The following is a 144,179-nucleotide window of genomic DNA, read 5'->3' as shown; positions in this document are numbered from 1 at the left end:
GATATTGTACTTAGTGCTAGAATCTCTGAATTAGCAGGTATGAATGTTTTAGTTACTTTCTTTGCATAATTGCAAATAGATTTCTGGAATGGTTGGGACATTGCTGTTTGGTAAATTATTAGGATAATTGTCATACCCTTCTGCCAAGAAACTCCTGGAAGGCAAGAACTAAGTCCTTTTTTGTCACATTTAAAACTATTTAAAATAGTTTCTATCATTTTTACCATGGGGAAAAAACTCACAAATTGATTCATTCAACAAATGATTATAGTAACACTTTTGTCCTAAAGGAACTTTAGTTGGAAAATCACCAGTCAGATGTGAAAATAACAGGTAGTAGTGAATACAATTTGATGTCAAAATAAATGATAGAAAAAATGGAGAAAAGTTGATATCGTATTTCACCCTAAATTTTCTTGCCTCCATTTAATATTGTTGTGAGAGAGAGCAGCACCACCATCCTGCTCACAAATTTGAGTCATCCTGGAATTCTCATCATCTCTTTGCCTTTTTCTTGCCATGTTCAGTTTGTTACTAAGGCCTTCACAATGCCATCTCTCAAATTTGCCCCCTTTTCTCCTCTGACACTGCTGGCAGACTCTCATTACCTCAAGCCTAGATTGTTGCAATAGTCTACTGGTGGGCCTGCCTGTTTTTTAAGTCCTTTCCCCTCCACTCCAGTCAATTCTCCATTCAGCCAGGTGATTTTCCTAAAGTGTAGGTCCCTCATGTCATCCCCTTACTCAGTAAATTCCAAAGGCTTTCTGTAGCCTTCAATATCAAATGCAAAATTCTGTTGTTGAGAGTACTTTGCTCCCACTTTTTACCATTTCTGATATTCTTATACCTTTACCTCCTCACCATTTATTCTTCAGACCAGGAGCACTGTTTCCTAACTGTTATGTGAATGAGATACACCATCTCACATTCCATCTCTCAACTTTGGACGGTTTTATTCTGGCTGTTTCCCATACCAGGAATACTCTCATCCTTATTGGCCTCTTTCGGATATCAAATGAAAAACCTCATTTTACAGGAAGTTCTTCCCAAATCTTAATTCTAATATCCCTCTTTTCACTATTTCCTATTTATTTTTTATATGTTTGTTTATCACTTCCTCCATCAGATTTGTGAGCTACTTTCTTATTTATCCCCAGTGCTTCGAACAATATCTGGCAAAAAGTAAGTAATTAATAGACCAATATAGGGAAGATTAAGATTGGAGAAATGTATGATCAACTAAAGCAAAGATTTAGGAATAAGGATGGTGTAGTAAGGGGATAAAGGGGGTGTTACACATTAGTAATGCAAGATTTATGATTGGGCCAGATTATGGAAGGCCTTAATTTTTCTTGGTGATGCAATGTGCAAGTACCCATAAAATGTGGGCAGCAAATTTTCCTTAGAAAGCCCAAGGAAGTGATGAAATGAACTGGCATGAAGTCCTATCCCATTGGTCCCCCTGACATAGAATGGGAGACTCATTAATCAAAAAGGAAGTAATAGGTTAAAGGATGAATATCAGTGAATTTTCTTTGGTTTTGAGTTGTAAGTTTTATGTTGTTAAAAAAATTACTAAAGCTTCTACAGTTCCATTACAAAGAAATTAGAAGTCCCTAAAAATGTGAGGAACTGAAAACTTTTGGAGTTAGAAGAATTGATAGTTTTGCTGTGTGCCCAATGTTGTTAAGGTATTTGAAATACTAATTTTACTTTATGCTTAAAAATTAAACAAAACTTATTTCTCTAGTAACTGATTTTTGACTTCTTATCTATAATAGTAGTAAGAATGCTTTGGAAATGAGTGGCAATGAAAAAGAGAATTTAATTGGTAATGTACATTTGCTTAAATCTTTGCAGGTAGTAGATGCTCCGTCAATATTTATTGAAGGAAATATAACTTTTAGAAATAGTGAATGTTAGAAGTCATTTAAATCTTTTCTTCCCTCCCTGCTTCCCATTTCAAAGATGAATGACTTTTATGGAAGAAATTGCTCAAGATCATACAACTGAGTGAATTGGAACAACTAAGAATCTCCCTTCTGTTTCTTAGACCTCGTGCACTTAATTCTTTCCTTGTCCTTACTATAAAAATTAGTGTTGACCTTTTTAAATTAAAAAGTATCTTTAATTTGGTTTATGGAAGGCATCTTTGTAAAGAGCAGCAGGGAAGAGAAGACATCCTATTTTCCTAGAAAGCTATAGGAAGGAGATTCTCAGTGATCCACTTAACAAAAATCTATGTTTTTCTCCCCAGTGGGGAGAAATTGGGAGAAAAATGAGATGAAAACAACCCCTTGTAACAGTGGAGCAAATAAGTTCCCTGATCCCCACATTGGGTATGTCTCAATTTGTAACCTGAGTCCAAATTCTTTTGGTGGAGAGATGATGCTTCATCAGATTTCTTAAGGCTTTCCAGTTTATCTTTTCATTGCTCTTACTATTGCATACATTTTTCTACAGATTCTACTCCCTTTCCCATCCTTTAGTTCCTGCAAGTCTTTCCAGTTTGTTTCTGAAAACAGAAAGAAAATTGGATTGAGTGGGCAACAGGAGGTCTTATTCTAGCTTTATATCTGAGCAAGTCCTCATCTGTCTAATAATAACTAGCTGGCTCATGATGAGCTTCAGATGAGGCAATATGTGTCTAAGTTCAGTCAGTTTAACTTCTTTAGTAGATCAGATAAGTGTTTTGCTCAGAAGATATACTTACAAGCTTAGGGCCATGTTTAATTGATTTTTTTTTTAAACTAATAAATTTTTAACTAATTTTTCCTTTTTTCTCTGAAGATGTTTTAATCCTAGGGAGTGATTTGTGTTGGTAGGTTTTCTGAAGATAGGATAAGAGCAATTAAAAGATGGAAACACATCCAGCAAACAGTTTTGAATTAGATACTGTTCACACTTCTCTTGGTTGCTCTTACCTAGACTTGCGAGGCTTAAGGCTACTACCTCTGAGAGTTGTAGCCTGCCAGGTCCTAATGTTGAGATGACTCACTTTTCCCTCAGGTAACTTTACATAGAATTCAATACTCTGTAGATTTGCTATTCTTTGGTAATCCCCCAAACTCATTTTAGCTTCTACTGCTGCCAAGCTTTCTAAAAAAAATTAAATTTGATTTTTTTTTTTTTAATCTCAACTTTTGTTGAATGAATGACACAAAAGAATGGCTTTCAAGAAGGGGCATCAGAAACACGAGCCCTTGGATGACTAGATATTGGTTTATAAATAATTGTGATTCCTTGTTTGATGACCACATAGCCCAACTCTCAACCTGTGCTTGTTTTTATGACTTACCTTGGCTGGGTAACTAGGATCTGTTTAGCTCCATTTGGGGCCCATTTTGTTTGCTTTCTCCCTCTCACTTTCCTCCTTCCTCACTTCTAAGGTTCTAAGTTTGAGATAAAATCATTGGGAAGCCTATGTTGCTTGCCAAAAAACTGCATTAATTCTTTGAATTTTTCTTTTGCCTTTTTGCTTATCCCAGGCCCCATATGACCAGCCATTTCAACATTATCTTCTCTTAGCATTTTACAATCTGCCCCTCCTCATTCTGCCTTGCAAATCCAATCTTAGGTAATTCCTCCTCCTGCTGTTTGTCTCTAGAACTTCCTAGCAAGGTGAGAGTCTGAAAATGTGCTGATTGGGTCTGCTCCAAATTCTTGCTGTCTAATTTCAGATGTAGTTAGTAACAAGTAATTGATCTTTTTTTGATTTTCCTCAGTAAGGTAGTAACCTCCTTTCCTGAGGAGGTCTAATCATATGTGTTCTCCTTCATTTTCCTGCCTGTCTCAAAATTTATCTTTAGTGTTTTTACCCTTCTTTTTATTGCTTCTTATTTAGAAAGAACCATCCTTCCGCCTAATCAAGGTTTACCCTCGGACCTTGATATTTTTTCTTTTTACCTTTATTTTATATTTTTATTTTTCCCAGTTTATTTTTTTTTTTTACATTTGTTTTTTAAACTGAGTTCTAGATTCTCTCCCTTGTATGAAGTTAATGCAAAACATTTCCATAAATCATTGGACTTTGAGTCTTGATCTGATTTACAATGAATTCTTCTCCCCTTCTCTTTCCAGTCTCTTTCTCCACCTGCTTTTTCTTCTATCTAGAATCAGGACCACAGAGCTTCTATATTTGTTGTCTCTACTTTTTCTTTATCCACTTCTTAACAGTTTATCTTTCTTTCCCCTCTTCTACTGAAACTTTTAAACTGGTCATTAGTGACCTTTCTAAATCATTAAATCAGTTATTTTCCATTCTTCATCCTCTTAAATGCCCATCTTAATGCAGAACTTGACAGTTGCTCATCTCTTAGAATTGGCAAGCACTCAGTGCCTTCAATTTACAAATAGGTAAAGTGGCTGAAAATCCAGTAATTGTTCTAATATTATTTATTCTCTTGACTTCTGTGGCAATGTGACCATACCTCTCTGCGCTTTTATGAGTTCTCTTTTCCACTTCTTTAAAAAAAAAAAAAATCTGCTCTGGATCCTTTTCCCTGAACTGATCTCATATATTCACAGGATTTCCACTGTATTTTCAGAGGTCTTCAAATTTGTATGCAGTGCTTTACCTCCCCCTCCCCCCCCCCCCCTTCCTGAACTCTTGAAATGCATGTCCAACCCATCTGTTTGGGGTCTTCCCCAGGCTGTCCTATGGTAGCTCATCTTGTCCAAAACCCAGTTCTTCAGCCCCCCTTAACTCTTTAACTCCTTTCCAACTCCTAACAGCCACCCAGTTACCTGTGCTTGGAACCTTTGAGTTGACCTGCCTCTTTTGCTTTCCCCTTCTTCCTTGATTCTGCCTCTGGAATTTTACTCACATTTTATCCATTCCTTTACATCCTTGATGCTCATGTGGCCAAGTGAATCTTCCTAAGGTATAGCTTTGAATCATGTTATTTCTTGAATAGAAAACCTTTCCCCAAAGATTTTGCTATTGCTTATTGAATCTCTAAAGCTTCCATGCAGACTCTCAGGTTCTCTCTAGCCTGGACATAACTTTCTTACTAGTTACTCTTCAACGTGTGTTTTATGCCCCAGCCAGCTGACCTACTTAATATTTCTTAGATGCCCAGTGCTTTCCTATCTGCTTATACAGTGCTCTCTACCTAAAAATGGTGGTCTCTCTCTGCTCATAATCTTAACCCATGAACATTTCCATACCCTCTCATTCATCATCCATTGTTCTGTCTTGGATGTTAACTCCTTTATGAAGTCTTGGCTGAATTGTTTAGCCATGCTACTTTGAATTTCTCTGTTTTCTCATCTGGAAAATGAGACTAGATGATCTGGAAGATCCATTCCACCCCTAAACAACTATGTTACCTTTTTCTTTCTTTCTTTCTTTCTTTTTTTTTGTATATGTGATCTCTTTCTGCTTCAAACTGCTATTTACACTTTTGGCAATGTAGATTACATATAACATGTATGTCTCTTCTCAACTGAAGAGAATAAAATTCTCCCAAATTTTCCTTCTTTTTTTGAGAAAGAAAAAATTTGCCTTTTTATGTTACTTATTAACTTCATTTTTTAAAATGCTTTTTGTTTGCTCCAGAATAATTCACTTTTGCTTGGCCCTTCATTTGTTGACGTGCCATGCCAAAGCTACAATAAAATGATAAATCTTAATCTAATGTACCCCTTTTCTGTTTTCTTAACTCCAGCTAGTGAAATGAGCATAAATTGACCTTGGACAAATGGACAGTTCTGGTTTTGACCAAGGTTTGTTGAACCAAATGTACATTTCCTATATTTTAGTACTGTAGAATTTAATTTTTACAATATTTCATACTTTTTTTTGGGCAGCTGATTTACCGTCTTAAATTTGTTTTGTGTAGGTTTAAGTAAATTTATATCTATTCCTTGGGCATTGAAAGAAGTTTATTTAACAGATTCATTCCCTGACAGCTTTATTTTGGAGAGATGAGATTGAAAATTTTTTAAAAATGTATTTAACATTCTTGTTAATGACTAGGATATAGGATTTAAATAGTGTGCTTTTCAAATATGCAGATAACAAAGCTGGAAAATTAACATTAGTTTGTAGGATTAAATAAGAGAAAGTCAGAGTACAACTTTGGGACAAATCAAATAAGATGCTTTTTTAAGCTTTATTTTTAAAATATAATTTTTATTGATTTTTAAAAATAAAATTACCTGCATCCCCCCTCCCCCCCCCCCCAGCTTCTCAGAGTGCCATAGATGAAACTTAATAGTAACAAAAATATACCCCTGTTCTTTTGTCCAGTTGTACTGATCCTATTTGGACTTTTCTTGGCAAAGATAACTAGAAGGGTTTCCCATTTTCTTCTCCATCTCATTTTTACAGATGAGGAAACTTGAGGCAAACAGGATTAAGTGACTTGCTCAGGGTCATTGTGCTAGGGTCTGATATGAATTTAGGAAGCTTCCTGAATCTGCCCTGCATTCTAGCCACGGTGCCTCTTAGCTAGAAATTTGTTTTGCTTTGTCTAGAACATTAGTAAATATTATTATAATGCCCTAGAATTTGTTTAGCAGCACAAATATTGTTTGATAGTTGCTGACTCTCAAAATAAGAAAACAATTTTAAGTAAACACTTATAGGGAGATAACTTCTATTTTTCTTATAACATCATTCTTTTGGATTCTGATTTCTTTATTTTGACTCCCATATCCACCTGTGGCTTCATAATTTAGTTAGTATATTTTTGTGGTAGAGAAAAGAAGGCAAACATATAACAAATGTCAGATCTAGGACAGCAATTTAAGCAGGTGAACACTGCTATTCCTAACAGGATTTAACATTTTTTATTTTATGTAAAATAGTCTATAGAATGATACAAGTTTTTTCTTTTCTTTTTTAAGTTAATTTGCCTTAAACTTTTAGAAGGAGTATTGAATTTGGGTAAAGAGATGGGAAGAAATCATAACCTGAACGTTAGGAGAACCAGAAGTTATTTTAAAATTCTTACATAATCATTAATTGTGTGATCAGATCAATTCACTCCACCCTTCTTATACTGCAGTTTCATCTTTAAAGCTAAGACAGTCATATTGTAAAATCAATTAATCCTTAAGTTATTTATTAAATTGCCTTCTTATACATTAGGCTTAGTGCTAAAATATAAATATATGTACATATTTGTATATTATATATAAAACTTTGGTAGAAACCTCTTTTATTTCTAAAATTCAGTAGTAATATTAGTCCCAATACTAAGTCTGACATTGACTAGAGACTGAACACATTTTCAAATCCCATGTCTTTTATCGTAAAATGGGTTTCTCATCTTATGCTTAAGGATGCAGTGATGCTTGTATAAAGCCTTGTAATCAATAAAACACCTATGATTGCAGTTACTGTGTGACATTAGATTGAGGTGGAATAGGAGAAAACATTACAATATTATAAATTAATAAATTTTTTTTAAGGCACAGTTCTTTTAAACTGTGAGTTATATCTGACTTGAATGAACTTGTCCCTGAAATTAGTTGTTAGTATTGATTCAGATAAAATATTGAAGTAAATTTGCATTGTAGTTAGTATTAAATGCTCACTGTACACAGAGTACTGTAGTAGGATTGGAGATGGTTATCATTTACATAGCACCTACTATGTGCCAATCTTTTTGCTAAATGCTTTTTAATTTTATTCCATGTTATAGTTGAACGGAGACAAACAGGTTAAATGACTTAACCAGGATTAGACAGATAGTATGTTGTTTAAAGTCAAAAGTGAACTCGGGCCTTGATTCCAGGTCCTAAGAATAAGTATATGCAGAATGAAGAGAGCCCAATTTGGTTCATAAGGATTTTAGAGGGAAGTGTTATAAATACAAATCTTCATCTCAGCTTTTCAGGTTTTTCTGAAAACATTCTTTTATTTTTTCTTGAGAATATTTCATCACATTTATATGCCATACCTAATTTAGCCATGTAGCATCTTAGTTTCCACATCTTTGATGCTACAAAAAAATTGCTAAAAATATTTTTGTACCAATGTGATACCATGTTCTTAATGATAGTAATAGGGAGATGCTCTCAAGCTGAACAGGATTTAGTAACTCTTATTAGTTTTGAACATGGAACATGGAAGTTAGTGAATTTAATAAATACATGCCTTGTGGGAAAGATAACATACAACAATTATCTACAAATTAAGTAAATACTGGGTAAATTGGGGGTATTTGAACTAAGATTTAGGAGGAATGGGAGAGATTTCTTTTGAGGGTGGGACTTTAGTTGAGACTTGGAGATAGCCAGGAGCTAGAGTTGAGATGGTTCCAGCTATGGAATTCTAAATTATAGTTTTAATACAGTGAAAATGCTAAGAATTGGAAGATGAATTGCACTGGTCAAAGGGAGGAGGATAATTCAGGTTTTTAGGTACACTAATTGTGAGTAAAGATGATCTGTAGTCACTTGGGAATTAAGGATCTAAAGCTCCAGGGAAAAAATTAACACTTCTGAAAGTACAAATAGGAGAGTCAAATACCATTGAAACATTGAGAATCATCTATGTCTTATTTGCCAGTATAGATTATAAACTATGTGAGAGCAGGGACTCTATGGCATTATCTAAGTCTTGTTCTCCTAAGACCCTCCTGCATTGTTCACTGGTTGTACTCTAAAGGTAATGAATGGATAACTGTGAAGTGGCTGGCCTACTAAATGACCTTTAAGGTCCTTTATAGCTCTGGTATTACATAAAATGGTCTTTTGAAAGGAGTGTGTAGGTATGTTTTTAAATTATTTTCTATTTGTAGGAATTTGACAGATGTTAACCTTTATTACAAAGAGAACAGAAGCAGCAGATTATATGTTACACTTTAAATCTATTATTTCAAGAGAGTTTTTGAAGATACATATTTTTTAAATATAGGCATAGTGGATAGAGAGTAGTTCCAGAAAGCAGCCCCACAGTGACTCTATGATCAGGGCAAATCCGTTTACTTAAATTTTCAGTTCTCTAGGCAACTTTTTAAGGCTATTAGATTGCAAAAAAGTGCATTGCTAGAAGGGCTATCTATAGACCTGGGGTCTAGACCCAATCCTTCAATTTTAAAAACATTGTTTTATTTCACACTAAACTAGACTTTAAAAAAACATGAAGTATTTGTACTTTTCATCTTTAATATGTTAAAATAGGTTGGGTAAATACCGGTAATCTTTAATTTTGTGTTACTGAACTGGATACAAAAAGCATTGAGAATTGGGGAAGAGAGGATTCATATCCCAAAAGGGAAAAGAAAATGAATATTTTTCTGTTAACTAGTATTGCTATATGTGATGGTGGTATTTCATAAAGCTTTCCAAAAGCTTCATACTCATTTCAAAGATTTAAAAGTTATTTTGTAACTAATTCTAGTTCAGAGAAAGGAAAAAAGATAAACCAACACTGCATCAAAGCCCTTCTTTGGGCAGGGGAGGAGATTTGTTTACGTTTTGTAAACAATATTTTTGTAAAATATTCCTTAGAAGAGATCTTACATTTTTTGATAGGGACTGAGTTAAGACTGACTTCTGATACTAAAATTTCCTTTCTTTGCCTGGTTTTTCAAACAGTTGCTTCTAGCGTTCCTAAGACTTTGGGGAAATTGTAACCTATTTTCACTTTAACAATCTGGCTATTGGAATGAATAACTGAGCTCTCCTATAAAAGATGTTATTGGGGAAGAAAGGATGGACATTAAAAGTGAAGTTTTCTTTAAAAGGTTAAAGCCTTATGTTATAAAATTATTTATAAAGCATAAATATCACAGGGTTATGAATTGAAATATAGCTAAATAAAATTTCAGCAAATCAAATATCCAAACCATTTCTAATTTTCAAAAAAAAAAATTTCTTAGTTTAGATGTTGAAGAATGTTTCGTGCAGTGACTTTATTGAACCTTTTTTTTCCTCCCTACAATTGCTTTAAAATGTATATTTTACATTTACACATATATACATATACATATATATAGCTTCAGATTCTCCTTGGGTGAAGGAACAATTAAAGACCTGAATAACTTTATATGAATAGTGAGAAAAATAAATTAGGAGCGGCAGCCCCTGGATCTCCTACTTCTGTGGCTTTCTTTTCCAGTAGGTGTAATCATACAGAAGATGCAAGGAAGCTGCTGATTCAAGTACAGGCAATCACTCTGGACCCCTGTTTGGCCACCTTCGGCTAAGAGTGGGGCATGGTTGATGGTAGGGAGTTCACTTTAACCATACTGCCTACTACCCAGGCAGAATGTGAGGGGATTTCCTTTCAAAAGATGGGCAAGGACTGTTAGCAGGAACTTTTGGGAGAGTGCAGGATAGGAGTACATCCTTTAGGGAACGGCAGTTTTCTGGACAGGTAGGTAATTGCCATGCCATTGAAGAAGAGGCATGGAGGATGCAGGAGGGAATCTGGTTCTTACTCTCCTGACTAAGCACTTAGATCAGCTGAAAGCACTGAGGCTGAGTTTGGAAACCTCCTGAAAGGTGGGAGTGATTGTGAAAGGAAGTTTGGAAAGAGGGAAGGAAGAAGAAGAGCAAGCTAGTGTAAGAGAAGATTGATGAGCAGTCATCTTGGGCCTCACTTCCTTTAGTATTTTGTTGTAGTTCAGAGAAGAACACTTAGTTTTTTAAAAATCTGGATTGCTTTGGCAGAATTTGAATGTGATGATCTTAGTTGAAATAAATTATTTTAATAATAAAATACATATAATTGAATGAATGTGATGGTTTTAATGTGTGTGTGTGTGTGTGAGAGAGAGAGAGACAAGAGAGACAGAGACAGGTACAGAGAGACAGAGAGATTTTAATATTTTAGGCAGAATAAGCCTAGATGCCAACCCATTTTTATTAAGTAGGAGGCTAGGTTTGAAGTAGCTTCCTGTTAGGATTTTTATTGTATTTTTTAAAAATCGTAGTTCAAAATCCTATATTTTTGTTTTTAGTAGCAGTGTTCTCTAACAGGGAGATGAAATCCTTAATTTGTCCTTAGTTTTGTGCCACCTCCATCTCCATTTTAGTCCTTTCACAGTCCTCTTTTGCTTTCCATCTCTCTTTCAGGCTGATGCTCACCTCATTTTCCCACACAAATTCAAAGTTTTCTTCCCTTCTAAGGCTCTCCACTTCAGTCATTCCTATCCCCTTTGCCTAGATTCTCTGTTCAGATTGTTGGTAAATCTCTATTTTGGGAGTCCTTCCTGCTCTGTTCCTGAACTTTAGACTTTGAATCTTTTAACTGTTCACTTCACAGGCCCTTCTCCTGCACTGTCCTTAGGTATCTCAAATCAACCTTATCTTAGAATGAAAATTCCTTCATAGTACAACTTGTTTCTTCTTTTTTTTGGTAGTAACATCGTTGTGCAACATAGTAGGCCCTAAAGAATAATAAGTATTGGTAGAATCCTCCACGAGTTTGATTCTTCCCCTTGACTTCCTTCGGTCCATAGTATCTATTTTCTTCCATCCAATATCCCATGTTTATATAACCTTAAGTATGTTCTCTTGTGATTCTTTCCTCTTTCTTCATCTCCCACAGCCTGGCTCTCCATCTTTATGCTGTCCCTCTGAGAGGATTCTAATTTTTCCTGTCTGGTTCTGAGACCTCATTTTATCCTGTATTTATCTTGTTTGAACAAAATTGTTTTGCATATTGCCTCCCCTTAGACTGAGCCCTGAGAACCCAAATTTTCTTTTTACCTTTTTATCCTCAGTGCTTAGCATAGTGCTTGGCACATGGAAGAGGTTAATGAGTGTGTCTTGACTGACAGCAAGTACTGTGTTAGAGGGATGGGACTACTTAACTGTTCTTCACTCACCCTTCATGTGCTTCATATATTAGTTTTCTATGGGCCATTTGCCTGCTGGAGTGTAAGTTCCCCGAGGGCAGGGATTATGTGTTCTTTAAACTGTCTCTTCCTCAGCCTGGAATTCTGCATGTAGTAGGGAGTTAATACTTAAGAAACCATGTTGAATGAGGTTGGGTTTTTTTAAATAGGCAAACAACAACTTAAATGAGCATTTTTCTTTTCCTGATTGCTACTCAATTACTATTATTGCCTTTAATAAAGTATTATTTCAGTGATACCAGACTGTTGGACTTTTTATCTTCTATCATCATCATCAGGATCCCTTTATGCTTCCAAAGACAACTGAAATAACTGTTCATTTTCTTTGAAAGTAGTTCACATAGTTGCCTAAACTCTTAGAATAGCATAGTAATGTTTATTGTTTTTTGGTCATTGCAAAAAAAATTAGTTAATTGAGCTTCTATGATCTAGTCAAATGGTATTAATTTACTCATTCTTTATGCTGTTTTGTAAAGGGAATTTAAAGACTTAGATTTTTAAAGACAGGCACTTCCCAAGGAAGTTTTAGGTTGGTCCCTGTTGATTAAAAATTTGTCCCTTGGTCTGGAGATGAAATAAAAATACCAATTATTGTAGTGCTTAAAATTGACACTATTGCTCTCCAAAGGATCCAGTTGTACCCAGCTTGACCCAGCTTTTTTTTTTTTTCTTAAAAGAGTATGAAGGACAACTAAGACACACCCAGTAAGTAAAATGAGGAAACTAGTACTTAAACTCCACACAAATGTACTCTGATTTGATGCCTATCGAATGCATTTGCTTTGGCGGGGAGGATTTAAAAATCTTTCTTTTTAGCTAAGTGGATTATCTTTTCCAAAAACAATATTCTTCTTATATCCAGAATTTCTCAAAATTTGTTGCGTTTTTTTCCCCCCTTCTCTAAAAATGATAGTATCCAGAAGAGAAAGTCTGTAGTTATTGTTTCCAAGGTCAAGAAAAGTAGTTTCTTTTATGTTCATCTACCTACATTTCTCCACTGAAAACAAGTTTAGAAAATTAGGCTTGTTCTCAATTTTCACACCCTCTGGTTTCTAGAGCCAAATTTCTTTATTGGCATAAAAAGTTCTTAAGTAGCCTCTGATGCCAAGCAGAATAAATAAATTTTAAGATAGCATATAATACCATACCAAAAAATTAGGAGATTATTTTCTATGTGTAGAAAAGATGAAATGCACTTTTTAAATTAAAATTTTTTTTCCACTTAAGGATTTAGCAACATTCTCTTGCTGCTGGAAAAGGTAAAACTGATGGGTTGGTATAGTGCACCTTATGCAAAAGGTGTGTAAAACAATTCCAAAAATAATGGATGGTTCAAAAAGATTATTTCTCACTAAGTATAGTCTTATTTGACCTTAAGCCTTATGAGCTTTGTCTCTGGTTTCCAGCCAGGAGCTTTCACTATGAAAGCACATCATTTTTAGTGCTGAACTATTTTTTGACACACTGAATGAATGCAATATGTTAACACTCCTGTAAGTCCCAGAATTGCTTGGCTGCCCCTTGCCCTGCCTGCCTGGTACTGGCTGAAAAGGTACCATTGTTTGTTCTGCAAACACTGGGTGATGTTTGTTTCCAAGGTGACTGTGGTTCTATTGCTGCCGTTTAAGCAAGGGGGGATGGGGAGAGAGAAAGTTGGCTTTAAACACCTGAGAGCATCCTGTTCTGACTAAAGAGTATGTGTGTTTGGGGAAGTTGGAGGGTTTAAAAAAAAAAAAAAAACCTTTGTGGTATAATTTGGAGAAAGATGAGTACTTTGAAAATAGGAAGAGAAGGCATTTTATCAGTAAGTTTGAACTGTGGATTTTGAATGTGTAAATTTAATGTGCTCCAAATGAAATGTCTTTAAGAATAAATTAAGATGAAAGAACTATTAGAAATTAATATGCAGGGTTTTCTGTCAAAAAAAAAACAAAAAGGTCAGATTCAGGTGATGAAATATTTTAGGGAAGCAGTAGCTAGCTTTGAAATATTAAATTCTAATTTTTATTAGAGATAAAGCTTATTTTATATCTAGGTGACCTATAAGCAGATATTTAAATGATATTAGTAAATTAGATAATATGAATATTTAGCAGTGTCATTTTTTAATAATTTCAGGGAAGTAGGATAGCTTAAGTTAGCATCAAATTTATTCAGCTTACCACTACAACTGGTGGTGTAGTTGGCTCAACTAGAGTATAGTCGGAATTCAAGGGCTCAAATTGTTGATCAATTTTTTAAAGTCAAAGTAAATAAGTGATTCCAGAAATCATTCACAGAAAATAAGAGTATTCTGTTTATTTTTGCATTAGTGACACACTTCTTCCTCATCAGTTTCTTTCATTTGGTCAGTGAAGAAATTTCATTACAAAATAAAATCTCTTCTCTCCCCCCCCCTCCCTTTTTTTTATTGGACATGGATGCTGTTAACAGAACTTTGCCTTTTCATTCCTATCAGGTTTAGTACAGTTCATGCGCAGGTTTCAGTAAACATTAACTACTTTTATCAGGGTTTGCAGTATGTTGAATGGTTAGCAAAGAGAATGTACTAAGAGACACAGATGAAAATGAAGTCCAAGGTCAAAGAGATGATAGAATTTCTAAAAAAATTAATAGAGGGAGGCCACAAGTTACATATGTTAGGATTTTTTTTTTTTGGTGAGTTATACAGGTGTAATTGATAATTGTTGGCTCCTCCCAGAATTTGAGAGTAAATCAATTCCAGTGCTATATGTTACAAAATATAAATAGTGAAATAATCTTATTTGAAAACACATTGTCTTTTCTTTTTATCACATTTTTATTTGGGATGGATGAAAGGTTTGCATTTTCAGCAGAGAGATAATGTGAAGTCAAGCAGTATGGTTTATAGAAAGAATGCTGAATTTGGAGTTTTTGAGGATCTTAGTTTGAAATTGGTACTACTTGTGTCATCCTGGGCAAACCAATTAATGGCTTTCTTTGTTTCTAATTTTCCTCATATGTAGAATGAGGCAATTGGATTAAATGAGTCTTAGTCTCTTTTAGCTATAAAACATAAGTTCCTAATGACAACTTTAAAAATTTTAAGGGATATGGGGTCTAAGATTTCCTTTCCCCACTTCTGAAACATTATTTGGACTAGTATGTGATAGCTGATTTTTATCAATTTTTTGAGTTAGTGTGTTAAACTTCTGTGAGTGCTGGTTTAAGATACAACCAAATTTTGTGTTGCATATAACTTAAATCATTTCAGGGAAAATAGGCTTTATATTCTAATATCTTAAAAGGAAGAACAGAAATTACTGTCATTCTTTGTTTCAATCCCAAAGTTCTTCATTTTTATAGTCTTTGTGGTTACATTTTTTAAATGCTCTTCCATATTTGATCTTGCCTTTAAAATGAAACAGATTGGTTAACTAAAAATTACCACCTTCTGCAGTTTTTTCATTAGAGCCCAGGCCAGGCTCTAGAATGAAGAGAAATGAAATCAACATTTGGCACTTGCCATAAATTGATCTCTCCAGATCTAGTGCCACTTTTGAGTCTGCCTTAAGTACTATTAGCAAACAACTGAGAAGTTTAAATTTGTTGAGGGAGGAGAGAAAATATTTGTTCTTTTAAAAAGTCCTGCTATTTAATTAGATTGGCTATTTAAGCCATTAAATTTTATTCTAGTTAGCTATATAGTCTATTTAGTTATCTTCAGACATGCCTTCCCCCTCCCCCCCCAATATGTTAAAAATTATCATGCATGTATATGTGAATTTGTTGATATTTTGATAGAAAACATTTAGGCAATTCCTAAAGGGTTAGCTTCCCTCAGCAAGTTTTTCATTTATTCTGAGTATTTTGGGAGGGAGTGGAAAAAGGGAGATGGACAGAGGAGGAAGGTAAAGGTTGATTCTTGTCAATTGGGTATACTTGGAAAACTCCCATCCTAAGAGGAGGGCACATCATAGGTGCAGCTTGCTTTCATGCAACTAACTGCAAACCCATCTGTTGTAATATGAAACCAGTAGGTTTGAGGTTTAGGTTTTTCATTTGCTTTTCCTATTCCCTTTCCTTTGGTGGAGTGGGGTGAAGGAAGAGTCTCAGAGATAAACTGCAGATGTCAGCCTAAGTTCTCCCTGGCTAAAGTTTCCCCGGTCCCAGAGCTCTAGGAGGGCCTCTGAGCTTTCCTCTCCCAGTGGTGCTCTCCCTTCATCCTCCTGCCTCTGCCCCCTCCTTCCCCATGATGGATAACACCTTCTGCTGTAACTGAGAGCTGCTGTCAGTCAGCGGAGTGAGAGTTAGGTTGAACAGCTGGGTGGAGCTGGCTGATTGGTCCTCCTGCACCACATGGGAGGGGGAGAGCAGGCTACTGCGACGACAGTTGGCTAATGTTCTTTCCTTGTACTTTGGCCTGCATCTTCATGCCTGGAGCTCCATAGAGGGAAGGAGGGAGGAGCTGGGCAGGAAGAGAGATTAGCTAGAAAGGCAGTATCCCAGCCATTTAATGGAACTGAGCTCTTCCAGTTGTTACCTACCCTGTACTAAAAACTGAACAAAACTGCCACTTGTGACCAAAGTTAAGACTTAATAAAGAGACAAGCATCTTTTTTTTTTTTTTTTTTTTTTTTTTTTTTTTTTTTTTTAAAGTGCTTTCAGATTCCTCCCATCCTTATTTCGGTAGATCTTAGTCAGGCTTTGGAAGGGGGGGTGGTGGGGTGCAATAGGAGCATTAAAACTTGTTGGGTTTGAATATTTTCATTTTGCTGTTCTTTGATGTTTTATTCACTTATCTTTGGGTCAGTTTTATAAACTCTCAGGAGCCTTGTGAAGGAAGCTTGCCCACTTCACTTGTACTTCTGTATTTTCAAAATAATCAGAAATTCTGCCCCCCTCCAAAAAAAAATGTTGCAAGCTACATTTTAATAAGATCAGGATTTAATTAAATCGAAGTGATTCATGAGCAATAAAACAACCTAAAATTCCTAAGATAGACCAGTTATAAGCATACCACCGGGGGGGGGGGGGGGGGGGGAAAGTAGGAGACTGGAGAAAGTGAAAGCGGAGGAGCACCTTCTTGCTGGGAAGCCCCTACCTGGTTAAAAGTGTGCTGCTCATGGTGCTACTGCTCTTCTGTAGGTACTTGGAGTGACAACGGATGATTTCTTTTACCAAAGGGCTTTTTCCCCCCCTCCATAAAGTCAAGTGATAGTGACTTGCCTTGTCCGAGTGGGAGGAGAGAGGGCTGGCAAAGAGACAGAAAAGATTGAGCAGGTCCTATATAAATGCTTTGTGGCAGGCTCATTGTTTTCTACACCTTGGTTTAACTCAGGGCCACAGCTGATGTCTGAGCTTTACATTTTGGTGTGTCTCTAGGAAAATGGAGTTCTCCTAGAATAGGCCACGTGTTCTTAAGCTATTTCAACATAGTCAGCCTTGTGCTGAAGAATGAATCGATGATAAGCCTTTCGGTGGAGATGCAGTTTCTTGATGTTCTGTACTTTTTGAACTTCCCAAGTACCACAGGTTGTAGCTCAGTGAACAGTAATGGTACTCAGAATGTCTGCCTTATTGTAGTATCTATTCTGTGTACTTTCTGTACTTAAATACAGCCTATGGCTCATGTTTTTGCTCCTGGGTGTCTTAGCAGTTCCCTTAACAGCAGAGCATCAGGGACCTGTGTAGAAGAGAACACAGCTTTCATCTTCTCATTTACAGAAGCAGCATTTGTTTTGTCTGTTGGTCAGTAGGGCTGTAGGTCAGTTAAAATCTCCCAAAGTGGGCCTGTGTGGTCTAATGGAAGAAGAAGAACTATTTTGGAATCAGAGGACTGGGTTCAATTCCTGATTTTGGGCAAGAGTTGTGCCTTAGTTTCCTGATCTTTAAAATGAGGTGAAGGTGATTGTTCTCGATGGTTTTTGAGACCCTTATTTCAGCTTTAAATCTATGATTCTATGAGTCACGGAGAATTATTTTAATAGAAGGTGATTTTTAACATAGCCTCTTCCACCTTATTTCTTATATATTCCAGAGATATTTAATATCTTTTATTTGGCCTGCTTTGAATTGAACCCTTGAAAAACTAAAGTTATTTTCATAGGAATCAGAGTCCCTAGAGGTGGCAGACTCTTCAATACCATGACCTCCCAATCCAACCCAAACCCAATTTTGAGGAGGAAATTCATGCCTCTTTGAGGGAATCCAGTCTAAGGAAACTTTAAATGATTTGCCCAGGTTCTGAGGTGATAATGTGTCAAATCTAGGCCTACCTCCTCCATTGCCAGTTCTCTTTCCATAAGTATTCAAAGCTTTAAAGATGCAAGTTGGTTCTTTTAATCCACTTGGGATTTTTAAGGCAAAGTTAAATAACAGGTCTACCAGAAGGTTACAAAATGACATCCAACCTAGGAATTACCTGCTAATACAGATCTGAAATCTGTGAGCTAAGGTAGTATGGTACCTGTGCTAGGACCTTTCCAGTTCCTTTTACAGTGATGGGAGAGTAAATACCACTAATTAATAATTTATGAAGTGGGAGCTCTTATGGGATTGTCTGGTATGATACATGGCTGGTACCAGATGTTCCTTTTGTTAGTGGGTTACTAACTGAAGTGATGCCACAGGCAGACTCTGGAGTAGTATCGCCTATTGGATCTAAGGCTATAGATCTCCCTGTGCTAAGGATTTGTTTCAAAACAAAATGGGAATTTTTCTCTTTTTTCTTCAGTCCCATTCACATGGCTTCTTGAGTGGAGATGTTTATTACTAAGTCATCATTAGGTCCAGCTCATGTATGATTCGTATGCAATGCCAGTTTTGTATTTCCTTTTATTAACATCTTTTTACTCACCATTTTTTCCCCCCAAGTGACAACTCCTGCCTGAAAAGTCAGCCCTTTCTCTCTCTCTCTCCTCTACTGCCAAACAACAAAAAAGTCAGCCGCTCATCATTTCATTTGCAGACATTTACAACCTCTGAACAGAAGCTTTTGCAATTTATGAATGCACCATTTGTTGCTTGGGGCACAACTGTTGGATATAACTGGCTGCAGCAACCCACTCTGCTGGTTGGGCCCCACGTGCAACATGTCAGACTTCTGCATAGGCCGGATTTTTGTTCTAAATGGCACCATTTTATCCCTACTAGAGTCTCTCTTTTTACCCAGTTTACTTTTTTTCCAGATGCATATTTCAAAAAAGAAAGCAAGAAAGAAAAAGAAAATTTTAATTTGCTTTCATCTCTTACTGGAGATGTTATAAACAAACATGAGTTTTTTTGGTTTGTTTTTCCCTCTTCTCACTCCTTCACCCACTCAAGGGAAATGACTGCCTTAATTGCTTAACTCTACCTATATTCCTGGTGATTATATTGAAGTTTCTGGTGCCTCTTGATTTTGAAAACTTAGAATGTGAAGAAATTAACACTTTTTAAAATACATGCGTTTTATCCAGATCAGAACCATAACTCTTTTATCTGCCAACCAGCCATGAACATATTGTCCAACATCATTTATAATTTCTTGGGGTAGAAAGTCAAAAGTTAAATTGTGTAATGTTTTTCTATGGATTATAGAACATCATCTTTTAAAATAATATAATTTCATTCTTTTTTTCTGTTTTAAATGAGATTATAGTTAAAAAGTGATAGAATTTTAATTTTCCTGCTCTTTCCTCTTCCCCTGATCATGTATTCAGTTGCTCTCCTCTCAAAAATTTCCTTTGGTATTCTTTTATTTACAGAATAGAACACATTGACACCTTTTAAAATTTTTTTCCCCTTCTGTTGTACCTTTATTTCACCAACTGGGGCACAAGTGTTCTAATAATTTTGAGACCTTGGTCTACCTCAGAAGACTGATTTCTGTGATTGCAGCAGTAAGACTCCTAAACAAGTAGCTGGACATCTAGGACTTCCAGATAAGAAACACTCATTTGTTGAAGGTGAAGATTTTTTGCGATGCATTTTAAAATGGATTTATTAGTTTCAAGTAATGCATGTTTTATTATTTTTCCTCTTTTAAAGTAGTGATGGGGAACATTGATTAAAAAGGCACGAGACCAAGTTGAAGTTGCTTCATGTCTCTCACAAGCTGTTGTGGTAAAATTTAGATGAGCAAATACTTCTTTGGGAAATTTTTGATCCTTTGGGCTCTTTTCTTCTTTGGGCTCTTTCCCTATCCCTCTTTCTCTCCTCCTCTTCTCTCCTCTTGTCAGTGGGGGAAAATGTGATTTTATTAACCAAAAGAAAACTTAAAATTGTTCTACAACTATAAAAACTGTTTAGAATACATGTAAAAACTCAAAACAATTGAAATTTTGGGATTCTCATGCTTTGCTGCCTTCATTGCAAGTTACCTTGCAGGTCATTTGTTGGAACATGCTTTACATACATGATGTTTCTTCACTTTAGGTACTTGTGTATATCAAGGTAAAAGTGTGCTTTGGCTTTATATTTCTTTATTTTGGGCTTTCTTGTTCTCTTGCCATTGCTCCTATATTGTTATATACTTTTTAAATAAGTTTGTTTCTTAAAATGGCCACTGAAAACAAAACCAGCTTTTCCCACCAGTTAAAAACTGCGTTTTCAGTGTCAAAACAACCAAATATGCCCCAGTCATGCTTCTGTTGTTTGGCAGGTAAATTTCTGGTCTTCAGGCCATCTATCCATTAACCTTGTAAATGCCCAATGTAAAACTAAAATGCACCATAGCTCTTTGGGCACATAGGGATGCTAATGTTTTGGCATGCTGAAAATTAGAAGGAACTCAAGTTTCTTATTTGAACAAATCTTTATTCCCTTTTTTGATGTGGAGTGGGGTGGGCTGACTAGAAGATGCTGAGAACTGGAGACTGGTAATGTGACACTGAGAGATGGCAATCCCAAGCAGCTGATAGTGACTGAAGATTCAATACCATATAATAAAGATCTTGTGTGTCTGATTCCAATCTCTGATAGTCTTAGCTATTATCTCTGTGGTTTCTTTCTTCAAGTCTGTCTGCAATTAGGGTGTGACTTGGGGGATAGGGGGAGAAGCAAGAGAAAGGAAGGGGTTGTTTGCATCCATTTGCCAGAAAGGAGTTAAACAGAACATACCACAGAACAGGTTAGGCAAGACTGTTAAAACCTATGATGAAGCCATTCGTTTGCCAGGCTTTAAGGCATCTTCATGAAACTGCACTCTTCTCCCCTACTCCCCCCCTTTTGGCTTTAAAGTGTCCTTTACATTTTACCCTATTCCACTTTCTCATTTTCTCTTTGCCTTCCCCTACAATTTTTTTTCCTCTTAAGAAATTGAGCTGCGGAGATGGAGAATTTGAATGTGGAGTAGCTGTATTACTCTAACATGCACCAGTTAAGAAACCAATGGTCTGTGTTCTGCATTCATGTGAAATAGGCAATATTCAGCTATAATCTTCTTAGCTGTGCATTCATGCCCTCTATGGGACTTCCATGTGAATGGCCACTAGGGGAAAAAGTGGGGAGAGAAGTTTGGGCTCGGAAGCAAGTCTGCCTGTTTATAAACTGGAAGGTCGCATAAATCACTCAGAATATTGAAGTGTCCAGTGGACTTTTCTTGAAGTATCCATAGCTACTCGGATATTGACAAATAGAAACCATTCATGAGGACCAATGCAGCCATTCAGAAGCGAGTCCTCCTCTAAGACTGAAGAGATCATTTCTTAAGAAACTTGTTTGTGTCTAATCATTCAGTAAACATACCATATATAGTAATGTTTGTGTTCCCCATATAACATGTGTTGCAGGAGATCTATTGTAATGTACAGATTCCTTGGCCCGGAAGAGCTTATTTAGGCTGTCTGTGTATAGCATGAATAGTGTGCAAGGTTTCAGAGATTTTTTTTCTTCAGGGAAACGTTTTCTTTTTCTCTTTTTTTTCTTTTCATTCCAGCTTCATACTGTGTGAGACAATGTGTTTTTGATCCCACTGTTTTAAGTCTGGCGGCATGAATACTGAAGAATTTTCTTGTTTATATGAGATGAAACTCATGGATTCTCGGTGCATCTCTTCTGAATAAAGATTTTACCCTTTTTAGTGACTTTAACATCACTTTTTACTTGAATGGTCTCTAGAATTTGGCCTTTTAAAAAAAGCCTCTTTTAGTTGGGTGAGAGTGAATTCTTGAGTCTTGAGTCTGGGATCGGGGGAAGCAGAGAATTCTTCCCAGTGCTCACATTTACCTTTGGATTGTGAGGGCAAAGTGAAATGGCTCTTGAGAGAACTGATGTCAATGATTTTTTCCACCTGTTGGCAAGTCTGGGTTGGTGGAGGGTAGAGAGGAAAGATAGGAGTAAGAAGAAAGGCACAAAGCAAGTTTTCTCTGTCCCAGAGATACTTAAGGGAGTGTCTTTGGGCAGTGGTGTACTGTAAGGCTCTTGATAAGGAACCTTTGTGGTTTTCTCTCTCTTTAAATGAATAATGACTGCATTTTCAGCTCTAGAGCATTTAAAGATGTATAATTTGGTTTAGCAAGAAAAAGGTAGTTAGCTTACTACCAGAGATGTTTGGGTATTATGTAAAGGGACAGGTTCAACATTTCCTAACTTGTCTTCTCTCATTGGCCTAATCAGAATGAATTATATCTGACTGTATGACAGTTAATTGGACCATCCATTCCTTTTCCTAAGCTGATAAGCCCATCTCCGTCTGACCTGATCAGGCCTCTTTGTTTGAGGAGTTACTAATGCTGGAGGAGAACACTATTGAAATACAATGATTTTCTGTGCATTTTTTTAACAATATAATTGTTATATAATTGGCTCTTTTGCTTATTGCTGCTGTTTAAGATTTAACAGACACTTAGAAGAACTGTAGTGAAACAGGGAAAATCATTCGGTAATTCATAAGACTTGGGTGTAGATTATTTTTGGTAGTTTCATGGTCTTTTCAGGATGAGTAAGATGATATCATTGAATGTATAGTAATATATTCTTGATGTAATTCAAGGATCTTTTGAGATATAATTTCATTTAGGATAATAACATTATAATAATGGTTCCCAGTAATATAGCACTTAGATTTACAAAGTGCTTTTTCTACTACTTAACTCTGAGATGACTAGTATATGTAGTTATATCCCCATTTTATAGTTGAAGAAATTGAAGCTTAGAGAGGTGTCAAGGTCACACAGCTTTTAAGTATCAACTAGGATTGGAAACAGTAATTTATTAGCTAGTACCCTGCTGGCCCAAAATAATTACATTAATATCTCACTTATCCTGATTTATCAGACAATCTCTGCCATCTGGAACACAGCTGAAATCCAGAGGAAGTAAATGTCTCTCAGCAGCCACAGTAGCTAGAACAGAGCCCAAATAGTAAGCTTCTGAATTTTATTCCCAAAGAATCTCCTAGGTTCCACTTAGAGCCCACATATTTGTACTTCATATACTGGTTCAATGGCCATGGTCCATAGGTTTCCCTGGCCATAGCAGATAAAAAGCAAAAAGGTTGGGAAAGGCAAAATAATAATGTTGCCAGTGTCACTTAAACTACATTGATATTAAAAAGAATGAGGACTGTAGAGAAAACATGAATGTAGTATCCCTACATACCTCAGTAAGAGTCAGTACCTCAGACATTTTAATTCATATCTACTGCATATATTATATAAGGCACTATGCTAAAGCTCGATTCTGAAAGTGTGCTTCGTTCTCCTATGATACTTGAATAATAGTTGATGCTCATAAGGATGACTGTGTCATCAAGGATCCCATCTTAACTCTTTAAAAAGGAGTAAAATATGTTTTAGAAAAATGATCACCCCAAGTCATTAAAATAAAGTTCAGCTATTTCGTGTATATTTATGCAGAATACCCCATTGTCCAGTGCCCAATAAACACAACTGTTGTTGTATTGCAGTGTTTTTCAAGCCATTTATAGGATCAGAAGCTTTACAGTTTGAAGGAACCTTATTTCACTAATCAAGAAATAAAGCTTTGAGAACCTCCCTGGGCCAAGGAAGGGTAGGAGGAGGGCTAGGCCAGGGATGTTGGTGGTAATAATGGAGCCTGAATAAAATGTACAGTTTACACTTCCTTGAGGAATATACTAGACCAGAAATTCTAGGAAGAAGTTTATTTCCCCCTTATTTATGTAAGCCAAAGGGAGTTATTCATTAACAAGTTTGAAGGTTGTTTGACTGTAGTCTTCAACCATTTATTAGTATTTAGAACAAATTAAACAAAAGAGAATGACTATTTAATGGACTGGATTTTTCAAACTTGAGGAATTAAAAATATGACATATTTAATACTACGGGTGGAACACAATTAGGTACTTTGTAAATTGTGTAGAGAATATGTGTGACCTGGTCCTTGCCTGTAGGGAATTTCAACAGTAAACATTAAACCAACAAATGCCAGAAAAGGGAGGGGACTTTTTTACTTTTTTTCCCCTTACTCCAATGTTCATGATGCACACTTCAGAGAACTAAGCATGCTGGGAACTACTGGTAGCAGGGGAGAAACCAGTCCATATTGTCTTTAGGCATGGCCTCTGGTAAAAATTAGCTTCTCTTTTCAACTATTAGGACTTAGCCCATGTAAAGGCACGCTATGGCCCTAGTGTTTGTTGGGGGGGATCTCACTGAAATCTTGCATAAAGTTGTAGGGAATATTGGAAACCATCTACTTCCTTATATATTAATGTATTGAACTCTACTACATCTCTGCTTCTCCCTACCCTGCCTAGTAGTCATTCAGTATTTTCTTGAAAACCTTTAGTGAACAAAGTATATTTAGAACTCCTGAGGCAACTCATGTTACTTTTTGATATTTCTAATTATCAGAAAGTTTTTGCACATATCAAGCATAATCTGTGCCTCTACAAATTCCTATTGCTTTTAATTTTGTCTTCTGAGATTAAATACAATAGAATTTCTAATTCCTCTAACCTGTGATAGCCCATCTGATGCTTGAAGATAGCTATTATATTACCCCCCCCCCCAACTTTCTTCTTTGTACACTAAATAGTGATCATCACTGGCATTTATATAACTCTTATTATATATGGGTGCTAACATTCTCATTTTACAGATGAGAACACTGAGACAAACAAAAGTTAAGCAATCTCTTCATACCTTACTATTTTGGTTTTCATCCTATGGATATTCATCTTGTTGGTGTCCTTTCAAAAATATGGTACCTAGAAAAAATATAGCACTTCAGATATAACTGTGGTCTCAACAAGGGACACTGGATGTTTTTCTTGTGGTTGGTAAAACCAAGTTATTCCTAGGAGTACCACCCATTTTATAGAAACTGATGCAGTAATTTAATGCCAAATCTATCTTTGAGAGCTCCATATCTTTGGACATTATTATAGAAATCTACTTTTGAAAACACAGAGAGGGCACTATTAAAATGACACTTAAAACATTCCTAAATCCTTGGTTTTTAATACAAGTGCCAAATGGGCCATTACTTGGTCCAAGTTGTAAAAATGGAACCCACTGATAATTACGCATTGTTTATATAGTAGAAAGAGAAATGAAGCAGGCAAATCCCAATACATTCTGAAGATTGGGTAATAGAACGCAAGTAGTGTTGCCGTTTTATGGTTATTTTCATTATCATTTATATTTTATGTTATGTGTTAGAATGAGAAAATACTAGGACCAGAACTGGAATATGGGTTTCTAGGCTCTTTCTGTGCTGACTCATATCCACATTCATTCTAACTATCTGCTTTTTAAAGTGTTGCCTATTTAAGAATTTTAATTTTCCCAAGGGTATGATTCATCTCTGAATAAATTGTATATGTACATGTGCTATGATATAACCTTCGTACAAATAAGTTAACTTAGAATTTTAAATTTCCCCCAAATTAAGTAGGATTTCTTTCTGAAATCAAGTGACCCTCTTTGGAAATAGTCCCCTTGAAATCTGGGTTGTTTTCTACCTGGTTGGTAATTTATTAAAGTAAAATTGAGTAATGGAATTTGTGAAGCAGTGGTTTCTTATTTGTCTGTGAGGCCAGTGAAAAGCATCCTGAAAAGTTTTGTGTCAGAAAGAAGGAGAGGGAAATTCTTTATGAGATGTGAGAGTATAGAATAGGAGAGTAATTTGTAAATACTTTCATTCGGTTTTGTGCTACAGTTACATTTAATAACCTGTAGAAATGACCTGGAGTTTATTTTTATTGCAGCTCAGTTTGAGTTGCTGTTACAACATCTGCTATATAGGTAGATAGCCACAAGGACAACTGTCAGAGGTTGGCACAAGTTTGGGGGGCTGGAGAGGGAAGGACTCCTACATGGGTTTGAACAGCTGCTGGCAGCCCTGAGTTCAGCCTCCCTGCATCAAGGGTGCATGCAGTGAGCTTATCTGCTTTATTGAAAGCCAGCGCAGGGGTGGGGGGGAAGGGGCAAGGGGAGGAGGGAAGAGGCTAGCTTTAATTAAAGTAACTTAAATTGATTGATTCATTTTGGAATTAGGCCTTCCATTTAACGAGAATAGTGTAAATTAGCTTCATTTTAATGATTATATTTTTGTTTTTCTCCTTGGCATTATTGCTGTTGGCCTTTAAGAATTTTTTTTAAGTTGGTACTAGAGAGGAAGGAAAGGAGTAAGATGAAGAGGAAAAGGGAAAGAAGATGGTAGCATTTGAAGTTGATGAGAATTGGAAATGTTATTTGATTGTTAATTTCAGCCAGGATTTCAAGGAACACATTGACAATGACTGCTTTTATTGGAGGATTACAGCAGTCATATGATCCCTGTACTAGCCCCTTGGGAATGGTAGGGACTGGCTGCCTGTGTCCTGAGAGGGAGCTGAAATGGAGAAGACTCAAAGAAGGATGTGTTGCTTTTGGAGTCCTTTTGATAAAGAATTAGGGCTGAGCATGCGTATATATTTGTTTTACAGAACAGGCAAGAACAGGACACTCAAATCACCTAAGATTTGTTTGGGTTGCATGTTGGTGGAGGTTAAGGGAGCTGCAAATATCTGTGATGCCCAAAAGACTGAACCATAATGATACAGAGGAGACTGTTCTATATTACAACAAACCATATGGAGACTTGAGGTTTCTCTCTGCAAACTTGTGGGAGGGAGGAAAGGGAGAAGAGAGCTTATAGATAGTTAAAGGCTTGGCTGTAGATAGAGAACTGAGCCGTTGTTTTGTAACTCTTTTTAGCCCTTGAAAATAAATGACTGCCAGGTGGACAGTCTGTAGCAATGTGCAGAAGGAGACCTAAACCATAAAAGGCTTTGGGCATAACTAAGGGAGCAAAGCAGGTATTAGTTTTATAAAGCACAGTAGCACTTGGAAGTCTTTGGGGATCTTAGAATGGTTTGAGCCTCTTTTTTCATATTATTGTTTCCCAAACTGGAACAATGGTAGTAAGCTAATCAAATTTGTACATACAAAATACAGCATTTTCAGAGCTAAGTAAATACAAGTTAATTTGGAAAGTAAAGAGCCCTAAATAGGAGAGATCAGGAAAAAAAGCTTTTCATGTAGCTGATTTCTAAAGATTCCTCAGAAAGAGTAAATTTCACAAGGAACTGCAAGTAGGCCCATCCAGAGTATTGAAGGATAATATATATGCCTTGAATGTGGATCTTCATTGACAGATAGGGAATGGGCCTTGTGGGTTCATTCATTGAGAGATTATTTTAAAGTTTTTCTTCTATTTTTCAAGGGGCTTAATATTTTTAACTTGTTCTGTCTCATGAACAACAATAAAAAAAAATAATGATCTTAAGTCTTCTTTTCTGACTGTTGAAGAGAATGTAGAAAGAAAGGTGGAAGATGCTTTTTTTTTTTTTTTTTTGTGGGAGAAAAATGGAGAAGATTGATGTTCCACTATTTTTTTAAAGCTATGTTATTTCATTGTTTGCCTTTCTTTGCCACATAGTAGATAGAAGCACCAAAGATGATGGAATGTGACACACCTGGAAGTTCAGAGAATTGTAAACTTGAACTTGTAATAAAGCAGGGTTCTGTCAGCTCATCTCTCATCTCTCCCATAGAACTCAGTCAAGAGATGAGGGGTGCTTGAGCCCTTTAAGCCTTCTTCCCTCGGAGGCACTTTAAAACCTGTACACATATAAATGGGGAGATGGAGATTTTGAATGTGCATGGAACAAGACAGGAAGAGCTCCAATCCTTCTTCCTAACTCCATTCCCCAAAAACCAGTAGATCCCCAAATATATTCATCCACAGATCCTTCCTTCCTTCTTTTCTTGTTCCTAATCAAAATGCGGATTTATTTAATGTGTATGGCTATTTTTTAAGAGGAAAAAAGAAGTTGATGTCAATGTCCCCTTCTCTTCTCCAGTAGAGGGGGAGAGTGGAGTTTGTCAAGCTTTTTGCTTTCACACTCTGGCTTAGTAGTATCCTTGACAACAAGTTACTTGGATGGTAAAGCATAGCATTAATTTATATATATTTGTATTTATATATTTCATCTTGGTGTGAGAATAACTGGTGAAGAAGCATCTCTTCATAGTGAAGAATTTTTGTTTTCAGTAAAACTTAGATGCTAAATGGCAAGACAACTATTCTAGAGAAGACTGTGAAAGTGAGGCATAATTCTTTGTAGTTGTTGCATCTTTCTTTTGAGCATGGTTTCCACATCTGTTACAGTATGTGGTGGAAGAGAGCTTGGAGTGAGAGTTCAGCGTTGTCACCTCAGCCACCCATTTTCTCACTCAGGCTCCAAGATGATTCACAGAGGGGGCTTTGGGATAAGGAAGAATTAGTCAGGAGTCAGGAATACAAAATTAACTCCCCCACAGGGGAATTTTATTGTATAACCAATTAAGTTGGTTGTCCAGCTTAAGGAAAAGGGCTTAAAGAGAACTGGTTTTCTCACATGCAGTACTGAAGACACAAACTTTTATCTTGGCATAGCATTGTAGTTCACCAGGTTTACGAATAGTTGTCAGTCCTTTAAAAAATATTAGACTGTTTTAGGGAGCTATGTCCATTTCAGTTTACATTTACAGATGGAGCATACACTTAGCAGCTTTATTGATTTATGGATATGTAGTGGACTAATGACAGAATATTCGCCTTGGATGCATGTACGATCATGAAGCAGTTGCTGTTAAAAAACATAAAATAATTGTATTGTTGATGAATGGTGAAGGATGTGGGATGAATAAAGAGATAATGGAAGGTAATTTTCAGAAGCAAAGAGTTCATTTCAACTATAAAAACCCTTCCCATTTAAATGGGAATATACAATTTATGCTTATGAAAAATAATAAATAATATGTTATTATTACAAGGTCTTGATTCACCTTTTTAAAATTACCAAATTCAGACAAAGAAGCTAATTGCAGATGGAGACAAGGAATACTTTTCTGTCTTTTTAACTTCTTAAAATAGATAAATAGATAAACAGAAGTACTTTTCAAAATCATTTTAATTCCTTGAATCCTTTGAAAAACTTGGCGTTTTTAATTTTTTTTCTTTTTTGATCTTTTAGGTGGGTTTTATTTGTTGTTGTTTAATTCCACTTTGTTGGCTCCATGCATCTGCTCCTTTGTCTCCTGTGCGCAGCAGGCTAGAGAACTGAGACAGCTTTTTGGCAGTTATGCCCTGGATAGTACCAGCTCTTACTTTAGGTCTAGGAGGTAGAGGATAAAGATAGCATCAGCCCTTTTAGTTTTCTTGTTGGCTGGGAACAGCTGTTAAGCTTTGTATAGCTCTGAACGTAACATTTCATTCCAGAAAAGTATGAATTGATGAAATTTTTATTTTCATTTCCTGCACTCCAGAGCCAGCTAAAGTGTATACATAGAACTATTTATTTTTGTAGCTACCATTCTCATTTCAGAAAGTAATACTTGCACTAGTTTGTAGTCAGATTTAAAGAAAATGGAGAAAGGGGGGGAGATATTTCCTGTTTGCATTAGTTAGTTGTCTAATCTATTTTCCTACTTCCCATCCTATTTACTTTATATGATTTAATTTGCTTAGGTACACTAGTAGATACGTGAAACACATTTTGAGGCAAGTCTTAAAAAGAAAATGAAAATGTGACCTTAAAAGAGCAACTTAATACATTAATTGAATCAAATTGCCTCCTCGTGCATATTTACTTTGATCTGCTAAATCTGTAAGAAAGTGCTATAATTGTTTGTAAATTCAGCGGGACTTAGTTCCCTGAATTGGAAAGGTGGCTGATATTAGATATGTCAGTCTGGAATCTCTGAGAGGAAAAGTCATAAATGTATTGCTAACTTTTAATTGATGATGTTTTCTCCAGTGTGTCTTCACCTAATTGAAACTAGGTATATTATTAACTCTGTCCTGTTACTTACATTGCCTACCCAGTCAACAAACATTTATTAAACTGGTTACTGGGGACACAATTTATTGTTTGGCATATCATAGGTTGGCTGAATGATACAATCTTTATTCTTCTGTTGGGAAGATACTATGTAGGGCTAATATATAGCCAAAGTAAATACAAGATTGTGAAAGAGAAAGCTATCAGAAGTAGGAAGAATTGGCATTAGGCTTTGTATGGATTTTTCCTGCATCTCAAGGTGTGAGGTATTCTGTGAAGCTAGAAGTGAGAAGGAAATACATACCAGGAATAGGAAGGTAGGATGTGTGTAACTAACTGAGAAAGTGGGACTAAGTAGAATGTAGGAAGCAGAGTAATGTATGTATGAGAATGGCAGAAATGACATCACTCTGGGAGGAAAAGCAGAGAGGCTTGGCAAATAGATAAGGAGATGATCCTAATGGCCCCCAAGAATTGTGATGGTTGTGGGGTTGTCAAGAAAGAAACTCATTTGTAGATGTAAAAAAAAACAAAACAAAACAGGATTTATCATCTGATGGATATGTAATGTGAGGCACACACCAGTGGAGGATTATGTTGAAATTATTAATCTGTGAAGTTAAAAGGATGGTAACTTCAAGACAAGGGAGTTTGCATTTGGGGGGCAAAGAGTTTTATTTGGAACATTAAATTCAAAATGTAGGGGAATAAATAGTTGTTGGCGTTTCTAGAGTGGGAGCTCAGTCAGGAGAGAGATTGGGGTTGGATATATGTATGGATCTGCTTTAAAATGGTCATTACCACAACATAGCATTTGCACTCTTTCTGTTGTTCTTTGCTTGCATTTTTGTTTTACGTCCCAGGTTATTTTTCCCTTCTTTCTAAATCCAATTTTTCTTGTGGAACAAGATAACTATATAAATATGTACACATATATTGTATTTATCATATACTTTACCATGTTTAACATATATGGGATTGCCTACCATCTAGGGGAGGGGATGGAGGGAAGGAAGGGAAAAATTGAACAGAAGTGTTTGCAGGGTCAATGTTGAAAAATTACTCATGCATATGTATTGTCAACAAAAAGCTATAATAATAATAATAATAATAATAATGTTCATTAAATTCTCACAAGGTGAATGAGCCAGGGGATATACTTACTCTTTAGGATGTATACCCATTCTAACTAAAACACATTGCAAAAGATTATCTTTAGTTACATTATAAACATTATTCTTTTTCAAAACTGTATTCTTTTTTCATTTCTTCTCTTGTTAGAATAGGATAATCGTATATGTGGCCTGTAACACTTCATAGTGCTGCCCAAACCAGGTTAAAATGTAACAAACAAAAATAAAAATGCCACAAAACATAGATGATGATAACCTCTGGTTTTCTAATAGAGTTCAGGGATCCTAATGAACGTATGGATATAGTGAACTGTTTCTAATTGATACCATTGTGCCAGAGAACCTTTTATTCTTTTTTTGACTCCTGATATATACTCTCCCAATTCATTTTAGACTAGAGATTCTTAATGTTGAATGTTATGAATTTGTGGTTAAAAATTTATATATCTTGACAACTATTTTAGTTTCCTTTGTAATCCCATGTATTTTGTTTTATTTATTTAAATTAAATGTATTTAAATTATTATTCTTAGTCTGTAGGACCTTGCTAGAAATCTGCATAAGCCCTTCTTCAGGCCTTCATTTCCACCTATTTGAACCCTTGTCTTAAAACTCTACTCTGGGTCACTTCCTGGGAAAAATTTCCTGATCTTTACTTTTTTTCTGCCCCCCTCAATTTTCTCTGTAACCATGCTTATATACTATAAAATGTAACTGGCCAAGTTGAATATGAGCTCTTTGAGAGCCTTACTGTCTACATTGGCCCTTACCAATAGTAGACACAATCTATGTTGAATTTAATTGAATCAATTGAAACCTCTTCCCTTCTCTTAAACTATGTATCTCTTTCACTTCAACTTATCTCTCTATTTGTAGCCCCAGAGGAATAAGTTTCTTTGCTCCTCAAAGAACACTTTCACCTTTACCATAAACTCATCTAGTTCTAGCGTCCATATCCTTCTGCTTGTGGCTCCTCCCTCACATGGCCTCCCCACTCCCACCACCATGAACTCCTTTCTTTATACTGTCAAAAAATGCTCATCCTTCCCATCTTCAAACTTGTGTCTTGATCTTGCGAAATGAAGCTGCCATCTATTTTTTTCTCCTTTTGTTGTCACAATCTTGGAGTACCCTACGCTGCCCAAACTTTCAAACCAGCTTTTTCCTCCTATTCCTCTTGTTTCTAGCCTCACTATTTTGTGTTACCTTCTCATTTGAAGGCTGATAAATTTTTTTCTTTATTCTCTTTATCCTTTGACATGTTTTACTTTTTTTTTTGACATTTCCTGCCTTGAGCTTTTATGACATTTTTTTTATCCCTTAATTTGGGTGCCTCCCAGGGTTTTTGCTCTCCTGCACTGTGGCCTTAAGCTAACTAACACTGTGGGATTAGTTCATGACTTTACTCACCTTCTATGTAGATCAAAAATCTATATCCATATCATGATCTATTACTGTTATTCTAGTTTCTTATTTTCAGCTGTGTACAAAGTATCTTCTGAATGTCACCTCAAATTCAGTAGCATCAAAAATATACAATCCATTACAATACAGATGTGTGTTAAATTAGAAACTTTGAAGTCATCCCATTATTTTATGCATTTAAAAATATTATTCTTAGTTTATAGGTCCTTTTAAATTTCATATTGTTTTTCATAATATTTGTTTGCTTTATACTAGTCACCATCAAGTCTTTGGTTGAGGAAATTTATATCAACTATTGAATACAGTCTAGAATCTTCTAAAACCATGTAATCTGGCCCCATCTAGCGCCCCATCTATCCAGCCATAGCGTCCTTTCCCCTTTCTTAAACACCTAATCATACCCCTTTAATGGCCTTCATCTATGGCAGATGAATTAAAGAATATTGAGATCTTTCAGTTTCCTTCCTTGACCTCTCAAAATTGCATTATTAAGGACTCTTTCATCCTTAACTTCTATCTTACAAAAGAGGCGCTGTTATTTGTTTGTTCCCAGTCCCATAGTCCTGCAAACTGTCCTGTCTTTGGTTCTCTTAGAATTGGGTGGCAAAAAGGAAAAGGAAGACTCCTTGATCAAAATATCTCAGGGAAATGCCAATTTCCCCTAACAGTCAAGTGGATCCTAGTGTTTGGCAGGTAGGGTGAGTATGACAGTAGTGACAGAGGTAAGATATCAAGATGGCTTAAGCACAACTTCATGTAAGATACTTGCTCATTATTTTCCTTTGTACTTTGAAACTTTTGCATAGGACTAAATAACTATATGAAAAATTACAGTGAAGGAAGTTAATTACTCCAGAAATACATCCCTATGCCTTCAGGCAGGACCACACCCAAATCCTTGTTTTTGCCTCAGGTCTTTAAAACTTTAAATAATAATGAAAGACTTGGGGTTCAGAAACCTGAAGTTCAGTCATACTGGAATAAATAACAACCTAGGTCAGGGTCACCTAAATTACCATTTTTTTATCCTGTTGAATGCTGGCTAAGTTTATTTTTATAATAAATTTTGTATCAAGATGTTTGTCTTTAAAATCTTAAAAGTTGTAGTCTTTTGTGGGTGTGTGACTTTGTAAGTTGTCTATAAAAGTTCCCCCCTTCCCCATCACATTTTCTGACATATTTTCTAAGCAGAATTTAATTATGAAACTAATGTTTTTACATATTCAGAGTTAATAGCAAGCAACTCATTTATCCATCCCCTTCATACTATTCCATCTATTAGTGTCTCTTGCAACTTAAAAATTATTTCCATCCCACCCTTTTTTTCTTTGTACTCCAGTGCAAGTGTCTGCCTCTCATCCTCAACTTTCCTTATATTTACAACCCTAAATTGCCTTGTCACCTGGATTATTCCACTGAGTCATCTGACACTTCAGACATTTGCTGGCTCTATATCCCTAGCTAGGCAAATGATTTAACTCCTTCTAAGTCTTAGTTTTCTTATCTATATAAAATGAATAATAATAATAATGCTGTAGTCTTGTAAAGAAAATATTTTATTATCTTTAAAGTACTATATAATAGTGAAGAGTAATGATTTGCTGTTACGTCCTATGCTGGATGCCTCCATTTTCACATCTTTCATTCATTTCTTGCAGCTTGACATCTACTCATATATTTTCATATATAACTTCTTATAATGTATTTATATATGTTATCTCTATTAGATAGTAGGCGAAGGAGTGTCTTTTATCTTTAGCACTTAGCATGGTGCTTAGCACATAATAGGTACTTAATAGATGCTTATTGAATACTTGAGCTTTGCTTGAAGATGACCAGTAAAAAGGGGCCCCTTATCTAGTGATGCATCCCATTTCATTTTGGATTGCTCTATTAGAAAAAAAAATCTTCATAACTTCTATCACATTACTTCTGATGCCTCCCTCTCAACTGAAAAGGGAAAAGTTGAGCTTTTCTATTTTGTCTGGCTGCTCTTTGTTTTGTTTTTGAACTGTCAGTTGATAACTGAGGTGATTTTTAGATATGTAAGGACACTGGTTATTTTGTAGATAATTTTTCAGATTTTATATTGCCAGAATTTTAATCATGGGAAAGATAGGGTGTTGAAACCAGGGTTGCAGCTCTATGCCAGGGTTGATGGGAAAGAGGAAGAAAAATTCCTTTTTCTTCTAAATTAAAATGGACCTTTGAGATGCCTCAGGAAAGTTTCTTTAGTATATTCACGAAAACATCCTTGTGTGACTGCCTTGGATACAGCTGTTTCGAAAGTCCTCTGTTTTCTTTGTCTGTACAACCTGTAAGAACCTTAAGAACAACCTGTTCTAACTTGAGGATGCTAAAGGCTGCTGTTTGGCTGGTAGGGTTAGACCGGTTAGCTAGCTCCTGTTTTTTTTTTTTTTTTTTCCTGGCCTCCTGGGCAAGAGAGTAACTTGTAAGCACAACAGGTCTCTTTTCAAACAAGTTTATTATTTATTTATTTTTAGCATCCTTTTGTCTTGAAATTGGAGTTCAAAATTTTCTTTTTCATTCCTCCCTAGCAAGAAGTCAAGGAAAATGATATCACTGTTATACATGTGAAATCGTGCAAAAAATATTTCCATAATAGCCATATTACACTCACAAAAACAAAAACAAGAAAGTGCAAAGCTTCATTTTTTCACTCAGAATTCATCAGTATTCTTTCTGGAGGTAGGTGGCGGGTTTTTTTTCCCCCAGTTATGAGTCCTTTGGAATTCCTTGGATCATTGTATTAGAATAGCCAAGTTTTTTCACAGTTGAGTATAATATTAATATTGCTTTGTACAATGATCTCCTGGTGTTTCTCATTTCACTTTACATTAGTTCATATAGATATTCCCATGTTTTTGTTTTTGTTTTTTCTGAAATTAAATCATCCCCTTTGTCTTTAGAGCACAGCAATACTACAGTACATTGCCACAATTTATGTTAAGTTCAGTCATTCTTCAAATGAACATCATCTCAGTTTCTAATTTTTGACCATCACAGAAAGAATTTTTATAAATGTTTTTGTCCAAATAGGTAATTTTCTCCTTTTTTTTTGATCCCTTTTGTTGGCTTTGCTCCTCCAAAATTTGATTTGGGGCATTATATTACTTGGAGGTAAATGTTGGGAAAGTTCAGTCGAATTGTTGCCTTTAAATAATCTGCCATTTTAGCAGGTCTTCTCTTGAGGGGTGAGAAAAGAACTTTCTCTTCCCAGGAGGCCTTGTCAGATGTTCTTTTAGTTTTTTTCCTTGACTAGCTTCTGAAATTTCCTTAGTACTGAAACTAAGGTGGAACATGGTAAAGGATGTAGAGCTGTTGGCCCACAAACTTGTTTTCATAGCTAATGTTGCACCATTTTTTTTAATCGGCCTTCATCTCTGTGCCTGCTCTTTCCTTCTTCCCTTTTAGCTGTCTTTCCTTTGCCATAGACAAACTGGGAGGAAACTATAGAGGTCATTCAGTCCAACCTTCTAATTTTACAGTGAGCCTGAGTTCATTGAGAAGAGAAATATCTCTTTCCTTCTTCATTTTAATGTTCCTTGTTCCAAGGAAATAAATTGTAGTATTGTTTTAAAATCAGTTTGCTTTTAAAAAAAAAAAATCTTATTCCCCGGATTTCTGCCCATGTGTAATGCTGTAGGAAATATTAAGATTTTTAGTTAAACCTACTCTTAAGGAAGAAATAGGAATAAAATCTATTCAGATTTATATAGTACTTTTAAGTTGTGCAAAGAGCTTTCTTCACAACACCCCTGTGCAAGTAGCATTATCACTATTGTACAGATAAGGGAACTGAACTGCTCTGAGGTGGATTTCAGCCCAGGTCACCTGACTCCCAGGTCCAGCATCCTTATCCTATCTCCTACACCATGTGATCTTTTGAAAGAAAGTCTGTCAAATACCTTGTGTGCTGTTATGTGGTGGATTTAATGTCCTATTTATTGTAAAGCCAACTGATGCTGCACATCCTTCTCTTTGGGCTTTTTAAATACATCCATAAACCAGTTATTACTGTTTACTGTCTCCGCTTTTGGCCATGTTGAGGGAAGTGGATAGTTTTCAGACCCACCTTAAAGAGATGTTTGTGCAGGTTAAGTAAAACATCACTACCTAAAATCACACAGAGCTATTCCTTTTCTGGATTACATTGGTTTTCCAAAATTAGCTTAAGAATAATCATTATAAACTTCATCTGATAATTTATATGATAGTAGTATTTGTCTGGAAAACAAAAAGTAGGTGAACCTGAAAAATGTCACCTTTCTTAAAGCATCAAAAGCCCTTCCGGTGTTGAAGCAGGGCATAGTACCTCGGACTTTGTAGATCTTTAAAGTACACATTGAAATGAATGCTGGGTAGGTATTGCTTGGGCTTTGGTCCAGGGCTCTCAGGCAAGTAATATTTAAACAAGTTGAATAGCCCCTGTAGGCAAGCAGCAGGAAATCTAGCCCTCAGTCAGCTTCAGGGTGTTGCATGGTCAGCTAAAGATAAAAGAGTAGACTGTTGGCCGCTGGGGTCCCCATGTATCTCTGAGTGGCAAACTGTTAAAAAAAGATAAAAGGAATGTAGATGGTCTCACAGAACAACAATGTGTCCTTTTTTGTAATGTAGCTTCAAGATAGGAGAGAGTTAAGATACCATACATAATTCTATGAGTCTTAAGTACATGGAAAGAAGTTAAAATTCATTAATTCTGAGGGAGGATGAATTTGTTTTTGTTTTAAGTACAGCTAGCCTATGATAGTGAGTTTGTACATTGATAATTGATGTCACAGTTTTATTTCTGTTGCTTGATCGTGGCCATCAGCTGGGACTTAGAAATCTTTTCTCATTCTGCAGAGGTTTTCACAGTTATAGATAATATTTGACCTAGAAAAGATGGGACTGGACCAGAATAAAATTTAATTAAAATAAATGAAATAACCAAATATGTGAAAATACAATATAAATAATCTTAATTTGTGGTTTTTATGTTAGTATGTGGCCAATGGAGATAATTGTCTCTAAGAATTTAGTATTTCTGAACAATCTGAGGCAGTCATTGCCGCTGCATAAATAGTTGATTGGTTTTTTTTGCTTGGACTTTCTTGTGCACTGCTCTGAGGATAGATGCCACTTTCTTGATGTCTCAAAGCCATGGTGAGTCATGAGTTTATTTCTGGTGGCAGATTTGAGTTGTCCTTAAGGTATAAGATAGGTTAAGGGAAAGGGAGGGAGGGAGATTAATATTTGTTTCTTTTCTTTATGATTGGAAAATAGGTGGCAGAGCAGGTACCTGCAAAGTCTTTTTGAGAAGGGAAACCCATATTTAAAGATTTTTCCATTTTCACTTATGGCAACTAGGTTCCATCCTGGGTCTTAAATCAATCAGGAAGGCCTGAGTTCAAATCCAGTCTCAGACACTTAGTATTGTTCATCTCTCTTGGCTTCAGTTTCCTCATTTGTAAAGTGGGGATAACACCTATCACATAGGATGGTTGTGATAATCAAATGAGATAATTGTAATGTGCTTAATATGGAGCCTAGCACATAGTGAACAGTATGGCTTATTTGTTAGTGATTCTTATTATTACCACCACTTCTGTGCTTGAGCCAAGGATCATGAATGCTGAACAGAATAACTGAACAAATGCATAGTTTTTTTTTTTTTTTTATCATTTATGCTAAAGTAGAAAAATACAGGCTTTTTGTATTAGAGAGAAAATGGAGCAATTAGATACTACAGTGAGTGAAGTATTAAGGCATAAAGCATAGCCAAAAGAGTGTGTGCCTCTGGTTTTCTTTAGGAGTATGATAATCCTCACAGTGATTCCATCCTTTAGAGCTGTGTCTCTGGTATTAAATCTTAATATATGAGAAGGGTAAAATTGGCAGTGGAATGGAACCTTTTTTTTTTCTCTCTCTCAGTTGGCAGAATTAAAGTGGTGGGCCTTGGACAACTTGTTACCCATTCTGACGGACTCTCCTCCAGCTTTTTTTGTCTTGCTCATTTTACTCTGAGAAAATCATCAAATATTTGTTCCTATTTTGTATCAGCTTAATTTATCACCAACTCTTGCTTTAGCAATTTCTATCCCTTTCTTCCCTCTCAAAGATGTGCCCTAGATGGGACTAAAGCAGAATGCATTTCAATATGTAATAGTCAATTCACTTGTATAGTATAGTATGCTATATATATTAGCATAACTTTGAATTCTCTAGACACTCTGGTGACTCAGTGGATAGAGTGCCTAGGCCTAGAGTTGGGAAGAAAGGAGTTAAAAGTCCCCCATCTCAAGACAGGAGCTGTTACCTTAGGCCTCTTACTGTTGATCTGAGTCAATAATAGCGCCTCCCTCCAAGGCTGGTTATAAGGACCAAATGAAATCATATTTGTTAACTTTTCTGTCACATAATAGGTTTCTGTTTCCTTTCCTTTTTCTTGTTGTTGAGCCATTTCAGTTGTGTCTGACTCTTCATTATCCCATTTGGGGTTTTCTTGGCAAAAAATACTGGAGTGGTTTGCCTTTTTCTCCCCCCCCCCCCTTTTTTTTTTTTAAAGCTTATTTTACAGATGAGGAAAACGGACAAATAAGGTGAAGTGACCTGCTTCAGTTATCCAGCTAGTAAGTATGTGAGGCTGGATTTGAATTCAGATCTTTGACTCTATGCACTGTGCCATCCAGCTGTCCTAGATGTATTTTTTCCATATTGTTTTAACTCCTAGTGAACCTGTGATTTACAGTTAGCACTTGACCATTTGAGAAGGGAAGGTGTCATTGACTAACATCCTGCCACCTCATTGTATTCTGTATGTGCACACCCTGATGCTAAGAATCTTAAAGCACAGTTTTAATTCTTTATCTTTGGTTTGTTCTTTGAGGATACTTGGCCAAAACCCTACATTCCTTGAGAAGCCACCTGCCTCTGTTTGGGAATGCTTTGTGTCTCCCTCACTTTGAGCCTAGTTTTAGTAAATATAGGCAAGAAATTTTCTGTTCTCAGTTATAACCTAAGTATCACTACAGCTGAGGGAGCAGTTCCTACAGCTCTTATGTGGAGGAGCTGCTGAGAATCACTTAACTATCTGCTTTTTATAGCAACCAGCAGGACATTCTCTGGAAAACCTTGCTTCTAAAACGTAAAGTGTTATGCAGGACTTAAATGAATCTGGTTCTGTAGTTGGAATGGAAAGGAGGATACTTATGACCTTTATATAGTTTTAAGGCTTTCCAACGAATTTGTATTCAATATTTTACTCTCTCTTCATAGCAGCCTGTTTTATAGATGTAACAATGTGGGAAAGAGTTCTGGTCCTGGAATCAAAAGGTCTAACAGATTCTACCTCTGATCACTTTGCTTTTTGAGTCTCTGTTTCCTATTAGCAAAATGAGCTCTAAAATACCTTACTGGATTACATTTATGATTCTTTGAGGTCTAGAAAAATCAAGACACAACTAGATCTAGAGGAAAGATTTCTTCTGATTCTGTATTCAGCAAAGTGGCAAAAGAAAAATTGTCCACTTCAATAAGTGATGTGCAATAATCTACCTTTCTGTGATTAAGCAAATTTTAATTTCCTATGGTAACAAACCACATTGTAAGGGTGCCAATAGCTATTGTGTTTATTAATCTTGCCTTGGGCCCAGAGTTCTTAGCCCTGAATTCAAGTTTTTAATCAGGTATGTGATCTTGGGTAAGCCACTTAAGTGATTTAGGCCCGGTTTCTTCATCTACAAAAACATTATGTGCCCTACCTACCTTGCCAGGTTGCAGTGAAGAAAATGCAATTTTTGGTGAGATTGCCATTTTCATGAAATGGTCTTTTGATGAGAATAGTTGTATAATTAAAAGATTAATTTTTGGTTTATGTGATGTAGATGTAGGAAGAGATCTGAAGACTACATGGCTGTTGGAGCAAGACTTATTCCTCTGACTTGAAATATAATGCCTAAATATACTAGCTCATTTCTGTTGTCCTTCAAATTGTAACTGTGGGGTCCAGAACTTCTTGGGCACTTTAGTAAATATTCAGGCAGGAGGAGCCTGAAGCAGCAGGGAGGAGGGTGTTTTACAATTTGAATCTACCCTAATGCATTCCTGTTGACTTCATTTCCTCTACAAATAGAGATTGGAGGTCCTAGCCTGAGAAAGTTTTCATCTTTAAATGTAAGAGCATCATTTCCTAGCATCTTCCACAGGTTATGCACGCCCCTCTCCCCCAAAAGTGACAACTTTTACCACATTGCTCCCTTCCTACACCAGCCTCCTTTGATTGAAATGATAGGGAAAAATTCAGGTGGTTCCAGATGATGATGATGATGACAGCAGGGTGCAATGACCAGGTAAATGGGAAGTCTTTAAGAAAAGACTAGTTACAGAGGGGAAAAGGTTCTCCTTGATAGTTGAAAAGCAGTGGGGACTATCTATCTCTTCCTGTGGTGCTTTTTAAACAAATGGCTGCCATGTGGCAGCTGTCTCCTGCCTTCCTGAGTCTGGCAGTAGTTAAATCCTGTCTATAAGATGTGCTCCCTGGAGAAGAATATTGAGAATGGAAGCAAACTTTTTCTTTTCCTTAAATTAAAACTTAAAAAAAAAAAAAAGTGCCCTTTCTCAGTTCCTTTCTTCCAAGAAAGAGGGATGTGAAGGACTGAACTTGTGTTGTTAAAGAGAAATATTAATATTTAAAAAAAATCTAGGGCCCTTTAAAGTTCTAAATCTATGATCTTGTAACTTTGGAGTATAAATTTAGGCAAAAATCTTAAGTAAACCTACCTCACTAGCTGAATAATATGACAATAAAAATAAGCATAACAAAGGAATGTTTCTTACTTAACTTAATTTTTTTTAGGAAGCTGCCCACTGCAGTAAATATGCAGTAAAATCCCTTTGCACCAGGACATTTTATTTGTTTTAAGTCCCCAAGTTTGTAGAGTTCTGAAATACCATTATTATATGGTTCTATCATGTATTCTGGGGATGCTTTACATTTAGAAGTACATCCAAATGTAAAAAGTAATTGTTAAGAGCCACGTTTATTTATTTATTTCTCACTTTTTGTGTATGTGTTTTCCCCATAAAGTTGACATGTGTTTTATATAGGTCATAGTCTATTCTTGGACAGTTTTTAAGTTGAAGAAGAATTATGTTAGTAAAAAGACGGTCTTACGGGAATACTTTTTTTTTTTTTCCTTTTGCTTGTTTATTGCTCACCAAGAAACCTTATATCAACAGAATGTGCAGAGAGAAGTTCAGCACCTTTCTGGGAAAGGATAAAAGTTCTATGTGTCCAGCCTACTAAAATCGAAGTCTTGCAGAAGTTTGGAGAATTGTTCTATAGCACCCTCTTAAGGAGTTGTTCTGTGACTTACAGCAAAGTATGCTAATACCATTTTGCTTAGAGTTGCTCACAAACTTGGGAGGACAGTTGGGGAGTGAAGGTCATGACTAGGGCAGCCTCTGGAGATCCATACAAAAGACCAGCCAGAGTGATTTTGTTTCCTGTGCACATAACTTTATACGCAGGCCCTACTCTGCCTAAATTTCATAACTGAGTTGTCTGTATTCCTGAGGAAGTAGGAAATGAGCCTTAGATAGGTTTAATATTTTCTTTGCTTTTTAAGAACCAAAGAGCACATTAAGAATTGATAACTTGTTCATAGGACTTAGGTCTGACAAGACCTTACTGATTATCTGTCCATCCTTTTATAATGGAAAAAATTGTCAAATCTTATGCCCTGAGGAAAAATTTTCAGCAATGCCCCTGATTTTAAAACATTTTAATGTCATCTTTTTTTAAAAAAAACTCATTTATAGTATGAATCATAATATACCTTTTAGAATTTTGCCAATTGCGTTGAATTACATTTTTCTTTTAAAAAACCCCCCACAAATGTTTACAATTCTTTGAATATTCATATTAAAATACTTAATCCGAAGAAGTATTGAAGTGACATTTATACCAATCTATATGGGAATAGAAAAGGCAGAAGTGTGAAAGAAAATTCATTTCTTTTTTTTTTCCCCTTTCAAAGAGAGGAAAATGTCTTTTAAAAGGCCTTCCCTGACTTTCTCAACTTTTTTATTCCTCATTGTTCTTTCTGGATTCCATTTCCCAATTCCATATTTGCTACTACTGTTTCACCTTCCATATTGCTTCATTTTTTTCAAATCTGATGCGGTGCCGTAGCCAACTATATACAAATCTCTTTATATTTCAAGCAGAGAGCAGTCGTGACCTCATGGGGGGGAGGGTAAGAATTAAAGTTATGTAACTTGCACTTAACTTAAGCATGTTGGGCTAATTACTGTACCTATTACAATGATTTTTCTAGCTTTTAGCTTCCATGCTTCATTGGGTTTTGATGTTGCCCTCTGCCCTTCTTGTTTTTTCCTTACTGAATCAAGTCCATGTGGATTCTGTGCTTAAATCCTTTTATAGTCCAGTTTTTTTTTCTCATAAAGCTACCCTAAATGCGCTCAGCTTCTGTTCAGAGTTCTCAGCTAGCTAGGAACCAGCAGGAAGGACAGACTTTGGGATGCCTCTTGGCTTTTTGCTTAGTAGCTTTTTAGAAAAAGGTAATTGAAATTTGATGCTTATCTTGTTGATTACTTTTCCATCAAACTTTAGTATTCCAAAACTCTTTCCTGATGTGATCTTCTAGTCAAGTCTAAAGATTATGTTGTTCACTTGTTTTGAGTTGTACTCTAAATCATCACTGATTTTCTTATTACTGTGAAATTGTGATCAATTCTTCAAGGCCCCGTTTGGAGTTTTTGACAAGAATGGCTTGATATTTCCTTCTCCAGCTCATTTTATAGATAAGTAAACTGAGGCAAATAGGGTTAAGTTAACTCCCAGGGTCACTAAGCTATTAAGTACATGAGGCCAGAGTCTTCCTGACTCCAAACCCAGCAGTCTATTCACTGTGCTATCTAGCAACCCAAGGATTATGAGAGATAGTAATGAAAGGGGAAGGCTGAAATATGAGCCACTAAGGATTGGGCACTGAGTACCCCGGAAGGTCAGGCATGTATCTGTGGATCCCAAATCAGAAAGAGGAGTTGGGCTGTTTGAGTTTTTGCATTCAGAACATAGGAGAAAGCTAGAAGAGAACCATTGGTGGTATATAGACTGGTGGTGGCCAATGTGCTTCCCTCCTTGCTTTCAAAATGGACATTCTTCCCTTTTGTGAATAGCTGCATCTTCCATCCTTTTCCAAGTAGTCTCTTCTCTCCTACTGGGCTCAGAGCCAGAATTGACTAAAGAGCCAACTCATCGTGCCTGGGATTGTGAAGTGTACTAGCTCATCTGGTGAAAGGCCCTACATGTCATTTGGAAGATCTGCTTTACTATCCAGTCTATGCCAGCCTAAAAGAGGAGGGGAGAAAGGGAGGGGGCAGAGGGTTGGGTGGGTGTGGCTTTCATGGATTGCTTCTCAGTCCAAGGAATAGACTGGTCTTGAAGCCAAGAAACACATCAACTTCCTGGAACTTAAGCCATCATCACAGCTGTCTTAGCCTTCAGAGCACACGCAAGGCAGTACTTATTAGGACAGACAGTGTTGCTGTTGTGCCCTCTGTTAACAAGCCCAGGGAGAGCATAGGCTTTGCCACATTGGATTAGATAAAGGACCCTCATCTTTCTGATTTTCTGCTCACAAACTAGCAGCCATTTCCACTGAGCTCTGTGCAAGGCAACGCTATGAATATTTCCTTGCTTGCCTTGGAAACTCCCTATATCCTCAGTCTTCTCTTAGCAGGAAGTATGTTTTTATCCATTTTCTTTAGCTTATAATACTCAAGCATTGAGATCATTTTAAAATCTGAATTCCTCTTCTCTGAATTAGTCTGTTAGTTCCATGAAATGGCATGTTCCAAATCCTTAAATCTACTAGAAAGTCTTTCAAAAGTCAGGACTTCTGGCAGTATTCAAAGTATGGGACTACACAAAACTACCCTAAACTTTGGGCCTCTAGAAAGCATTTAGACTTTATAACTTAGTCCTTGGAGATTCCTCAGAAGTGGGTTTGTTCCCAGCTCCTTTTGTTTGGGGCATCTCATTTTTGCATAGCTTTTTTATCTGTTATCTTTCAGGGTTATCTGGTCTGTCTGGATGGACCACTCTCCTTAATCTTCTCTTTCTGGCCTTCCATATGATTGTTCTCTTATCTTTTCTAGGTGGGGACATCCTTGGTTGGAGGGGGAGGGACCATCCCTGTTGTCTTTATCTTAGCTTTAACTTATATCAAGGACTCAGCTCTTTCGGTTATCCTTTTTGGACTTACTATGTAAGAGAAGAGGGAGTTTATTTATTTATTCCTTTATCCCTTCCCAAATTTATCCTTCATTTGAGAAAAGGGGGAGATAGTCTGCAATTTCTTCATGGGGCTCTCTATTTTGTAACATTTTAGTTTGAAGTCTTTAAATCAATAGGCTCAAAGGAAACAGTTTATTCAACTCACTTTTTAGGCAATACTGAGACTTAAACTAAGGTCAGACCTTTTTTATATAAAGGATAAAATGGCATTCTCATTTTGAGACAGAAATCTTTGGCCTTGAAAGAATGCTTTCTTTAAATTAAGTAGATCTTTAATTTGGGAGCAGTTTTTTCACTCTTAATTTTACTCATCTGCAAAGTTTTGGAGGATTTAAGTAGATCATCATTTTAATGTCAGATTAAGACTAACCAGAAGAGGAGGATGGTCTTTCCTATCATTTTGCTGATAGTTTTTATTTTGAGTTTTGCTGATTTGTTCTTCACAATAATGCTAACATTAACTCCTATCCCAAACCCCACAGTTTCTGACAAGAAACATTCCTTTCCTATTCCAGCTAAAATATATATATATATATTTTGGAATCTCTGGCTTGAATATAACCTGCATTAGAAGTTACAGCCATTCTATAACCTCCCATGCAGTTTTTTTAGTCTTTAAATTCTTTGGCAGATAGAGGAATTAGGTTTTGAGATTGCAAAGGAGGAAAAGTTGAACAATTCTATGATGTTCTACCTTCTTATAATGGCTATTAGTGGGGTTTTAAGAATGAAAATAAAATAGGTTTTTCTGAAATCTTAACCTCCTTTTCCTTTCCCCAAATCTGTTTTTCAGTCATTAAAAAGTGAAGTAGAAACCTAGACTGACTTTTGAGTGTCTTCTACTTTTATATGACCTTAAGGCATTGTTCCTTGGTTTGGATGGGTGGGGTTGATGATCTGAAAGGGACATTTTGTTATCTAGTTTTGAGATTAAGGTGGAGTCTTTGTAAATTTTTTTAATGGCATCTTGAATGATAGCTTGTGGCCTGGAAGGGAGCTTATGAAATTGAAGTCCTCTCTCCACCTTTCTAAGTCCACTGGGCCTTTTGACTAGTCTTTATTCCTCTCCAATTATATTAAAATGCCCTGAGCAACCTTCAAAAGAAAGGTTAGAGATAACGGGAGAAGTCTGAATATAGCAACATTTGTAAAAGATTAGGAGCCTGGAGAGATTTTGAAGTACACTAAATTATGGTTCAAGATTCATTGACAAGATCTAAATTCTATTATTCTTCTGTTGTACTATCTGGACTTGATTTTATTTTTAGTAGACATACAATAAATGTGAATGTATAAAATTCAGGGTGGTGGGATGGACTAAGCTTTAGCTCAAACTTTTTAAATAGGAGGCCAGTTCACTGTCTCTCAGACTGTTGGAGGGCCGGACTACAGTAAAAACAAAAACTTTGTGGGCCTTTAAATAAAGAAACTTCATAGCCCTGAGTGAGGGGGATAATCATCCTCAGCTGCCACATCTGGCCCGAGGGCCGTAGTTTGAGGACCCCTGGGCTAAGGGGCTGAGTAAGTTTCTCTGAAGCTTCTTAAAGAAGACAACAAATATGTTGGACAATTGTTATTTAGTGAATCATAGGAGAATTCCATTGGTTTCTGAGGAAGATCCAGTCACATACTTGCTTTTTCTTGATGGCAAGCCTAGTGTTATTCTACAAATTCAAATTAATTGTCATCAGGGAAAAAGAGAATGAAGAGAAATTCATCTTTGGAAGTTATAGACTGATCTTTAAAGTCTAGCTTGCAAGTCTTCTAATTTTTAAAAACATTAAGGCAACCATTTATTCCAAATAGTGTTTTTTATAGTATAGAGATTTTTAAAAATGCCTTCTTTTAATGGTATTTAAATTATTTAATAGCAAGTGGTTTCTGCATATTATGCTTTCTTACTCTTTAGCATTATTGTTTTCTTCTTATACTAGGAAGTACTGATTTCATCTTAATCTTTTGTATGTTTTGCTTTAATTAATCCCTTTCATTCCATTTTCTCTTTTTTAAGGAAAAAAAATATTTCTTTAAATAGCTCTTCTATGATTTCCTCCTTGTTTTGTTTCTTAAAGTTTGTAGGCTGACTTTGTCTTTTCTTTATTTGATTCCATTCATAGCTACTCCACTCTCTTATCTCCTTTTGCTGTACTTTCTGCTATGTGAATTTTTTATTTATACACAAGATGTCATTTACTCATATTTTAGTTGTTCAGTTGTGTTCAACTCTTTGTGACTCCATTTGGGATTTTCTTGATACTGAAGGAGTTTGCCATTTCCTTCTCCAGTTCATTTCATAGATAGGAAACTGAGGCAAACAAAAGTTTTAAGTGACTCCCCTAGGGTTTCCTGACTCTAGAGCCTGGCATTCTAATTCATTGTGCCCCATTCATGTCTTACATTGAAGTGTAATGATTTTTTTGTTGCTGGTGTTAAGATTGAATTCAAGTCAGCATATGTAGCCCAACAGGCAAGAACTTTAGGCTTAGTTTGGAGACTTGTAAGGGCATTCCTCATATTTCAAGAATGTCCCAGGAAAGAACAGAAGATTTTTTATTTCTGACTTTGGGCAGCAAAAACCTTGTTGAAAAAGAGCAGTGATCTATCTGAATAATAATTTTTTTTTGTTCTTTTCTTGTAGGTTGCCCTTTATCTGTGTTTCAAACTTTGTGGCACTGCAGTGTGACACTGTCCATCAGCTCTTAGTCCACCACTGGGTCTGGCTAGTGTTAGCTCTTCAGTGAGGTCGCTGGTTCAATTGAAAGCAATAAGATAAAAGGTTGGTTAAACACATTTTGACTTTGTTTTGATAATTCTGAATGTTAAGAATCTTTCTAGTCCCTGTCTAGTCCTTCGTATGTATATACCTTACTTTTCCCTGTGAGTGTTTTGCTTTCTCCTTCTTAAGGTTTGGCTGCAAGTTTTACCCAGTTTATAACTATTCACTTCTGCAGATTGGAAGGTTCTGAGACAATTAACCTTCTTCCCCATACCTTCCAAGATAGGGGACCCAGAACACTACACCCAAAATCCAGGCCATTGTAACTTGTGTAAGGAACATGGGATCAAAGACTCTTGTGATTTGTGATTTCCAGCTGAAAAGGGACCTGCTGTGTCCTATGCTTTTTGGCACTCTAAGCAAAGACTGCCATCTCAATTTTTATTTTTATTTGCAGAGCATAACATAAAATACATGGGATTGCAAAGGGAACAAATTCTGTCAAAATATTTTCTAAACGATGTATGGCCTCCAGGTTAAGAATCCCAGCTCTAATAATATCCCCCTCCTTATACAGAAGCTTAAGGATCAAAGAGACTTGTCCAAAGCATCACAGCTATTCATTGGCATGAAGTCCAATGTTCTTCCTATCCACATCATCATCATAATGTGTTAATTTCGACAAAGGTGGTGATTTATTTTCAAATCTGGTTGGGAAATTTGATCTGAATATGTCATACAGTTAGAGATTTTTACTTCATGGGGTTTTTTTTTTGGGGGGGGTGTTATGTTGCAAGATGTGGATGTTTGGGGGATGGAGTTAATTTTAGAATATTATTAGGAATGTAATACTTTACATATTCAGTTTTTTTTTTTTTAAAAGCCTAAAGGGGGAGGATATCTCTAGTATTGGTTTCCATAGATTGATATTTTTTGTTGTTTTTATTTTTGTTTTTACTCCATTAATAGAGAAGAAAAGAGTTAGTCAACATGATGAAACTTTACTCTGGTCCAATTAGTGCATGGTTGGTGCTTAAACGTTAAGTTTTTTTTTTTTTTTTTTCCTTTTTACCTTAGAACAATGAACTGCTTTATAATGCACATCAGGTTCTTTTTTTTTGCTTGTTCTCTGTATTGTGTACTTCTTCCTATCTGTCCCAGAGGGAGAGCTCATGTACAAGACAGTAGAACAAACTGGAATAAAAACTTGTCATAGCTCCAGAAGCTTAGTGCATGCTTTGTGCTTTGCAACAGCTTCTCCGTGATGAGTCAAAGCACGACAGAGAAGCCGACCTCTTTTCCTCTTTCTGATCATAGCTGAGCTTCTCATTTTGTTTTATTACTCATAATTGCTTTCAAGTCCAAGAGATATGAGGATACTTACTAGAAATTAACTTTTCTTCAAATGTTAAAGTAAATGTAGATGGTTTTGTCTTTAGAACACCAAAGAATCACACTTTGTACATTATCCCAAAAGAGGAAATCGACTTAACAAATGTCTTCCTGTTCAGACAAAATGGGAAATAACAAATTTTTGCAGGTTAAATCTTTGCAACTTTTTGTAGCATTTTTGTTAGCATGTTAGTTAACTGTGTTAGCTATCTGAAGATATTTTTTGTGAGATACTTAGATTTTTAAGTTTAGCTTTCATTTTTGTTAATTGTAAAACTCTTATTTAGAAATATTCTGTTTAATATTTTCATTTTTTTTTTTTTCTTAAGAGGCAGTTGGAGTTAAGTGACTTGCCCAGGGGAACACAACAAATAAGTCAATGAGGCCAGATTTGAATTCAGGTCCTCCTGATGCCTGGGGCTGGTGCACTGCCCCATTTACCTGCATCCCCCCCTCCCCCTCCCCTTTTTTTTTTAAGTGACCTTTTGTGCCTTATCACTTTGTTTCTTTGGGCAGAATTGAAATTTTTATTATTATCCCTTATAACTTTACATGTCCTCTGTAATATGTTTGCACATTTTAGTAAATCCTCTATCAGGATTTTTTGTAACTCATTCCAATTTCTATATGGAAATAGGTAAATGGACTTAGCTCTTCGCTGTTGACTATTTCATCCTTTGCTTCTTTTTCAGTAGTTAGTGGTACCAAGAGAGAGGAAGAAACTGAGATAAACAGACATTACCCTGCCATTTCTAGTGGAAGGTGGTCGTCCAAAGAGAAAATCTTATTACATATCACTTGTAGAAGATGAAGGTAATTGTTTTGATATTAAAAGTATTTGACTAAAATAGATTATCTGACTCATCTGCTGTGTCTTTCTTTCATTGGAATGACTGTTTCAAATAGAAGGCTCTGAATTAGTTTCAAGAATCTGTATGGATGACAGAATCTCAATTTTTACCTTTATTTAGCTTTGATGACATAAGCTGTTTGACTCATCATTGTAAATGAGCAATTTTTCATGTTTTACACGTAAGGCATCACTTTTTTAAAAGTATAATTCAGTGCTATTGATAATGAATATTGATAACATTCATTAAAAATCTATTAATACAATTTTATTAGCTTTTTGTTAACAATTTTTTCTTTATTAAGTTGCTACAGATATTTGCAAGGATGAAGGTTTTGACCTCAAAAAATGTTTGATATTCTTTCATAACTCATTAAAGGTGACTTTAAATTATGGGTGTTTTTATTTTTTAAAAATATACTTGGGTGATGATATGCCACAGATGAGTGGGATTCTCATTGTTTTCTGACTCCTAACACGATTGCGTCACGGCCATGGAATTAATAATGATAGGTCTGGCATAGGTGTCTCAGGTCTGTTTTTAGGTCCAACAACATAGTGATTTTTCAATGCTGCCACTATCAGCTCTTTGGTGAGGGGGTTAAAGAAACCCACTCACTGTTTTTAACAGCCTCCAAAAATCACTTTTGAATCTCCACCAGGATTTTCAACTTTTTGCCTTCTCCTACAAACCTCCCCTGAAATTCTTCACTTCAGAAAGAAAGGAATGTTCGCTTCTTGGATTTTCTCTTTGCCTGACGTTTTATGTTTTACATTTCCTCTTTTAATTCCAGCAAAAAGAAACTTCAGCCTAAACTGTAGCCCTATGACGTCCAAGTCGCCCAGCAGCTTAGAAGGTTCTGATTTATCTTCCATCCACACCATGATGTCAGCAGTGATGAGTGTAGGGAAGATTGCAGAAAATGGTGGCAACTCACAAGCCATCAAATCCCCAACGAAGTCATCGGGACCCAATCGGATTGGCAGGAGAAACCAGGTAAATGATGATGAATTGGCTTCCAAAGTCTTGTAAGTCTGGCTTGTGAGTCAGAAGACTTGTTATTGATTCAAATCTTTGGGGAAATATTAGTTAATTAATAACTGTCTCTTAATAACTGTGAATGAACACTATGAATGACAGTCTCTTAATAACTGTGAATGAACACTATGAATGACAGTCTTGTCAGTTTTATCTTGGAGAGTAAACTTCTATTAAGGTGTTGCTTACCACTGCAGTCGGCCTTTTATCTAAAGTATCATTACAGTTAGAGGTCATCCTCTTTATCTTTTTTAAAGCGTGCCTGTTTTATTTCTTTACATTTGGTTATTGGACTTTTCAGAGCATCACCTTTTTGTTCCATAGAGTTTAGAGAAGAATCATAGTTTAGATAGATGTTTCTGTGGGCATTAGATCGGGGGGAAGCTGGAGAGAATAAATGGACAGGAATCCTCAATTCATTTGAATGGAGCACTTTGGACAATATTTAGATATTTATCCTTAATCATCCTCTCAGATCTTTTATGCCAGTGGCTTCCACCATTGTAAGATAGTAGTATTGGAGAGTGAATGATCCTTATTCTTTCTCTGACCTTTTTTGTGTCACCAACACTCTTAAGACAAAAAATAAAAAAATTAATCTCTTACATTTATTCAGGCAGATGAAAAGCCCGTTTTTAAAAAATAGTTATGTATTGATGGAGGGAGAGACTCCAGAAATCTGTGCAATCTATGATATGCTCATTAAAAACAGATATTAACCTTTTAATAAACTGATCTCAAAACTACTATTATATAAACCCTTTCCTAAGTTCTGGAGTTGGAAGTCCAGTAGGGAAACTGAAATTCAGGGAAACAAGAACAAGTCTTGTTTAAAGTGACATAAGTAAGGAAGAAGAGAGCCAAGATTTGATCTTGTGTTGGCTGACTAAATTTAGTGGTCCTTCCACTAGTCTTTGTATGGCTTCTCAAAGCCGAGGAGTATTTGTTCTCTTAGTAGTTAATTGGTTGTTTACATTTGTTCTTCATTCATACTCCATATTTCTCTGTAAAGGTCTTTGGACAGTCTTTGCAGGGTGTTCCTTTGGGAATTTAGGATAAGGGGACCCTCCTTCATCCATGTGACCTCTCTTGGGATGTCACAGCATCGTATCAAGGAAAAAATGACTCTTGTTTCAGGGACCATGAGAATGTGGAGCACACCATTTATCTTTTGGGGTGTCTTGTCTGCTTGTTCAGCCCTTTTTCAGTCCTGTCCCATTTTTCATGACCCAATTAGGGCTTTCTTGGCAAAGACACTGCAGTGTTTTGCCACTTTGCTTTCTGGTTCATTTTGTAGAGGAGGAAATGAAGGCACAAACTAAGGGACATGCCCAGGGTCACACATTTAATAAATGTTTTATCTATGTTTCTCTGTATTCAACTTTTTAGAAGCTGAGCCAGCATCCAACACATTGGATCTTTGGATTAGGGAAAAAAAAGTTAATTTGATGAAAGAGCTGGAGAACCTTTCCCTTCCTCTCCCATGGAGAAGAGAGAAAAAGGAAAGCTATTTCTTAGCCCCTGACCCACTCTGTTACCTCTCTGAGTTCCCCCCCTTCATTCCTATCCAAACCCTTCTCTCTCTCTCTCTTTTTTTTTTTTTTTTTTTTTTTTTTTTAAATAACTTTTTATTGACAGAACCCATGCCAGGGTAATTTTTTACAGCATTATCCCTTGCACTCACTTCTGTTCCGATTTTTCCCCTCCTTCCCTCCACTCTCTCCCCTAGATGGCAAGCAGTCTTTTACATGTTGAATAGGTTACAGTATATCCTAGATATAATATATGTGTGCAGAACCGAACAGTTCTCTTGTTGCACAGGGAAAATTGAATTCAGAAGGTATAAATAATCTGGGAAGAAAAACAAAAATGCAATTAGTTTATATTCATTTCCCAGTATTCTTTCTTTGGGTGTAGCTGCTTCTGTCCATCTTTGATCAATTGATACTGAATTGGCTCTCTTTATTGAAGAGGTCCACTTCCATCAGAATACATCCTCAAACAGTATCATTGTTGAGGTATATAATGATCTCCTGGTTCTGCTCGTTTCACTCAGCATCAGTTCATGTAAGTCTCGCCAGTCCTCTCTGTATTCATTCTGCTGGTCATTCCTTACAGAACAATAATATTCCATAACATTCATATACCACAATTTACTCAACCATTCTCCAATTGAAGGGCATCCATTCATTTTCCAGCTTCTAGCCACTACAAACAGGGCTGCCACAAACATTTTGGCACATACAGGTCCCTTTCCTTTCTTTAGTATCTCTTTGGGGGATAAGCCCAGTAGAGACACTGCTGGATCAAAGGGTATGCACAATTTGATAACTTTTTGAGCATAGTTCCAAATTGCTCTCCAGAATGGCTGGATGTGTTCACAATTCCACCAACAATGTATCAGTGTCCCAGTTTTCCCACATCCCCTCCAACATTCCGCATTATCTTTCCCTGTCATTCTAGTCAATCTGACAGGTGTGTAGTTGTATCTCAGAGTTGTCTTAATTTGCATTTCTCTGATTAATAATGATTTGGAGCATATTTTCATATGTCTTTAAATAGTTTCAATTTCTTCATCTGAGATTTATCTGTTCATATCCTTTGACCATTTATCAATTGGAGAATGGTTTTATCCAAACCCTTCTCAATTTTGTTAGGACCCCACTTTTTGGTAGAGGAGGTGTAGAAGAAAGGGAAGGAGAGCAAAAGAAAGCTCTTTTTAGTCACCACTTTCTTAATAATAATAATAATAATAGCCAGACTTTATAGCTACAGGTGAGAGTTCTAGCTTTCTTCTGAGCCCTGTGGAATCCACTCAAGTGGTTCATAAGCACTATGAGAGTGGCCATACATCAACAACAATGTGATAGTTTGGTTCCAGACCCCTCCCTTGTTGATAAATGCAGGGAAGAGCCAGTGGAACATGTTCTCATTTGAGTTCTCTTTCTGCTACTGACCCCAGACTTTTTTTTACATGATGTTTTTGTATTGTTTTTTTTTTTTTTTTAAACCAGGAAGCTATGTTAGGATTGAAGGGAGGGCCTTCTCTTTTCTACCCTCCCCCAAGATAAAAATGGAGTCCCAGAGAGATGAAAAGGAGTCCTAGGGATAAATCTCCTAAGTGCTCTCACAGACTTCCAGAACAGATTAGCTTCTAGCTGAATGCCTAACAAGGGTGTCAGATTGCTTCATTATGGAATAGTGAGTTATCAAATTAGCTGCTAATTTTATCTTTCAGTCAGGAAGTGGTCCTTTCACCAACCATACTCTAGATTTTAAATTCATCAGTGTCTTTTCAACACTAGTGATGTTCACCATTTGTGGCTATATGGGATAGAACAGAGAGTCCAGTGGGTCAGTAAAATTCATTCTTTCCAAGCCATATTTGGTTTAGTTGGCCTCCATTTATGGTATGTAATGCACTATGCTAGAGACGAGAAAAAGTTTGGATTTTGGTTAATAAACCCCAGGGTCAATTCCATGATATTGAATCTCTGTTTGAAGGTAAACTGGTAATTGCTCTGTGGTATGAATTTGTCTATTGAGAGGACAGTCCTTCTAGCATCCCGATTGTTTTGTCCCAAGTCTCTTCCCCCATTCTTAAAACATAAATGACTCTGCCTGATCTGCATCTAATTTTCGAGGTTCATGGAACATTATACACTGATCTAATCAAACTGGCCTTCTTATTCAGGACATTTAGCTCATGGACATTCTGCTGCCTGCCTTTATATTGGCCATTCATAGAAACTCTGAGAGTTCCTTCTTTCCTTTAAGATACATCATCATCTGCATTGAGCCTTTTTTCTTCATTCCTTTCATTAGTCTCCCTGCTTTTCCCTCAAGTACCTTGTACTTAATTACTTAGTATGTGTATTTGTTTGTATATCTGTATATTTATATACATTTATTCATTTTATATTTGGGCAGTGTGGTTTTTATATAGATATAGATAGCTTTTTATTGATAAAACATATGCAAGGATAATTTTTCATTATTGACTCTTGGCAAAAACTTCTGTTCCAACTTTTCCCTTTCTTCCCTCCACCCCCTCCTCTAGATGGCAACAGTCCCATACATGTTAAAGTGTTATGTTAAATACAATATGTGTCTATATATTTATATAGTTATCTTGTTGCACAAGAAAAATCGGATTTAGAAAGAAGGTGTAAAAATAACCTAGGAAGAAAAAAAAAATTTGCAAACAACAACAGAAAGAGTACAAATGCTATGTTGTGGTCCACACTCATTTCCCAGTGTTCTTTCGCTGGGTGTAGCTGGTTCTGTTCATCACTGATCAATTGGAACTGATTTGGATCCTCTTATTTCTGAAGATGGCCACGTCCATCAGAATTGATCATCACATATTATCGTGGTTGAAGTGTTTAATGATCTCCCGGTCCTGCTCATTTCGCTTAGCTTCAGTTCATGTAAGTCTCTCCAGGCCTCTCTGAAATTATCCTGCCAGTCATTTCTTACAGAACAATAATATTCCATAATGTTCATATGCTACAATTTACTCAGCCATTCTCCAATTGATGGGCATCCTTTCAATTTCCAGTTTCTAGCTACTATGAAGAGACCTGCCACAAACATTCTTGCACATACTAGGTCTCTTTCCCTTCTTTAAGATCTCTTTGGGATATAAGCCCAGTAGTAATACTGCTGGATCAAAGGGTATACACAGTTTGACTTTTTGAATATAGTTCCAAATTTGAGCAGTGTTTTAAATTAAGTTTTAATTTTTATCTTTTAACATCACATACATTATTCTTTGCATCTTATCCCATCCTGTATGTATTTTTTATGTAATTCATGTCTCTATTGTTTATTTAACTAAGTGGTCTAGAGTAGTTCGAGATCTGGGTCTGGAGCTAGGAAGACTCGAGTTGAAATCCTCCCTCAGACACTAGCTATGTGATATTGCACAGGTTTCTTAAACTCTGTTCTAGTTTGCTTAATTCTAAAATGCAGTGAATAATAGCATCTGCCTCCTAGAGTTGTGAGGACCAAAATGAGAATATCTGAGAAGCCCTTTAGCACAGTGTCATGAACAAAGTAGCCAGTTTGTAGATACTATTTTTATAAATTATTATTATTATGTCAATACTTGGGAGTTTCAGTTTTCTCTTTGTATACAGGGTTTGGTACTTAGTAGCTGCTTAATAAATATATCCTTATTGATTTAAATGAAGCATTTTCATTGTTTTAGGCACTATAGTTGAAAGTGGGGGCACAAAGGCTACAAATAGTACCTTGCCCACAATGAGCTTATGGTCTATTAAGGGAGACAAACCTCAGTATATACAAAATGAATACAGGGGAAGAGGAGGGCAGAAGAAAGAGGCCACAGGCACTGAAACAAGCACAAAGGCCACATGGAGGAAGCAGCATTCTGAGGCACATTTCCAGACAGGCTGTGGACTCACTGTCAGCCCTCTGAAGTCACTTGGTCACTGAGGAGAATCATTCTGAAGCCTTTCCAGTGTTTTCTGAAGGGGCAATATTTTGAGCTTCTGCTCTATGTTTATCTTGGTACTGAATGCTGTTTTAGTTTTAGGAGAGGCTTTTGTAGCAATGGAGAATCAATTGACTTGTGTTGTTTACTAACTCTGTCTGTGACTTAGGGCTCATCTTTATCAATCACATTCCCTCAGCATTATTTAAATAGATTAAAAGTAGCTTTGGGTTATGGATTTCAAAAAGAAAATCATGTGGTCCATAATAGGAATTGAACATTTCATGTATAATTCCTTTTCAGTTTGACTGTGTGTTTAAAGTGCTTATTTTAATTGGTGTTAATATCAGTTTCAATTTAAACAAAATCAGTGGCTGTCAGATTTATTAGGATTAGTTGTGTTGAATAAATAAATATAAGTTATTATCTTCCTGTTTTTGTAGGAAACTAAAGAGGAAAAGTCTTCCTATACTTGTCCCCTGTGTGAAAAGATTTGCACTACTCAACATCAGCTAACTATGCACATTCGTCAGGTATGCTGGGATTTTGGGTCTCTTTTTGCAATTTTTTGATTGTATTTAATTTATTGGTTTGTTTTTTAGGAATGTTTTAGAACATGCTCAGATTTATATATGTTAATTCATTTTATTTTATTTTTTTTTGGAAAGTGGAAAATTGTGGGTCTTCTAAATAGTCAAAGCTTTTGACCTCCAATTTGGATGTAATGTTTCCTCCTTAAAGAAAGGTTTGAGGAAAATATCCTAGCCCATGCAGAGTTTCACTTCCTCTCCATTAGCTACATATAGACAGCATCTAATTGAGGTTAAGTTGGAGACTGACAAGGGGCAATCACCATGTTTAGAGGCCCAAATTCTAGTATTTCATTAGTTTGCTGCGACTCTATCTGCCTAGGAGTATCCAAATATGATCTGTTGACCCAAACACATACAATGTACAGGAAGAGAGAAGCTTATTTCTTTTGGTATTATAATGTTAATGTTTTCAACATAGAAATTCAGAAGGTGGTGGAGGGTGGAGAGAAGCTTTAGAGGGGGAAAAACTGGGAAAAACCTGTCCCTTTAGAGCCAAATATGTCTGTCCAAGGTCCTAACCTGTTTATTTTGAAGCTAAAAGTAAAAATTCACCAAACATAAGAAAGGTGGAATATAAAAGGGTATTGGGAGCCAAATGGACTGTAATATTTCAGGGAGTTGCTTTATTAAACTTTGTTTTTATAATTGTTCCAGTGGTTGACAGTGATATAGAATGACTTTAATAAGACCCTCTTTTCTTTAGCATAACACAGACACTGGAGGGACAGACCATTCCTGCAGCATCTGTGGAAAGTCTCTGAGCTCAGCAAGCTCCTTGGATCGCCACATGCTGGTGCATTCTGGTGAAAGGCCTTATAAATGTTCAGTTTGTGGACAGTCTTTTACAACCAATGGAAATATGCACAGGTAAGTTATGAGCTAGACTGGGTGGCTACTGGTTTCTGGAAAAGAGGGAAGAATGGATTTTCTCCTAGCTCTTCTATGAAGCATGTGGTATGTTCTCTCCCTGGAAAAAGAAATCTTTAGCTCTATAAGTTACTTTCACTATATTCTTGCTATTCCTCTGTTAATAATTTTAGAGATGTGATTTCACAACACACACACACACACACACACACACAAAGGATTTCATCTGGGCTCAGTCCTTAGCTTTTCAGAGCTCAAAAGAGGCATTCCAGTTGTGCCATTTGAATTTTCTTTGTGAGGTTGCCAGTTATGGGCTGCTTATCAGAAAGTATAACTCTAAGTATGAATACTTTATTTGTTTTTGAATCCCCCCTTTTGCCTTTTAAGTATTTGTATATACCTATTCCTTGCCTGGACCTCTTCAATAAATGGTTAATATTGGAGCAGCAGAACAGGATAAAATAAAGAAAAGGAAAAATATCTTGGCTCCATATCAGAAAAGTACTTTCTGATAGTATAATCTATCAGATTGCTGCCTGGGAATTGGGAGTGAACAATGTGAGAGAATGTTAGGATGATATGGGACAAACCACTTGTAAATCCAATTTAAAGCATAAGCTAGGTATGGACATTCCATTTTTTTGTTGTTTGTTAGGTTTTAATGAGCCTGATCTCAGCCCTAAAAGGTGATTTTTTTTCTCCCATTCTAAAGGCCATTGAGATTTATTTTTGATATATAAAAGTAATCTATTACACAGCCTCATTCTGTATAATATTTCCTAGTCACTTTTTCCCTTTATCACCTCCAGCATTATCATCACTTTAGGCCATTCCATCCACTTTTGTTCTTTAACTAGTCCTAAAACCCCGTCTCATCTCAAGCCATGCTTCTTTAATCTCTACCCAAGTCCTTATCTTTTAATCTGGCACTGTCTCTCCTCTGTTTGCCCAGCTCTTTTTGCTTCTGTGGGAGCTCTTACAGGAGAACTCTGAAGAGAGGAGATAATCTACTGGCAGAGGACTTAGTCTTTTTCATCTTTCTGAGTTATTATGAATGTATCTCTATTAGACTGATTTATTCTATTTTGAATTATTATAAATCCCTATGACTTAGGTCAGACTCCAGCTTCCATTTGGCTAGAGTGTTTCCACCATCAAAGTTTCAAGTTTGAAACTAGGAGAGCCCATGTACAAAGGTCATAGTTCTTTTTTTTTTTTTTTTGTCTGTTGATAAATACATAATTTGAAGAAGAAGTAATGAAGAATTTGATGTAAAGAGGGGAAGATATTCCAGGCAATGAGGAAAAACAGCAATAGTTCAAAAAAGATAGTTAGGTATACAAAGTACCGTGTGAATATGTTATTTATCTCATTTGATTTTCACAATAGCCTTGTGAAGTGGGTTTACCGATAAGGAATCTGAAGCAGACAGAATTTTTTTTTCTTTTTTCTTTTTTTTTTTTTTAGCAAACAGAATTTTAATAACTTGCCAAAAGTTATATTCCTAGCCACTGAACCAGGCAGAAGGTGATTGAAACATTGTTTAGTCGATATATCTCAATTTTAAAAAATGATCTGAAACATTTAATTTTGTTTTTGGAAATCCCAAATAAATAGATTAAATGGGACTTATCCCCTGGCCTATAATTGTTTTTTTTGAGGGGGGTAGAAACTACTGTCATAATAGATAGGTAGTTTTGTGCTTTCATTGATATGTGAGTCCTCCTTGCAGTGACATAGATCAAAATTCATCAAAGCTTTCTTCTTCTGTATGTATTCTTTTACTTTAGTCCACAAGAGTACCTTCTATTCATTCACTTGATATTACATGGACATTAAGGGAAACATTAGGCATTCCATTCATCCATCATCTTAGTTACATAATCAGCCCACTTTATTTTCTGGCCATTTGCCTTCCTGATTTATACAACTAGTTAAACACACACACACAGAGCTAATATGTAGATAGGTATGCATGTAACATACAGTCAATACTGTATGTATACCAAGAACTTTTTCTTGCTTTCCTTTGCTTCTCAGGTGACTTTCAAATTCAATTCTTTTACTTTCTTGTTTTGAGAAACATAGCAGTACTGCATCCTAGCAGGAATGAAAGATGTATTTAAATAGATGGACTTTGTTTAAAAGATGGATTTTGGTTTTAGAGAGGAAACTTTCAGCCACCAAAAGCAAAAAAGGTTCACAAAGACAATCTGATCCACCATATTTCTCTTTAGACACCAGCATGTATGGCCCATTTATGTAATCATAGACCAGTTCTGTATATGACCCCTTACTCTCACCTGAGTGCACTAGTGCACTGGACATTCTTTTTTCACTGAACAGTAGCATTCTTTTTGTTTGGCTGATTTGGCTAATGTATGTGGTTCTAATTCTCATTTAGGAGGCTCTACAGCATTCTGTAATTTAATGAAATCACAGTGTTGTGCATACATAGCATTTAGAAGAGCTCGCCTGCTCTAGGGAATCTCTTATTTATTTTGACCACGCTTGTCATCCTCCATCATAGTGGCAAATACATTTGGTAATTTATGTCTCCCTGGTTGATTCTGATCTTGATATTAATAATTAACAAAATTATCTTAAGGAGTCCTATATGATTCAGACATGCATGGGAAGTATTTTGTTGGAAGCAAGCCACACGACAATCCAAGTATGATTTTTGCCTGTACCAAATCAGATGGTTTTGGCACAGTGAGGCATAAGAGGCATAATGTTATGATCTTACATTTTGTATACCTCTGGTCAATTGTGTGACAGCAAAGTATCATCTATATAGTCTCATTTTCCTGTTTACCCTTTCCCTTCTCCTAATTTCATCTAGGATGTCCTCAATGCTTGTTCAAGTATATCTTCCCAAATTTTATAGTAGGCATGTTGATTTGATGATTGGTAATCTCTCATTGTCTTCTAAGATGACCAAATATCTCACGAAATACATTTCTTATTGCTCTTGAACAATAAAACCAAATTCATTCGCCATCTATTTTATATGCCTCTTCAAAAAGAAATTCAGCCATCTTTTCATTTTTCTGCAACTTTCTGTTTTCTAGTTTCATTCATACCACTATATATTTGACTAGCAGTTTATACATTCAATTTCTTTGATCTTTGGACAAAAATTTCACATTGAATGTGTTAACTACTAGTCTAGCGAGGCACTGTGCTAAGATTTGTTAACAACTCTCTAAGGAATTATAGGCATTACAGTTATAATAATATAATAATAATGGTTATTAGTTCTTTTTGCACCATTTTCCACCATTGCCACAGTCAACACAAACATAGCTGCGATCCTCTGAGGTTTGTTGTAAGATTTTCTTTGTGTTATGATTTGCTATGCCCAAAGAATTTATTACTGAGGGGCCACCCTATTCTTCATCCTTGAAAAACAAGAAACCATAATCTAAGCCATATTATTATGATGATCATGATTATTATCACTAATTCAGATCTTGTGCTCCAATAGCATAGCTCTTGAGACATAATAACATAATGACCTGGCAGAGTAGTGTTTTGTGGGGGTGATGTCTTTTCAAATCTTTTATACAGCCATCAGGCTTTTAAAACTCTTTTCTTTACAGGAGACCGTTTTAGTAGGTAAAGTAATTCTGTTAATGTGCCTGAGTTATTCTGATGGCAAAGACTGTGAAATTTGTGGATGCTTTTAAACAACTTTCCATATTTTACTAAGAAGGTCCTCGGTGTTTGTAATATACTTGGAGAGTTTCATTTCAGATACCCTTAAAAGCCTTCAAAACATTTTAACAAGTTGGATGTCAGGGTAGAATTTCAGTTCTAGATATGGTTTATTTCCCCTTATTTCTTCTCTTGTTAACTACTAGTCCTTAGCATCCACTGTGGAAAAAGGTGGCTATTGACATTTGATTTTCATTTTGCTTTTTTTGGAGCCCTTTTCATCCACTTTATTTCCTGGTATTTTCTATCTACTTTTTCTGCTAAGTGGAAGTAGTCAAGTGTGAGATCTGCTTTCAAGAAGACCTTTTTTTTTTAAATCTTTTTACCTTCCTGGATTGATCTTCTCATCAAAAAAAGGCACTTTCTCAAATGATGGTGTTTTGTTATTGCTAACTCAGCTTAACATTCTTACCTGTTTGACTCTTGCCCATGATTTTCCATAAGGGGTTTGTACAGTGTGTTGAAGACCTCTTATAGATCTTTTCAGATTACTTGGGCACTAGTGGCAAGATTGATCAACAGTTACTCTTAACTTTCTCTATTCCAGTTTTACCTCTCTGTGATAATGTCCTTTGCATCTTTTGTTATATGTATTTGCTATATGCTCATGTACCAGTTTTGTTTACATCATAACCTGAAAAGAGCAATTCCCTTTTACTACAAATTTCTCTTCAAATCTAACTATGTGTAGAAGAAGGAAAAAAAAAAAACACCTGCTAGGCCAAGAGTAGGCTATAAGGTAAGTGGAGTTAAGTCCTATGATGTCAACATTATTAAGGACTTCCACTAATTTTTTTTAAACATGCACCTTTATATTTTGACTTTAGGCTTCCTGAAGCATTATGACACGCAAGGAACACAAGGCTGAAATCCAGGAAACTTGGGTTCTAGGTTCTTTCCAGTTCTATAAATTTATATCTTTTTTATTCTGTTTTGCAAATACCACCATGGAGCTGAGCTGAGTTCACTCGATCTAGTCAGTCCCAATTCACATAATGTTCTGTATCTTTTCCCTTCATCAATATCTTGGCCACTTAGTATCCATTCTTCCTTTCTACCTTCTACTTTAAAACTCTACAAATTTCATGTCAGTTAACTGCCTTATCTATTCATTCACAGCCCCCATGGTTCCCTTCCCTCATTCCTTTCTTTCCTCCCCCAACCCCTTTGAATGAAAGCTACTTTGAGAATAAGGAGTATCTCTTTGCCTTTGTCACTAAGCATAGTGCCCACCTAGCACATAACAAGCAGATACTAATAAAGATTTTACAATCATTCATATCCTATTCAGTTTTCACTGATCCACTTGTCTCAGTGCTCTATCCTGGAAAGATCAGTTGATGAAGTCCCTAATAGGCCTCAATATATCATAAATGTTTTATGAAAACAGACTATTCTTAGCTGCTTTTTTTGTTGTTGAGGCAATTGGGGTTAAGTGACTTGCTCAGGGTCACACAGCTAGGAAGTATTAAGTGTCTGAGATCAAATTTGAACTCAGGTCCTCCTGACTTCAGGGCTGGTGCTCTATCCACCTAGCTGTCCCGCCAGTTGCTTTTTTTAATATTTTAGTAACTACCAATAATATAGAGTAAAACATTTGTGTTTCATTCATTGCTCATTGTTGTATATAAGTTCTTTTTTAAGGAAAAACTCTGACTTTACTTGAAATTTCATAGTCAGAGGATCATAGATTGACAACTGGATTAATGTTAGAGGTCAGTCAGCCTCTTCATTTTATAGGACAGTTATCTATGATTGAATATATGCAACCTGTTGGATCTCAAAATTTAGGAAAAATGAATATTAAAAATTGTGTTTACATGTAATGAAGAAAAAAATGGGGGCAGGGATTTTAGGGAGAGAGGTGAGGCAATTGGGGTTAAGTGACATATCCAGGGTCACACAAGTTAAAAATGTGTTTGAGGTCCCATTCGAACTCAGGTCTTCCAGACTTTAGGGCCAGTGTTCTATTCACTGCACCATCTAGCTATTCTATAAATATGGTTTAAATAGAAAGAAAAAAAAGTTAGTCTTTTTTAAACTGTATCATGTTATTCCCTACATGGTTGATCTTTAATAGATGTTAGTTTAACTAGTAACGAATGAGGAAAGACTTATCATACAATCGGTGAGATAGGGCAAAGTGAAATAAAATCAAGTTCCAGGTTACCAAATATGGCATGCAGTTTTTTTGTTGTTGTTGTTGTTTTTGGGGGGGAGGTTGGAGGGGAGTGGGTTTGTTTGTTTTTAGTGAAATGAAATCCATTTTCGTGATGGTTAGCATCATGTGTAATTAGCATTTTTGAAACACCCAATTTATCATACTTGATTCTGGCCTAATTAAAAAAAGTGTTATTGATAATATCTGTAAAAATGATATCTTTTGTTGGTATGCATCATGGCATTTGTAAGTTAAAATGTATTTCACAATAACCAAAAAAACAGCTACATTTCAATTATCTATTGAGTGTGGATGAGCTTTTTTAATATTGTGGTGGAAAACTAAGAATATTTTAGAAACATTGGTCACTTTAGGTATGCCTCTGTAAGAGAGAAGAAAATTTAGCAAAAATTTGAAGAGAAGTATTAGATTTATTATTGAGTTCTGGTGCAGTTTTAATAGTGGCCACTTCCCTGTCTGCGGAGTCTGAGGCTGTGTAAATCCTACAACCAAAGTCTTACTAATCTCATCATTTGGTTCCAGGTCAGGAAAGTGAGTTTGCAATCATGTACAAATTCATATATCATGAATACAGTTGTACTAATTTCTGGACTCCAGGAGTCCTTTCTCAGTTCTCCCACATAAATTTTTAAAATAAATGTTTAATGATGCTGGTTTTCCAAAACAAACTTGAGAAACTGAGCCAGAACCCTTTGGTAAAAGTCACTTGCAAATGCTAGTTTGAAAATATTTTAAATTCACAGAATTGAGACTGACAGATAGTAACACAAGAGACAGACACCTAAGCATAAATCTGTCTTTTAAAATGATGTCTTCTTTCAGATATTTTTACATGGTAAAGAGATGAGTAGTAGTTTATTTTCAATTTGCCGCCTTTAAAAAATAAGACCTAAGGGTCTGGAGGTGGGACCAATCTAGAGAAATGGTCAAGATGTTGGCAGTAGAGGTCAACCACAGCCGACTTCTCAGTTTTATTTTCTGTGGAAAAAAGTCTTGTTCTCTTTCTCACTGTTTCGTCAGAAGGACATAAAGAGGAAGGAAAAACCTCTTGGAATGGCTAATTATTTAATAGCTGCTTTTGAGACCTCAAAGGATGCCTAGATGATCAGAATGAATATGAACAATGACTAAAGTGTTCAGAGAAAATATTTGCTATGGAGAAATTTGATAACTATGACTTTGAGAATTTGCTTTGAGCATATCCACCTCCCACCAAATTGGCAGTTGCCTTCATCATGTTGAATGCCATCCTCAGGATGTAGAAGCAACCAGAAAGAATCCTTGCAAAGAGAAATGGGTCATCATTCTTTGACCTCAATCCTCACAGTGAGTAAGGGCCTTGTGAATTCATATTATAGTAATACCAAGTTTCTGAATACAAGTAAGGACAGCCTGTAACTTGTTCTGGTACTTGGTGTTTCTGAGGGGTGGAGATGACCACTGAACAGCCCCAGTTAGTTGCATCTTGAAACAAGAGTCTCTTAATCATTAGGTGCCTGATTCACTTACCATGAGTTTCTGAGGGAATGAATCAGATCTGACCTCAAAGGGAAAAATATCCTGCTTGTAAAAAAAAAAGAAAAAGAAAAAAGAAAAAAAGAAAGGTGGTGGGTCATTTAACAGGGCTTCCTCATTTATGTAGTTGGTTTTTATCAAAATATGAAGGGAATCTATGGCAAGTTAACCTTAAAAGCATTTTAATTTCTGGATACAGTAAAACTCAAATTAAGTGGTTTTTATTTCCTCATGTCTCTTTAAGAAGAGACAAATGATCCAATAAATTGATATCTTAGGTTTCACTAAATAATGCTGGATACACACAAACACACAAAATTTAATTTGCAGAACTATGTCATGTCTATTGAGTAATTCTGATTGATCAGAGTTTTGTGTATATACAGAAATAATTTAACAGTAATTTCATTGCATGACACTGTGCCTGATAAGATAATGGACATTCAGTTAGTGTTTATTGATTTGATTCCATTTAGGCTGGACATGAGTTAGGAATAGGAACTTTAGGATTGGACAAAGTTGTTGCTGGGAACTGTTCCAAAGCTGGAATAGGGGAGACAGTATTATTTGATGGGACAGGTCTATTGCTAGGGACTTTTTTTTTTCCATAGAAAATGTTTGTTACTAATTTTCTTAGTTATTGTACTTTTCAAGATGCTCAAATTGCCTCTAATCTATGGTGAAGCAGACTGTGAGGCTTGAAAAGAGAATGTACACCAAGTGCATTGACAATGTATATTACAATCTAAAGGAGTGATTGGCTGAGAGCTGGAAAGGATCATAGAGGCCATCTGGTTAACTCCATTTGTTTTATAGATGAAACATTAAGTCTCATGGAGGTTATAGAGGTAGTAAGTAGCACAGATGAGTTTGAATCCTAGGCTTCCAGACTCCCAAATCCAGAACTTAATTCCATTGTACCTTGGTACTTGACATGTTTCAGTTCTGTTTTTTTTTTTTTTTTTTTTAATTAAGGTTTTGTAGACGTTTTCAGAGTCAAACAATTAAACGACAACAGATATTCTCAATGGTTTCAGTTTGATACAGGACCAAGGAATATAAAGTTTAAACTGCACTACCACAAAGCAAGCCTTTGCAAAGCAGAGAAGCTTCTTACCAGTTCTTATCAGTGTGCTTGCTTGGAGCAAACCCAATGCCTTAAATCTGTATTCCCTTTTCTGGCCTTTTGGGGTCCTCATTTTTACGAGCATGACCTTCACCTGATTTATGTTACCTTGCCAAAAGGTCAGACTGTTTCCATGGTCAAATGTTATTCCAACATCCTTTTCAGCATGATACTTTAGAATAATCCTTACTTTTCATATTACAAAACTATATGATATAATGTTACCTTTATTCATTGAGGACTGGAGGATGGATTAGATAGAATTTTTCCCCTAATGAAATGCTTTACTGTCAGTAACACCTAAATTCGAAAGTTAAGGATTATTTTGTTAGTTGCCAGTTGCTGTAGTTGTTGGCACATTTTTGTTTGAATGATCTACTTTTTACTTTCGTATCTTTAGTCATTTAGAATGGCCCATTAATTTTTTCCTCTGGATATTTTGAATATATCTATAGCTAATGTTGACATTTTTGTGTTAGCTTTGCATATAATTAGATTTCAGAAAGAAAAAACGTCAAATGCCTGATTCTTGGCACTGTTCCACAGTACATGTGATTTTAAAGTTAGATTTTTTTGTTTGTTTCTACCATGGAATCACAGATTTTGGTCTTGGTTTATAACTAAACACTGTTCTTTATCCCTTAACATAATAAATCTAGAATGCACCAAGAGTTTTTGTAGTTTATTGCTTACTACTCTTGTGTCCTCTTTCCCCCCACCGCTCGATATACACATACCCCACCACACACATTTCTTCTCTATCCCCCTAATCTCTCTCACTCTCTTAACTCACTCCCTGGGGGGAGAAGTATCAAAATTATCTTTTTGAATCCAGACATTAGAGAAACCTTTTTAAATGTAATTAGCATTAGATAGAGCAGTACAATTTGTGATATGGCAGCAATACTTAGAGCACCCATGCTTGCTAGTACTTGAACAGCTGGGCAACTGTGCAGGATAGAAATCAGGTCAGTGAAAGGTGTGTGTTTGGGGGTAAGGATGATGAATGATGATTGTTGCCAAGTATCCATTGTATAACACATCCACTTATTTTCCCCCATCATTCCAGTTGCTTGCTGTCCTGGGAATTTTGAAGTTCTTGATGGTATATTTGGTTTAGCTTTACAATAATTATTTACTATAGGAGGAGAGCCTTTTCCGTCTTAAGTCAGAAACTTTTCAGTACACTAGCTTCAATTTTACTTTAGCACATACTTGTCCTGCTTTAGGAGTTGGATTCCCTACCCCCTCTTTTCCTCCTACCACCACTACCTTTGTTTAAATATCCAACCTGTCCAACCTGTTTGGGCTGAACAAGCTAGAGCTAGCAAACATCATACTGTACCCACTCATTGTCAGGTTTTTTTTTTTTTTTTTTCTGGTTTGTTAAGAAAGGTCATTAGAAGCAAAAAGTTCTTCTTTATCTAACATTTTCCTTCTCTGTATTCTGCCTCCTTACCCTTTCTTCCCCAATTAAGGGGGAATTAGATACAGTCTTAGCATTTTATTTGATCTGATCAGATCTATATTTTACCTTGCACAAGTGTATCTAATGGATATTGTTCTTCTTTCTTTGAGCAGAGATTGGCCTTCTGTGTGGAAAAATTCACATTTCCGTAAACTGGCAGTGTAGTTATATAATGGGCTTGTGCCAGAATTTGACTATTGTATAGTAGTAGGTCTTTGTACTTAAATAACAATTCATTCAAGTATATCCTTAGTCTTATTTTGATTTTACAGGTGGCAAAACTGAGGTGCTAACTGTGATTAACCTGAGGTTTTAAGTTGAATCATTGGGGGCTAAATCCATGACCTGGGGATTCCTGATTACCTGCTTTGCCTTTCTAGTTATAGTGAGGCTTTTTAAAAGCCCTGAATTTCTACATCTGTTTTCTTTTCACCAGCTCAGAATTACATGTGGCTCATTTCCCCACGAATCATTTTAGGTACTAGGCCTTCTGTGAAGGAAAAAAGCACCGAAATTCCATGTCACAAAGAAGAAAACAGATAGCAAAACAGTCCCTGCACTTGTGAAACTTAATTTCTAATGAGGGTGATATAAAAACTTTCATAACTGGAAGGGCCATTTGCAATCATTTCAGCTAATCCCCATGTTTTATAGATGTCTCAATTTATAGTGTTAAAGTGATTTGCTGAAGGTCACAAACTAATTACTCCAGAGCTGGGACTAGGCTTTTCCCCAACCCTAGTCATCTTTCTGCTATTCCCTATGAACTTCTCACTTGTATAAGCTCTTTTGCATTTTGAGGGCTGAAGCTGATCTGCCCTCCCTGACTTATGAGCTTTTCTTTGAGGTTTTGCATTTCTTTTTTGCCCTGTGATTAATATGATGCAATGCCCCACTATCCACTGCCTTAGATGCTTTCATTGATGGTTTGTACTTTGTGCTTTTTTCCCTGTGGCATATGTCAGATCATTCTGTGTAGCTCAGTACAAGTATTAGTGGAAAAAAGATTGGTGGGCACCTAGCAGTTTCTTACTTAGGCTAGGCCCCACCTTGCTTCTCTCCCCCTCCTTTCTGGGCTATTCTAATGCTATTCTTCCTTTTCTTTCCTACCCATTTTCTTGTTTTGAATGTAGCTATATAGATTTGTATTCTCAGCTTTTTTTTTTTTTTTTTTTTAATTTACACATTCTAAATCTTTTTAGTGCCTTTTATTTTGAAGGTAGAGTTGTTCTCTGACTTAATCTTTGGAGTTTTGGATAACCACATAAGTGAATAAAGCATAGGCATGATAGTTCCCTTGAATGTGGTAATGGGTTAATCATGGGTAAAAGTACCCACATCAGTGTTGGCTCTCGTATCACAAAAAAATAGAAAAGCTAAAGATATGAACTCAATCTACCAGACCTTTATTACCTCGATTTCCTACTTGTTACCTTTAATGTTGCCCCAGGGAATTGAATTCTCATCTGTGAAATAAAGGATCTAATTTGGGCAGGGAGAGGGAAGGCAGTCTTTTCCATCTCCATCTCAGTTCTGTGATTTTTTTGGGAGGAACACTGTGTCCAGTGAAGATCAAGATGGCCTGTGTAGATATGGAGAACTGTGACAAAAGTGGAAGAGGGGAACCCCAGGCATCATCTAGGCCCACTTTTCTCATTTTTGTGATTGAGAAAATGAAGATGATTTGCCTGAGCACATTTGTGTTTGTCCACAAATTAAATAAAAAGAATGCTCTAAACCTTAGAGTGGTGGGCTTTTTGAACTTATTCCATCGGGGCCTTTGGCTGAGAAATTTTTCTGTGACTTCAGGATATAGAAGTGAACAAATCAAACATTTACTAGTAATCATCATTTTGCCACCTCCCTATTCAGTTATGAGACTCCATGTGAGGTTGTGACCCACAGTGTAAGAAGCTGAGCTGTACATTATACTCTTCCCTGGCGAGTCTCCCCAGCTTGAGGCTTGTTAGTCCAACCCCACCTACTTAACAGATGAGGAGAATGAGACAGAGAAGTTAATTGACTTGTCTAAATATTAAATGATTGAACTATAATTGGACCCATGTCTTTTGATAAAACATCCATTATTCCATCCTGAGAGTATGCTATATTAAATACATTCTGAATAGGGCAACTAGAATCCAGGAACTTATTGAGGAATAATTGAATGTACTAAAAAATGTTTCACCTGGAGAAGTAAAAACCTGAGTAAGAAACATAATACTTATAAGTTGTTCAGTTGTCATAAGAAGTAAGAGTGTGGACTTCTCTGTTGCTCTGGAGCAGGGCTTCTTAGGGCTCATAACTTATTTTTTTTAACACATTTTTATAATTATATTTAAGTATAATTAGTTTTCTTCATAATATTCTGATTTTTATTTTACACTATCTAATTTCTACTTACTGAACATACTGGACATACTTATTCTAAAAAGAGGGGCCAATAAGTTTCCCCAGACTGTGAGTGATTCATGATATCGTAGAGGTCAATTTCTGCTTTAAAAGAATAATTTTTTAAAATCAGAAGGAAGGCCTGTTTATGTTATTTTGTTATTATGCCAACTATATTTTTCAACTTGTCTCTCCTTCTCCATCCCTTATAACAAAGAATTTTAAAAACAAAAGTTCTACAAAACTAAATAGCATATCAGCTAAGTCTAATATTGTGTGGTGTTCTACAACCATAGTCCAGACTTTTTTAAATAGGAAAAAAAGTAGAAACAGCAAAGTTCTCTTGTGCCTTGCTCAATTGCTTTACCATAATTTCAAGAAATGTTGGGATCTACTTTTGGCATAGTTTGGCGTATTCCTTTCAAATAGCCCCACAAGGCCTTGTTACATTTGTTACATTGTGTAGAAGGTTGACCTGGAGACCAGTCTTGAATATGAGCTTAATTTTAATAAGAACATGACATTTAGGATTTTCCCTAAGAAGTATTAAAATGTTGATTTCAGGTAGGTTGAAATGTTCAGGGGTGGCGGGTGTGTAGAACTATGGATAAGATGTTTTTTCAGAAAACAAAAGGTGGACCAAAAAAGGAGAGGAATAGGGAAATACAAGTCAGCAAAGTATAAATTTGAAAGGGGATACAAAGTACGAATAGACTCACCAGAAATAAACCATCCTTGGCATATCAAGAAAGAAGGAGGCTGTCAGTTTTGTCATAGTGTCTGTAGGCTCAACTCAAGGCCTAATAAAACCAAGAAAGTTTGGGGACTGGGAATAGAGAGGAAAACAGGGTTGCTAGGGTGGAAGCCAGGTGAGACCACTCTGAGGGAACTGATGAGGGGGCTGTGCATATTAATTATTATTAATAATTATTGTTTCAGACATCAAGAGTTTCTGTCTGAAGCCCTTAAAGGAGAAAGACTTTATTCCTCAAGAGGCTAAAAGCAAAGCCTAGCAGGGATGTGACATCACCCCCAGCTCTTCAGAGCTGTCATCATCAGTTATTTATCATTTACCGAGCTTTCTGTAGAACTGTTCTGAAACAGCTTGGTTTGTGTGAAGATTCCCTGATACTCTGTTAAGGCCTCCTTGTCCACTTGAACTGGACATATGTGGTAGACAGTAATGAACAAAAGAAGAGACTCACTCTCTTTGTTTTTTCCTTTGGCACTAAAGATCTCAGGTAGTAGGGAAAGGCAAGTTTTGAAAGATTGTGTTGAAAGAATTTTGAGCTACAAGGGAGTTGATCATTTAATCCAACACTTCATTTTGCAGATAAGTACATTTGTAGATTTTTCCTTCTTTGTTCTCCACTTTTTTGTATTTCTAGAGTGAAGCCAGAAATGCATAAACATCTAGTAGCTTGATTATGAATTTTGCCCGAGTATCAATTTTTTTTTTTAATTGGGATTAAGATTGAGATCAGGCATCATCTAAGGGAATTTTTCCAGGATTCTCACAGCCATTTGACTAGCAGAGATGTTCCCACCAAAGAGCCCAGTACACATAGCAATCAGTTACAGCCAAAGGGTAGGGAAATCTCTCCTTGGGATTTACAGCATCTTGCTTGGTTAACTTTCTGGATTTTTAGTCATCAGAATGGCTTACGTCATAGCCAAAGCTCTGCGTCCTGCCAGGCTGACCTGCCTGCTGGGTGAGCATGACTGGACTAGCACAACACTGGAATTACTAGAAGGTACCTTTGAGCCAGTTTGAGATCATAGGTGGAGCAGCACTGGGAAGTTCTTTGACTCTCTGCCATCCTTCTCTCTCTACACCTCTCCTCACTCTTTATTCAACCTATTTCCCCCACCTCCCAACAGCATCTCCAACTCATTTGTTGTCAGTTTTAATCTAGTATTTCACATAAGTACCATCACTCCACTAGTGGTCATCTGTATTCAAAAAAAAAAAAAAAAAACTTTTCTACCCAAAATGTGTGTTCACTTTTTTTTTTTCTTTGGACAGAAAGGTAGCTTGTTTGGCTAAAATATTTTCTCTCAATACTCATCTTCACTCAGCCTCGCCCAGTGTTATCACAAAACTTTGTTAGAGGAGAGGGGATGGAGTGGAGAGCTGGAATTACTGTCAGGTCTAAAGGGAAATGTAGTTATAATTTGTTAAAACTTGTTTGGACCTGTTGAATTCAGTTCAGTGGATCAGTTATACAGTTTTTTTTTGCTCTGGTGTCATGTGGTATACATCTTGACTAATGATAAATGGAGCCTTTTTAAAACTTCCTCATGATGTCACTTAAGAATAAAATCATTGGGCCTCTGGTAATATCCATAAGGAAAGTATGATCTTAAAGGAAATTACAACGGGAATTATCAGGCTATTTTCTGAGATTCAGCCTGTGATTGTAATTAAAGATAACTTAAGAAGTATTTTAAGAATTTATTTAAACCAGTTTCCCGTGGGTAATCTATATTCTTAGTGACATATTGAGTTCCCCCAAAGTATCCAGGGGACTTTTTTTTAGTCCCATCTTCTTCCAACATCTGTTTCTCCAATTTTGTTGTTGTTTTTATTGAAAAGGAAACTTCCTTCTCCCCTCTCCTCCTCACTTCCTCTTCCCTCCCCACCTCCCGCCATTTTCTTTTTGTTGGTTACCTGGCATGAGGAATGCATTGGGCAAGGTAGCAGCTAGGCAGTGCAGTTAATGGAGCAGTGACCCTGGAATCAGGAGGACTTAAGTCCACATATGGCTTCATCAGATACTTATTAGCTTTGTGATCCTGATCTCTTCTCTCCCCCCCCCCCCCCCCCTCTTGCTTTGAAAAAATAAAGATGTTCTGGTCTGATGACTGAGGGAAAAATTAATCCTATATATATTATACAGTATTTGATGATAACATTTTGATTAAATGCATCAGAATGAGGTATAGCTTTTGACTAAATTATATTCTACTTATGGCTTAAAAATTGATTAGTCAGTCAGTAAACAAGCATTTAGTAAAAATTACTATGTTCATGGCACTGTGTAGGAGAAACTTGAGATGGGTACCCCTACCTTTAAGGAATTTGGATCAATCAGTTAAGGAACAACGATGCTAATTACAACTAACTTAGCATTATTGAGTTAAAAAAACAGATTTAAATCCTTGGGTAATAGTGATACCAATTCTTTTGAAGCATTTGTTTATGAGGGTTCTATCCACAATGTAGTAGAATTTATTTTCTGTTTTGCATACTTCTTCTTTCTCACCTCCCCCCCACTTTTTATTTTTTTGGCTGTCGGGCAATTGGGGGAAACACCTGTCCAGGATCACACAGCTAGAAAGTGTTGTGTCTTAAGGTCATATTTGAACTCGGGTCCTCCTGACTCCGGGAGTAGAGGGGCTTTACTGCACCATCTTAGCTGCCCCTCCTTTCTATTTTTGAGGATCTGGTTATTATAGTGTCCTGGGAATTAATTTACAGATTTGGTGTTTTGGTGAGTTCTGCTGAATGTGGCAGAAGGATGTTTCCAAAAAGCAATTGTGAGAGTGGGAATTCCTACATGGTATTTTGAGATCTGGAATATGAGGTTTGTGGGAAAGAATGCTGGATTTGCAGTGAGAGTCTCTTAGTTCAGATCAGTTTTGTGACTTAAGTCATTTTAAGTTTTCTGAGCCTCCCCTGTAAAATGAAATTAAACTAGATGAAATTTAGGAATCCATTTAGTTTCCCATCTATGATGTGATGATGGCAAATGTAAAGTCTCCTGAATAAATGGTTAGAGAAAGACAATAGAATTTCCTTGCTCTTGCCTAAAGTTGAGAGATGGAAATACTTTTAAAATGCTGTATTCCTTATTGGAAACGGGTGGAGGAAACAAACCTGTCTTGACTCTGGAAAGAACAATGGATTTTGAGGGCAAAATGTACATTGTCTCAGATTGTACTTCTGATAATAACCTGCTGGGTAGTTGAATGTCTCTGATGGGGTATAGAGGGTATGATTAGGTCCATTTCAATACATTGCTATGATCCTTTTAAATTTCAAGATAACTTGAGAGGTTTCAGCAATCCAAAAAATATTTCTTTGGGCAGAGCACCCACAGGTAAGGGTATGATACCCTGTGAAGAAAGTGAGCTAGGTGTGTTGCCCAGCTGACTAGTTCAGTTGGGCAGCTCTGCTCACAGGGGTGGTATTTGTACTTTATTCTGGTCGAGGACCATCTCTCTGGTAGAGAGCTTACTTAGGTGAACCTATATAGTTCTAAGATGTGAGTTGGAGAGAAAGGTTATTATGAAGAGTTAAAAAGAAAATTAAAGCCCTTAAGAAAATGTAGGACTTGAATACAGACTTCCAGTGTGCACTAAAGCAGAGAAGAAGTATGGCCCAAGAGCAAGAGTTGTCCTGGGAGCCAGACTGAGGAGGCTTTGACTTCTTCTGAGAGAGAAGCTAAAAGAAGATCTGTGGCTAAGAGGAGCTATATTTAGGCTTGGGAGATGGAGATGCTGTAGCCTACTATTTCTTACCATAATGTCAGGGGTCAAGGACCAGAATCTTTACTTTTTTTTTTTCATAAATCCCTTGGGCAGGCTAATGCCTATGGACCCCTTTTCAAAAGTAATGTGTTCAAGCAGAAAAATATATAAGATTACAAAGGAAACTAATTATAATGAAAAATTATTATCTTTATATGAATCTCTGCAGCTATTTGTCTATCTAGTTCATAAATCCCAAGTTGAGAACCTCAGGCTTTAGGCCTCTGCATAAAAAAGTAACTGTTGATGGACTGCTCCTGGAAGTAAGGATTTATATGCTGGGTACCTCAGCCCAGAAGAAAACAGTATAATATAAAATTGCTGGAGATATATCTTACCCTGAAATTTTTTGACACTGTAGTGTAAGGTATATTGTCCCAAATACAAATCCAAGAGATATTTGAAGAACTAGTGAAGTGTCAAAAAAAAAAAAAAAAAAAGATAGTATGTTGTCTTTTTTAAAAGTTTAATTCTGAGCAAGAGTATCATAGATTTCTAAGAGTTTATTTTTGTTCAGTCCCTTCTCCAGATGAAGGAAGTGAAGCAGGGTAGTGAAGATTTGCCTCAGGCCATATAGAAAATTTAAGGGGCTACAGTCCAAATTTCACACATTTAGTTTCTCTTCCTCCAAATTCAAGGGAATTTAATATTATGTTTATAAAAGACTTAGTAAAATCAAAACCTGAATTAGTTTTAAGATTTTTTACTTTAAGGAAAATGAATTTCAATTACAAAGATTAATGCAAGCCCTGTTAAGAGGAAATTAGAATTTCAGATAGTAATTATTATCATGTTATAGACGTTATATAGATGTTATATAGATATCATAGAACTGTCTTAAGTGAATTCTTTTTTTTTTTTTTTTTTCCTAAGCCAATAAATGATATTCGGGAGTAGTGGGGAGGGGGAGGGGGGTCAAAAAAACTTGCTGATAGTTTTATAGATCTCCTGTCAATAATATTTTGAGAACTCATGAAGGTTGCTGAATGTGCATTATGACTTGAGAAAAGACCTTTAATTTGGGGGCAAAGGGGTTAGTGCTGGAGAGCATTCACAGAATCTGTCCTACAGAACTGCATGCTTGATAGCAATCTCTTTATTATCATATTATCATATACTTGAATTTTAGTATGTTTGACAGTGACTTGTGAGCATGAAGAAGTCACTACTAGTTAACATGAATCTACTAAATATATGTAGAACAATTTTTACCTCTTTTGGATAGGTTATTTTCAAGAGAAAGCTACAACCCCCATAGTCTCTTGATTTCAGCAGTGTTAACAAAAATTGTCATTAGTGTGGACAGTCTTGGGCTGCCAAAAACTTAAGATTTCGAGACCAGCTTTGTATTTCCTATTTTACAAATGATGATAATCATGATTAGGTGGATTCACAGCTGCTTGAGCAAATTTTGAAAGGGCAACAATTACTAGATTGATGACACATGATTCAGCACTTGAAATTTGAAGAACACATCTTTAGGGCATGAAGCTTAATAGAATTGATGGCATGTTTTTTCTCATTTTCTTTTTTTTCCTTCTATCTATGCTGATAAGCTCCCTTTTCTTAGCACCTTAGTAATATCTTTATCTCACTTATTGTAGACATTTTGTGAGGAAATGAATAGCAATTATTGTTAAGTCAAGTGTTAGGAGCTAGCTAGGCAATAAGGGAGACCAGCTTCCTAAGACAGATTGGAGCAGATCTGATTTCAGAATTAACTGCAACTCACAGATCCTAGCAGTTAAAATTGGCCTAAGTATTGAGTCAATTGGACTTTAAAAAATAGTTGCTGCTGTTGGACTGGAAACATTGGAAAAACAGATTGCATGTTTTAACAAACAATTGGAGACTTAACCACAATAGGACAAACTGGGAATTGAAAGAGTTTATCAAGAATTTTTTTGGCCGAGCTTGCTAACTATAAATGCCTAGACTGTTTTTTGTTTTCCACCTTCCTATCCCTCTTATTTTCCCCCTACATATGTACACATATCTCCCCCTTCAGTAAAATGAATCAATATGTTAGACCAAATGAATGTTTCACTTTTTTGGAGCTAAGAAAGGGATGCTAAAATAGAAATGGAAAAGATGATAACAAAATTTGAAAAAGAAATTGACCACATCTTATGATTTGAAATAGAAAGCTTTTATATATTAAAATAGGGGCTTGGCAGCTTGGAACAGAGCTGAGGATCCTCCCCTATTTAGGAGTAGAGCACTTAATCAGTGTGAACTTCCATTTCTTCTGTGAAATTCAGGCTCATCTAGTTTAGTGACTAGATGGAGGGGCTATCTTGCTTCCTGGAAATGTCACAGAGTGGTTATAAAGAAAGAGTTGGGTTGCCTGCTAGTTAAGGTAACACAGTTCTACCGAGTCTGTTCATCTCGTTTGGGTTCTCTCTGGTTTTATCCCAGAATTCAGCTATCTCCATACTTAGCCGAGTTTCCACTTTTCCTATTCAATATTGGAGATAACTATTATAGTGCAGAGGCAGGATTTAGACTAGCAGTTTAAGCTAGTTTCAGTTTCTAAATAATCTTGTACAGCTGAACTGTGCTCCAAGATCAGGATATTAAAAGTCAGACCTGTTGTAGTGACCTTAGCAATTTGAAATTTTTGCTCGATCTGCTTCATTATTTGTGACTAAATTGAGAAGATCAAATACCATTGAATTCTTGTTAATCGCATGCTCTCTGAATCTCCCATTGCTAAAGTTCTGGGGGCACAATCTCACAGAATTCATTCTCTGGCAGGGGTCTATAACTCTGTATTAAAGGATCCTTGCCCTGCCTAATCCCTGGCACCTTCTGTTTTATGAACAAAATATTCAGGCTTGGGGGTGGGGAGTGGGAGACGTAATTCATTCAGAACGATCATTAACAAGGGAAAGACTTTGTGGAAGCGGTAGCAAGAATCTTTGGCCAGACACTTTCATGACTTAAGTCTTCCTATTTATAAATATCACAGGCATATCAAAGGGGCAAATGTATCCATTCCTGCGCTGGCATTTCCCATTCACACTTCCACAGAGGGCCTCCCTTGAATCCACTGCAGGGGGACGAAGTCAGAGGGCTTAGGTTCTGCTTCCTTGTCTATGTAATTCTGTATAGTTAGATTCAGTTAGCCCATAACTATAGATTCCATGTAGATCACCTACAAGTTATATAGTAACCAAAGGGGTTTGGCCATAAGAGGACTTGAGCTCTTCCTGGTTTGATCCAGCTCCATGAGGGAGGGTTAGAAAGGTGCCATTTCAACCAAATCCTGGCAGAAAACTATTTGGAAGATTTAGCTAGCTGTGGGAAGCATAAAGAGTGAGGAAAACCTGAATTTGAATCCTGTTTTTTGGGTCTAAGTTTCTTAGATAATTTCCTAGAACTTATACCATCACTGACCTCACAAGGCTTTTGAGGAGTTCAAAGTGACATAGGCTGGTATATGTAAAGTGCTTAAGAAAAGCAAATTAGATAAATGTCAGTTCCTGTTATTATTACAAATGGCCCTGTGGGGTTGCTGTTGATGTCAGTCAGAGACATTGGCACAATAGAAAGCAGGGGCATTAATAATAACAAGCACTTAATTAGTCTTTTTGTCAATAGCTGGTTTTTCAAGCTTTCTGAAAGGAAGGTAGGAGAAGAAAGGTAAACCAAAGTAAGGCAGTAAGTATACTACTTCTTTAAATTGTTTAAGACCAAGAAATCTAGATTTGTAGGACTTATGAACTAGAAAGAATCTTAAACAACAGCTGTTTTCTTATTTTACAAAAGAAATAAAACTCAACCAGTTTTGAGTCATTTGCTCAAGGTCATCTGCTACATATAAACCCTTTTTTTTGTGTGTGTGTGCTTGTGTCGGTCTGTCTTTGACTAGCTTTCTTTCTCTCATAACCTCTTCTCAGAGACATGGTTTTCCACCCTTTCTTCAACAAAGGAAGTTTCTAATAAAAGATGGTAACTATAGTCCTGTTTTTGGCACTGTTTAATGCTGGTTGAACAAGGTTTTTCAGGAAGTATAACCACTTTTTGTGCTACAGTGTGGGATGATGAAGATTTCTTTTCCTTTCTCTTTACCTTGGGAGCTTATGATTCTTGGGTTGTTTCTTTTGGCATATGATGAAGTGAAATCCATTACACAAGTCTTACAAAGGATAAAATCACCCCACAGACTCCAGTGATAAAACCTGAAAACTGCTTGTTTGGAGTTCTTTTAAAGTAAATAATTGTATATTTCTAATAACTTAGATGGTCAAGATATCTGTAGATTTTGATTTAGAGAGTACAAATCAAAGCTGTGGGTCATCACCTATTAAAATTAGAGATTTGATTATTTTTATAGTTACTTTCTGGGCTGTACATGTCAGATCTGCATGATTCTGTGAGCAAAGGGAGCAGTATGGAAATATTGTAAATTCTAGAAGATGGGCCAGAAAGATACTGGTTCCCAATATTTGGGCTTATTGTGGAATGAGTGGGCTCATTGGGTGCTGGTATGAAAAAACTTGAAAGAATCTGAAATTTTCTTACTGGCTTTACCTGAACATAAATCATACATTTCTCACTTCTGGTTTACAACCTGGGGCTGTTGAGCCCATAGTCTTATGTTTGATAACTCTCTGGGATATTTCCCTTTACTGTGCTCCGTGTATGCATAGATCTGAATGCTGGCCCACCTGCCCGCCTGCCTGCCTGCCTGCTCGTGGTCAAGAGAGGTCAAATGATAGATTTTGAACAGATCAAAGCAAAACCGTCACATGATTTCAAACATACAAACATCAAAGAACATGTCCCTACTGATGGTCACAATTATCTTCAAATGACCAGGACAGTAGGTATATTACTTAACCAATATCCTATCTCAACCTCAACGTTAGTTTTTGAAATGAAGAACATTTTTATACCTTTTTTTTTTTTAATACAGAAACCGAAGTTTAATTTAATTCTTTAAATTATCTTTCGGTTTTGGAAATTGCCCAGTATTATGAGTTTTATGAAAAATACATTTTTTAAAATGTTCTATTTTGCTACATGCTATTAGGTTTTTTTAAATACTTTAAATGTTTCCTTTCCTAGAATCCCCAAGAGTTATCAAAGTAGCAAGTAATGGAATCTGGATTCAAATCTGAGCCCAAGGCTAATTCTTTTTCCATCTTTCAATCTTAGCTCTTATTCTCCTTTTCTTCAGGACAGGTATTTAAAGCAGTAATTAGAACATGTTTATTTTGAATGCCAATAACGTCTGTTGTGTCTCCAGCTTAAAAAAGAAAGTAACTTATTTATATTATTTATTGATTGCATTCAAAAAATAATACCTTATATATAGCAAGAAATTCCATAGTGTTTTTTGTTTTTTTTTTTTTTTTTTTAAGCTTCACTATTAGTAGAAAAGGAAGGAAGAACTCAGTTTGGAAAGTTCATAAATTTGAAATAAGTGAAATGTGTATAAATTGTGTTGAAAATTCTTCTATTAGTTACATTTGAACTTTGGCTTTAAAACATTTTAATACTCCTTTGTAAGAATTTAAAATTAGAAAATAATATTTGAAGTAAATTTTTGTGATTTAAAACAAATTTTTTTCCTGGGTTTTTCTCTTCAGACATATGAAGATTCATGAGAAGGATCCCAACAGTACCACAACCACAACACCCCCCTCTCCACAGAAACGCAGGCGGATGACCTCCAAAAGGAAACTAAGTCAGGAGGCTGACTCAGAGAAAGAAGAGCTGACACCTGCTAAAAAGGTATTTTGTGTTGCACAGTACAATTAACGTGTCCAAATTTTAACTTGTTTCTTGCTTTCTAACTTTGCATCTCTACATATATGATCTTTAACAGGGAACTCTGATTGCCTTGTGTTTTGTCTCTGAGACAGTCCATTCAGTATTCATTTTGGTTTTTAACATGCTATAATGCTACATGGTCCTATAAAACTGTCTCCAGAAAGGCTGTTTTTATATATGTTGATTTTAGGCAATTGATCTTTTTTGTATTAATTGTATTAGTTGGCATCATTGACCGAAAAATAATATGAGTGAGCATTCCTTTACCAACTACCCATCTTACTGTCTAGACTTAAGTCTAAAACCAATTCTTTATCAGCTAATGTCTCTTGGGCTTTTCTGTGAGCAAATGGGTTTTTTTTTTTCCCCTTTTTCAACATTTGCAAGTAGATTTTCTTGAAGATTCCATGAGAGGTCAGGCTTAGTGGTTTACTTTTTTTTTTTTTTTTTTTTTAAAGGTGGTAGAGGGTTCTCAATCAGGTGATGGAGACAAGAAAACAGATGAAGTTTTTCACTGCCCAGTGTGTTTCAAGGAATTTGTTTGCAAGTATGGTTTGGAGACTCACATGGAGACCCATCCAGATAACTCCCTGAGGTAGGGAAAGGATCTAATGTGTTAATCTTTTCTTAATACAGAGACCTTGGCTTCTTTACATCTAATTTGTACAAAGTAGCGCATATATATATATACTGTTTTGCCCAAAATTTGCTTAAACTTTTTTTTTTAATAGTTGTGTGGTTTTGGAGGGAACTTTTTTTTGTTTTTTAAAGCAAAGGCTAGAAGAAATATGGAAGCCAGAAGGAAAGGGTTTGTAGCCAGAAAAAGAAGAGGAATAATTAAATATTAATTTGATTTTTTTTTCCCACCAGTCCTCAATAATTTTGATTGGATTTAAATTAAAGGACTTCTTTTGGCTTCCCTCTTATAACTGACTACTTTGTCCATCACTATCATTGGGAGGTAGCACCCACATTTTTTTCCAGTGATACTATTGTAAGAAAGCAAAGTTCTTCTTAATTAAATATGTAAGAACAACAACAAAAAGAAAGAATGGATTTCATCATTAAAGGATTGACAGTATTAAATTCTTCCTGCAGGGTTTTTTGTTTGTTTCTTTTAGAAAATATGAGAACATATATACATACTTCTGGATAGTTTTTCAAGTTCACAGAAATGTTCATTTAACATTTTTATTAAGCACTTATCATATACAAAATATTATATTAGGTCCCAGGATAACACAGACATGAAAATAAAACTTAATCCTTGATATTTTGTATTTAATAGTAAAGTAGAGGAAATCAGCAAAATACAAATAATTGCAATACAAAATAAGTACAGCAGAACTAGCAAAAAAGTGCTTTGAACTCTGTAAGAAAAGCTTAACCAGGGAGAGGAGTCGAGGAAAGCCTTGCTGAGAAGGAGGCATTTGAAATTGGCTTTTTAAGAGTGAATAGCATGTGAAAGATACTTTGAGCATTGGAAATAATGTTGGACTTGAGCAAAAGAAGGCAGGCAACACAGGAAAGCACAAAAGTCTGGGGGATTGTGAGCTATATTAAAGCAATATGAGGTGCATGGTGAGGATTATTATTAGATTGGGAAGTTGGGGTGGGTAGGTAGTTTGTTGCCAGCTTGTGGAAGGTTTTGAATACTGGTAAAAGAAATGGAACATAAACGGATTCTTAGCAAAGAAATGGCCAGATGACATCTGTGCATAAGGTATTCAAGCATGTCATAAGTCAGAAGGCTGGCTTAGCTTGAAAAAGGGACAGAAGGTGGAAATAGGAAGCCAGCTTAAATAGCTGTTATAGAAGTCTAAGTGAATAGGTGGCTAACCAAGGCATAGAGAATATGGATTAAAGATCAGGGATATTTGAGAAGTAGAAATGACAGGATTTGGCAGACTATGGAATGTGGGAAGTAAGGGAAGATGAAGAATCAAAGATGTCTTCAAGGAGTTTTTAAACCTGGAAGGCTGGGCAAGTATTGGTACTACTGACAGAAATAGTGAAATTCATAAGGGGGAACGAGTTTTGGGCACTTTGATTATGAGTGTTAAATGGAATAGTCAAGTGTGTATGTCTTCAGGCAATTGGAAATGTGACTCTAGAACATAGTAGGGCACATTGCTATTTACTGGTTTCTTTTCTTTTTCCTTGATGATAGTTCTTTTATCCAATAAGAAGTAAATCTGTGATCTTGAATGTGTCTTTCTCATCACCATGTTACCCATCGCCATTAATAAAATGGTTATACCACAAGTGATAACATTAATTAAAATAAATTCTTTAAACAGTCATCAGGCAAATGGCTGTGTGCTCTGAGGTATGTATAGTATTTGGAAACAGAAGCAGGCAACTTTAAAATCAGAAACTAGGTTAAATAGAAAAGATGATAAATGTTTTACAAGTAGTTGCAAATTTTTCTTTTCTTGGGAGGTGTCTTGTCCATGTGAAAAAATGGATGTTCAGGGTTTGTTGACCTATTTCTCCAATCACCGTTCTCACAGAATTTCAATTCTGGGGATATGTGTTTAGTCATAGCTCCAAAAATGCAAAGGTTTTACAAAAATTTTTTAATGTCTGTTTGTTGAGAAAAGCTCAACTGTATGGAAGCTTAGAATCATGTCAAACATATTTTCTTTAATCACAATATCATATGCTAGGTTTTTTTTGTTTTTTTTTTTATAAGGAAAATTAATTAATGCATAATCTTGACTAGGCCACTTAGGCATTGGTTTCCATAAAGGAATGTAGGGTGGTGGTGGCAGGATTAGGGGGATAACAAATTTTTCCAACTATGTTTCCAACTTATTCCCCCAAACTGTAGCAGTTTTAAATTTATACTACTTTGCATTTTGGACCTTCTGAGGAGTCAGAACCTGACAGGGTTCCTTAAAGTAAGAAAGTGGTTTGTAAATGTTGCGATAATTCTACAGCTAGAGAACTTGAGGCATAAGGAGATCCTGTGATCTAGCTAATGTCACATCACAGTTAAACAAAAATAAAACATAACCCTCCTAATTGTATTGCTGTCCATTCATTCTGAAATGTCTGAACCAGAATTCCAAAAATAGTTATATTGCTATGCTTTTCTATGTTCTATGATGTTATTTGCTCTATTCTTTTGCATACTTTTTATTTTCGATAGTTTTATCAGAGGAGCACAAACTAAAGAGCTTGCCCTGGCTTGAAAAAGGACTACCAACATCCCTTTGGACCTGTGTGTAACCTCATGGATTAGGGAATTATTGGATATTACAGAAATCATGTGTCATTCTTTATTAATATAAATAGAATATCTTTTTTTTGTGAATGCAAAATTATCTTGATTGACTCCACTCTTTTTTTAGTCCTTGTTTTCTGGTTAAAAAACTAAAGCTCCATGGAAATTAGAGCTTTTCTTTTCTTTTTCTTTCTTTCTTTTTTTTTTTTAAATTGTTATTTGTTTATGTCCCTCTGATTTCTTGTTAGGGAAAATTTCTGTTTCTCTGTCTCTGTCTCTCTCTTTTCCCCCCTCTCTCCCTCTCTCTCCTTTTCTCTCCCTTTCCTTCTCCTAAGGCATTTGGGGTTATTATTTGCCCAGGGTCATGCAGCTAGGAAGCTTTAAGTGTCTTAGGGCAGATTTGAACTCGGCCTACCTGACTTCAGGGCTGGTGCTCTATCCACTCCCATATCTCTTTTAATAATTAAAAAAAATATATATTGATAAAATGTAAGTTCCTTGCAGGTAGGAACTGCTTCCTTTTTTTATCTTAATCCCAGTCTCACATAAGTATTGAGATATATAACACTTGGCTGGTCAATTCTACAGAAGAATATGGAGTAAGGGCAGAAGGGAGTGCTCAGGTCACCATAACCTGCTGCCATTAGATAATACATGTTTGTATTGACTAGCCATTCAGGATATGCTCATTAAATAGAACCACAGGACTTGTCAAAAGGGAAAATGCACTTTATGGTTCACATCCAGAGCTGCCATAACTAAGTGTGGTAGAAAATATTGCTCTTGGATTTGAGAGACTTGGATACAATAGAATGATAGTAAAAAGGGACTTTTTTCTTTTTAGTTGAAAAAACTAAAGACTTCAATAATTTAAATGACTTGCCCATTATCACATGTGTGACTGTCAAGAGCTGATATCCAAATCTTAGTATTTTGACTCTGTACTTTTCCCACCACACCTTCATTTCATAAGGTTGTTCTAAATTACAAATCACATCCTGTGGTGGAGCAGGGGACAGAGCATGGAGCAGAAAGGAAAAAGACTTCTATAAAGGACCACTGCCCTAGAAAGAAAGGGGTGAGAGGCAGAATCTCCAGGCCCCCGGGGCTACCCTTCTGATTACAGATACCTTTTTGTACTGTGATGATATTTACTGTTTTTGAAGAGTTGACTAAAGAAATATTATGGTTTCTTCTTGGATATGGCCCCTCAGGCAGTCTTTCATCCTGCTGAAGTCCCTGGAAGCCACACCCTGGCTTCTGACTTCCCAGGTAGAGCAGGTAAGTTCTTACCCATGATGAGAGTAGGAGGAGCTGTTACTAGGGAGATGGAGTAGGCTTTATAAAAGCACAGACCAAGGGGAGTCTTTAATTATGGAGCATTGTCCATTATTTTCCCTATTCTCATTACTGACTGCTTTTGGCCTGATACATTGCTTTAAGAGGGCAGCTTTAGTATAAAGTATGTGGCTTAGTTGCCACTAAGCAAATGAACCATGACCATTATTGGGAGGTAGAAAAGAAGAAATGGGTAGGAAATAAAATAGAGGCCACAAGCATAAATTACTGAGTTTGAATGGTCTGAATGGCACTGAGAGTCCATCTTCATAGATGATTCAAGTCTCTACAGAATATAAGAAAAATAAGGAATGAATCAAACATAAGCTAAGTGCGGAGCCTGTTTTTTCCAAGGTCCTTGCATTGCAATTAGCAGGGTTGTGTTATTATTTTACTATGTAACAAAAACATAATACATAACCAATTATATACTTTGAAAAATACTCTAATGATTTAATAATTAGGGATGATTGGCAATTGATTGCCAACCTCTCTGTTAACTCAGAGAAGAAAATGGGAGATAAATAGGTGGGCCAGACAAGAGCGCTGACATTGAGAATGAGAGACTTCTAGCTGGGAGTAATCAGTGAGCAAGGGCTTGCAAAAGAAGCTGGTACATTGTTTTTGCTATCAAGCACAGCTAGAAGAATAAACTGCAGTTATAGCACAAGTGTTCAGAGCTAAAGCAGGGTTTGGGGAAATTAACTTGGGAGAGGATCATTGTTTTTTGCTGATTTAGGTGTCTGTGTTGTGAACAAGAGGTTTGTGATGTTTTAAATCAGCATTAAAGCTTTTTGGGGGGAGGGGAGGCTAAGAAGTTGAAAGTGGGATTACTAATAATTTGGATATGATTTAGGACAGCTTTCTAGAAGATCTCAGTGTTGAGGTTATTAATAGTTTATTAGTATTTAAAAGCAGTAAATGTTGCATGACTGTTTTAAAGTGAAGAAATAGTAATTAATTTGTGGGTTGTTCAGGATTTCTCTTGAAAGATACTATATGACTGTTGGTGAACTTTATGACCTAAGTATGGCTTTTTGTTGTTGTTGCTATTTTCTTTGTAGTGTCTTGCACTGTGACATTTAATGGAAACAATGTTATTTGCCAGATTCATGTTCTATCTGTTGAAAAGCTTTATTTTACTTTTATTTCTTTTGGATAAATCATTCATCTTGTCTGTCTTTGAGAGGATAGAATTTTCTAGGCAATCTTCAATCCATCTAAGGCACTGCATCTTAAAATTTTGATAATTGCATTTCCACAAAATTGGTTTTTATTGAAATCTAAAAACATTATTTCTGATTGGTGATGCCAAAAAAAAAAAAAAAAAAAAAAAGATGGATCCCCTGGTTTAAATAATAAAAGAAGAGGGGGCAGCAGGTTTATTCATCCCACCATTTCTTTCATTACTCCTTCTGAAAAAAGGTGGATTAGGCTATGGGCTCAAGGCTAAAAAATTTCTCTGAGAAGGTAGAGTTATGAAATTGAGGAACCTTATATTCATTTGAGCTTTTCTCAAATTGCAATTAAAATGAACAGTGAGGGAGTCCCACAGTATGGTTTCAGAAGCCACACTTGTAGTCAGTCAGAGATTTCATCCATCTCTCCTTAATGAACATTTAAATTTATAGAATGATTCAGGTGTAAAGAGAATTTAATGTGGTATTGGGAAGGCACCCAGCCTCAGGACCAAATATAATGAAGTGTTCTTTAGTCCTTACCCTTAGGGAGCAGGGCAAAGTTAGGTTTGGAGTGGGTAATAGAAGGAGGGAAGTGGCCAAATGGAGCTGGAACCTGGAAGGCATTTATTTTTGTTTCATAATGCCAGAAATCTTGGGTTCTCTGTACTAGGAAGGGACCCTTTCTGCAGGTTTTGTGCTCTGCATGGGGCAAAAGCTCTAACTTCTCCAGTTTCTGTGCTCGTGCTTACATAAGCTCTTTGTGAAACTGGTCAGGCTCTTGATGCTCCTTTGAGTTGAGGTTGAAAAATCCTGCGGGGTGTTAAAACTGTGTATGTGTATGCAGCCTGGGGTGGATTCCTAGGATCCCCTGGAGGCAGGCAGCTAGGGAGTTCTGTTCCATCCCTCTACCAGCAACTGGGAGAGAGAGATTAGTGCAGCTGTTTGATGTCTATCCTCCGAGCCAGAGCAGGGGATGGGAGAGAGTGGGAGCCGAGTGGGGGAGGGTCAGATTCTGAAAGGGGAAGAATGTCTGAAACTGGGTGGGGCTACTGAGGAGGAGAATCATTAGCACTCCTAGTCTCTTCCCAAAGACTAGGAAAGGAAAAATAAAGCTTGAAATAAATAGCCTCTTAAAATGCTCATATCTCTCTCTCTCTCTCTCTCTCTCTCTCTTTTGCAACCAACCTATAATTTCCCTTAATTTCTTAAAGAAATAATTGGAGAATGCTACTTTTTAAACTTACTCTAGGGACCAAGTATAACTGATATAACCGTTGGTAATGAAATGTCTTGACTTATCTGCTTTTCCTCTTCCTGCATTCACAGATGAGTCACTGGCCAGTAACTTGGCTTTAGGAGATCTGACATTCATGATGTTAAGGAGTTTAAAGCTTCTCCAATTCACCTGAATTTGGACCCGAACCTTGTGGCCATTCATGTTAAATGACACTACTTGTTTATATTTCTGTATGTAGACATTTTCATTTGTTGCACTGATTCTAGAGAAATGAAGCTATTAGAATTTGAAAGGATCTCCTTTTTCATTCCTTGATTTGAACACTTAAAAATCTTTTATTTAATATTTTGCTTTGATTCAGAAACAGGTTTGCAAAGCTTGAGAAAATGGATTTATCTGTAGTCAGAGTGCTGTTTGTTTTCAGAACATATGAGGTTAAAACCAGTTGCCATTTTAAATGTCAGTGCATTTTTTGTTTTTATTAGATACAACTAGTTACCTTGCAAGGCTTTTACTGTGTACCATGTTGATCTTGATCAATGTTTTGGGGTATTTTTTTTTAATAAGTAGTAATAACTTACATTTTTGTATAGTGTTGTATGATTTATGAGCTGCTTTCTTCTCAGCTTTGTGAAGGGGGGGGGGGATAGTAAGGAAGATATGCTATATTATTCCCATTTTACTGATGAGCCAATTGGGACCCAGAAAATTTTGAGTGTTTTTGCAGTCTCACAACTAGTAAATGTCAGGTTGGATATGAACTTATCATTCCAAGACTTTTTATATACTATGATGTGTTTCTTCCCTGCCTTGAGCATACCAAAGAATAATTTAGCTTTTTTCTTGAAGACTTAAGACTAGATAGGCTTTAATTTATTGTACTTTGCTTCTGTGTTCAATGGTTGAGTCATTAGCTCTGTGGTATGCTATTTGCCCCTTCCTGTGATTGTACTTATCTGATTTATCTGATTTTTAGAGGTTTTGCTTTTTTTTCCTCATTGGTTATTTATCATCCTCTTAGCCAACTATCAGTCAGTCAAATTTGTGAAGTTCTTTTTCCTATATGATCTTTACACTAAATCACAGTTTATGATGGTAAACTATCACAGTGACGTAAATATCACAGTTATGATGATATCTATTTTACGTTGAATAACGGAGGCTCAAGAAAGGCTTACCACTAGCTCTCCTGAGGTCAGCAGTACAATTCCAACAAAGCTTTCTCCTTCCTCCAATTCTACCCTTTCTTTTCTCTGACTCATGATATAAACATTATTGTATACAGCAGGATGCCTAACATCAAATCTGCTACTTTTCATATACTGTCCTATGAAACCAGCTGATAAAATTTCTTTTTTTTATAAAACAAGCAAAATATAATTTCTGAGTATCTAAGCTTTTGTTTTTATGGGGCCCCATGGGATCCTTATTTAAATCTGTGTTAGGTGAGTGAGTGAAAGATTTAAATTACTTAAGCTGCCACAAACAAATATAGTTTTGCATACTCTTATTTTTCATTTCTGCAATTTACATCGCTTTCCCATTTACTTTGGTATACAGTTGAGAGGCTGAAGCTAGAAAACAGGCCCTGTTTATTATAATTTTTATTTCAGATCTCTTGCTCTGCACAAGCATTGAAAATTGCACACAAAGGGTGGCTATGCCAAACATTAATTAGGATGGAGATAGGGATTGGATATGTGGTTTTCACTGGCTTAGTGAACTTCCTGATGAGAAAATTTCCACCAGTGATAGGGTGGCACCTTCTCTGCAATTTGTTTTTTCCTGGAGAGGTTTCTTGAAGTCCTGAGAGAGAATGAATGAATGAATGAATGAATGAATGGCTCATCCAGGGTCACACAGTTAGGTCATGTCAGAGATGATCATTGTATGATCATACTATACATAAATATGTGGTGTGATTTTTTCCATAAATATATGGTTAATATCAACCCATATTTTATAATATGGTACTTATAAATACCCTCCAAAAGAAAAAAAAATTTCTTGTCTAGTATGATGGGGACAAGAGAGCTGAAAAATTGGATGTGGATTTTCCAGATCATGGAAGCACCATACCTCAAACACCCTTGATTGGGTAGAAATAGCTTTAATAATTAATGATTTGATAGCCAATTGAAATGAAATGGTTCTCCTAGGGTACCCCTAAGGATTTATTCTTGATCCTGTGGATCCAGGGGGAAAAAAAAAACCTTTTAAAATTAAAACATTTTTATTAATATGTAGCTAATAAAGAGTTGGTCTCTGGATCAGGGAACAATAGGAAGATCGTTAACCTCTCTGTATTCTAACAAACTCTGAAACTATAACTTTTAGGCAGAGAAAATGCCCTCCTGAAACAGGAGAAAATTTGCTTGTCAAAGAGTTCCCTTTATCAATGAAGTCACAGAACTAGTGCCTATCCTGATCTATAATCCTGTCACTGATGTAGAGAAAGCATATACATCACATAAATGTTTTCTGTTTTTATAAATATATAGAGTGTAGTGGAAGGGAAAGGTGACTGTAAGCACTTGCAATGAATGTGACAGGTTTACAAACACTTAATATAATATAGAAATTATTGAGGATTTGTGATTTATAAAAAGCAGTATGTTGGCTTTTAGCAGTTGTTGATTGCCCCAATGTTGGTGTGCTATGAGATTGAATTCTTCCTGAATCTAGTTTGTGACATCTTCTTATCCAACTCACCTCTGTATACAGATGAAGAATCCTGGAGGGGTGATATATGTACCCCAAGGTCACCCAGAGACACGGGCTGCTGCCTCTTCGTCTGCCCTTCCTTCTCATTGTCCTACTGCATGCTTCTAACTGCAGCAGCGCCCTAGCACCCTTTGTTTCTGCACAGGCCTGTTCAGTGTATGCAGAAAGTCCAGATATTTCACCTCTTTCTTTGTGGGTAATAGGGATTTTCAGTCAAGACACCAGAGAAATTGGAAGATTACAAAATCTCTCACATCTCTGGTCTTCCAAGGCAGCAGCACAGTACAGCCACATACCATTTTCTCTAAGAAGTAGATCAAGAATAGGAAAATAAGAAGGCTACAACCAAACATCTGTGACTGCCTTTATTGGTAACATAGAATGCCAGCAGATAATGGTTAGGGACACTTATTCTTTGTGTGTGTTTTAGGAGATTTTGAAATTGTTTCAATAATGACTTGTTCTCAGTGAGAGGTTTTTCTACCAGTTCCATCTGAGTTGGTCTCTTTCCATATTTCTTCTACTTTCTATTGACTACTGCCATGGATATAAGCAACTGACCGAGCCTATGTGTCTGTTGCCCCACCTGAAAGATATGCCCTTCACTTTAGCTTGATTAACAGGATATTCTTAAACTCTAAACCATAAACCAAGAATCATATTGGAGATCTAAGAAGCCATTGTTCCAAAATACCGTGCCACAGTAGAGCTTAAGTTTCATTTGGTGGGTAGAAAAAAGTAAAAGGTGTCTGATGAATGTAGTTTGCAGCTGCTGTTTGTTTTTGGAGACAAGAGTCAGACAGGCTGAATTTGAACTCATATCTCCCTGACTCCAGGATGCTATCATTGCACTGTCTAGGTGCTCCCACGAAGTTTTACAGTCTAAACTGTGCCATCATCATGTGCATGTGGAAAATGTCTAAGCAGATATAATGGGACTGCTTTGTGTTTGGTGTGGTACAGTGAGGGGGAGGAGAAGGAAATAAGCATGTATTAATTGCCTCTTGGGTGCTTAACAAATGTTATCTCATTTGATTCTTACAGGAACCCTTTGAGAGGCAGACAAACAGCTAGTATCTGAGGCCCACTCTCCACTTGTCTTCCTAGCTGCCTTAAGACTGTGGTTTTGGAGTCAGGCTTTCATCTTGCCTTAAAACCTCTCTGAGTCTGATTCATAGGTCCCTTCCAACTCTAGATAGCTAGACTTCTGTGGTTCTTGATTTCACATCCCTTATATAGAAATAGGGAGTCCATCCAATTGTCCCAAAGTCCACACAGAATTCCCCTTTTTTCTTCATCACAAAGGCTCCCCTTTTGTTTGGGACTGCAAATCTCCTTGATTCTAGTTGTTTCCCCAACTCTGTATTTTCTCTGGTTGGCCCCTATGGCTGGAATATCTTCTCTTTTCATCTCTGCTTACTGCCTTCCTTGGCTTCCTCTTGATCCCAACTAAAATTCAACTTTTACAAGAAGTTTTCTCCTAAATACTCTTAATTCTAGGGCCTTCCCCATATTAATTATTTTTCCTACTTATCCTACACATAAATTGTTTGCAATGTTGTCTTCTCCATTGGATTGTGAGCTTCTTGAATACAGTGATTGGGGGCAGTTAGGTGACTCAGTGGATAGAGCATCAGCCCTGAAGTCAGCGAGGACCTGAGTTCAAATTTGACCTAAGACACTTAATACTGCCTAGCTGTGTGACCCGGCAAGTCACTTAACCCCAAATGCCTCAGCAAAAAAAAAAAAAAAAGTAATGTGATTGGTCATAGGAATACAAGAAGTTGCTATAGCCATCACTTTTATTTAACTTAAGTCATTTTTTGAACTGGGTCCTCCAAGCTAAGTTTCTTCTGTTTTTCCTTGAAAGTTCAATTTTTACTATGTGATAAAAAATTTATGGGGTGGGGAATTTAACACATTTATGAAAGCTTGAAAAGGACTTTCTCTCTTTCTCTCTCTCTCTCACTATTATTGATTTTTACTTAGAAAAATTATTTTGCATCAATTTTCAAACGATCATCTCCTCTACAAGTGGTAGAAACAAGAAGGCAAACTCCCCAGGTACCAAATTTATCTTTCTTCTTGTGGCACATTATCAAAATCAATTGCAAGTTAAATGGTTCTGCAGCCCTTTTTTGGATTCCTTCTTTAAAAATCCTTCTTTTTCATTACTGCTACTTCCATTAGCCAATGTATAGGTAATATAAACATTTTACAACAGTTCTGTTCAACTTGAATTCTTGCTGCATTTTAGATATCTTAATTCCTAAAGATAGAGTAGGATGGAGCTGTTCTGACCCAGTGATTCAGTACAGTTAACAGTTAGAACAAATCATAATGAAGATTGATAAGTCCAAGTGAGGTTTGCAAATCCTCTGAGAACTGTATCCTTCAGCATCAGAATCAGCTTTACAATGACCTCTGTTGCCCTTGGAGAGCTGCTTGAACTCCAGTTTCCAGCTAGTTCTGTCTGAAGGCCTTAGGAATGGCCTGCTAGAGTGCTAAGTATCTTTCTAACTGATAAAGACTTTATAAGTGTTTCTGGGTGGTAGTTTTATACATTGCTTTTACTTCAATTCTGTCAACTGACATTTATTTCCTCTCCTTCTAAAATGTATTTCTTTTAGTTTTTATTCAGGATTTTTGGAACATCTTCTTTACCAGAGTTTCCTAGTTAGATGAGAGTATCCTTATTGCTACTACTGGTTTTCATAGCCTTGAGAAGGGGAATCAGATGTGCTCTTAAGACATGCATATCAAAGACCTGGAGTTTCTTGGACTTCTTTCCCAGTTGAAAAGCCATCCTCTTTAAGAAGCAGAAGTAAGGGGCCACTGGAATGCCCAGTGCATAGAACACGACTTTGGAGGCAGGAGTACTTGAGTTCAAATCCTCCTTAAGAAAACTTGCTAATTGGGTGACCTTGGCAAACCATTGAACCTCATTGCCTTTTTTTTTTTTTTTTAAGTTTGAAGTTCAAAAGAAGTACTTGAAGCTGATTGTACAGAGCCTTAGTTTTTCTGAGTAAGATTGTAGAAAGAATACCTGCTCTTGTAAGCAGACTTGTTTTTAAAAGACCATATTGATAACAAGGGACGATAGGCTGATCCTTTTTCCTTTTTCTTCTTTGTCTCAGTTTTATTAATCATTAAAATGAGGGATTTAAATTAGTATTCTTAGTTTTTTAAATCTTTTCCAGCTTTAAATTCTACTTCAAATTTCAGTCACCTTTCCAAGGCCATGTGGTGCTAATAAGTTACAAAGCTGAAGTTATATTCAAATCTTGGGACTGCACATGGAAGGCTCTTTCAGTGCTGCCTCCCTTGGAAGCCATAGTCTGTGACGAAATGCTCATTTAACTGCAGGTTTTGGTATACTACCAATCCTCACACAGAGCTCTCTGTCTAAATCAATTTGAAATAATTTAATCTATTGCTTCAGATAACAAATGATAATGGTCACAAGCCCTTAACAAATATAGTAAAAGAAACCATATGAATGCTAATTGTTTTGTAGTGGGAATTAGACCCTTCTGACTGGGTCCCTTTTTAAAAATTGTTAATAAAAACAATAATAGGGTTAATAATAGTTGTCATTTATAAATCTGCATATGATTTGTGTAAAAATGGGTTTGTTTGCTTCATCTCATTTGAGCCTCACAATAAAACTGTAAAATCCCTGCCACAACTTTATTAGTCTTATTTTACTGAGGATGATATTTAAGAATCATTGTATGTGATCAAATTGATCACACAAATAGGAAGATGTCAGAGATGATGTTAAAATCCAAATCTTTTCCTATCTCTCTCAGCTTAATCTCTCTATCATTCTGCCTTCGCAAAATATGACAAATAGTCTTGGAATACAGTTAGACCTGTAAAGCTTGAAAGGATCTCAGCAATCATTTTATCTTCTCATTTACAGATGTGGAAAGTAGTTGTTCCAAAATCACATAGATGGCTGAATGTTAGAAATGAAATTTGAATCTGGAACCTGTAAAGCCATAGCCAATGCTCTCCTCCCCTTACCTCCTCCCCCCTCCCCACCATCGTAGCACATGGGAAAGTAATATGGCAGACTATTATATGAAGCAGAACATCAAGCAAAAGTGGATATAAATACAAAAGTTAGATATTAACTTTCATCAGAGGGGCTTTATCAGAGGAGAACAGTTCATGGCAGAGAGATTGAATGAGAAGGGAATGCATATTTGATGGTAACTTAGTGGCTATCTTTTGGATTATTTGAAGCATAAATTTCATGGAGAGAGAAGGCTTTTTGAATGAGGTATTTGAAATCATTTTGGTAAGCCTTGGGAAACCATTAAATGAAAGTTTTTGAAGCTCTACTAACATATTAAGTGCCTACTAAATATGCAAGACTCTAGCCTAAGTCATAGGGCAAGTGATGTCTACTTTGTTTTGTCCATTCCTATATGTATTCATCAAAGTAGAAAAGAAAGAGAAAAAACAAGTCTAATGGAGATTTTTTAAAACTCGGTTTTGTTTTATTTTTATTTCTCTCCCTCTTACCTCCCTTTTTTTCTTCCCTTGAAAATACGGGAAAAACAAAACCCATTACAAACATATAGTCAAATAAAACACATTTTCTACATTAGCTGTGAACAAAAAAAGTAGGCCTCAGTCTTCATTCTTCAATCCATCACCTATCTGGAAGTATAGGTAGCATTTGTCATCATGTGCCTTCTAGAATTATAGTTGGTTGTTGGGTTGATTAGCATTTCTAAGAATTTCAGAAGTTTATCTTTTCAGTATTGTTACTCTGTATAAATTGTTTTCCTGGTTCTATTCATTTTACTCTGTTCATTCATCTCCCTCAGTTTCTCTGAAATCACCCATCCCACCTTCTTCATATCTTGAAGTATAATAGTATTTCATTATATTTATATACCTTAACTTGTTCAGCCACTCTCCAGTTGATGAGCATCTCCTCATTTCCCAATTTCTTGACAGTCCCAATACTCTGTTATAAATATTTTTGTACATATGGTTTCTTCTCTTTCCTTGATTCCTTTGGATGATATGACCTAATAGTGACTTTATACTTTATACACATTTAATAAATTTAGTGACATAGTTCTAAATTGCTTTCCAGAATGATAGACCAGTTCACAATTCCATTCACCTGTCCATAGTGCCTTCAGCATTTGTCATTTTCCTTGTCAATCTTGCCAATCATGTGGAGATTATTTTGAGGAATAAAATATCTATAATTTGCCTATAAAACTACCGTAATTTTTAAAAATTTAAGCTATTCTGATTTATTTGTATTTAACTTTTGCAATAAGATTGTAATGATGGGTGACAGTCTAAAGCAAACTCTCCTCAACCCAAATTGTTTCTCAAATGGCATGTGATTTCTTATTATTCTAAGTTGAATTAAATGCTTAAAAAAAAATGAGGATAAAATACAATATGAGTGCAGATTACTTTTGATATTCATTTCAATATGAATGGTATACATGAGCAACTATGATGTATATAATCAAATCTCTTCAGCATAAGACTATACATGACAAATGTAACTTGAAAGTTTTTAAGGAAGAAAATATATTTCTTGTTGGCAAAATGCAAAAACAATAGATTTAATTTGAATGTATTTTAATCTTAATTGTTCTTTGTACCTAGAAGTAGCTTTGAAGGAAATTGTACGAGTGGGCAGGGGTATAAACAAGATTTTTTCCCAATTTAATTCATTTAATTCCACAGGTTTTTATTGATTGCCTGTTGTCTGGTACAGTATGCTGGATAGTATGGATGATAATAAAGTTGAATGAGACATGATTAATTAAACTTGAGGAATTTGCAGTTTATTGGGAGAGACTAATTTAGAGATAAATACAAATAGCTATAGTGCACAATAAAATATGACATTCATAAAAAGCATTATGAGAAATTAGAGAAAGGAAAAAGCAATTTTTATTGCAGGGAGAGAGCAAAGAAGTCTTCTTGAAGGAAGTGGCATTTAAACTGGTGGTTTAAATGTGGTACTTTTTTGCAATTTAAAGGTACACAAATTTTTGATATAAAGCAATAATGAATTAGATCATAGGTGGTGGGGCTGTATATTCCACATTGTATGTCTTTCTGTGAAATTCTAAGAAGTACTCACAAGGCATTATATAAAGTAAGTTTCTCAGGTCTATATCAAACTTATGTATAACTTAAAAATAATGACTTAAAAGCCTATAATGTGTTTCCTCTTTTGCCTCTAGGTGTGACATTTGTTGTATTGACTTCCGCACACTTCGGGGATTGCTGCGTCATAATGCAGTTATCCACAAGCAGTTTCCAAGAGACCCAACAGGAAAGCCTTTTATTCAGAACAATCCTTCAATTCCTGTTGGCTTCCATGATTTAGGATTCACTGACTTCTCTTGTAGGAAATTTCCTCGCATTTCTCAGGTATTCTACTTTAATTTAAGAAATAGGAGTTTACTTATTGAGTTTCCATCTTTACATTTTGTTAATTTGGAACCTTTCTTCTTCTAATTACACAGACAATACAGTTCTTCCCTTTCTTTAGAGACTGGAAATGAGGTGGGGGTGGTATATATCTTTTATATTGACCCTGAAACCTTTTACACATCTGTGGAGATCAAAAAACTAATGATGTAAACTGAGGATAAGTTCAAGTATGTGTGTTTTTCCCCTAATTCCCATTGTCTCTTAAATTGTTCATAATTTTAAAACAGTACATTGGGATTAGAGCTAAAAATCTACTTTCCCTTCTCTTCTCATTTTTTTCTCTATTGCAGTGGTCCTCAACCTGGAGTCTTATGAACTTGGTTGCAGTTGTTGTTTTCTCCTGATAATTATTTTGAAGTTATTAGTTTCTTTTGTAATCTTGAATATTTTATTTTATACATTTAAAAACGTTTTTTTTCTCTGAGAAGGGATCCAGAGGTGTTAAAAGATTTCCACAGTAGTTGGAAAGATACTCAGTTTTTTGTGGCTAGGCTTTGCCAAATACTATCTAAAATTATAAATGGGCTTAGAACTTTACCAAATGTCTAACTTAAAGAACTGACTAAAATAATAACAAACAAATTTATTTGGAGAAACACTAAAAATGGGTCATTCAAAAAACTCTTTAGAGGTGTTAGAGCTTGCCCATTCCAATCTGCTCATTTTCTAGATGAATAAATGAAAGGACAAAGAATTAAGTCATTTTCTTAATTTTCTTTGCTGGTAAATTCATCATATATCCTGGGTAGGAATCCTGTCTCAGCCTAGTACTTAGTGTATCAAGAAATTCAGTGTAGTGGGTAAGGATATAAAACTTCCTTATTTAATTGAATCATGAACTAATTGAGCTAAAAGGGTGTCTTTTAAAGACCATTGAGTCCAGTCACTTCATTTAATAGATGAGGAAGTTGCAAATCAGAAATTGGCCATCATTACACAAGTAGTGTATTACGTACCAACCAGGATCTTGGCCCAAGTTCTCTGACTACATGAGCAATATCACAATGGCTAAGGATTAAGAAAGAAGCATACTAAAGTCTAAAAATGAGCATAGTTTTAAAACTACATCTGGATTGGAGCTAAAACTCCCTTTTCCCTTTTCCCTTTCTTTCCTACTTGAATTTTGATTCTCATTAGTTTTGTCCTCCCAACTATGATTTGTTTTTCCATGCTTCTTGCAGGTCTGGTGTGAAACAAATTTGCGAAGATGCATCAGTGAATTTCATCGTTTTATTTGTGAGACCTGCAATAAGGCCTTCCCCATGCTTTCTGCACTCAAACTACACACGCAAACCCATACAGTAGGGGATCAGGGGAGCGAAAAGCACAGATTGCAGTCTAAGTCCTTGACTGATGGGAGCCCCGACCAGAAAGCCTTCATGGCAGCCCTGGGCCTCCAGTCCACCAAAGACGTTCAGCCCGCCCCCCAGGAGGAGCCCGTGCTGGACGACAACCAAGCGATACAGCTCGAAACCCTGAAGAGCGGCCTACCTCAGGAGCCCGGGAGCACCGGCTTGCTCACTTTGTCCCCTCTTAGTGCAGCTTCCCTGGGGGGTTCTCTCACAGTCCTCCCTCCTACCAAGGAAAACATGAAGCACCTGTCCCTGCAGCCCTTTCAGAAGGGCTTCATCATCCAGCCCGACAGCAGTATCGTCGTCAAACCCATCTCCAGCGAGTCTGCCATCGAGTTGGCGGACATCCAGCAGATCCTGAAGATGGCGTCTTCGGTCCCTCCCCAGATCAGTCTTCCACCACTCTCCAAGGCCCCTGCCGCTCCCATGCAGTCCATTTTCAAGCACATGCCCCCGCTGAAGCCAAAGCCCCTGGTCACCCCTCGCACGGTGGTGGCCACCTCCACCCCCCCGCCCCTGATCAGCGCCCAGCAGGCCTCCCCGGGCTGCATCAGCCCCAGCCTTCCTCCTCCGCCACTGAGGCTGATCAAGAACTCGGTGGAAGCAGCCTCTAACTCGCACCTGCTGCAGTCTAAGTCGGGGGCCAAGCTGAGCCCGTCCTCGCAGCGCTTCCTGCAGCCCCGTGGGGAGGCCTCGGCTCAGCCGGAGATGAAGACTCAGCTAGAGCAGGACAGCATCATCGAGGCCCTGCTGCCCTTGAACATGGAAGCCAAGATCAAGCAAGAGGTGACTGAGGGTGAGCTCAAGGCCATCATCGCTGGAGCGGCCGGCAAGAAGACCCAGGCCATGCGTAAGGTCCTCTACCCCTGCCGCTTCTGCGACCAGGTGTTCGCCTTCTCGGGCGTCTTGCGCGCTCACGTCCGCTCTCACCTGGGCATCTCTCCCTATCAGTGTAACATCTGCGACTACATTGCCGCGGACAAAGCAGCCCTCATTCGGCATCTGCGCACGCACAGTGGCGAGCGGCCCTACATCTGCAAGATCTGTCACTACCCCTTCACTGTGAAGGCCAATTGTGAACGGCACCTGAGGAAAAAGCACCTCAAAGCCACGCGCAAGGACATCGAGAAGAACATCGAGTATGTGTCCAGCAGCGCCGCTGAGATGGTCGATGCCTTCTGCTCCCCGGAGACAGTGTGCCGCCTCTGCGGCGAGGACCTGAAGCACTACCGGGCCCTGCGCATCCACATGCGAACGCACGGCGGGGGGGCCGCCGGCTGCCCGAAGGGCCGAAAGCCCTTTGAGTGCAAGGAGTGCGGCACCGCCTTCTCCACCAAGCGGAATTGTGTTCACCACATCCTCAAGCAGCACCACCACGTGCAGGAGCGTGAGATCGAGAACTATGTCCTTGCGGTGGACTGTGGTGGGGGTCCTCGGGAAGCCCAGGCCCCAGATGCCTCAGTGCTGCTTGAGGAGACTGGCTGTGGGCCCTATGGGGATCGAAAGCCCCTCACTGCCTTCCTGGAACCCCAGAATGGATTCCTTCGAGGGCCCACTCAGCAGTCCCTGCCTCCTCACATCTCCATCAAGCTGGAACCTCCAAGCAGCTTCTCAATGGATTTCAATGAGCCCCTTGACTTTTCACAGAAAGGAAAAGGCCTGGCCTTGGTCCAGGTGAAGCAAGAGAACTCTTTGCTTGGTTCCTCTCCTTATGACTGTTCCATGGAACCCATTGACCTCTCCATTCCCAAGAGCCTTCGGCGGGATAAGGATACCACGGGGCCAGGCGAAGCCAAAAAGCAGGAGCCGGGACCCAGCTGTAGCGACCAGCTCTATGCCTGCCCCCCGCCTTGCCCCACCCTGCCCGTGACTTTTGGAGCCAACGGGAGTTTGGAGAAGCCGGCCGTGACCACAACAGCCGCCGTCACTGCCGCCACCAATCTTCCGCATCCTGCCCAGCCCCTTCAGGCCCCCCTCCACCTCGCCGTCCCTATCATCTCCCCCGCCCTTCTGAGCAACTCGGCTCTGCTGCGCCCTCTGCGGCCCAAGCCACCCCCACTTTTGCCAAAGCCCCCTGTGACAAAAGAGCTGCCCCCTCTGGCTTCCATTGCCCAGATAATCTCATCCGTGTCCTCAGCCCCCGCCTTATTGAAAACGGAGGTGTCAGATCCCCCACTGAAGACTGCCAACAATCCTATGGTCCCCGAGAAGCTGGGAGGTGCGAAGCAGAAGGCCACAGCCCTCGGCAGCACAGCCAGCCCCAGAGAGCCCGGGGACCTGGTGCTGCAGGCTGGCAGCCCTGGCGCTGCCCCTTCCATGGAGCACGGATCTACCGGTTTGTCGAAGAAGAGGGGTCGAAAGAAAGGGGCCAAGAACCGACCCAAGACCAACAGTGGCAGCGTGGACCTGGAGTCCAGCGGAGAGTTTGCCAGCATTGAGAAGATGCTGGCTACCACGGACGCCAACAAGTTTAGTCCGTTCCTGCAGTCGGCCGAAGGTGATGTCCAAGAGGAAGCCCTGCCTGCTGACCAGAACGGGCCTAGTGACGACGAGCTGGACGGTCCGGACGAAAAGCTACTGAGGGCAAAGCGGAATTCATACTCTACCTGCCTGCAAAAGATCAGCTGTCCTTACTGTCCCCGAGTGTTTCCATGGGCCAGTTCCCTCCAACGACACATGCTTACACACACCGGTAAGAGCGTCCTATCTGTCCATCTGTTTCCCCCAGCCCAACCCTGGGCCACCAGAGGATAGTTTCTTAAAATTGTGTGAGAAGCCAAGACAAACATTCTCCATAAATAACTCTCCTTCCCTCTAAGGGAAGCTTTCGGCAATATTGCAGCGACCCTTATAACATTTTCCCCCTTTTCCAAATGCTTGATTCTTAAGATCTGTGCACTTGTCTGACAATTCATCCTGTTTTCCACAGGAGTATTTTCAGACCGTGACGCCGTTTCTTCCCTTAGGTCCAAAACCTTGAAGTTCTGTTCTTGCTGATGTGATAAGCTAAGTTTTTATTAAAGTATTGGAAGGTGAAAGTAATTGCACACTAATCTTTAATATTGCCTTTCTGATTTGCCTGTTTTCCTTGCTTGAGAATTTATTGATGCAGAGTGCTTGAGACACAAGGAGAATGACATTGGAAGGAGACTTTGTAGGAAGAAATTGAGGCATATTAAACTCTGTGCATTGATATGAGACATTTTATCCTAGTGTCCTTTACCAGAAAGTCTTTTGGCTTCGAGTATCAACTTTAGCTTTCTTTTTTATCACACTATTCTTTAGTTGTCTTATAAATGTTCTGGTAGATCTTTGTTTTCTCAGAAGAAAAGAATTACTGAATAACAGAAAGGAGATTTTTGATCTTTAACTTAGGCAGGATGATATTAACTGGAGACCATTGTATTTTACCAATTTTGTTACTTCTCCTTGGTGACTTTACTCAGATTGTTGCCATTATTGTTTTGTGTTCTTTTCTGTCTTCCTGCAAATCTTTACATATTCTTTTGCATTATTTTTTTTTAATCCATCATTTTCATTATGACTGGGTTACGTTGATGTGCCCAGCTTGTTATTAAGGAGAAATTCTTGGTGAGCCATGGTTGGTCTTCCAGATAACAAGAGTCAAGCTTCTTGATCTACAAAAAGTATCCTGAATATCACTTGAAAGAAAGAAACTAAAATAGTGGACTAATACTTAAAACAATTTCATATGAAGCATGAAGTAGAAAGAAAATCTATTCCCTAATATTATTTTAAATAGTTTTTAGAATCCTATTTCTGGTCATTCTTGTTATTGTTACTTTAGTTCTTTTTAGAAAATTTTTAAAATAGAAAAGTAAACTTTTAAGTACTTTTTAGGTCATTTAGATTCCATGTGATTCTGAATTGTTGCTCTGCCTTGAGGTAAAGGGAGGTTAGAAGGTATCCCTGCCTTTGGGACAATTCAGTCTTAGGAATCCTGTGATAGAATGAGTGATTACAGAATGTATGGGGAAGTAGCTATGGTTTGGGATTAGAGGTGAGTCCACACCCTATTGAGACAAGACTTATTCAGAAGGTATTTTTTTCCAAACTAGACTTTGCAGGGGAGAAGGAAGGTCAGTGGAGAGAGGATGAAGATAAAAGATAGCATATGAAAATGATAGGGAGCTCTCTAAGAATGGCAAGAGTCCCTGGCTGATACCAGGGAAGAGGGAGAGATGACTTCAGAACTGCTCCGAGGATAAACCATGAGGAGCTGGGTGGAAAGGACAGTAACTGGAGAGTGATAATCTTAGAGCTAAGGTGGTTGTCACTGCAGAAGAACATTAGGTTGCTGTAGGAGGCAAAGGTCCCAGGAGACCGCGGTGTTAGTCTCAGCTTCACCAAACATGGGGGCTGCCCAGTTTGATAACTTCTACAAAGCCAGTCGACCTTCTTGAGCCTCATTTTTCCTTAAGGCTAAAGAGGAGCCCCTATACTTTCCTTGGATCATGAGGAGAAATGGATCTTGGTTGGAATGGTCAAGAGGGACAGAACAGAGGCTAAGAGACTGCAGCACTGTGCACAGTGGTCCTATTGCCACCCGAATGGAAATATTTCCATTTAATTATATTCTGTTCTTGGAATTTATACCATTTGCTCATTGGCATGTTTCTTTCTTTGCTGGATTGAAATGCCTGGGATCTAAGCATCAGCCTTAAGACATTAGGAGACTGTTGATAGAGCGCTCTCTGGTGGAAATGCATTAGTTCTTAAAAGTATCCAAGTTCATTATGAAGGTTGCTGCTGAATTTTTAACTTTCCATTCAAAGGAGTTTGACAAAGAAAAATAATAGTTTCATCAAGGAAAGCAATTTAGAAATAATAAGGAAAGACGTATTAAATGCCATGTGATCCATATGGCAATCTTATTTTGCAGCAGTTTTGAATGACAATCTTCTCATCACCTGTTCATTTTATTGAGAAGCAAGTCTTTTAGAAAAGCAAGTTTCCACATTTCATGACGCTTCACTAATCTAAATATTTAGCTCTGTTGCTAGATGGACATTTGTTCTTCTTCATCTTTCTGTCCCTCTCATAGTCAAAGTCAAATACCATATCTGATGGGCAGCTTCTGTATCATCTGTCTTCATCTAAGAATCTTTAAAAAAAAAAAAAACCAAACATATTTTCCTTGTACAAGTTAATTTACCTTTGGCCATTCTTCTTTAGGCAAACTGATGTTATTCTGAGTTACTACAGCAGCTAGTATCTCCTTTCAGGAGTTTTGCTTATGTCTTTGCAGGTGCAAGTTACCTGTCCTTACTTGCCTGTGAATCAAGGTTAGTTTCGATTGTTTGGTTCTGGATGCCAAAATGTCACCTTGGCTTAAAATGACTTGGTGATTACACAAAAAGCACATAGGATCATCAACTTAGAGTTGGACGGGAACAGAGAAGCCATCAAATTCCAGTCTTCTCATTTTAGAGATGAGAAAACGGAGACATAGATTAATGGAAACATTTTGTGATTTTCTTTTCTTGGTATTTATATAGCCTCTCAATTGTCTCTTGTCTGTCTTCTTTCAGATCATTAACACAGCTACTAAAGTATATCGTGTTATGACCACCCTCATTAGAAGCTCCCACAGGTTCCCTATGTTCTAAAGGAAAAAACACAGATTCCTTTCTCTGGTACTCAGGTCTTCTATGGAAAGCCCTTCCATCTTTATTTCACACCACTCTTCCTTTCCACTATCTTCCACCCAGGTCTCAGTTGCATATGCTTTTTTACAGATCTCTGATTGACTTTCTCTTTATCTCTATTCATGGAAGTCTGTTCTTCCTCAGCACTTAGCCTTAGGAGCTTCCTTTTCTGCTATGTCTGCCCTAATGTCCCTCCATACACCTTTCCTTCCATCTCTTGCTGGAAAATATTCTTCCCTCTTCAATATTTCATATCTTTTTTAAATTCTCATTTGTGTTGTACTTATACACATCTCATCTCTTCACAACTCATTCTTAAGAATAAGATGGATTTCGTGATTTCAGTGTTGATTCCCTTGAGACTTGTACATGTGGGTGGGAGCTGTCAGACTCCATGCTGGAATCAGATTTTTTATGGCCTGCAGGAATCCATTTCTATTTGAGTGGTTTTTTGTTTGTTTGTTGTTGTTGTTTTATCACTGTAATAGAAAACTTAATAAAGGTTTGTTTGAGGTGGAATGTTTTGATTAGTCCATGACATCCTAACAGTTTTTCTTGTAATGCAAACTGAACATTCATGGCTGTTTATGCTCAAGGCTTCATTGATGATATAATTGATTTTGTCAGGGAAGTAATCACAATGGTGACAACCAAATTTCCTTGTCCCCCAAAGGAGCTTCTCTCATCAAGATTGTATAGTTTGTATCATACTCTATATGAACATACACAGGTTACGTGCGCATCAAAATGTTGTCCAGAATTGTAACCTTCCTGAAGTACTCATGTATTTATTCAGTTTTGTTATGGTAGTCACCTTTTTGAGAATAGTTTTTTTTATTTGGATATAATTCTTGAATATAAGCTTGATTTTAGTACCAAGCCAAAGGATCAACAATATACTCATAGAATATAAATCTGGAAGAAATTTCCAATCTAATGCCCTCATTTTCTAGATTAGGAAACTGAGATTAGGAAGTGATTTGCCCAAGATCACACAGATAGTAAGTATGTAGAAAAATCAGAATCCAAGATTCTTTAGAAATTCATCTCAGTCTTTACAATAATATTTTAAAATTATTTGTTTCCATAACTTGCAAAGTACTTGACATTTTTCTCTCAATTTTAAGGTCAGCTTTATTGGACATTGTATTTAGAATGTCATATGTTAATGATGGGGAAATATCTATTCCTTCCACATTTAAAGATGAAACCTCTCTGGTATATATGTCTCAATGCCTATGTTAGCTTTGAAGTAAGGGGTGTGTGTTTTTGTGTATGTGTATGTGTGTACACATATATGTACATGTCCATTTTTACTCAACCTGTGTAATGATCAAGTTAGAAAGTTCCCTGTGAGAAAGCTCCCTTTGCATAGAGATCAATAGAGAGTTGACTAGAGCATTAAAAACATTAAAAGGCTTGCCTAGAGTCATGTCATCAGTATTTTCAGAACCAAGACCATTTCTGCCTGCCCTTACCAGGGGCATGATAATAATCTTATTATTTTCTAAAATGTATAAAAACTATATTTTAAAAATAAGGAGTTAATTTAAATCTGCTTAAATTTTTTTTTAATTAAAAAAATTTTTAGTTAAAAAAATTTTTTTAAGCCAAGTTTTAGTTATGGAATTGTCTTTATTTTTAAAAATACACAGGCAGAAATACTTGATTATCTGCTTACCTTGAGAGACTTATTAGTTCTTTATCAGGGTTGGGGTTTGTGGAAAAACCATCTGTGGACAAATAGGATTTTTCATATTTAGCATTCTTTTCAGGAATGTTGGGATTTGTGGGGAAAGTTAGCGTTTTTGACAAATAGATTTTTTTCACATTTGTTCAAGTGCATTTAGCGCCTCCTATGCACAGAGGACTATATGCTGGACTCTGGGATTAAAAAACAGGCCTCTGCCCTAAAGGGTTCAAACACAAGCATAATTATAATTTGTAATGATATATAAGAAGTGATCTGAAAGGCCTGAGGGAGAGGGCTCTGTGGTAGACATCTCATTGAACTTGGAAGGATAGGAATTGAACAAGTGAAGAAGGCATTCTTAGGAATTCTGGGAACAGTGACCCAAAGGTGGGGAAACATAAAGCTGTGTCTTGATGGTAACTTGTCTTCCTATCAGGCATCAAAGTATTTCTTAGCCAAATTTCTTTTCTGAGTCAAAATCAAACGTTCATTTATTTTAATCTTGTATTGGGAGAAATCCATATTACAGATAGAAAGATAACACAGTTTATTTGGGGACTGAATTTAAAAATTTAAAAAAAAAAAACCCAACTCATTTGGACCTCCAATTTATATTTACTCCAATAACTGAAATTTGAAGGGAAGTTTACTAAAATATTCTTTTCTGTTCATTTTCTTCTCTTCAAACAAATTTGAAGTATTCAAATAGTAATAAAAGATTGATTAAAAATTAAGGTCTGCACTAATGTATAAAAATAATTTATGTATAATGCTTCTAAGTTTACAAAGGAGTTTAATGAATATTATTTTACTTGAGCTACATACTAGCTTTTTGAGGTGGTTTTTGTAGCTATCAATTCCATTTTACAGATGAGAAAATATATGTGAAATGAAATAACAGGTCACACTGGGAAGCCCTTTTAACTGCTGGGCCATACTACCTCTGAAAATAATACTTATGCAGTTAAGTAGTTTATTATAAATTTATTATTGCTTTTGAACTTTGATTTTTTTTTAATATCCTTAGATTTTTAACTTGCTTTAAAATATAGAAGTATCATTTGAGGCCTTACAAAAATCTCTTTTAATGGTATGTTGTCAAGTCATTGACAACTTCTTCCTATAATGGGAGGGGAATAAAGGGGAGGGGAAGAAAAGAACTTGAAAAGAGGAAAATATAGAAAATATAATGACTGATAGATGGTAGGTATTTTTATGAAAGCAATTGTTCTTATTAATCTTTCTGTTTAGCCTTGTTATGTCATTTTCTATTTTACATCATTTGTCGTCTTCTTTTTTAAAAAAATTAAAATGAGTTCTTGGCTACTTGTAATTCTTTCCCCCATGACAATCACCAAGAACTGAAAACCTAAAAATTTATTTGAAGATGGACAGCAGATATTACATGTTTGCACAAACATTCCATAAAACACCTACTAAACTTTTTTTAAAAATTGAAATATTCTGGCTTCATTCAAGAACTAGTAAAGTTCTTATGATTTTTAAAAATCAATTTATTTAAAACTTGAATACAATATATGTATCGTATTTAACATGTATGGAACTACCTGTCATGGGGGGGAGGGGATAAGGGGAAGGAAGGGAAAAGTTGGAACAGAAAGTTTTGCAAGAGTCAATGTTGAAAAATTAGCCATGCATATATCTTGTAAATAAAAAGCTATAATAATAAAAATAAACAAATAAAAATTAAAAAAAAAAACCTGAATACAAAATAGAACAAAAATGCCACAATCACAGCAGAACATTAAGAGAGGATTCAAAATATGCAACCACAGATTTCCATTTCAAGAAATCCAATAATCATAAATATTGCCCATTGTGTTCAGAGTTATCCACCTTTTCTTTGCTTCTATGTAGGTTTTTTTTTTTTTTTCTGCTATGCACTTCTTACTTTTCATGATTTGAATAAAAATTCAGGTAGTGCTAGCTTTCTCTCCTCTCACCATTAACTAGGCTGTTGGAGGAGGGAAGTTTCAGCTGTAGCTGCCCCTTAACCTGGGTGACTGACTCCATGATCTGTGATCCTTGCAAACTGGGCATTTCCAGGAGATGCTTCTGCTTGCTAAGAAAGGAGTTACTTGTTTTTAATCCAAAACTCTGGGTAAAGATAAAGTCCCCTGTGTTTTTTGTGTCATGCAATAAGACCTTTGTGCCCCATGCTTGAGTTGTATATTGGTCTCAACAGCACTAAGCTTCCGGACCAAAGGCCTTGGGGCTGTAGCTGTTTGTTAAAAGGTAGTCATATGAAACCTCTCTCTCTCTATCTCAGCAGAGTGGGGGGCTGTGACCGTAGAAGCTGGTAGAAATGCCTAATCCCTGCCACACAACCAAAAGCCTACCTTGGCTCTCCCACTCTAGTTCTTTTCTTTATTTCCTTCCCCCTCCTCCCCCCCTTCCCCCCCCACACGTATTAGAACATGGACAGTTATGTCACAGGGACTGTAACTTGGATTTTGATAAGATTGTATTTTCAGTGTTTAAAAAATTGAAATAAGAGAAGATAGGATGACCTGAACATTTTAAGTCAAAAGACATAAATGACTGGTGTGAATGACCTGTATCTTTCATCATCCTGTTTGGGGATTTAAAACAGGAAATGGAAGAAGAAAGAGAGGAGGACTAGAATTGTAGTAGGATTTACTAGGAATTTTTCCCATTTAGCAAGGGGCATCCCTCCTAGGAGCCAGTCTTTTGGAAACAAACTACTTAACATTTTGAAAAATGAGAGTAGGGATATCAGTCCCCTAATTCACTTAGAAGGATAGCATTTCTTTGGTCCCTATCTTTACCTCTTCTTGAAGTCCTTTTTCAATGAGCCTGCGTGTCAAGAGCATGGAGCAAGGTGGCTGGCTACTTCCTAGTTGCTCTTCTCAGTTAGCTGTCAAAGGCATCTCAGGGGCCATTCATATTTGTGTCCTATCTTATCCTAAATATTCATTCCCCTTTTCTCCTATGTCTTCATTCTCTAATTGTAGAAAAATAATCTTATGGTCCATTTTTCTTGTGGAAAGAGAATCATTTTCTTGTCTGATTTTAAAACTCCTTATATAATTGCACTTATTCTTTGTCTTTTGAAATAATATGCTGTTGTTTTGTTAGCTAAATGATAACTTCCCATAGTTAAATGCCGATTTCCAAGTATTTTGTCTACGAGTTGGCATAGTATTGGTATGGAGTTTTAGGGGGTCAGTGAGCTTTTGGAGTCCAGCAGGACTGGCTTCAGTTCCTTCTGCCTCTCTTGCACACATCGACTACGTGACCCACAAATCAGGCATTTGTCATCTGTGGTAGAATTAGTTTCTACACTGGGGAATCCCCGCCTGCCAGGACAAAATTAAAATTTTTTAATTGTGCAATATTTCATTCAACATTATGAAAAATAATAGCGTGTTTTACTCTGGTTTTGAGACAATGGATGTTTTGTTGTTTTGTTTTTATGAGCAAAGTGAGGGGGGAGGAGGGGGACAATGACCAATATTGCCCAGCAAAATAAAGTAGCTCTTACCTTTCATTAGGAAGTCAGATAAATCTATCTTTTTTCCTGCTTCAGGTCAGAAGCCCTACCCTTGTCAAAAATGCGACGCCTTCTTTTCTACCAAATCTAACTGTGAACGGCACCAATTGCGCAAGCACGGAGTTGCCAACTGCTCCCTGAGAAGAAACGGGCTTATCCCCCAGTCAAAAGAAAGTGATGTTGGATCCCATGATAGCACAGGTAGTTCTTTCAGGTTATTCAGAATAAAGAAAGAAAGAAAGAAAAAAAAAGATCACTCGTGTTCTTTTTGTTAAGGTTTTTAGAGGTGGCCACCAACCAGTCTGGGCTCCCCTGGGGCTGGTGGTCAGGGGCCCTGAAAGATGCCAGGTCAGAAAGGCCCGACCTCCCCAACAGGCCTGATGGGCTGCCGGCACTTTTGGAAACCCTTCTTCCAGTTGCTGGTGGTTGTTCCCAAAGCTCTTGCCAGATGGATTGAGCTAATCAACAAAGGTGTGAAGCCTCTGGGGCTTTTCCACTCTGACCCACAGAGCTGTGTACTCTGGCCTAAAGGCTTGTCTGCAGGGCCTCCCTCTCCCTGCTCGGTAGGGCAGATAAGGGGGACCTGCACTGGAAGGGTTTGGCCTGTAGTCAGAACCCACAGCTGCCGGGCAAGAGGAGAGTGTGTTTTTCCCCCTGCACTCTCTTCCCAATACAAAAGTGTAGTTTCTTTAGAGCACTCTGCATGTCCTTTCCTCGCTCTACCTGAACAGGTGTCTGATGCTGACTGTGCTTTGTTCCTTCAGTCCCTCCCTGAGCAACCCCTGGCTGTGGCTGCAATCTGCCCCTTTAGCTTGCTCTGCCCATAGTCTTCTGTGTTTGCTCTCATCCTTGGTTCGCCACATAGAAACTGTCCTCCTCTCTTCTCACCTCCCACCAAAAGCTGGTACAAATTTGCTAAGTGGTGTGGCTGTTATTTTGTTACATAGTATTGCAAGAACTGGATGCAACTCTTTAGAATAATTTAGCAATCGAATCCTTACCATTTGGCCTTGGGGGTTTCGAGGGGAGGTGGTCTGGGAGCTCTCACCTTCCCCTAAAATGTATTTATTTACAGTAATAGTTACTTTGGGACTCTAGTAGTCCTTGCTTTTTCTTTCTCTGACTGGGCATAAAGGTTTGAATGTGGATTGGGGGTGGAAACACTATTCTTAATAAGTTTCCACAGGATGTGCAGCAAGCTGGTTCTTTTTAGAAACTGTTGTTAATCTTACCAGTTGGTAAGAGGAGGAGAGAATTAGCAATTTCTGAGTCGACCACACATTCCATTTTCTTGGGAGATGCTACTGAGTTAATTGGGTCAGAAGTAAGACTTTTTCTTTGCATATAATGCAAGAATGAATAACTAAGGAAAAGGCAAGTATAATGCTGGACTCCCTGTATGCATAGTTCCTATAGTGCCCTAGCAAATTTACTGTATAAGTAAAAGTAATTTTTAGATTTAGACCTTCTAATTAATTTAAATGTTATATGGGCATAATGCTATGCCTTTTCTTATTTTTACTTCCATTTACATTTTATCTTCCATACATATTATGTTGTAAATATTTTGATTTTCATTTTATCTTTTATTCTCTTTTACTCTTGCTTAATTGCACTTTATATTGGAAAGATAGCTAGCTTTCTATCATTTTTACTATGTATAGTAAAAGCAGATTCAGGGGTTTTGCTCATTCTTAAATTCCTTGTGAGGTGCCGCCCTGCTCTCCCCCCCCCCCCCCCCAAAAAAAAAAAAAAAAAAAAAGTAATCTCATGACCTATTCTATTCTTCAACCTCCAGGAAATCCATGATGCTATGCAAGTGACCATTGTTAATAGTTGACTTTTGGCCACAATGCTAATTCCACATTTCATGGTTTATGAATCCTCTGAAGTCTCTCAACAAACTATAGTTCCAAATATATGGCATGGTAAAGACAGCCCTTGGTTTTAAAAATGTATTTCTTATTAAACAATTTGATGTACAGTGAGAACACTTTTAACTTTGTAATTTAGGAGCAACTTGTAGGCTGCCTAACATGATTCTTTTAAAAGTTGATCTAAAGTTTAATTAGCCATGGGTTTTTAAGCTAGAGATAATACAGGTTTTAAATTTCTAAATTTTCCCACCCAAAGCATGTTTATCTTTTTATCTGACAGTACCCTTTTCAAACCATGAAATTGAGATAGTCATGGGGAAGTCAATAAAGAGAAAGTATGTGTCTGCTTTAATAATGGTAATAAATTATATAGTAAGAAAGGTAACTGAAATTTAAAGTTAGGAGAAGGAAAGGTGGGTCAGGGAAATAGAATATTCAGGATATTAAAAGCAAGGTGATGCAATGGAAGAGAGAAATTCTTTTTTCTGGATTCCTATCAAGTTAAACTCAGAACTTTGAGAAGTAGACATAAAAGTGATAATAATAAAACTTTTGAAAAAGTAGCTTTAAATGATTGACCTAAATCAATTAAACTGAAAATTGGATTTGAGTTCACTCAGAATAGTGCTCTTCCTCTTACATGGTGACAGTATCAGTCTGTATCTGTGCTAGAGACTATGAGTGGCTGATGACATTCAGATAAAGCCTTCTAATCAATATTTTAAAATTCCTAGATCTATGAACAAGAGGCTTGTTTTCCCTCACTGATAGAATGATTGCCCTTACTGTTTCCCTGAAGTAAGCTTAGTATTCTCACATGGGGTGGGGTGGGGGGTGAGAGGTTAACTTGAATGAATTTGGTGAAATAAGACACACAAGAACTTTGTTACTATCAGTTTCATTAACTGAGAAACACAACCTATAGGTTATATACAGGTTGTAGATTGTCCTGTTGTTAAGTAAATAACATATACAGTAAGCAGCAGAAATTTTAAAAGAAATTTAAATAACTCCAAAAGCCTCCTTTGTTTCACATTATGAAAAAACTACAGCTTTATCTTCAGATGAGTTGCCAGCTGATTTTTACAGTGAATTTAAAATGGATTTATTATTAGAGATGACTGGTGATTTACATCTAATGTTTTAAAGCAATTTTTTCAACTTAATATAATATGCATATAATGTACCATAGTCTTACACTAAGGGTTGGGCTAAAAAGATTAAAACCCTGCCCTCAAGAAACTTATAGTTTAAGAAGGAAGATAACAAGTAGGAGAAATTATGAAATATATTGACTGGGACAGCTAGGTGGCACAGTGGGTAGAGCACCAGCCCTAAAGTCAAGAGGACCCGAGTTCAAATCTGACCTCAGACACTTAACATTTCTTAGCTGTGTGACCCTAGGGAAGTCACTTTACCGCAATTGTCTCAGCAAAAATAAATAAATGAGATAAAATATATTGATTTAACTGGCTTTGTAATCTTAAGTGAGGCATTGTGGCAGAATTTGATGTCTAAAGTATAGGAGAAGGCGAGATACTTGGGGATAGGAGAGGTTAAATGTGATTAGAAAAATAAGTTTAGTTGCTTAGACTCACCAGACCATAAGAGCATTAGTGCTATAAAATATTCCTACTTAATACTAAAATATTTAGAGGAAACTTCAATTATCCATGAAGGAAAAGTTGGCACAAATGAGAAAATTACCCAGAGTAATTGATTGGTTCTAAATCAAAGAGATTTCCCCTTTCCCCCCCCCAAAAAAAAAATGGGGGGGAAGTTAGGAGAGGAAGTGATGATGTTATTTAAATAATCTGCATCTTTAAAAAAGCATCAGTGACAATGAAGAACCTAGGGAATCAGAGATTAGACCCATTTTAAGTGATAGAAGAAAAATAAACTGAACTTAAAAATTACATGTACAAAGTCACAGTCTTGTAACTAATATAAAAGGTAAACATTTGATTGTTAAGCAGAAAGAGAAAAATTAAGTGGGGGGGGGGAAGAGAATCTTGAATTTAAAAATTTAAAATACTTGCTTTCCTGGTATGTTTTAAATATAGGAAAGCATCTTTGATCAGTCAGTATGACTCACATTGATTATTGTGCACAAATGCAAACGCTGATTTCAGAGCCAGGTTATTCATATATTAAAATGATAATTCTTTTTTTTGTTTGTTTTTTGCCGAGGCAATTGGGGTTAAGTGACTTGCTCAGGGTCACACAGCTAGGAAGTGTTAAGTGTTCAAAGTCTGAGGCTAGATTTGAACTCGGGTCTTTCTGACTTCAAGGCTGGTGCTCTATCCACTGCACCACCTAGCTGTCCTGATAATTCTTTTTAAAAACTCATTCTCAAAATATACATGTACCAATACATTCCCAATAGAAGACCTTCAGAATTTCCCCCCACCCTTTCTCCCAGTGAAGATTCCCATAAAGCCTAGACAAAGAAGAGGAGGATAAAATATAAAGCCAGTCATATTAATGTCGATAAAATTTTCAGAAAGCTGTATCTTGGTTTCCTAAGGAGGATCTTAGAAGTCCATCTGATTTCAAGCTTACCTGAATTCTAATGTTAAGCACATTTAGTGCCTTGAACATAAGAAGTCCTTAATACCTATTTGTAGAATGAATAATTTTCCTTAGATGAAAATCACTGAAATACAAGGAAGGAATGGCTCGCAAATTTTTCATTCTCATATTCACAGACTGGGTGACAAGCAATACAAGACAAGAACTTAGAAAAGAATGCTAGCAGTGAGTTTTAATTGTAATTTTTACAAGATCCTTTCATAATCTACTCATGTAAAAAGTCTCAATTATAAAACATAATTGGCCAATCCTGTGATAATTCCTTGGGATTTGTCTTATTTGGCTGCAGAGAGCTTTGAAGAAGAAAACACAATTTAGAATCAAAATATGTAATTACAGTTTCTGGCATTTTGATTGTTTTCACATTATAATAAAATTTAGAACTGTTGAAACCCTCATCTTGACAAAGGAAAAACTAAGATTTTTAGAATTTTAAGAGGCCTATATGCTTATTTTTATTTGACTGCAGAGAATTTGTCTTAAACCTTTATCTCAGCAATTTGTAAGATCTGACAGTGCTTTAAGTGAACCATTAGCAATTTAGATAAATAGCAAATCTTTCTATATTAAGTATAGTGTTTTCGATGATTTGTTTTGCTTTTGATTATAGATGTTGGAATGAATACATTTGATAATAAAAGCACATATTAACTGTGGTAGGCGGTGGTGTTTCTTTCCTGTTATTTATCACCTCTTAGCGAAGCAATAACAACAGGAGCAATGGTAGTAGTTAGCATTTGTGTGGCACCTATTATATGCCAGGCATTGTGCTAAACACTTTACACATATTGCCATATTTGTCCCCCAAAAGGTAAACAGGTTAAAGGGTTTGCCCAGAGGCACGTAGCTAATAAGTGTTGGAGATTCTTTCTGACTCCTGACCCACTGCCTCACCTAGCTTCCCCAAAGTAAAATGTTATTGAAGCCATTTACACATATGGTGACATCTGTTACTGTGCAGTTCATGTTGTGTATCTGATTAGAAATAGATCCAAAAACACAGACATGATGGGCAACCACGACCCCAAGTTCTCTGCCCTCACAGATTTTTCAGAATCCTTAATTTTCCATGTGCTTCACAAGACGGATCTTCCAGCAATCTGTGCTTGCTCTTACTCAAGCCAAGTCTTTTCCTCCTTTCATATGGCAAAATGGTCATCACAGCCTGTTTTTACAATACTACTTAGTAGTTTTGATTTTCATTTTTGTGTGACACATATCACACATCACTTGAAAATATGAAATACTCTCCAAAGGAGCTATGTCTCCTTTTACTTGGGAGATATTTTCCCAGGGCATTTTTTGTCGCGTAGGGTGCCATGCAGACATATTGGCTTACTACTAGACTTTTCAGACTGTGCTTGGGGTTCATTTCTGTACTATTCTTATGCAAATGGGTATTTGCGCATTTGGGAGGATGGGAGAAGAGGATGTGTGTGTGTTTGTGCATGCATGCTGGAGTCATCCGGATGCTTAGTTAAGCAACTTTAAACTTCACCATTACTAAGTCACCCCGAGCTGCGACTGTCCTGAATGCACAAAGCTCTCCTTTCTTACAGATCCACTCTCTCTGTCCTCGTTGAGTCACTCACACCTTCCTTGTCTTTCCCCCTTGGAGAGCCAGGCTTCCTGGGCGAGGCAGGCCTGGCAGTTGGGAAGGCCAGGAGTTGAAGCACAGAGGAGACAGGGTAGAGGTTCTGACTAACCTGGCTTCCTTGTCAGACTAACCCTGAACGTGAAGCTTCCCTGGCCCGGAAGGACTTGCCGCGCTGGCCCGCCACGGATGGCCAGAGGGGGCCGGGGCCCGGGCCGGAGCGTGGCTGTCCGGAGGCTGGGGGTGGTCGGTGGACGCTAGGGGCGGCCCCCAGGACCTGGCAGAGGCGCCGGGCGCTCACAGTCTCACTGAAACTCTTCCTTTGTGTTTTCCCCTACAGATAGCCAGTCGGACCCCGAGATCCCGCTGGTGGGCAACGAAGTGCTCGACCTCACCTCAAGGGAAAAAGAGCAGCAGCAGCAGGCGTCCGAGGGCACCCCTGAGCCCGGCCAGGACACCCAAGAGCGTCCCGCCGAAGAGGTGAAGGAGAAAATGCCCTCACCCACGGGGAAGGAAGAGGGGGGAGGAGAGGATCCGCAGGAGGAAGAGGAGGAGGAGGAGGAGGGCACCGAAGAAATGCAGGAGGATGCAGAAGGCCTGGAGGAAGACTCGGTCAGCAACAAAAGTCTGGACCTCAACCTGGCCAGCAAGCTGATGGACTTCAAGCTGGCCGAGAGCGGCCCCGTGCCGCCCGGGCCCGCGAGCTGCTCGGAGCCGGAGAGGAAGCACACCTGCCACGTCTGTGGGAAGAGCTTCAAGTTTGCCGGAACGCTGACGCGCCACAAGAAAGCCCACACGCACGAGGAGCCGAGGGACGAAAAGCCCGGCGAGGAGGAGGGCAAGAGCGGGGAGGCCGAGGAGCACGCCTGCGCTGCGGAGCCGGCCCCGGGCCAGGAGGAGAGCCCCGGGGACCCGAAGGCCGCAGACTCCCCGGCGGGGGGCCGGGAGAACGAAGAGAGCGAGAGCGTCTCCGAGGGAGAGGGGGCATCGTCGGAGAGAAAGTCCGAGAAGAGCGACGACGACAAGAAGCCAAAGACCAACGGGACGAAGGGCGTCCTCCCCAAGGCTGACAAGAGGAAGAAGGTCTGCACGGTGTGTAATAAGAGGTTCTGGTCCCTGCAGGACCTGACGAGACACATGCGGTCCCATACAGGTGAGACTGAGGGCAGCCACCAGGGGCCCTCCCCGCTGCCCACTCGGCCAGGGCACTCGGGACCGGTTCCCTCTTCGGGAAGGACCTAGAAGTTGTGCCCTGAGCGCTCGGCTCAGGCTGCTGAAACGGGGCTCCTGCGGCCCCCTGGTTCGGAATCAGTGCAGACCCCCAGCAGGAGGCCGTCTGGGGCCCCGCGGGGGTGTGCTGCCCAGTAACCCTCATGTGCTGCACACGGCACTTCGAGGGCTAATCGCTGCTTCAGGTTCTTGAAAGTGAAATGAGTTTGTGATTATGCAGGGACTCTGATAAGAATCCATATTCTCTGTAGCAAAAAGATTTTCAGGTTAGGAGTTTGTACGTGTTGAAATCCCACTTCTCCTGACCACTGTGTTGTCTGGCCTTGGCTTAATCGTGTCTCCTCTCTGACCCCAGTGTAACATGGGGATAGTGCCTTTATGGAATAGGGATTGTTTAGAGGAGCAAATGAAATTGTGTATGTGAAAGTGATTTGTCAGCGACAAAGCACAGTATTTAATTGCCAGCTTATCATGACTGTTTTCCAGGAGCGTTGTTAGCAAATTTGGTGTTCTTCCCACTGCAGCGTACTGTCCCACTCCCAAAGCCAGCGTGGCGGTCCGGTGCAGAATTGGACGTGTGTGTGTGTGTGTGAGTGTGTATGTCTGAGTGTGTGTGTGTGTGTGTGTGTGTGTGTGTGTGTGTGTGTGTGTGCGGGCGTGTCTGTGAGTGTGCGTGTGTGTGTCTGCATGTGTGTGCGTGTGTGCGTGTTTGTGTGAGTGTGTGTGTGCGTGTCTGAGTGTGTGCGTGTGTGTGTGCAGAGGATGAATGCCCTCCCCTTCTGCATATTCCCAAGCAATCGTGTTGATATGACAGTATCGTTCATCCCTTGAAAAGAGCTGGGGAGGTTCCCTGGGAAGTTTCTGCCCCATTCATGTGGGCATCTAGGTCCTTTGCTTTCTTGATTGTGGACGTGGTGGTTGCGGTCTGATGTACTGTTGTGTTTGTACCCAACAAAGTTTTCAGGAAGTCTGCAGCAGAATATACAGTCTCTCTCTTATTGGGGTGCTGGTACAAGTTTGCGCCCTCACTTCTCTTGGCTCTCATCCCTAGAGATTATACCAAAATCCTCAAATAAATCATAGTCAGATCCTCTAAGTTAATTCTTTGGACAAGCAGAATTAGTCCTTGATGCTTATGATAAGCACCAAAGATGCGAGATTCAGTTCCCTAGAATTAGGCAAGATCATTTTTGCTGCACATTGCTGCTTTTCTCCCTTTCTTCCACACACACTCACATCAGGTTCACGCATGGTGAACTCAAAACCCCAATGTTCGTACTTGTGCATGAGGGGTTCTTAAGGACTGTGGAATGTGGCTCTTCGGAGGAGATAGGCTTAGGTTTCTGAGCAGGTGGTGTCCTCAGCTGCTCAGTGGGGCTAAAGAATGCAGCTGTTCCCGTACGAGTCCATAGAGCGTTTCCCAGGAAGCACCTTCTTTATTAAATGTTAACTTGAATTTCTGTGCATTCTCCTTGAGCCTTTAACACTAGTCCCTGCCCTGGGGAGAAGAGAGGTACATGGAGCCATTCCATATTTATTATCAATGGGACATTAATCAAGAAGCTTAAGTGAAGATTGTGGGTTTGGCCTGCATCAATAAGAAGTGGGATTGGGAAGTTCAGTGATGGACCTCTCCCCATTCCTTCCTGTTAACTACATCTCCCCACCTAAGGCAAGGCAATGGGGATTCTCTCCCAAGTTTAAATCAGCTTTTATTCTCATAATAATGATATCTTTTCCTAATCAGTTTGGATATCCAGTCTTTTACACTGATTATGTAAAACAGTGAGGTTGTTATTTTTAGAGCGAGTTGATGTGTGCGGACATTAATTTCTTTTCTCCTGTTACTGCAGGGGAAAGACCATATAAATGTCAGACCTGTGAGCGGACCTTCACCTTAAAGCACAGCCTGGTTCGTCATCAGCGTATCCATCAGAAAGTAAAAAACACAAGGCACCACGGGAAGGAAAGTGACAAGGAAGATCGAGGGGAGGAGGACAGTGAAAATGAGTCCATCCACAGTGGCAACAATCCACTCTCGGAAAATGAGGGAGACTCCACTCCAAATCTCAACAGTCATTCAGCTATTACTCGAAGCCGGAGAGAGAGCCTGGCCAGTGCAGCCAAGGATTCGGGGCGGCAGGAGGAGAAAGGTGCCCCAAAGCCCGCCACGGGGGCCGGCCCGAAGGAGCCCGAGTCTCAGGGTAGCGCAGATCCCGAGGGCCCGGAGGGCTTCATTCAGGATCTGTTGGACATTCACAGCAAGAGGCCTCCTGCAAACCACCTCCTTGCCTCTTCAGATAGCGCGCCCCAGCTGGTGGGAATGGAATGACTTGGGGCACGGGACCCTGTCACCCATCTGTCCCCAGCACACTGACTAAAGCCAGCAGAGCAAAAGTACCCCAGATCTGTAGCACACTGGATTTCCTCAGTGACTCCAGTTGTCGGGGAGTGAGAGAGAAAAAGGGAGAGAGGAAAAGGAAGAAAAGAAGTATGGCCGCCTGACTCCAGTGCCATAACCCTTTCAGTATAATGATGCAAGAGACTACAGGATATACTGATTCCGAGTGCCTTACTACTTTATTAAATCTTTTGGTGTCATTGACCTTTTTTTTTCCCCAAAAAATGATTTTTTTAAAAAAAATATTTTAATGAATTATTTGGAGAGGACCTTTTTCATTTAAGCATTAATGTTACCTTTTTGTATTGGTGTGCGTGAGCCTGTTCGAGTGGAACTTTGGTAGTTGCCGTGTTTTGTTTTGTGAGCCGGAAATGGGGGAAAAGGAACCAATGCCCTTGGATACCACAGCTAATAACTGGAAGAAAATGATGTGAATTTCATGTACCAGAGGAAAATTTGGATGGGAATAGTAATTTCTCAGAGACATTTTTGTACTTACTACATGATGGAGCTCTAATCTGGTTCCAGGTATTAAGACAAGTGGTTGATGAAGGTATTCAAAATTGGTTCAAGCCAAAACCAGGAAAGACGCTAGCTTCAACCTCATACTTGTTTTCCACTCTTTTCGGCATTAGAAATGGTGTTATTGTTCAATGTTTTAAGACATTTTTTTCTGGACTGAGCATACAGAGAAAGAGTTACCTTAGCAACTTAACCTATGGAAATTATGCACAGCTGTCATATGTTTGATTTTTTTTTTGCTTCAATATATGTATTATTATTATTATTGTTATTATTATTATTATTATTATTTTAAAATTCATCAGTTGCTAGTCTCTGCAGTCAGCAGAAACCAATGGGCAATATTTGTCCGCGGAGATCTATGATGCAGCTTTGGATCCCTGTGTAAATGTTTGATTACAGCTTTCACTAGTTCACTAGCCCTCACGTTGCAGTTCTTCTACTGAACCTAAATGAATCCTTCCTTCCTTAGTGACTGGAGAAATAAAGTGGAGGCCAACCAGTAATGTACAGAGGAACATCTCAGCAGTGAATGAGAGTGAGAGAGAGAGAGAGAGAGAGCGAGAGCGCATGCTCTTTGGAATATGTGCATGTGTGTGAATAAATGCACTCCTCTGGGGAGGTGGTAGAGCTAAGGGGATAAGAGGGACCTCCACGTGCATCAGGAAAGCACTGCAAAGATTTTTTTTTTTTTTTATGGAAAGAAAGGCAGTAATGAAATCTGTTACTCACAAGTAAGGTATTCAGTCTTCCAGCTCAATGAAATGCAAGCCTTAACCCACTTTTGCTACTGTCGTGTTTGCAAAGCAAGGAAATACTACTACTGGTAATAAAATTCCAAGTGCAGTTTGGGCTGGTGCTTGAAGATGAACATGTCATTTCTGATTCCCTCTCAAGAATCTGAACCCCTAGATGCAGAGAGGAAAAATTTTCTTTAAGAGGCATCCCATGTAGGCAGTGGAATTCACTGCAAGCCACCAACAGTGAGGGGTAGAAAAAAAAATGTATCCTACTGTAGCTGAGCTCGTGCTCGGCATCCTTTTTTGTCCTTCAGCCATGACCTCTAGGACATAGAGCCAATAGTATTGCCAGGGATGCCCTGTGCCGTTCCTCCACTTGAACCCCCCCTCTTCCTTCTCTCCTACTGCAACTACAGCTGCAGCTCCTTCCCACCTCTTCTTCATTTCCTTTCTAAGATTTCTTCCTCTTTTTGGCCTTAAACCACCTTCTCTCTTTCTCTATGTTTGTATATATAAAGACATATGTATGCATCTTTTTTTTTTTTTTTAATTTTAATTTTTAAATTTTTCTCCTTTTAATTCTTCACCAATTCCTGGAGGTAGAAATTCAACTGCCTAGATTTCAAAAAGGAAAACAAATGTTTTTGACATAATGAAAAGTGATATGAAAAGAAAAAAGATTGATGTGATTTTTAAAAAATGTATTTGGAATGTCTGAAACAAGTTTAAAAACAAGGTTTTTACTCCAGAGAAAAATCAGAACCAGTGATTCCCTTTCTGACTTAAATAGGCTGTGACCTACAGAATGCAAACCCAATTCACACATGCTCCCTTCATTTTACTTTAATTGTTGTTGATGTTACTGTTTGAGGTTTCTTGTGGGCCTTTTTTTTTTTTTTTGTCAGCTTGTTTCTTTTGCGACTCTCCACACTAAACTGCGCAATATTGTGGGGGGAAAGCCATCACTAATCTCTGAGCTGCAGTGAGATGTAGCAGATATCAGCTCCCAGCAGTGCCGCCGGGACGACAGCTAGCAATAATCACTATTGAGCTAAAGCTTTACTTAGTCTTTATATCCGAATAGATAACAAAGTCTTGCCACATTTTTTTTTTTTTTTTGGATATTTTTATTAGTTGAATTTGAAGATTTGTTGCTGTTTGTTGGTCTCCCTCCCTTTCCCCCTTCCAACCCCCAATATTAAACTGTGAAGTTTATAATGTGTTTAAACTATGGGTGAATCTTAGACTTAGTTTGCATGTTCAGCTAATTTGTCTCTATACATATTTTGTTTGATTCTTTTTTTTTTTTCCTCTCAGGGCTTTTACAAAAAAAAAAATGGATCTTCTGAAATTTTTTTGTGTCTGAGGTGCAAGTTTTTTTTTTGTTTTGTTTTGTTTTTTGATTAATGGACTTAATGCTGAGATAATTCAATCACTACATTAAACACTTGACTGTGAAGCAAAGCAAAGAAAATTCTGTGGGGCTATTTTTTTTAATAGCTTTGGGGAGCTACATGACAGTCGAATGCCAGTTTCAGAAAGATTCATCATATTCTTTGACCCTTGTTTGTATCTCTTTCCCTCCCTTTCTTCAAGAAAGAAGTTAATCTTAGTGACTTCAGCCCATGCATTAAACAGGAAACAATAATAAATGTGTAGATTCATATTTTTCTAAAGGGAACTTAAAACTGCTGCTACAAGTTGTGTACAAAACTGGTCTATGCCACATGAACAGAGAATCACAAGTTTTGTTTTGGTACTTTTTATTCCTCTTTCTACTTAGTTGTACAGTACTTCCAAATTCAGAATGAAAGTAAAGCTGTTCTGTATTGAACCATCTAAGCAATAAAATGTTATATTTAAAAATCACAGGTTACCAGATTCATGAGACTCTTCTTGAAAGTTTGCCATAATTAGGCCATCTGCTCTTTTATTAAAAGTTCTAAGCCTTAATCTTCAGCAGAGAACTGAAAATGGGCACTGTGGAGAGACTGACACGTCCATTACCCATGGTTTCTCACCTGTAAGGTCTTGTTCTTAACTTGGAACGCAGAAGTTGCTCCATCCAAGTTAGTCGTGTCTTAAGAATGTTTGGCTTTTGCACAAATAGTTTTCATTGGAGATGAACTAGAAGAGGATTGAGCCCTTAAAACTTTGTTGTTGTAATAGTTGGAACAGGGAAATGAAACCCTTAGCCCCAGGGACACAGGGAATGAAATTGGCCACAATCTTAGAGGTATCAAGAAAATAACGTCCCAGAATGGAAGCTCTGGGATTACAGTGACCAGTTCAATATTAGAAGCTTTTTATGTAATCACACAGGTCCCCTTATTCATACCCATCCATTGTTTGTCCTGAGAACATCAAAGTTTGGTTGTTTATCTTTTCAGAAAGGTCAAAGTTTCCCAGCTGAACTAAACTATTAAAGTTTTATCTTACTCAACAGAAAATAAAAATCCTTAAACCTAAATCCATAGACTTAATTCAATGGTGATGACTTCTCCTCTCCCTTCTTACAGACACAGCCTGTATCAATTCAGATTCTAATAGTACTCTCAGAATGAGATGCTACCATCTAGATAATGACCTAGATTCACTATAGTTCACTTGCCTGGGTCTTCATATCAACCTCTTTTAAGACGTAGCAAGGAAAAGTGTGGTCCAAACGACTTTCTATATTGTGCTTATCTCTTTGCTAATCAAACTTGCAGGACATCACCCATGGTTTCTAGTCTTGTTCTATAACTTCTTATCTATCTAACTTCTCATTCTCTTATTTTCTAATCTGTTGTCTGTTGGTCCTTTCATTAACCTCATCCTCCTGGTGCTCCTCATTCTGCTAAGTGGAACTGGTCTGAATGAGATAATAAAATGGCAAATTGCACTACAAATAAATAACAGTGATCTCATCTTGCCAAGATGTTTTTACTTCTCCCTAAGGAATTCTCTTGTTTTACTCTACAGAGGTTACTCTTCGTCTTTCATAGCTCATACTTTACTGAGAAAGGAGACGTTGACTATAAAGTTAATTTTTCTCCTTCCACTATTTCCTCCTCTACATTAGCGCACAACAAGAATGAAATTGGTCCTTTTTGGCAAGACAGCCATCCCAGTTGTTTCCAGTAGACTTCTCCGCTGTCATTTACCCTTTTCCATCCTTCAGTGTCTTGTTCTTGATTGCTGCAGGCTACAAACATTGTCAAAATCCTCCCCATCCATTTTCTGTGGGGTCCTGTTTTGTTCATCTCAAAATCCCATCACATCTCCCACCCTTCATTTCTCTTAGTTCTTGAAGTTTACCCTTTGATCCCATCCCCTCATCCAACAGACTATCCTCAATCATCTCCTTAATGAAACTTGAATGATTCTTATCAACTATTTTCCTACCACAATCTTCAGTGATTACATCCCCTCATCCAGCAGACTATCCTCAATCATCTCCTTAATGAAACTTGAATGCTTCCTATCAACTATTTTCCTACCACAATCTTCAAACACACCCAAGTCTCCCTCCCTAACAGCCCTTAAAACTACTATTCAATATTTGTCCTTTATCAAAATCCTAAAACAAGCTATACTTAACAGCTCCCACTTTGCTCCTTTGCTATTTACTTTCAACCTCATCATGTGCTCTCCAAAGTTACCAGTGATTTTTTTAATTGCCAAATCTGATGTGCTTTCTCACCAACTTCTAATTAATCTGAGTTTTCATGATTATCCTAATTTCCCTGTCCTAGGACTAGTCCCATTTCTTCCTTGTTAGACTCCCTAAGTGGACATACCCCAAGATTTTGCTTTAGGCCCTTTTCCCTAAGCTATTTCATTCTTGATAACCCCATCAATTCTCAAAGTTTGTCATCTTTACATTTCATTTGACTTCCCAGATTTATGTGTCCAGTCCTAGCCTCCCCCTTGAGTTCTGCTTTGGAAATATTTAGCATTAAATGTTTCTAGCACAACCAATCTGAAGTGTCCCAACAAGCATGCTAAATATTTCCAAAACAACTCGGTTTCCTTTTGCCCCTGAATCCTTCCTTTGAAGACTCCTTTTTGTCAAGGGCACTGCTCTACTTCTGGTCTTTCAGCATTTCCCTAGATTCCTCAACCTCATGTTGTAATCTTGCTGTTTCTAATTTAAAAACATCCTGCGTGCATCCACAGACTTTCCCTCATTTGTAAAGCCCTACACATCCTGATCCTAAACCTAATTTTCTAGATTCATTAGGCTTGACTTCCCTTGCTCAGTGAACACTTAATTTGGTCTTCTCCCAGTTCCTCCATTTCTTTTGTGCGTAAGATACAACCCTTCCCTAACTCTGAACCCTTGCCTGCCTCTTAGATGGCCTTATGTTCTAAAACAAGCATTGTCGACCAAACGAATACTGAGTCCCCAGCTGCTAGTGCCTTCTTTCCCAAATTCTGGTTTGACAATTTTGTATCTATTTGTATTAACGAGGCTGTATCTTTTTATGTAGGTGCCTTTGTCCCCCATTAGAATATGTCTAATGTGGAGATCCCTCTACTCTTTGTGCTTGAATCCTCAGCTTTTGGTACATTGGTTGGCTTGCTTGATTTAGACAACACTTATCACACCCTACTTTTCCTCTGTTGTCCAGTATTTCTCCTTCCTTTCAGAGGCAGATGCAGGTTATCCATGTTTCTTTCCTCTACTGCAGTCCTGTGTTCTTGCTTCTGGTCCCATTAGGGTATTACAACTATTCCCTAAGAGTTACTAAAGATCTTTTATTTAAGACATCTTTGCACAGCTCTGCTGCATCCAGACCTAAGTGCTGGAGGCTGACCGCTATCTCTTAACCTCAGAACATCATTCTCCCCGGTTCCCTTCTTGCCTAATTACTCCTCCCTCTCCTTTCCTAGGTCATCAGCCGAATCCCATGCACTGTACTTCACCAGCTGCATCCCCAGTTGTGTTTTCCTCTTCATCTCTGCATCCTTCCCTTTTCTCAATCACTACCCTGGTTTTGGCACCTATTACCTGACCCCTCTGATCCATCCTCACAGCCAATAAAGGTATTCCTAAAGTCGCCGTGTCTTTTCTTAAACTCCAGTGCCTTTAAATCAAATATAAACTCTTTGTGTGACCACTTTGTAACCTTTTGTTACTCTCCTTGAACTCCCAAGTTAATCCAGAGGACCATCTCTTACACTTCTTTGTGCCTTTACACATTCTACCCCATACCTAATATGCCGTCTCCCTCCCCTTGGTCTCAGAATATTGTTTAAAAACTGCTCAAGTACCACCTTCAATGTGAGGTCTTTCCCACCCTCAAAGACTACCTAGTATTTATATTTTATGTGTGATTCATATGTACGTGCTGTCTCCCCAGACAGAAAGTAATCTTGAAGCCCAGGACACTCATGTCTTTGTATCTCCGGTGCCTGACACATAATAGCCCTTAATAAATGCTTGTTGGTTGATTGAAAGTGTGCTCCACTTGGTTCTTGCTCCAGGAATTTTGTTGGGTCTCAGAGATTTGCTTCTGCAACTCCGTGGTGGTTCTCCCACTGCTGGCTTGGATTCTTTAAACTACAGGTCTGACTTTGGAATTGCTCACAAATTACATCCATCATAGTGCTAGAGGTGTCTGCTCTTCCCTGGGGTTCCTGATGTACAGCTGAGTCACAGGCAAGGTGGCTCCTGAAGAACGAGTGGGACTCAGCCAGGGAGATGAAGATCGAAAGGGTCCATCAGTCTCTAGCATCACTGAACACTCACTATGTGCCAGACACCATGCAAAGTGCTGGGAATACAAAAAGAGGCAAAAGACGGGCTCAAAATCAGTGAGGGGGGCGAGGGGGGAGGGAGGAGGGGAAAGGGGGTGTCTTCCGGGGATGGACAACAGCTGATAACATTCAGGATAAATAGGAAATAGTAAGAGGGAGGGGGAAGGGCTTCCACCAGGGAAGTTATTAGGCAGAGATGAGCAAGAACAATGCTGCAGCTAGGAAATTAAGTGTCTGTAGGAGGTCACTGGACCAAGAGTTTATGGTGGCAGGAAGGTTCAAGAAGAACAAAAAATAAGAGGGGATTGACTTATGGAGGCATTTTCTATTTGATCCTGATTTCTATTTGCAACGGGAGCCAGTGGAGTTTAGGAGGTGTGTATGGGGATAGGGTATAATGTTACCCAATTTGGGCTTCTGGAAAATAACTGAGGGCTGGAGAATGGGTTGGAGTGGGGACCCAGATCTACATGCAGTTTCCTGCACTAGTCCAGACACAAGCTGATGAGGGATTGCATCAGGGATGTCTGTGGGGAAAGAATAGAGCATGTTTAAGAGATGTTGCAAAAGTAAAGCGGCAGGTCTTGGCAAAAAATGGAATCTGGTGGAATATGTGGAGGGGAGTAGGGTGAGACATGGTGAGGCGTGCCCTCTGGACCAACGAGGGCTATGATGTCCCAATTTGTGCATAAACCAGGGTAGAATTGAACAAAATCTTGCTCAGAGTCATCAAAGTTAAGTGCTGGGACAAAAGTCAAGACAAATGGCAATGGCCTGAGGTGCACCGGATGACCTCCCCTGCACCCCAGTACCTCCATTGTCTATTCTGCCAGGGGAAGACTTCTCCCACGGGGGTACGCATCCCTGAAACTCTCTGACGGGTTTGACTTCTCATCTGCTCATTCGGCTTCCGGGATGTGTCTCCTGTGCACGCTACAGTTTCTTGGAGCCACAGGTGAGAGCTGCCAAAGGTGGAGCGCAGCCCTGGAAAAGGCTCAGCAGGCCACACACCTGAGCTGTTAGATCCCCCACTCATGGGGCCCGTCACCAGAAGGATGAGTGGGGAGCAGAATATTCCAACTCCACAACTTGTACCAGTGAGCTGAAGGGAATGAGTGCCGAAGCCAGAGCTGGGAAGGGGGCCGGAGGGCTGCTTCCTTACAATGAAAGGAGGTGAGGAATGAGAGAGGAAAAGGTTTAGGACGAAGGGAGATTTGTTGCTTGTAGAACAGGCACTCCAGAAGGCACAGCAGATGGAGGGAAGTTCATGTTTGGTTGGAACGCTCTACTGGGAAGGGAGAGGGAGAAGAGAATAGGGAATGCAGTGGTGGGGTTTGGGGAATGGGGTAAGCTATGACCAGGTGTAAGAATGTTCATTCTTCTCAGAAGGTATAACTCTAATTCCCAAAAGAGGCTGGAAACCAGTTGCTGTATGAGATGGGAAGCAAGTCAAATGGGAGACCCCGTTTCACTAATTTTTCCTCTGAATGATAGAAATTAGACAATAAAGGTACGGCAAGAGATCAGGATGAACCTGCACAACAACAAAAATGGCCCATGGCCTGCTGAGGTGGAAGACTGGAGGAAAAAGGTAAGATTGCTCCTCTGCACCAGTGCAAGTTTCCTCCTGCTTGGCCTGCCCCGTCCCCTTGCCACCTTCCCTCCAGGGGACAGAGGACACTCGGTCAGAGAAATGTCCGGCTCTTCTTACCTTCTTACCTACAATGCTCTAAGAAGTCAGACTCCCAGGGCAGGAGGTGGTTACCTTGGGACAGCAGATGTTGCCTGGCCAGATCCCTTACCACCTTTCTTCTCAGAGACAAGAGAGCAAATGAGTTCAGATTGAGACTGGGGGGAAAAAAAACAAACAGTTTGATTTGAGCAGAACCTAGAATTTTGGAAAAGGGGAGTGACATAAAATAAGGCTGAAAAGACTGCTTATTTGCAGATTCAGGAAAGCTTCAAAAGGCAGCTCAAGGAGTAAGGTACGGTAGATCTGGTTTGGGTAAATGAAACTTATCTCCCTCAGTTTTCTCATCTGTACAATATAAATAGCACCTAACTTCCAAGATTGTTGTGAGGATAAAATTAGATTATATTTAGGTGTTTTGCAGTTCTTAAAATAATTCAGATGCTAGCTATTATTACTATTATTGTTATTATTATCATTGTATGGGTGAGGAAATTGTGGTCCCAAGTGGTTGCTATATAAATGGCGATATTGTATTATTATTATCATCATCACATAGGGCATCATGGGAGAATTATGTTGGTGCCTTTATGAAGGAGATATTTAAAACTGGAGCCCAAGAAGCTGTTGGGATAATCCCAGGAAGAGAGCTGGAAGGGATGAATTATGGTGGTGGTGGTTGGAGTGGAGAGGAGGCGGATGGGATAGAGATTGAAGTTATCCTAACAGATAGGTTTGTAATAGTGTTTCACGTCCATGTATCTCACTTGAACTGTACAACAATCTTAGAAGGTAAGTGCTAGTATTGGACCCATTTTTTTGGTTAAAACTGTGAGCAGATAAGTGGCTTGCTCAGTTACACATACATCTTTTTTTTTTTAATTTTATTTTATAATAACTTTTTATTGACAGAACCCATGCCAGGGTAATTTTTTTTTACAGCATTATCCCTTGCACTCACTTCTGTTCCGATTTTTCCCCTCCCTCCCTTCACCCCCTCCCTCAGATGGCAAGCAGTCCTATATATGTTAAATATGTCGCAGTATATCCTAGATACTATATATGTTTGCAGAATCGAACAGTTCTCTTGTTGTACAGGAAGAGTTGGATTCAGAAGGTATAAGTAACCCGGGAAGAAAAACAAAAATGCAAATAGTTTATATTCATTTCCCAGTGTTCTTTCTTTGGGTGTAGCTGCTTCTGTCCATCCTTGATCAGTTGAAACTGAGTTAGGTCTCTTTGTCAAAGAGATCCACTCAGTGAAATGAGCAGAACCAGGAGATCATTATATACCTCAACAATGATACTGTTTGAGGATGTATTCTGATGGAAGTGCTTGCATTTTTGTTTTTCTTCCCGGGTTATTTATACCTTCTGAATCCAATTCTCCCTGTGCAACAAGAGAATTGTTCGGTTCTGCACACATATATTGTGACATATTTAACATGTATAGGACTGCTTGCCATCTGGGGGAGGGGGTGGAGGGAGAGAGGGAGGGGAAAAATCGGAACAGAAGTGAGTGCAAGGGATAATGCTGTAAAAAAATTACCCTGGCATGGGTTCTGTCAATAAAAAGTTAAAAAAAAAACACATACATCAGTTCTTCTCTCCTCCAAGTCTAACCTTCTATGCCCTACGCTATGAAGAAGACTCCCAAGGAGGAGCTCTAACCCAGCTTTCCTTCTCTTACCATCCTATCCATAATCACAACTTTCTTTCATCCTATTCAAGGGTAGCAGATGGTGTAGTGGACAGAGTACTGAGAAAAGACTGATCAAATCCAACCTCAGATATTTATTAGATATATGATCTTGGTAAGTCACTTTACCAAATTTGCCTCAGTTTCCTCATCTGTAAAATGAGCTGGAGAAGGAAATGTCAAACCATTCCAGTATCACTGTCAAGAAACCCCCAAATTGGGGGCAGCTAAATGGTGCAGGGGCCAGAGCCCCGACTGTGCAGTCAGGAGACCTGGGTTCAAATCCGGCCTCAGACACCTAACACTTTCTAGCTGGGTGACCCTGGGCAAGTCACTTAACCCCAAATGCCTCAGGGAAAAAAAAAAAAAAAACTCAAACCCCAAATGGGATCATGAAGAAAGGGACGTGACTGAAATATGAAGGACAGTAACAACATATTGAGTTGACCTAAGTCTTTTGAGCCGATACCATCCAAAGTGTAAACCTGACTAATAATCAAATCCAGCCTCAGACATTTAGTAGGTTTATGACGGGGTAGAGTAAGCAGAAGGATCACTGGGGATTTTCCCAAAAGAAATGCGCAGAATTCAGAAAAAGCTCACATAGCCCGAGCGCAGAGAAAGCCTTCACGTACAGCCCCGGGAGGAAGCTGGAGAATCTGCCGCCTTTGGTCCTAGGGGACGGGGTGCTATGGATAGAGCGCTGACCCTGAACCTGGACTGCTCAACAGTAACTCTTAACATTGACGCGGTGCGTTCTGTGTGCAGGGAATTGTGCTAAGTGTTTTTACCCGATATCTTACTTGTTTCTCACAGAAACCCTGCGCTGTTATCATCACCCCCGTTTTACAGTTGAGGAAACTGAGGCAAGCAGGAGTTTAAGGGATTTACCAAGGATCACACAGCTCCTGAGTGTCTGAAGACCCAGATCTCTATCCACGGAGCCAGCTGGCTGCCTCACACACACACACACACACACACTATGGCTATGCTAGACACTGGGATAAGCTCAGAAGGTGCAGAGTCCCTGCCCCCCCAAAGTTTTCATTCTATCAATCAGGAGGAACAGCACGGATACATACAAGAATGTACAACACACAGGATGTCCCGGCTGGCTGTGATAAGCATTGTGGGAGAAAAACAAGCAAGCGAGACAATCCCTCCTACCTTTAAGGACCTTATAACACATCCACGAGAGCTGTGAGGAAGTGGCGGGAAGGGAGGGAGCCGTTATACTGCTAGGGGAACAATTCTATCCAAGAGAAGAAATTCAAGGCAAGAGTGAGGAGGAGGAGCAAAAAAATGTATATATATAGGATTTAATATGTATTGGATTACCTGCCATCTAGGGGAGGGGGTGGGGGAAAGGAGGGAAAAATTTGGAACACAAGTTTTGCTAGAGTCAATGTCGAAAAATTATCCATGCAAATGTTTTGTAAATAAAAAGCTTTAATTTTAAAAAGTAAAAACATTTATAGTATTTTATTTTTACAAATACATGCAAACATTCACCTTTGCAAAACCTTGTACTCTAAATTTTTCTTCTTGCCTCCTTCCTCAAGGCAGCAAGCAATTTGACATAAGTTAAACATGTACAATTCTTATAAACATATTTCCATATTTGTCATGTTGCACAAGAAAAATCAAATCACAAGTGAAAAAAAATGAAGAAAGAAAAAAAGAAGCAAATAACAACAACAAAAAGTGAAAATACTAAGCTTTGACCCACATTCAGTCTCCATAATGCTCTCTCTGGATGCAGATAGCATTTTCCATAACAAGTTTATTGGAATGAAGCAAAAAGCTTTCATTCTATCAAGAGGAACAACATGGATACATGTAAAAATATACAATGTACAATATATAGTCTCAGTTGGCTTAGTATAGCCCAAAAACAACTTAAATATACATTTAAACTTAAAATGTACCAAAGTTTTAAAATGACATATAAATTTAATTAATTTTATTATTAAAGATTTGTAATTAATATAAAAATAAGTAAAAATAATTTGAGGAAGGAAAAGACAGTAGCATAAATTAGAAAGATCTCATGTGTTTTGAAGGAAACATTATTCTATGAGTGAAGAAGGAAGTGCATCCTACGCATGAGGACAGCTTGAAAAAGACATTTTGAGAAATGCTGAAAAGTTGGGTTTCCACAGAGTATTGCAAGTTTTGAGATAGTGTGTAGGATGTGGGTATCACTGACCAAGAGATTTTCAGAATGTAATCAAGAGGTTAGGGAAGGTTGAGATTCCACAGAACAACTAAATGATCAATAGAAATCTTGAGCAAACAAGGACTTGGGGAGCTGGAAAGGCACAAGTGGATTCAGAAAGTCTTGGGTTTTGAGAAAATAGCTGATCCACCCCAAATTAGTTGACTTGACCAAATCACTACTGTGCCTGTTTAATAGGCTAATTGAATATATTTAGGGGGAATCATGCAATGGGCTTGTCACAAAGACTGTAACCTGTAAGGGAATGGACCAGTCTAGTCTCTGAAGGGAGGGATTGTGCCAAACTAGCAAGTATAAACCTTCTCCCACTTCTGTGCTCAAGGCTCCCTCTTTCCCAAGAGGAATGTAGTCCTCTTCTGGCCAGAAATATTAAGATGATTCCTTAAGATTCTTCTTCAATAATTTTTCCTTTATATTAGATTTTCAGCGTCAAAAGTGTATTTCTAACAATGTGACTCCCCAAGATGGAAAGCCTTGGGTGAGGAACATCAAAGCTGGTTTGACTGGACAATAAAGTGTGGGAAATGCAGAGTATCTGAAAAAGTAGGTTGGAACTAAGTTTTGAAGGACTCTGCTGTCAAATAGGAATTTGTATTTGATTGTACAAATAAGAAGAAGTCAGGGGGTTAATTGAACAGATGAAACAAGGTCAGATCTGTGTCCTTGTGTGGAAAAATGGATTGGATAGGTAAGACTGGAGAGAGGGAGACTGATTAGAAAGATATTGTCAGAGTACATACCGGTGACAGGTGATGAAGACCTGAACTAGGATACTCGTAAGTAGTTCTCGAATAGAAATGTAGGAAGTAGATTCTATCAAGATAGAATCATTTGTTATTGTTCAATTGTGTTCTACTCCCTGTGAACCCATTTAGGATTTTCTAGGCAAAGAAAGCTTGCTTGCTCTTTGGCCCTGGTAAATCATTTAGCTTCACAGCTTACTTAACTTTAAAATGATGATATTGGGATAAATGAATGCTTCTGAACTCAAGTTCTAAAGTACTTGTATAGGTAACAAACAAGGCTCCTAGAATACCCACCCAAAGGGATGTTCTGTGCCTTGTTCTGTGCAGAAAAACAAACAAAAAAAAAACGATCCTTCATCATCATGTTTACTTGTTTTCTCTACTCAGCTAGATATTTTAATGCAAAAGCATTTAATGAATAAAACAAAGCTAGAAAATTGCTGAGAACATTCCCACCTAACCCCAGTAAACCTACTCACATCCTCTCCAACAAATACACATAAGTGGGATGAGTGGAAGTAAGAATCACCCTGTGGGTTACATACGTAAGGATATATGTATGGAGGACCAGCTCATGCCTCCTGGAATTGTCTGTTTTCAGCCAGCTGCTCTCTCCTTATCCCGTGCCATTGCTTCAGGGCCACCCTCTGCCATCTTAGTCCCATTGGCCAGGGTCGAGTGGCTAGAATCTCATTCTCATAAGAGCAGACAGAGTCATTACTGGCAAGTTACAGAAATCAAGGTGAGCGGATGTCCCCAAGCTAAAACTATCTTTCCTTTTTGTATTTCTATGGTGGCTAGAACAACTTCCTCTGTTAAAGATAACTATCTCACTTGAGGGCGAGGGTTGGCTCATTGTTGGATCTTAGCTAAAAAGTAATTCCATGTTTGGTGACTTACTGACTATGCGTGGGAATTTTTTGCCATGAGGAAGTTGCCTGTATCCAGCAACTGCTTTAAATCACTTTTATTTAGGCAAGGTCTTTGAAGCTCTCCTAATCATAATCCATTTAGCAAACTTCATGCATGCAAATATGCTGGGCTCTCCTGATCATAATCACTTTAGTAAACTTTCTTAAATAGCAGTGCCCTTGTGGTCAGTAAGCAATTTTTTGGGAAGTTGGGGTGTTACAGGCCAGAACTTGAAACAAGGTGCTAAGTCACTGGAATTGATAGGCATTCCGGGAGATTCACAAGTCAGAAGGACAAACCCACTAGAGGAGGAGCCCACTCTCAGAGGCAAGACAGATTCATTCTGTTCTTCCACTTTTGTGCTGACTGGAGGCTGAAGCTGGGAGAGGCAAAGGACTAGCAACAGGAGCTCTCGGAACCAAGGAGAGGGATAGGCTTCTAAGAAAGCTAACTGGGTCCCAGGAAGGAGATTCAGAAGCCAGAGATAATAGAGGATTTGGACTTTAACAGCTGGCTGCATTTGGGGTGATTATTAATCTGAACTGAAAGTAAGGCTGCTCCCAGAAGCTCCCCAAGAAACCTGCTCTCAGAGAACATTATAGTTAAGAGAAGAACAGTATACTGGGGTATGAAGTCTACCCCTTGCTGATTGATTTCTTCCAAGGTCCTCTTCCCTCTCAGTCCTTGTGAATGAAAATACTCAGATACAGGGGCAGAGAGTCAGTTCTGAGCCCTCCGTTGGTGGATGCACCCATTCTGTTGCCTGAACCACCTCTTGGACTTGCCTATGGGACTGCAGGACTTGCTTGTCTGGGAGTAATAAACTGTTCAACTTGAACGTCTGTATTTCCTTTTGATATCTCACCCACATTTCCCTCACATTAGGTTAGGTATTTCCTGATTTAGCATGCCAGGAAATTTGAATCTGAACAAAAGATTAGCTAAAGAACCAAAGCCACTGTTCTCTACCCACCTAGCCCTCACTCCTACCTTCTGATATACATATCTGAGGGCAGCAGAGCTGGGTTACTATATTTTGTTTCCATACATATGTATGCCTGTAGAACACAATGAGCCATCCTTTTATCTTTCACCTTTTGTTCCCAGGTTTGTGCTGCTAATTCAAGCTGCCTATATTAATGACTCTCCAAAGCTAGAGGGTCCTCAGTAATAATGTTCCTTTTTTTCCCTCAAGCTTAGCTTAAGACCTCTTTTTTATTTGCTTAATAAATATTTATTAATATTTTGTTTAATGCCAGACCCCAGAATATAAGGAAAACATTCCCTACTCTTATAGAGCTTCATAAGCTTCAGTCTAAAACAATAGTTCTCAAACTTTTTGGTTTCAGATCCCTTTTACATGCTTTAAAAATGATTGAGGACCCCAAAGAGCTTTTTATTTTTGTTTATGCTTATATCTTTCAGTATTTATTGTATTAGAAATTAAAATGGATAATTTAAAATATTAACTTAAAATAATAAAATCATTACATATTAACAAATGCAATTTTTATTAAAAAAAATTTTTTTTCCAAAAGAAGATTTGGCAAAAAGAGTGGCATGTTTTATATATTTTTACAAATCTCTATAACATCTAGAAAGTAGCTAAATTATTTGTGATGGAGAGTACCATTTGCATGCAGAAAGAGGATTGTAGGAACTGAATGTGAATCAAATATTTTCACTTTTTTTTGTAGTTTGCTTGCTTTTTTCCTTTCTCATTTTTTTTCTTTTTGATCTTTTTTTTTTTTATGCAGCATGATAATTTTGGAAATATGAATAGAAGAGCTGCACATGTTTAATATATATTGTATTACTTGCCATCAAGGAGATGGGGTGAGGGGAAGGAGAAAAATTTGGAACACAAGATTTTGCAAGGGTGAATGCTAAAAACTACCTTTGCATGTGTTTTTTTTTTTTAAGCTATTATTAAAAAAAGAAGAAGAAAAGAATATAACCAAATTCTCATATCTTGTCTCTACATTCAATCTGTTGTGATGTGTTGTTTTGGTTAACGTATAGGAAGAAAATCTTGCCTCACAGACAGGTATTTGGAAAAGAAAAGAGTAACATCTTAGTATTATTACAAAAATAGTTTTTACTTTATGGACCTCCCCCAAAAAGTCTTGGGGACCTCCAAGAGTATACCTTAAAAATTGCTAATCAAAGAGGTATGAAAAGAAAGGTACACTAATACAGACATATCATATAACATATTACATAAAATATAACACATAATACAAATTATACTAAAGACAATTTGAATTTATGTCCTGGTTTATTTAAAAATGTTAAAAACAACAAATTACAAATGTACTAAATGTAGTACAAAATGTACTGTACACATTTTCATTTGATCCTCACACTACTATAAGGTAAATAATAGTGTAATTATTTTGTCATTTTATAGGGAAGGAAATTAAGACCCAAAGAAATCATGATTTTCTTAAGGTTAGTCAGCTAATAAATAGTAGAGCTAAGTATCAAAATCAAGCTTTTGCATTCTAAGCCAGTTCCCTTTCTAATCTACCTGGCAGCATCAGGGTAGACCAAAAGCATTATATAAGTTCAAAAGAAAAGAAGAAAAGATTACTTTTAGCTACTGGATCTTTAAGAAACTGATCAGGTAGTCCCTCTTACATAAATAACATTTTTATGAAAAAATAACTTTTTCCAAGATAAAATTTAGTGAGAAGGTCATTGTTTCATTCACATATTGTTGCAAACCTCTTTAACATTTAGAAGATGAAGTGAGAGGAAGAAGGAAGGAAACTAAAGTGGAGAGATGGCATTCCAGGTGGAAGCAAAGTGGAGGAAAGCGAGAAGTATGATTTGTGTTAAGGGAACTTTTTCACTGGGGGGTAAGGAGGGTATACAAAGGAGTTATATCAACTAAGAGGCTTTAAAGTAAGTTGAGGTCAATTTAACAATTCTGTAGGTGATGGAGAGCCACTGAAGAATTTTGAGCAGATTATTGATGATGCGAAAGAATAACCTGGAATTCATATATGGGATTGATTAGAACAGGGGTTCTTGACCTCTGTGTGTGTGTATGATGGACTCCTTTTCCAGTTTGGTATATATTCCTCAGGGGGAAAAATTGTATTAAGTTTTTTTTTTTTTAAATTCATAGTTGAAATAAATTGCTAAATTCCATTAAAGGTAAATGAAAATAAATCTGTAATTTTTCCTCCATTCAAATTCACAGACCCATCTGGACTCCTGGTTAAGAACCTATAGTTAGAGGAAAGAAACCCTGGAAACTAGTAATGAAGATATTGCAGTGCTCTAAGGAAGAAACGAGGCTCTGAACCAGGGTGATGCAATGAAATAGAAAACAGCATGGCTTTGTAATGACATGGCCTGAGCTGAACTCCTGGCTCATACACTTACACCTATATGCCCACGGACACATCATTTAATCTCTCAATGCTCCACCTTATTTATAAAATGAAGGCATTGGATTAAATGGTCTCTGAGATTTCTTCTAGCTCTAAACCTATGATCCTATAATTTGATGACAAATGTGAGCGATTCCAGCGATACAGGAACAGGATTTGTTGGCTAACTTGTTATGGAAGGTATCCTACCTCAGTTTCCCTCTTAAAGTAGTCAACTCCAACCAAAAGTTGGGGCTTGGTCATGTGAAGAATTTATAATGGCCATTCTCTTTAGCAAAAGGTAGATTTATTTAGGGGAATAGATGACAAACAAAATAAAGGGATACAATAGGCAGGAATGGTAAATATGAAATAGAGTGGGAAAGCATATGAAAGACAAATTTCTCAATGGAAATCACAATTAACCCAGTAGAAAGGGAGCATCCCAAGAGGTTGGGCGTGTCCTTAACTGGCAGGCTAAATTCTGAAAGGGACTGAGCACTCTAAAGGAGGAGAAGTGGGGTGGGGAAGCATGATGGAGTTAGGGGGGATACCACACGGCATGGGGGGAGGAGAAGGGGAAGTAGACTTTATAGGGAACATTCAACCTCTGGGACATGAGTGGGATTTTTGACAGGACATGGCCAGGTAAGACTGCTGGAGACCTCTCCAGAGGGACCACACTGCTAAACCATGTCTTCCAGAGCCTTCTGCCTGCTTGCCTCACGGATCAGTTCTTTAGTTTCTCTTGGTCCAAAACACCATTCAGGACTTCATTGCTCTGGCCACTGTGTCTGCGTAGGCCTGCCATATCCCAGGGTCGGAGGAGCTGACTGCCCTGTTTCATCTACCCTTTCATCTTGGGGAGCTTGAAGTGGGCAGATGGGAAGCATCAACAGCACCAGCATCGGCAAGACCCCATGAAGACGTGGGCTGCCCCTCTACTGCATGATGGTACTCAGCCACAAGTGGTCCACACGAAGGCCATTCGGGCAACAGAGATGGAGGTGGAACCCAATACAGCATCCCAGGACTATGGCAGACTCTTCCCAGGATTAGCTTTGCTCCCTTCTTGTGGCTAGTCTTGAGGTCTCTCCAGGCTCCACACCTAATTTATCCCAAATCAAGTTATGGCTACACGGATAATGTAACCAAGAGTATTGTACATTCTACAAGAAATAAGATCAAAGGATCATAGACCTAGATCTCAAAGGCACCTGAAGGATCATTCAGTTCAATCTTTTCATATTCCAGATGAAGGAACAGAGGGCCACATGTTAAATGCTTTGGCCAAGGTCACACAGGTAGTGTTGAAAGTAGGATTTGAGCTCAAGTTCTCTGACACTAATGCTAGTGCTCTTTAATATATTTTTAAAATCCTGAATTTAACACCAAAAAAAAAAAAAAAAAAAAGAACATTCCCATATACAAAGAAACAAAAAAATTTGTACATAAAGCTAGGATTCTCTTTTTATGTACAATTTACTTCTTTTAAACATATAATAAATTTAAAATGTAACTTTCAAAGCTTACTTCCCTGTTTCTTTTTGATTTCTCTTCTGTGCATTTTTTAAAAAGAAAAATGCTTTAATTGCTTCCTTCCTTTCTCTCACTTCTTTTTCTTCCTCCTTCCTTCTTTCTTTTCCTTTCCTTCCTTCTCCTCCTTTTTTTCCTTCCTTCTTCCCTTTTTTCCTTCCCTTCCTTCTTCCCTTCTTTCTTTTTCTTTCTTCCTTTCCCTCTCTTTTCCCTCCCTCTCTCCCTCCCTTTCTCTTTTCCTCCCTTCCTTCCTCCCTTCCTTCCTTCTTCCCTTGCCCCTCCCTTTCTCTCTCCTTCCCTCCCTCTTTTCCTACCTTTCTTCCTCCCTTCCTTCCTATATACCTATAACTTCTAGGCCACTATAGCCAATGTTTGTCCTTAACAAAAAAAGATCCTCCTCTCCCATTTGACCTTGGCAAAGATGGAAACTAGACACATCCCATGACTTTGCTGACCACTGGATTCTAGCAACTGCCCAGCATTTATGGAAATATATAATTGGCTTCCTCGGAGTCTTCCTCCATTCAAAGGTTAAAATTTACACTTCCTAACTTGCTTTACCTTGAACAAAGAGTCTTCCCATCTTTTATATTATGAAGCATTAGAGATAGATCCACTTTGTTTTCCTTGTCCTGTTTGTGTTGATAAATACCATATATTAAGTGCCTCTTTTATTTCACTTTTGTTCCTTAAGTTGCTGTCCGATGGAGGAAGGGAGCTTGTGATCTCGCTAGTGCAAAGAAGCCTTTCCAGTCACTCAAAATTAGTGGCCTCATTGGAACTAAGACTAATGACCACAAATGTTACAAAATGATGGGTGCAGGATGTGAATGGGCTCGGCTTTAAAGGATAAACATTAGCTGATGGGATATTATAGCAAAGAGCCGTGGGCAAGTTGAAATCATTGAAGTTCTTTCATTTGTATTTAGTCTGAGAGCTGGGTCCTTGTCAACAGCAGCTGAGCTTTTGTGCTCCTGCCTAGGGCTACCTGTGAAAGAACAGCTTGTTCCCTAATCACCCCTTAGACAACCTCCGCCCCGGTTCCGAGAGGGACTCAAGGTGACCACAGGGAACAGGTGATGAAGCATGTCTCCTACCTCTTGGCAAAAAAATGGAGCTAAGGACGGGATGAAATGTGTTTTCAGATATAACCACGGTGTTTGGTTTGCATAACTACTTATTTGTTAAGATAAATACTACCTACCCATTAAAAAATAGCACCTACCTCGTAGTTTTTGTGAGGATCAAAAAGGGCGTTTGTAAAAAGTGCCTGTAGCAAGTGTTGTATAGGTGTTCTATACATTTTTTAGGGAAAAATAGAGAGAGAGGGCAGCCAGATGACACAGTATATAGGGCTGAACTCTTGGTCAAGACAGATTAAAATCCTCCCTTTGAAGCTTAGCTCTTTAAGTCTGGGCAACTGACCTTTCTTTTCTTAGTGACAGTTTCTTCATTTGTAAAGTTGGAGATAAAAGCACTTACCTCATAGGGTTGTAATGAAGATCAAATAAGATAATATATTAAAAAGCATTTCACAATCTTAAAGCACTATGATAAAAAGTAGGTATTATTACTATTACTAATTATGGAATATTCTATTGTAATGCCAGAGAAACGGAGGCAAGACAGAGATTGTTTTTTAATCTTTTAATTGTGGAGAGTTTAGGTTAGCTGACTGAATGGAACTCATGTTCAAAAATCATTCAGTCCAGAGTGACTGGGGAAGAGCGTTTATATAGCAAAGCAAGCAGGTGATACAGAAGCTGAAAGGATGCATCCAGCTAGGTCATCAGGCAGCTGTTAAGACAAAAAATTATATTTCTCACAGCCTAATAAGCTGGATGGACACAATGATGGGAATGGGTCTGAGCTGTATACAATAGTGGGAGTAATAGGATGCATACCATGATGGGAATGGGCTAGGAGGACTTTCCAGGATCAGTATTTTCAGGGAACACTAACTGATCTTACCTGTAGAAGCACCTTATTGGTGTGCTGCCCAAGTAAGCAGAAATAGGCAAGGTCCCTCTGTGGTCATGCATGTCATTTAAAAAATATTTTTTAATTTAATTTAATTTTTTTTTATTATTATAACTTTTTATTTACAAGATATATGCATGGGTAATTTTTCAGCATTGACAATTGCAAAACCCTTTGTTCCAATTTTTCCCCTTCTTTCCCCAACCCCCCCCTCCCCCAGATGGCAGGTTGACTAATACATGTTAAATATGTTGAAGTATATATTAAATACAATATATGTACACATATCCATACAGTTATTTTGCTGCACAAGAAGAATTGGATTTTGTAATAATGTACAATTAGCCTGTGTAGGAAATAAAAAATGCAGGCGGACAAAAATAGAGGGATTGGGAATTCTATGTAATGGTTCACAGTCATTTCTCAGAGTTCTTTCGCTCAATTCATTATTTCTCTATTGGAACTGATTTGTTTCATCTCATTGTTGAAGATAGCCAGATCCCTCAGAATTGATCATCATATAGTATTGTTGTTGAAGTAAATAATGATCTCCTAGTCCTGCTCATTTCACTCAGCATCAGTTAGACTCATGTAAGTCTCTCCAGGCCTTTCTGAAATCATCCTGCCGGTCATTTCTTATAGAGCAGTAATATTCCATATACCACAACTTATTCAGCCATTCTCCAATTGATGGGCATCCATTCAATTTCCAGTTTCTAGCCACTACAAACAGGGCTGCCACAAATATTTTGGCACATACAGGTCCATTTCCCTTCTTTAAGATCTCTTTGGGATATAAGCCCATTAGTAGCACTCATGCTTGTCACTTTGATCTAGTGTGTGAAGTTAAGTTCAGGTTCTCATGAGAGACTTACAGGGTCCTTTTTGGTTCAGCAAAATAGGGGGATGGGGGAATAATTAGGAAGGGATAGTGATGTTTAAAAAAAAAAAAAAGGTAGGGAGCAGCTAGGTGGTGCAGTGGATAGAACACTAGCCCTGAAATCAGGAGCACTGGAGTTCAAATCTGGCCTCAGACACTTAACACTTCCTAGCTGTGTGACCCTGAGCAAGTCACTTAACCCCAATTGCCTCAGCAAAAAAAAAAAAAAACAAAACAAAAAAAACCCACCAATGAAACATTAAAAAGTTAAAGAAAGGAGAGTGGGAAGAAAGGAAAACAGAAAGAAAGAAGAAGAAAGAAACAAGAACTGGGCAAATTCTTGGTTAGGAATCATCCGAAAGCTGTTCTTGTACAGGAATCATCAGGCCCTAAATTTGGCAGGCTCTTTTCCTCCATCCTGCATCCTTTCCATCTAGAAAGTACAGTTTTCTAGGCTTTGTGTACGAATTTCACTAACAATCATAGTTCCTTCCATGTGTTAGACACACATTTCCATCATAGGCTACAAGGAAAATGCCCTTGGAGTTAAGACTTAATAATGTTAGCTCTGTGTATATATACATACACATAGATAGATAGATAGATAGATATAGATATAGATATGTTATACACACACACATACACATATATGTGTGTATGCATATATATGTTAGCTCTATGTATATAGCAGCAGGGCAGGGCAGGGCGCAGGTGGGGATCACCTTGTAGGCTGTAGTTCCAAAAGAGAGTATCTGACAAAAACATGTGCAGACAAGAAGCAGCAATCAGCTGAGTTCTTTACCATTCCCCTCCAGATAGCTATCACTTCAGATAGAGTTCTGGAATATCAGAACCAACAAAAGGTTAGGATGAGGTATTTTTCCAGCCTAGGACAACTTAGGAAGCTGCAGGAGAGGTCTGTGACATTGGGGAAAGCCCTCTGTGAGTGTCAGGAGCTCTCAGCCCACAGACAGTAAGGGGGCCAAGTAACTGGTCTGAAAGGCATTACAAGGGACCCAGAGCTGGCACTGAGCACCAAGCCCTATTGTGTTGTCTCTAGTTCTGGACCTCAGATTTAGGGTAAAGATTACTGGTATTTGTAACTTCAAGGGAACAGAGACTCTGGTCAGATCCGAAGCAGAAAAGAAAATTAGCATTTGCAGCCAGAGGAGAATAGAGGACCTGGTCACAGTTCAGGGGTATGAGGAGCACTAACATTTACTGCTACAGAAAACCAAGGATGCTTTCTTGTTAAAGACCAGAGTACAAGCCACGGACCACCTTAGATCGTCTCCTTAGAAAACTTACAAAGTCTGAATACAGCAGCACAAAAGGTCTAAAGCTTGATACAGTGTGCCTTACTCCCTGGAGCAGGATCCAACTTCAACATAAAGTTAAAGGCAAGACATAGTCTGAAAAAAATTAGGAAAACAACAGCAACAACAACAAATTCTGATCATAAAAAGTTACCATGGTGAAGGAAAGATCAAGACACAAACTCAAAGACAACAATGTTAAAAACAGCTACACACAAAGTCTCAAAGAAAATTGTAAATTGGTCTCAGGCCCAAATTTGAATTTTCCAAACATGCTCAAAAAAGATTTTAAAAAATCAAATAAGAGAGGTAGAGGAAAAAATGAGAAAATAAATGAAGAGAATCAACAGCTTAGTAAAAGAGGCACAAAAATACTGAAGAAAATAATACCTTAAAAAATAGAATTGGCCAAATGGAAAAAGAATAAACATTTACTAGAAGAAAAGAACTCCTTTAAAAAATTGGCCAGATGGAAAAATAGGTGCAAAAACTCACTGAAGAAAATAATTCCTTAAAAATTGGAATTGGGCAAGCCAATGATTTCATAAGACATCAAAGTCAAAAGAATGAAAAAATACAAGAAAATGTGAATTATTTCATTAAAAAAAAAAAACAATTGACTTTGAATATAGATTGAGGAGAGAGAATTTAATAATTATTGGACTACCTGGAGAGCCTAGACATAATATTTCAAGAAATTATCAAGGAAACTTATCCTAATAACAGAAGGTTAGACACAGAAACAGAAGGTAAAACAGAAATTGAAAACAGTTGCCAATCACCAATCATTTCCCAAAATGCAAACTCCCAGAGGATGATAGCCAACTCCAAAGCTTTCAGGTCAAGAAGAAAATATTGTAAGCATCCATAATGAAATTATTCAAATACTATCAAGCCACAGGCAGGATCACAGAGATTTTAGTAGCTTGTATGATTTCCCAGAAATCAAAGTGTCAGGAGCAATGGAGGAATTAAGTATAATGTTATAGAAAAAACAGGTACAGAGTTGAGACTCATATGTAAATTTAAACAGATGGAGAGTATAGTTGTGCCTTCATTTCAGAGCATAAAGAATTCTGAGAAGAGGAAAATTCAAAGCAGAGCACACCATTCATTAGATTGTAAGCTTCTTGAGGGGGAGAATTGTCTTTTGCTTCTTTTTGTATTCCTGTTGCTTAGTGCAGTGCCTGGCACATAGTAATAATAATAATAAATAAATAATAAATGTTTACTGATTAATTGATCTAGATTGAAATTTGTACTAATCTGGAGCATTACTTTCTTTCCAATCTGCTCAACCTGCTGGTGTTAAAGTGGAAAAGGGATCCCCAAAGTTTGGGGTCACAGACTGGTGTCATGAGGTGTCTCAGAAGAATTTCTAGGCTTTGGAAAGGCTTATGTGAAATGATGCTAAGTGAAGTGAGAAGAACCAGAAGAACATTGTACATGGCAACAGCAAGATTATGTGTTGATCAACTCTGATGGACGTGGCACTTTTCAACACTGAGGTGATTCAGGCCAATTCCAAAAGACTGGTGATGGAGAGAGACATATGCATCCAGAAAGAGGACTCTGGGGACTGAATGTGGATCACAACATAGTTTTTTCACTTTTTTATTGTTGTTTGCCTGCTTTTTATTTTTTTTCTAATTTTTTTCTTTTTAATCTGATTTTTCTTATGCAACATGATAAATGTGGAAATTTATATAGAAGAATTATGCATATTTAATATATAGAAGTTATTTGGTGTCTAGGGGAGGGATAGAGAAAGGGAATGAGAAAACTTTGGAACACAAGGTTTTACAAGGGTGAATGATGAAAACTATCTTTGCATACATTTTGAAAATAAAAAGCAAACAAAAATATCAAACTAGTTAAGCATTCCTGGTATAAATCCCATTTTGTCATGGCATGTCATTATTGCAGAATAATTCTGTAATCTCCTTGCTAATATTTTATTTAAAATTGTTGCATCAATTTTCATTAAAGAAATTGGTCTTTAAAAAAAAAAAAGAATTTCTAGACTTGAACCCATTTCCTAGTCCAGGGGCAAAAGTTTATTAATTGCAACTTCATTACAAG

General features: G+C 37.7%; 1 protein-coding gene across 2 annotated transcripts; it reads left to right on the top strand.

The window, feature by feature from the left end:
* Window positions 1-47,584: 47,584 nt before the first annotated feature.
* RREB1 (ras responsive element binding protein 1) lies at window positions 47,585-125,419 on the top strand. Of its 2 annotated transcripts, XM_051970723.1 has the most exons (12): window positions 47,585-47,716; window positions 49,741-49,861; window positions 50,693-50,895; window positions 56,839-56,928; window positions 57,692-57,855; window positions 80,388-80,532; window positions 81,030-81,166; window positions 96,517-96,706; window positions 97,951-100,813; window positions 109,055-109,219; window positions 115,422-116,234; window positions 118,165-125,419. In XM_051970723.1, exons 3-12 carry the CDS (start codon window positions 50,725-50,727, stop codon window positions 118,641-118,643), a joined length of 5,217 nt encoding a protein of 1,738 aa, XP_051826683.1. In that variant the 5' UTR covers window positions 47,585-47,716; window positions 49,741-49,861; window positions 50,693-50,724; the 3' UTR covers window positions 118,644-125,419. The 2 variants fall into 2 exon arrangements, with proteins under 2 accessions (XP_051826683.1, XP_051826684.1); XM_051970724.1 differs by lacking the exon at window positions 109,055-109,219.
* Window positions 125,420-144,179: the final 18,760 nt, after the last annotated feature.

Source organism: Antechinus flavipes, chromosome 1, assembly GCF_016432865.1.
Source record: "Antechinus flavipes isolate AdamAnt ecotype Samford, QLD, Australia chromosome 1, AdamAnt_v2, whole genome shotgun sequence".
Taxonomy (NCBI): domain Eukaryota; kingdom Metazoa; phylum Chordata; class Mammalia; order Dasyuromorphia; family Dasyuridae; genus Antechinus; species Antechinus flavipes.
This window is presented reverse-complemented; position numbering and strand designations above follow the sequence as displayed.

What these genes read in the sequence shown, in the direction of transcription:
- RREB1 (XM_051970723.1), top strand. Translation starts at nt 50,725, where the DNA reads ATGACGTCCAAGTCGCCCAGCAGCTTAGAAGGTTCTGATTTATCTTCC. An exon ending in GGATTGGCAGGAGAAACCAG is followed by an intron (nt 50,896 to 56,838) that starts GTAAATGATGAT and finishes CTGTTTTTGTAG; the next exon opens with GAAACTAAAGAGGAAAAGTC. An exon ending in ACACATGCTTACACACACCG is followed by an intron (nt 100,814 to 109,054) that starts GTAAGAGCGTCC and finishes TTCCTGCTTCAG; the next exon opens with GTCAGAAGCCCTACCCTTGT.